Source organism: Xenopus tropicalis, chromosome 1 (genome assembly GCF_000004195.4).
Source record: "Xenopus tropicalis strain Nigerian chromosome 1, UCB_Xtro_10.0, whole genome shotgun sequence".
In the NCBI taxonomy this organism is placed as follows: domain Eukaryota; kingdom Metazoa; phylum Chordata; class Amphibia; order Anura; family Pipidae; genus Xenopus; species Xenopus tropicalis.
In genome coordinates this window covers 173,777,489-173,921,667 of record NC_030677.2, presented here as the reverse complement: position 1 = coordinate 173,921,667, position 144,179 = coordinate 173,777,489, and the positions used below count along the sequence as shown (strand labels likewise).

The window sequence follows — 144,179 nt, the reverse complement described above, 5'->3', positions numbered from 1 at the left end:
TAATATATTGCGCTCTGCATAAAATATCGCGCGCTGCGTAATATCTTGTGTGCTGCGTAATATATTGCTTGAAAATGTCATCGTAAGATAAATAACGCCAAGAACATCGCTTCTTAATTATGACAAGTGTCCTTTTAGTGAATCGAGTGAAAAATAAGAAGTGATAAGATTTTTAACGCATGCTATAAATAGCACTCCTTATTTCGGACTTTAGTGAATCGGGCCCATAATTGTTTTTTCATTATATTTGTAGATCACATTTTTAAAAGCAATTTTACTAAAGGATTCTAAATTCCCTCTAACCAAGTAACTAGCATTGCATGCTGTGATACAGTTATTCAGTGGATATGAATACCTGCTGGCACTTTCTCTATTAAATACCAAGTCATATAAATATATGCTCTGAAATGCACTAAGACCTCTTCAGAGAGACAGATATAGAACAGCCCTTTGGTTCTGCCCCATTGATAATAAAAAGCCCAGAATACTGTGGATTTTATGAGTTGTATAGCAAGGGTTATTTCTGCACTTGCAGTACTATAATTCACTCTTAAAATACCTAGTACAATGTTAATGGCTTAAAAATGCTGTTTTTGGAAACGTGTCACAGTTAGTCATCAGCAAGAAGAGAAATGAGGGTTTAGCAGTGCTGGGCGAGTTTTGCCGATGGGGGAGAGGCTTTGTAGCCAGTGGGGGGATAAGGGCCCGGACTAGGGGTAGGTGACAGAAGAGGTACGTGCCTACCAACCCTGTACCATTGTGCCCTAGGCATGTGCCTCTTGTGGCTACCCCTAGTTCCGGCCCTTAGGTTTACACTTGGGTAATATATTTGATAAAGCACTTCGCTAGTCTTCCTCTGCAGCAACATACCCTTGACCTATGCTTTTATACCTCCCCCCTTTTTGTTTCTGTTTGTTTTCTTTTTCCTAATAGGTCATCAGTTTTTTGGTGCAGGGACCTCATCCCAACTGTGTATTGAAACACCTAAGCACTTAAGAATATATTTATATTTTTATTGCATAACTGTAACACCTTTTTGACCAGTAAAGGGTCAATCCAGACTAGTATTAGGTAGAGCATGTGTTACATGCGATCCCCCTTTCCCAGGATGGGCCTCCGCTAAGTGGGAGATGACCTTTAGGAGCGTTCTTGGAGATGAGGATGGTGTTGAACTACACCTCCCTGATGCTGTATGGTGTAGTGCTAGTAATTAGGACGCCAGAAGGTTCTTTGCTGATCAACTATTAACATTTATTGTTACACACAAAATGATGCAGGGTGATACTCACAGATACTGAGGTAGATGGTGAAGCAGGTAATACAGTTGTAGTTATGCAATACAGAGTAACACCACGTTGGAGGGAGATAAGATACCTGATACCTGTGTCTGACTGCGGTCCCTTCAGTAAGGCAAACAGAGCCTGGGTATTGCTAAACCCTTTTTAGATCTCCTATGGTGGAGCGATTGCTGCTCATGCTAGATAGCCCTGACTGTCTCACACTATATAGAGTGTGCTATTACAGGATCTATCCCTCTGCTAACTTCACCTCATTCACGGGGCCCTGTCCCCGACTTTCACTAGAGCACCAAGGGGCTACTCTAGGGCAAGTCTGGGGCCAAGTCTGATCCCAGGCTCGATGGAGATGTCACCTGAGAGTCAGAAGGCAGCCAAAGAGGAAGCCCTCCTCCTTGCAAGACACTTTATCAGTCTGCAAGGGGAGTGGTCATCCCTAGTAAACCAATAAGGCACAATATAGTATAAACTAGATACATGGTGCTTTGCCCAGCAACAGCACTAGGAACTAGGAAGTAGGGATTTAAAGCCATAGGGACTCTAATACCTATGGGTCCCTACATAACTTATAACTATACTTCTGTACTGTATATGTTTACACCTTGTAAAGCGCTCTATATAATTGTGGGGGCTATATAAATAAATACATACATACATATTGGAATGTTATATGTTCATCATAATGTAAAGGATAAAGCTTTTGACTGTTTTGTTTCATTGTAATTATAGACTTTTGTACAATCATGGTGATTATAATATTTAAGTGTAAAATGTTGGCATTTTTATTACTTATAATACAAACAGAGATATCAGGTGAATGAAGAAAACAGCTGAAAACGTTGCTATAGTAGTGTACATATTGCATGGAATAACAGAGAGTAATAAAGAAATTCATTTACATGATTACCAACGTAACATATATCTGTATCCTAACGCAAGCACATGCTGCTCACTGTTCTGAGATTCATTATTGCTGCAGAGTTAGCAGCACAGCATGGGAGAACAGGTTGCAATGAAAACCACAGTAACACAGCTGAAATAAGAGATAATACAAGTGATAGCAGATGCCTATGATGATAGCCATATCACTCTTTCAGAACATTTCAGTTCCCATGTCATTTTCATAGCATTACAAATGCTTCAGAAATTCAAGCAAACACTGGACTCACAGATACCAGGCTGCCATATTGAAAACAACGTAAAGTTTTACATTAACATTACTATTCCCTAGGCTCTGGAATATAGATTTAAAATGATCCTCCACCCAAAAACAATTAGGAGTAATTTATTTCTGATCCCCCTTTTTTAAAGTGAAATTTCATAAGTAATGGCCATGTTTTTTCCCTATAATTCAAGTTTCATTGCATCTGTAGGGGGATATTTATCTTATGCAATTGCGGCCAAAGCAGCAAAATTTACACACTTCTGTGTAAATGCAGTTGCGCTGAATATTTTCCAGGCAAAGTCATTTCCAGCCTATGATTAAGTGCTCATAGGGCACCTATTTTTAGTGACCTTTGTTGTTCTTTTAGTGCCAAATTTTTCTCTAGTTTTTTGTGGTTGTATACTTTTTTTCACACCTTTTGCTGAGGGTTTGGGATAAGTGCACCTGAACCACGTTTTGTGAGTTATTGTTTTGAAGATTTATTCTTACTGTGGTACTGTGTGTGGTACTGTGTGTGGTACTACAATTAATTCATTCTTCTTTGGCACCATTTCCAGCCCTCATCATAAAAAAAGAGTGTGTGCGTGATTAGTATTTATGCACAAGTTCACTGCAGCGATTGATGCAGGCCACTGTGGCTACCTTGGAGCTACTGCCACCCCTGCATCAATAGGCACATGATTTTCAGAACAAACCAATAGACATTCAGCACAACTATGCAGTAGTGCAAGGAGCGTTAGGCCTTTAAACCTTTAGTAAATGGCATTTTTACTTGCAATGACTGTGGCAATTTCACATAACTACAATTGCACATCTTAAATGACCCCTCTTATATAGTAAAAAAAAAATCACAAAAATGGATTCCAATAAGACGCAAGGCCCCAAAATTTCATAAAATTGACTCAAAGTTCAATACTTTATAATTAAAAGATACCTTGCATATAGATAATATAACACAGAAAAAAATGTTTTTGTGCTAGTTACTCTTTAAAGGAGAATGAAACCCATCCCAACCCAAGGCCTCCAGAATTGGCCCCTTTCTCTGCTTCCTCCTAATACAACCTGTTACTATGTACCATGTATAAAAATGCAGAGTTGCAAAGTGGGGTTGACAGCATCATCTTATACCACCTTGGAACTTCTTCTGTTGGATCTTCTAGCAGCACTATGAGCAGTTGAATCTGAGTTCAGATTGGCTTTAACTGCTCATGCTCCTTCAGGCATTGTGTTGACAGAAGAGGATTTAAAACTGTGCAAGATGGTGCCTATCAACCCCACAGGGCAACTCTACACTTTTATTCCAGGCACAGAGATAGGGACACTTCTCTCAGTAACAGGTGGTACAGGGTGGGGGCTGATAAATAGGTCCTGGGTTTGGGGGGTAGCTTTTGTTCTCATTCAGATACATACAATACATACATTTTATGTGTGCCACCGAAGGGAATAACAGGGAAAAAAACACTTTGCTGGCGCTTGAAACATTTCTACAAATGTTTTTTGTAGATAAGTTGCAGATGAAAGCACCTTTTAAATAGTTTCTTGCATTGCAGAATTTTTCATGAAAGTAGACAAAGATAGAATGCAGGCTTGTATCTTGCGTGTGAAAGGCTGCTGCAAAGTTCTTTGTATGATTTCTTATTTACATTCCAACTTGACCTATAAAGAAACTGCTTTGCAAACTTGGAATATTCAGATATTTCCTATCTATAACCATCACTTGCTTTTTGTGTCTGAAAACTGAGAATGAAACGGCAGTTACTTCAATCTCATGTCATTTATATTTCTAGTATCTAATTTAGCTATGTCAACATTGCATTTCAGAGTTTCTCCTGTTGTTGGAGTGAAGGATGGTATAAATCACCAGGTAGACTCCTTATTTGCTGTCATTCATTTGTCCGACAAAGAGGATTTAAACAAAATGTGAGAACATCTTGCACTTCAGTGATTTTAATATTCACCAGATGTCACTAAATCCTCCTGTGAGCACATGTCAGTGTGGTGTAAACTGACAAAATATAAAAATAGATTACTGAAATGCTTCGAAATCCTTATACAGCATAGAAAGAGCAATGTGGGATAACACTAAATAAACAGTAATTATTATATTATTAATGTTTATTATAATAGACGTTAAACATAACACAGTGCTAGCCATAATATCTGTAATTAGGATATGTAAATATAACATGTGTATGTGTTTTACATGTGACAAAAGTAGCTTTTCTAGTTCACCCCAAGTATGGGAAAGTGCTGGGTCTCGCTGCTTCCTGTAGCACCAGTTCCCCCCCCCCCCCAAGGGAAATTTCACCTTAGCTTTTAAAAAAAATGTGTAATAGAAGACCCTTTTCATTTTTATTTTACATTAAAATATTAGTTTTCCTGTCCTGTCTCTTTCCAGTCAAATGAAAATGTGCAAATGAAAAGGCTGTCAGACAGAATTTTATTTTGTTGTTATTTTCTTTTGTTACTGCTTCTTATTCATCTTTCATTCTGAATTTCATGCTGCTGCCTGGTTGCTAAGGTCATTAAGCCCTGGGAACTAGATTAAAGTTCCAAAATGTAAAACTAAAGCTACTTGCAAAATGTCTTAAGACAATGGCATACAGGATTGGCAATAGCCAACAAATCTTGGCTTTTGCAAGTGACAAAACATCCCTTGTTTCCTTCCCTCTAGCTAAAATACAAATAGCCAATGGGAAAACATACGCGGCACGGCTACTTTCCAAAGATGCAACTTCGGACTACTTTTCAAAGTAATCACACTGGATTTGTTTTCCCACCGGCAATTTGCATTTAAGCTGGTGGGAAAGCATGTAAGTGTTGCACCCAATAGAGGCAATTTTTCACAGATGTGTGTGGCAGTGCCCTTCATACTGTTCAGGACTGGATTTTTCTCTTTTATGTGCTTCTAGGCCCAGCCACACACCTAGCCCCATCAGGATCATTGACGGTTGTATCACTATTATTGAAAACAATACTAATGATAAGAGCAAAGGTGTTTCAATTAGAGTGTAGGGGTGGCCAACTTTTTGCTTTAGGCTGAGGTCTTGTCCTACTCATAAATCTAGGCCTGCTTTTATCTCTAGACCATATAAAAGTTAATATAAAAGGACACTGCCCCTCTAAAATGGGATTTCTGCACGCAAGCTGGCATCTCTTTCAGTAGAAGTCCTTCTAAAGTCTTTCGTCGGTATCTCGTTCTTTGACCCTTTGCCTCTTTCTTGCCCCTTGGCATGAACACTGCAGCATTGGGCTGTCTTGACCTTTGGATGGACCTTGGACTGTGTTGAATGCACAACTGCGTTGCTAAGCCAAGCTTTTTCTTTAATATAATACTGCTTCTTCTATTCTATGTGTATAAATGTAGACTGTATGCACGCTAACACTCAATGTAAAGCAAGCTCTCTATTCTTCTAATAGAATAAAGCATCCATTAGGGATGTGCAGCTGTGCATTCATGTACTGGATCAGTGGATGGTGTGTATTTAGCATTACATTTACAAGCATGAATTGAATGTCTTCATATTTATGAAATTCTACGACAGCGACCAGAGCTGGGTGTATAAATTCTATCAATGGAATGCTAAAATCATTATTTAGTGTGACCCACTGACTGCTACATGCAAAAGAGCACTATTTTGCTACCTCACAATGCAGTTGTTTTCCGCTTCCATGCACAGTAAGGAACATGATGTGCTATTCCCTATTTTCCACTCAGCAGTGGAAAGAGATTTGATACGAGTTGTCTGCTCAAAGAAAACACACGTTCTGCCGAACTGACACTTTACCGAAAGCAATAAATGTTTTCATAAATGCTTTTATTCCTTAAACACTGTCCTGGTGGTCAGGAAAATTTTTAGGAAAATTGAAATAACTGACCAAGAATATGCTTTCACCTTTGGGTTTTCTCAGTTTGATATCTAATAAATCTACAAAATAATATCTACATGAAGCATGTTTTATTATAAGTCATGTCCAAGTGGTGAGGTGTCAATCATACCCCCTACATTATGGTCAGGGACAGAGTATTGAGGACATAGGAGATTGATGACAACAGCGTCCAGATCGTCTGAGACGCTCCTTTCTTCTTTGGTGCCACATCCAAGATGATGGTGCCCATTGTTGCCAAGTGGGACACGGGGCTGGCACTGTGAAGTCATGGCATTGACACGTAAGGTCATGGTGCAGTGGTTTGGTGCCAAATTCAAACTAAAAGGACACCAAGGACGTGAGTTCAATGCCAGATTATAGGACTTTTCTTAAATTGATTATGTTGGTGGATCTACTGGTTCCTGACCCCCTTGCCTGCTTCTGGCTACTCTGATTGCTGCCTGCCCTGACCTGGGTCTGACTTTTAACCCTTTGGATTCTAGTCTGAACTCTGCTCCCTCCTTGGTCCTGACTTCCACCCCAGTAAGGGCCACATAAGCCCAAGCAAGCAGTTTTAGGAGGCTTGGCCTTCAGTATAATCCCCCAATAGATTTAGCCCATGACATTTACCAAATCACTAACACAGTACTGAATTATGTGATGGATTCTTTGCTTATTTGCATTTTTTTTTGTTGATTCAAAAATTCTTGTGCATTTGGTTGGTTTAAAAATTGCTTTAAAATAGATTGCAGGCACAGCAGGTCTTCTTTTCTTTAATTTTGTATTTGAAAGGGGAAAAAAAGAAGCACGAGGAAACTTACAATTATGCAGCATACATTTGAATTATTGTACGTATAATTTTAGAAAACTGGAAAAAGCCAGGCAATAAAAGATATGACAAGTGGATTAAGCATTCTATATGCTCATTTTGTATTCAGGATTATTAGGAATTATTCATAGATCCACTGCTGTATTTCAGGCAGATAATAAATTTAGGTTCCAGTGAGTAGTAAAATTGCGACCATAATTTCCATATATAATTTGCTATTGTTCCTGCGAATTGCATTTGCTCAAAAGGAAAAAAAAAAAGTTTCTTTAGAACTGCAAGAAATGGATCAAGTTAGAATTCTGGGCTAAAGATAGGAAGGTGAAGAACACTAAGTGGCGGCTATGCTCTGTTTTACTTTGCTGGGATTTTAACAAGCTATATTTTATCTTTTTGAAGCCGAAGTCCCCCTCAGCTAGCAATCATCTTAAGCATTCTTCTGACAGTTTCACTGTGACTTTTATGTGAATCAGGGAAATCAGCTTTATCCGTGACAGATGAAAGACCACAAGAGGTTTTCTAAATATCATAATCATGAATGTAAATGACTGCTTTTTGTGAGCTAATCTTTAGCAGTGAACTTTACACTGCGGATGTCACTTGAGATACACTTTCTATAAGCTGCTGAAGATAAGCTTGTTTTTGAATTATTCTTTAAAAAGGCCTCTTAGTATATTTATTGAAAAAGGAACATTTGCTTTTGTACTTATACCGTTATAGCTAGGGTAATCCTTAATTTTAGGTGTGTACATTTACATTTGCTCAGTTTAAATACCCAGATAGATAAGTATAAAACTTTTGCCTGACTTGTGTCAGAGTTACGGTGGTCATACACTATATCTGTCGATTGGGCAGGGTTAAAAATCCCATTGGAATGAAGGGCACATTGGTGCATTGATGCACTCCTCATCTTGAAAGCCTCTATCCTGGCAATGTGAATCTTATCATTGGGGCCAAGGGTCGACCAATTGGATCAGTCCGATCAGGGAAAGATCCACACATTTGGCACATTTGCAGATCTTTCCAAGTTTGGCCAGGATACAGGATCTTTCAACCACTGATCCACAGTTATAGGATTTACAAACAAAAGTGGAAGTGCAAAGTGCCAGAATTGATGCAAATTTTAGTGCACACACACAAACGAGGTACTTGTGCTCTTGTGGTGAGTGTGCCAATGTGCGTCTGCTCTAATGTATTGCATGCAGTTGCCTTGATGCAACCTTGTCAGTAGTCACATAGTTCTGCTGACATCCATAGGTGCAACTGACTTGCCCCAGGCAAATCAGACAATTGTGCCTTTATTGAAGGCACTTGCATTGGCATGTTGGAAGTGACACCATCCATACTCTGACTTTGGGCTGTAACTTGAATCTGAATTATTTACTGTGGCCTTGTACATAAGCCCTTATTTGTCAAAAAAAGCCAGCAGTATATTGTTCTATAGTACAAAAAGCATTGCAGTTCTGCATAATAAATACAGGTAGTCTTATAGTGTAAATAGCACAGTAAATGGACCTTCTGTCACTTATACAGCACATACAGTACATTTGTGTGCTAAACAGCATGGCCCTTGTGGAAATTGTGAATATTTATGCGCACACAGGTATTTCTCTGTGTTCGAGTTACGCCACAACTTGGCTAAACAGTTTCCACAAACTGCAAATTTATGTTTGCAAAACTACTGTTAATGTTATTTTCGTGCATGCAGGGCTACGCACTGTTGCCACGCTCACACCAATCTCACTTGTGAGTCATTTGCAAATATTTGTACATAATGTGCAGCTCATTGCGATATGTAAAAAAAGGAAAGAAGGGCACAACACAATATTTTAAGACATTTGCTAAACAACACATGAAACTAAATATGCCATTATTGTAAATTGGCCATTTTTGCCTTTTATGACTCCCCTTAGCTTGAATGGGAAAGCATGGATGTGCAAAAGTGCTTTTTGCCTGAAAACACTTACCACGGTCGATGTTACCTCTAAGCATTTTGCTTGTGCAGCCCACATAATAGATTGTGGTGTGCACAAAGAATTTTGTGTAAAACCAAAAACTGTATTTATTCTGACCTGAGAACAGTTTTTTAAAAATGCACACATAGCCAAAAAGGAATTAGAGAGAAGACTGACACTCTCTGTGAATAAAGTAGGCTGAGAATCAGCTCCTACACTGGCATCAGCCTTTTCCAGCCCAGGTGCAGGCACATGTAGCGGATTTTGGCACCAAAATGTATACTTTTGTTTCAGTGCTGAAATCTGCTGTGTGTGCCTGCACCCTGCTCACGCAGTGGCTCCAGATGTAGGCACAGGGAAAGGCTGATGCCAGCCGAGGGGCTGATTATAAGCCTTCATTTATCAAAGGCCAAGAATCAGCCCCATGTGGCATTAGCCTTACGGGTCAAGAAAATCCCACACCCCATAGAAGTAGCTGGAGGCAATAACAGGCACTTTTCAGCCAGCTGGAATTCACTGAGCTAAAAAGCGCCCTGTATGATTTTAGCCTAAGGCTTTTCCTGGATTAGCTCTTACTAAATAATGTGAGACTGAGCAATATTAGATAAGGCACAGAACAGAAACCACATAATATGGAAGTCATTTATAGATTTCCCATGTACAGAACGCTACAAAATTACAGGTGCCATACCATTCTAACGTCACACCTTTTCTCCACAAAAATGTCAACAGGATAATTGCAGGAATTGCCATAGACTGCCTCACACTGTAGTAAAAAGGAATCTATGTGAGTATGCACATCTTTCCACCCCAAAAATGCCATACTCTGCAGTAATAGGAAAACAAAAGTTGAATTGCATGCTGTCAGAAAATAATCTATATAGATTTTTTTCCCCCTAAGCCAGAAAGCTGTTTGTAATATAAACGAGACAATCAGCTCTCCCTTTCACTCAGAAAATCTTTAAATGATTTCTAAGGCTACAGAAAACACATTCATTTTTCAGCAGCAGACCTTATAGTTTGGATTTTTTTTGGGGGTGGTGTTTAAGACACTTCCAATTAAAATGTGCAGCGCTGTGTAGCCAAATGATCCATCCAGACAAGGAAACGCTAGAAACCTGTAAAACAAGTAGGCAGGGGGAAAGCGAAATGTCAGCTTAAACTGATCAAACAAGTGAACCAAGCCCTGAGCATATTAGCTCCTGGCATTTGCTAGCACTGTGTGACATTTCTAAAAACATGAGCTAGCAATTATTAGGCTTTAAACTTAAATAACTGCAGATGATTATTCATTAAAAGAGAACTTTCTAAGCCTTTAGTGTTTAAAGTTTTTGCTTAGTGGAAGGTAAAAATCATTATATGGCCAAAATCATTATATGACCATGGTTAGTGGGGCATTTATTTATGAAGGTCTCCCTGTACAAAAATTCTCAATATAATAAGTCTGCAGCTAAAATGTATACATTAAGGGACATGCCACTATCACTCCAATCTGTTGCCTCTTCCTACCCCCTGTGACTGTAAAATGTATTCTAGGAAAGTGTCAGTGCAACCAAAGAACAATTTCATTTTTCACTTAATTTTGTCAATTTAGTGCTTGCAAACAGCTGTGGAAAAGTAAAAGCTAAATGAAACCTTATTTTAAACCCCCTGTGTAATTAATGCCTTTCTATTTGTTGAAAAATAGTAACCAAGATGGAAAGGAAGCGGCATAAAATATTTAACATTAATATATGAAAATAATTGCTAGGATACAAGCTCTTCTTATTTAATTTCCTGCTTAATACAAGTCTATATTGCTTCATGACAGAGAGAGGGCATTTTAGGCATACCCAGTCTCACAGAATTGGAATTGAATGGCAGGGATGGATGTGGCATCTCTCAGGCTACTAACACACACACTGAAGAAATAAAAAATGAGAATAACTTGAAATGTAAACTGCTGCAGCTGTCTTGGGCGTCTAGAGAAATTGTGTCACCTTTGAGTTATAAAGGAATAAGGGGTCCACTTAGTGACATTGTAGGGTTTTAAAATGGTCAGGCCCCTGATATACTCTTGGGCAATTTAATAACCAACTGATTTTTTATTTATTTTTTAAACAGCTAAAAATCTGAATCTGATAATTCGCCAGCTAAAACTTGCTGAGATAATGTAGAAGTCAATGGCAGATGTCCCTTCCCTGGAGGAACCTTCTTTAGCTTCGAAACTTCTTTTCATAATGCTTCTTCATTTCTTCATTTCAGAATCTTTAGTAAACGCAATATGTACATTTCCAATTTACAAGTCTATAGGAGGGAGTATAGGAGAAAAGAGAAAAAAATAGTGGAGTAATTTCAAATTCCCAGTATAAAATCTTGTGAACTGAGATCTGGGAATAGTTATTGGAAACAGTAGATCACTCCACACAAAATCATCTGGGTTCCAACCTCCTTACTTGAGGGTTTCCAACCTCCTTGGTTGGCAGGTATTACACCACATAAGTGTAGATGGGTACTTACAGATCCTCACTGCTATATTAGCATATTAAATAAATCACCGCAGCTTGTAAAAAGGCTACTTTTCTTTTATCCCTGGCTACTTCACCTAAATGGTAAACAGGGACGACCTCCAACAATATTGTGCAAACTATTTAAATAAATATGCACTTACATGAATAGGCACATGTCTATAAAGAAGTATGGCCCACACTGGCATAGGTAAAAGTTGATGTTCCTCGCTTCAAGGAGAAGGAAAGGCTAATAAAGAGTTAATCTCAAGCTGCAGACATACCTTCAGTTGTCTCAATAGTGCCCTTAAGTCTCCCCATATTTCACCTGTTCAGATGATCAGAAGCCAAACAGGAAGAAAAAAAGCTGAGCTGTGTAAAGAAAGTTCCCATAATGCCACACTCCTGCACAGACACCCAGACCAAGTGAACATGCTCAGTTAGTTAGACTATGGGGGAGATTTACTAATCCAAGAATCCAAATCCCGAAAGGGAAAAAATTGTATTGGAAACAAAAATTTTGTGACTTTTTCGTCGCTGCCGCCGTGACTTTATCGTATTTTGCACAACTAAATCGTTGCCGTCACAATTTTTTCGTATTGAGTGATTGTAAACGGCGGAAAAACCAATCCGATTTTTTTGCGGCGGCGGCGACTAAAAAGTCACGGAAAATATATGAAAAAGTTGCGACGGCGACGGAAAAGTCGCAAAAATACCGATCATTACGAAATAAGCGCATTCGGACGCCTTCGGACCATTCGTGGATTAGTAAATCTCCCCCTATGAGTCAGCTTCCTGCTGATTGGCTCAGATCCACATTCCTAAGGGGGGGGGGTGAGTTCTTAGCATTCTTGAGGGAGGGGGGAGCAGGAAAGGGGAGAGAGCAGAGATCTGCGTGTCCCTGGCACATGAATTACAGACACAACAAATCTTTTTACAGAGAACTCAGTGCAGTGTTTCAGTGAGTGCTTATGGCTGTATTTACATAGACCTTTCTGATTACTTAGTTTTTACCTTTCCTTCTCTTTTAGCTTGTCTGATGTGTTTCACTGATAGGCTTCATTGGAGATATACCCATTTACACTTAATTGCTTTTTGCATAATATACAACTATACTTGTGTTATACCTGGCACAATAGGGAAGACGGAAACTGGAAGATATTGTCTGAAATGATTTACTTTTTCAACGGGACCAGCACTCTCAGATCTCAGTTTACAAAGGTGTTATCCTAGGAATTGATTCATTCAAAAATTATATTAACTTTTTCTGTTTCATTATATCCTTGTGTGCTGAAAATTTTGCAGTGACTAAAGATCCTGTGGGAGATGTTATACCTGCCCCACAGACAGATGGTGGGTATCCCTTTGTTATACCTGTTTTCAGTTTATACCATTGTGTATAGGGAAGAACCGGTACTTTGCTTTGAATCACACTAAGAAATATTTATCTGTGTGGGTTTTGTAGGAGCCAAACCTCTTTACAGTAATTTACAACAATTGATTATGCGCTTTATCTAAAAGTACAGCAGGCTCCCAGTAGAATGCAAACCAGAGGTCCTTTGTTTAAGCAAATAACTTAAGATATAGATCTTTTGTGAGAAAGTTAATGGTTAAACCAAAACGTGTTATTTGCATATTCTTTTCATGAGAACAAATAACATGTAGACGGTCTTGAGTAAAAAATCTAGGTCTCAGCCTTTACCTGGACTGCTGTGGGGGCCTCAGCATTTGTCTAGAGTCAGTTAGAATCATTTCTGTCAGAATGTGTCTGCAGTAGGCAGGTTACGTACAGCATATGCCTTAGCAATAGGTACCTAAAGGGTCATTTATGTAGACCCTGGGCACTTCTGCCCATGGTCTATGTGGACTCTGCACTTCATGCCAGATGGTGCAAAGCACTGCGGTAAGTACAGGCCTATAGCAGTCTGCGTCTGCTGTCTAGGGTCCGTCACTCATGAATACACTGCTGACGTAATTCAAGTAGAAAAAAAGGCACTGTGTTGTTGTCTAGTGGTTTTTGCACTATGCACACTGCCTTCCTAGTTGTAAATTACCCCTTTGGGCTCACAAACTGAGATGTTAGGTGACCCAAAATGTCAAAGTGTTTCTGTAACATTAAAAATGAAATGACAGAAATAATGCCAACTGGGCTTAGAAAATTTAGAGCAAAGTTCTCGCCCTGGTCACCCAACAACATTGGAATTCTGGTGATTATGTTCAAATTGCACTTTGCATACTTACCTTTCATTAATAAATCACCCCTTAGAATGTTTATCTATTAAAGTGTATCAGTCTTCCCAGGCATAAACAGTTGTATAATAAAAGTCCTTTTCAAATTAAACATGAAACCCAAACTTATGTTTTTATTAAAACATCCAAACCCATTAAAAAACAATTTAAAAATCCCAGCTGTCAATCATATATTCAAAGAGAAAGAAAGTTTGCCAGCGCTTAGTTTGCCTTTAAAAATAATTTTTACAAAAAATGAGGTGTTAGTACCACACTTTGGCCAAAATATGTAAGCTCACGTGCCACGTCAAGGCCCCTCATTGTACGTGAGTCCTACACTGTCTAATGACTTTGAGTCTGTGATGCAATTAAAATAAAGTCCCCCAGAAAACAATGTGACTGAGTAGTAAGACCTATTGCACCTACCTTTAGCTCAAAAAGGCTCTAGTGGGAAAGGCAGGGAGCTTTTAAGCCCCAGCTCATTAGCACACACATGAAAGTGATTCATTGGTTTAAAGGCTACATAGCAACTAGAAGCAAAATTTGGCTACAATTTGTACACAAAACACAGAAAGAAGTCGCCAGCGCTCGGTCTAACCCACGCTGTAGTGTTGACCAGCTGCTAGAAACACACTATTGTGCCAGCGCTCGGTCTAACCCACAATCTGGAGTTGACCAGCTGCTATAAACGGCCAAAAGCCATTAATTATACACAAAGAGAAAGAAAGTTTGCCAGCGCTTAGTTTGCCTTTAAAAATAATTTTTTAAACCACACTTTGGCCAAAATCAATCAATCATATATTGCCTGCCCCGGCCCTATGCCTTAGGCATAGAGGTGGGGCAGACAGTTACTTTCACTTCTTAGATGTCACTGCCCTTCTCATATTCCCCCTCCCTCCTCACCATCTCATTTTGTAACCAGTGCATGGGCATGGGCATCAGGTCCCCCCATTTGGCACAGAAACAAGATTTTGGCACAACATAAAGCTTGCCTTAATAACAGCGTCCACAAAATGCCACCTGTCTGCTTTCTGCAAATAAAGGCTGAAGGAAATAAGAGTTAAATAATTTATATACTTTAAGTGAATTTTATTTTGCTTGACAAACACAATAGAAAACAATTTGGAATGATTTCTTAGGGTAAGTCCCCTTTAATATAATTTACTTTAAACTAAAGGGATGTACAGGTGGGCGTTTTTGACCCATCTATGCTCTGATCAGTTCATCCAGCCCCATATTGAATTTAAGTACAGATCTTGGGGATATCGGGTATATGCATGTCGGATTTACACAAAACTAAATAATGCTGCATTATTACTGAGCAGCTGCAGGTGTAATACTGTGATGCACAAGGCTGTACACTGCTGGAACAAAGAGTGCGGAAAGGACAGTTGGGCTGTTCCCATAGCTGCATACTTGACCTTAGGAGCCACTCAAACCAAATCAATTTTAATATACAGAATTCAAAATTTGCATTTAAGCTCACTGATAAGTATGCTTCAGTAATCCTTCAGTGCTGATTGAATTACTCCTCAAGGCTTTAATAAAATTACTGATTTTATAGCTGTTTAATTTCTCTCTATTTATTGCATTCTCCATTCTTATTTTTGCTTGCAGTATGGTTTTTTGTTGTTTATTAAGTTTATTAAATATATCTTAATGGTATATATGTTCATATGGAGCAGACATACGTGGGTTACACAGTATAAAAAAGTTGAAAACCACAATGATTTTTCCTAGAGGCAAGGTGTTTTGCATTCTTAGACTGCAGTGCAAAGAGTTATGTCTATCTTTGTATGGAATTGTGCAAGCAGGAGGAGTGGGACATGGTTGGTATATGAGCAGCCTCTGCTATGCCCCTAGCTCACGTGTTATTGTAAACCAGCAATCCGGGTTTCTTGGGGGAGCCCTGTACTTATCGCCGGGTAAAATAAGCGGAGTGCCTCCTTTTCTAGTCTTTTTTTGTAAAAGATAGTCTGGAAATGACCCCTTTGTCAAGGTTACCAGATTACATGGAAAATGTAAAACATTTATAGAAACATCCAACAAGGAGGGCTGTGCCAATTGCATGTAATTCAAATGTAACCTCTGCAAGCCAGCAACTTGAATTTTTTAGAAGTGCCCCTAATTTTTTAGATATTATAACCTTATCCTGTTTGGTTTCTACATAAACTGCTTTATGGAAATCAAAGTACCAAGCTAGTGCTAGGCCAATTTTTTTTTTCTATGTATCTCCTACTATGCGAATATGAGTAACAAGATGGTGCTTTAAGTCCACTCTGTGGAAAGGGATGGCCCAGGCACCTACCTTTATTTTCTAAATTCTCCTGAAGATGTGTTACCCCCAGTACTATGGAAATTGTGAAGTTTTTGGATGTGTAGATTAGGGACCCCCCCCACACACAAACTATTGTGCCTTAGACACTTGCCTCTTCTGCCTACCCCTAGGTTTGGCCTTGATCTGGCAGTACTGGGTTGAGCTAAATAAATTCCAGTTTAGAAGTCCCCCAACAAAAATCCATTACATTACATTATTTACAATATGCAGCATTATTCAGTAGCATCAGAAAACGCTGAGACAGTACTTACAGTGATGACCTTTTAGTTCATTTAGGTAAAAAGCAATAGACCTGATATATTCAGCAGCAACATTGGTCCAACAAAAAAAAGTTCCACTATTTACCACTATTTGTAATACATCAGCCGGATCTCTGTACAAATAATATATCTGAGGTCAATATTCCTGCTGTGTGGTATTGTATCAGATTCTTTATCAAAATGTTAATCACATCCACTACGACCCCCAAGCTCTGTGGTTCTGCAAAGCTTCTGGTAGGAGGCAATTAAGTATGTCTGGCAGGATATTTTGAGTTTAAAAACATGCTGGCACACATTTATGATGCTGTGACTTGAACTGTATTTCAATATCTTATACCATAAAAAAAACTTTGCTACTGAAGTAGATGTGTCTGGGAACTTAAACAAGGAATTAAATATGAGAATGCACCCTCTGCCTTTTTTTGATATACAAAATGGGATCCCTTATCTGGAAAGTTCCAAATTACGGAAAGGCCATCTCTCATAGACTCCATTATAAGCAAATAATTCCGTTTTTTAAAAATGATTCCCTTTTTCTCTGTAATAATAGAACAGTACCTTGCACTCGATCCCAACTAAGATATAATTAATCCTTATTGAAGGCAAAACAATCCTGTTGGGTTTATTTAATACTTAAATGATTTTTAGCAGACTTAAGTTATGAAGATCCAAATTACGGAAAGATCCCTTATTCGGAAAACCCCAGATCCTGAGCATTCTGGATAACAGGTCCCATACCTGTATATAAATATGGTGTAATTGCGTATTCCTGTCATGGGAAAACATGTTTTTTACAAATCATTAATTGCACTCCTCCAGCAGAATCTTGCATTGAAATCTATTTATAAGAGCAAACAGGTTTTTTTATATTTAATTTGGAAATTTGACATGAGGTGAGACATTTTTATTTTCCAGGAGCCTTCAACAATGTGACTTGTGCTCTAATAAACACCAGTCACTCTTGCTGATCTGCAAGTTGGAGTGATATCTCCCCCCTCACTTTCTCCCCCAACAGCCGATCAGCAGAACAATGGGCAGGTAACAAGATAACAGCTCCCTGACACCTGCTTTGTTAAAAACGCTCCCACCACCTCCTACCTAGTGATACATATAAGAATAGCAGTCAGTAGTAAAACACCCAAGTCCAGCCATGACTTCTCCAGTTACACTCAGTAGGAAAAACAATCTCTTATCTAAAAGATGTTCCATTGTAAAGCACTGGATGGCTGCCTATACACCAATTTTAACTACAAAAAAAAAATTATTTGTTCAAGAATAACATTTTAAATTGAATGGTAATTTACAATGTACACAGTGTAATTTAGTAATACCAACTACACCATAAAGATCATGACAGAATCCCTTAAAGGTTCATCACTATTGCATCTTGCATCTTATACCCCCTTCATGTTTCTAGGCGGTGACCAATTGGGACTGTAATTGTTCATTTAGTATCCTACTAAGGACTGGCAGACTACAGGGGGTTTTGTTTGACAGTACACATGGTCTTGTGCCTTTAAAACTTACCTCAAAGCCAGAAATTCAAAAATAAGCACCTGCTTTGAAGCCACTGGGAGCAACATTAAAGGGGTTGGTGAGCAACATTTTGCCCACAAACCACTGGTTGGGGATCACTGCAAGTCTAATATGACACTTGCATCATGATGGACACAACTTGCATCAAGTTTGTCTCAAATTGTCCCAAGTATGAATGTGCAATGCTCGCTGAGGCCTCATTTCCTTGCAAAGTAATTGTTGCCTTCTAGCATACTATTGACCCCTTTCCCTGCAAATGAACTTGCTGAACTCTGCCTATTTCCCAGATTTGCTATTTGCGTATTGACCTCCTGCTGACTCCATTGGTGATCCTTGCTGCCTGCCTCTGACCTTCAGCCTGCCCCTAACTCTGAATTCGTCTCACATTTTCGGTACCTTGTTGGTGTTGTCTGCCATATTGTCCCAGCGCGTCTGCTGCTCCTCCTCCATTGTGGGAGGTGCTGGAGAGGATTTTCCTCACCTCATCGCACTTAGATTGTAAGCTCTACGGGGCAGGGACCTCCTTCTCTTAGGAAGCCTGGCGGGGCTGGCGGGAATGTTAATCACGATCGCTGGCAGGGGCTTTTACAAGTGAGATCTCTCTGAAAACCTGCTTGTATTTAATCCGACTCGAGTATAAGCCGAGGGTGAATTTTTCAGCACATTTTTGGTGCTGAAACACTCAGCTTACACTTGAGTATGTACGGTATATTTATTGTATTTATTTATTATACCATTTGTCCTCCCTGTGTGTAATTTTGTATTCTGTAAGACTGTACAGCGATGCGTACCCTTGTGGCGCTTTATAAATAAAGTTATACATACATACATACATCTCAGATCCAAAAACTGTGATTAACCTGACATACGATGCAATTAATTGTCTTTTTGCCAGGTCTTAAAACCTTTCTAGCGTCTAAAGATTAAATTACAATGCTTTTGGGATTTGCTAGACACTGGCCTGCCAATGCCTACTTTATTTTGAGAAAAGATATGCAGAGATATCTACTTTATATCTGGAGTTTGATAAATCACCATGGCAAATCAAGTTTGGTAAAGATGACTACTTACATAAAAATGAAAGGAATTACCATGTATTCATTAAGCCTCCCAATACATAGTTCTTGAAAACTGTGCTATTTTTTAAAATGCAGAAGGCACACATTTCCAACAAATGCATCCTGATTTCAGATGTTCCAGATCCAATAGAGCTTTCTGCAACTGCTTTTTTTAGATGATACTTTTCCTTTCATTTAAATACAAGATGATGAAACCTCGTGTTTTTTTTTTTTTACAAAAATATAATGATTTTTTTATGTAATAATCCTACATCTCTCTGAAGCACATGCCGTGCATCATTCTGAGATTCTGTTTCAAAAGCAGCCTCATTACCATAGTCATTAATGTGAATTACAGAAGTTTTCTTGCTGGTTTTCGTTAACCATCTGCTAGTCAGACGCTGATTTGTGTTTATGTATGGAGATATTTTTAGAAATGCACCTGAACCTTCAATGCATAAAAATTATTTCATCTGTTTCTACTTCATGTTATCAAAGCAGCTGTTCCACAATTGAGTTGTTTCAAAATATGCAATTTTTCTAATTCTTTAATATAGACACTGAAATGACAATTCAAGGTAGTCTTTTTTTTTTTTTTTATAAAACATTAAAGAACCTTTTCATCAGTAATCACTTGTTTAATAAAATGTTTCACTGTTGCTGCAATACAGCAAAGGAAACTTGTGTAAATCAAGCTGTTTTGCCAAATCATCTTAGGATGGTGAGTTGGTGGCGATTAGTGAAAATGCGATAGCAAAAAGACACTTGATAGTTCATTTTATTATAGAGTTTTGGATAAAAAGTAAATAGTATATTCAGATCTACCTGTCATTATAGAAAATATATATGGTTTATCTGTTTAAAAGAACCACTCCATCATTGACACCAATTAAAGGAGAAGGAAAGGCTAAGTCACTTGGGGGTGCCAAAATGTTAGGCACCCCCAAGTGACTTAGATCGCTTACCTTTTACCCCGGGCTGGTGCCCCTGTACGGAGAGAACAGCACCAGCCCGGGGTAGCAGCGAGTGCTTCCTCCTTCCTTTTCGCTTGCGCGCACATGCGCAGTAGAGTGAAAAGCCAAACTTAAACATGAAAGTCGGCTTTTCACTCTACTGCGCATGCGCTGGCCGACGGATTTCGCCGGCAGAAGAGAAAGGAAGGAGGAATCGCTTCCTACAGGTGCCCTGGGCTGGTGCTTTTTTTCTCCTAACAGGGGCACCAGCCCAGGGTAAAAGGTAAGCGATCTAAATCACTTGGGGGTGCCTAACATTTTGGCACCCCCAAGTGACTTAGCCTTTCCTTCCCCTTTAAGCTAGCCATAAATATACAAATAATATAACATCAAACAAAATTCTGTACAATTATTGTTATGTATATGGCAGGGATGTCCTTCAGGGAGCCACATTCAAATGGAAAAAGTGTTGGAGAGCAACACAATCATGAAAAAACTTCCTGGGGGTGCCAATAAAAGCTGTACTTGCCTATTTAATAGTCCTTATGACATCCTACAGAAGGCTCTGTCTGGCATTACACTGGGTTTTTATGCAACCAAAACTTGCCTCCTAACTAGAACTTCAAAAATAAGCTCGTGCTTTGAGGTCACTGGGAGCAACATCCATGGGGTTGGAGAGCAACATGTTGGGGATCACTGGTATATGGGGTTCTGTCACTCCTGAACAATATCCATGTACTATAGTTATAGGGGCTCCTCTTCTATTCCTGCTGTCCTGATCATTGCTTTGCTTAAACATATGGAATAGGAAGGTGCTCTCTGTTCTTGTGAGCCAAGCAGGGGTACCTGGCCAGCCTGTGTATGGCTGCCTTTAGAAGAATTCTACATTCCACCAGGTAATGAGACCTGAAGGACTGTCAGTAGGGACTCAGTCAGGCTTCTGAAAGGTAGGATCAGAATAACAGTACCTTAAAGAGAGACTAACAGTAAAATATCAAGGAGAACTAAACCCTAAAAATAAATATGGCTAGGAACACCATATTTTATATACTGAACTTATCGTGCGAGCCTAAAGGTTCAGCATCTATATATTAGTAATGATCCAGGCCTTTAAAGTAATCACATGGTCTCCCCATATTGGATTTTGTTAAAAGTGTCAGTGACACTCACAGGTTTAGTGTGCTTTGAGCAGCTGTTGAGAAGTTAGGTTTAGGGGGTCATTGCTAATTATCAAGCAGAATATCAAGTTTGTCTGTCATATCAGCTGATAATACAGGGACGCAATTCTGATACTAATTGCACTGATTTCAGTGCAATTTCAAAACACTCAAAACAAATTCCCAAGGGGACGCAGCAGTGTTACTATTAACCTTTGAACAACAGGAGTGGCAGGTATTTACAAATTTCAAAAAGGCTGTTCACTGATTACATTTTTTAGGGGGGATTTACATGTCCTGTAAATTATAGTTGAAGGTGGACTCATTGATTGTATGATATTCAGGTCCTGTTCTTTGTTCCATTGGTGATGGATTCTGGGAGACCCCTACTTTGCTAAGTGGCTATTGCATAGATTCTCTGAAAAGCAGAGGGACAAGGTATGGAGGGTTTGCATTACCTACTCTTCCATCCTAAATGGGGTTGGGAAATGGTTCTTACCAGCCAATATCATGGCTTCCTTTCTGTGTAATCTATGAAATCAGGTACATATTTCTAAATCAATTTGTCTGCTTTGTTAACATTGGCATTTTAGTGGCATATTTATATGTATTTAACATCTATATTATGCTATTTTTGTCTAATTACTCAATCAATTTCTTCATTACAAAATGGGTGTACATTGGCTTTTGGATTTTTGAATGTTTCATAACTTTAGGCTTCAGTAACTAAATGTATTCTATTAATATTGTATTGTAATCATCTGATCTGAGAACATATGCAAATGTGTTGTATTCAGTCATATTATCCCAAATCTCTTTCAGTATTCTTTAGCAGTGCCATGAGGTCTATAATATATGATAATTATGTCAAAATAATCATATACTTGTTTTTCTTGGAAAGTTGCACAATGAACAGAATCTTGATCTGAATTCAGAGACACCTGGGCATCCACTGAGAGCACTAGGGGCTACAAGGTGCAGGAGAGCCCTGTACTTAAAGGGAAACTATAACTGCAACTAAAATATTATAAAAAGATACCATTTATCCTGATACATAAGACCCAGGCTAGAGGCTTGCTCTCCTGTGGGCTGCAGGTGCAATAGTGTAGGAGCTGACAAGCACAAAAGCTGCAGAACTGTAACAGGTAGCCATGTTGTGCCCATCATGAGGGGAGTATTGTTCTATTCCTACTAAACATTCTCAATAGAGAAATATAAATGACTACAAAAACACCCTATAAAAGAGAAACCATCTCCAGATGCCTATATCAAGGAACTTAAGGATAAAGCATGCAAGCAAAACATTATTTTTTATTATTTGTTGCTGCAGTTAACAAAAATTGCAAGTGAAAGCAAATTAAAATGTGCCGGTCTGCAAAAATATCTATATCTAAAATTGTTTATAATTAGATTATAATAAGCTTTCTGCTACAAGGGCTTTAAGCATGCAGTTGCATCTTGTTTGTGTTGACAGACGTATCATTGTATTAAGAAAAGCAATTTTTTAACCCAATCAGTGAATTGCATGCAAAGTGGAACCAAAACAAATGATTATGATTGCACTCTAGCATAAAGCAATCAAATCAAAGCTTAAGCTCACCCAGCCGTATTTCATAACAAAATTGCCTACCAGGATGGCATATCCATTTCTTTCATCTCTAACGCTCGGTTGGAATTAGTGTCTGCAAATATAAATGCCTTCCGTTTCTACCTGTGGCAGAGCTGGCAGAGAGCAGCTGCAGAATTATCCTGAGAGATGTAGTCCTGATTATACAATATGTTTGTGTATTTGTGATAAGCAAGCTGTCTCCTGCCACCATCTACATCAGTGACATATGCCAAGATAAGTATGCATTCCATAGGGCAATAGAACATCATATCACTTCCAAACATAGACTATATCTTTAAAGTCTTTGGTCTACATGCTGCCTGCCTTCTCCTGGTATCTGCTAATTTGTTTGCTTTCTTACCTTCCAGGATATAGTCAAAAGCATTATGGAGACCTAAATATGTTTCTTCGAGTAAAATAGTGATTTAGCATTCAGCGATATTTTTGTATTATATTAGAAATAATAGAGCCCCATGATACTTAGTTAGCAGGACCCCACCTGGGGGGACCACAGTTATTAGTCCACAGCTGTCTGGGCACCCTGAGTGGAGGGCCCTGCCAACTAAGTAAGAGCCGCTAACTGGACCCCCCCAAGAAATTCCCCCCCCAGGCCTGGACCGGGAGTCAAAATAGGCCCGGCATTTCAAGTAGACAGAGACCCAAACAGCCCCACCACCAGCCCACTAAACAGTGACTATGGTATCATAAAGCAGTCACTTTGGCGTTTCACAGAATCCACAGATTGCCAGTTCGCCCTCCCCCCCAATGGCAGTCCTCAGACACATTTATACCACACAAAATATTTTAGAAAAACAGTTAAGTACAGATTAAGCAGAGTTGGGAAAGCAATATTAAACCACAATCCTTCCCAGTAAGTTTTATATGCTACATACCTTTCCTTGTCCTTTAAAGTTAGACCCCAGAGCATTGGTCTCCTCATTTTTTAGTGGGCAAGTTTATCATGGTTGAATCCTTTATCAAGTGTAGAATTTTTACAAGCAATAATATTAAAAACTTACAAACATGGGTTACGTTGTCTTATGTTATGTAGTTCATAACCTTGGGGACACTCAGGCTTATTTACAAAACCTGGGGCAGAAGTGCTCTATGCACTAAGGGGCATGATCTTAATACCTTAATGCTCTTGCACTTCTGTCCTGGGTTTTGTAAACTAAGTACAGAAGTACTGTATTTATGGGGCAGCTACAAGTCTCTGTGGGCCAATAAAAAAAATTCTCAAGTTAAAGACAAAGATCAGATCAATCTGAAAGATAGCCAAAGAAAGTGGGTGTTTATAGGAAAGGAAGGTATTGTGGGTGAAATAAGTGGGTGGAGAAAGAAGTTGTGCTGAGGGCTACAGTCAGGAATTATTAGGAAGGAAGTAAATGGTTTTCAGAGGGTGTAGCACTATAGGAGCCATCTTGATGGTAGGTTATCAATAGTTTCTAGCTTTTAAAAGACAGAAAGACAAAACCTGCTTATGCCTGACTGAGTCCAATTAGTTTTTATAGACCTTTGGTCTTGCCCATTAGGCTTTAACAACAGTTTGCCTTATGTATAGTGAGATAAGGGTTAGACATGTTAAGATGCAAAACATATTTAACATTTGTAAAAAAAAAGCTTGTACTTTACCAACCCTTCCTAGAAAATTGATTTAATTTTAGGACTTTCATTGTAAACAAATTGCTCTGACATTTGCTAATATTTTATAAATTAACTCATCACAACTGACTGCAATTTCCATTTGTAATCCAAGCTGTGTTTCTTTTTTATGTAATTATTCTGCCATTAGCACCAAACAAACATAATTGCCTTATGTAACTGAAAACAGACTTCTTAATTCATACTTTCACTCCACTTTAAATGTATTAAGTATGATTATTATTATTATAAAATGCTAATGCTTATATAAAAAGGCAATAAATATTATTTTATTATTTTTTATGTACACAAACTTGGGTTTGGGTTACTTTAGCAACCATTTTCTCTTATTATTTGGAGCTGTAAAAATGTTTGCTGTAGTACACTTTTTAAGAAGTCCATTTTATTCTGGAGTAAATTGAGATCACTTGACCATGGGACAGACTTTCTGCTGAATTGTCCATTTTTGAGTCGGTTTTGCATTATGTTTGCAGCTAATAGAACATAAGGCCATGTATGTTATTCTCTCTTGATGGGTGCGCACAGGCTAATATTATTTAATCATTTATTCAGGAGCCAAACAACAGAATTATCCTGATTTGGCCCACTATGTAAAATATGGTTTTTTTACAAAACACGTCAGTTATAGTATTGCTCCAGCAGAATTCTACACCAAAACAGATGTTTTTTTTATTTAGTTTGAAATTTGATGTGGGGCCAGACATATTCTTAGTTTCCAAGATGCCCTTAGTCATGCAAATTGTACTCAGTTCCCTGACACCTCAGCTCGAGTATTCAGTTGCTTGAATTGCTAGGAGCTGTATGGGCTAATAGCACTGCTTGTACTGTCCTGAATTTAATCAAGTGGATAAACAGGAAAAACTGAATACACTATATAATATAGTTTAGGGTGGCTTCTGGAACTTCTCTGCCAGCTAAAATTCTCTGTGGAAAAGCTGACCCATGTGCCATCTGCCTATATTAGATTGTACAGTAAAGGATATATAGATATACACATAGTATGCACTTGTAAATAATGGTACATTGATTTCTATGAACAATAACTCCTAATAGATACATATCCTAAATACATTATACAGTAAGGGGGCAAAATTAGTTGCACCCAAAATACATTAAATACAGTGAGAGACAGAAGGTAGTGGCACCCCAAATACATTAAATACAGTGAGAAGCAGTGTGAACTTTAGACCCAAAAACATTAAATATAATTAGAGGCAATGATTTCAGACATCCTAGACCACCCTATCCTTCCAAAAAGCAGGTTTCCTGAAGGCCTTGGAAGATGTCAGCACTAGATATCAAAACAAATTCAGAAATTGTTTGCATTGCTAAACATGCTCTCATGTATTACATGAGAAGAAGAACCCTGTTTTGCTGTTATGTGGGTCTTACTGACAGCACATCAAGTAAGAGAAACAGTAGCTTGTCTGAAAGTAGTTCTATTGTGTAGTGCTGGCTCCTTCTAAATCAGAATCAGGCACAATGCCTACACACCAATATTACAGCTCATAAAATACATTTGTTTGTTAAAGTATTACATTTTAAATTGTAGAGTGAATTATTTGGAAAAGTGTAATTAAGAAATAAAAAGTACACCAATAAAATCATGACAGAATCCCTTTAACCAAAGGTTCTCATATATAGCTTCCCCCCCTTTATGCCCCCCCAGTCCAATGCCCTAATTAAGCCACTTCCTTAATAAGAAATTATATATATATTATCACTCGTGTTCATACAGGTCTTTACCCTGGCCTTCACTTTAAGTTTAATTTACCTTGTCCTTGTGCATGTTTGTTTATGCTCCTTAAACAAATATTATGCCACTAGCGTTACTGAATTCTGTTCAGTTTCTATGAAGCTGTCTTTGCTATGTAATCAAGAAAGCCTTGGCGTATCTGTAGCTGTAATCTGGATATCTGCAGCTCAATCAAGGTGTAAGGGAATCTGCCTTACCAGCGCGGCGGGGACGCCCGCCGCGCCACCATCGGCGGGGACGCCCGCCGCGCCGTCTTTCCTCTGCGCCGGTTCCTTCCTAGTGTGCGCGCGCGCGCACGTCCGCGTTGTTAAGCGCATGCGCGCTGGCGTGATGACGTCAGCGCGCAATGGCGCGAAATTCAAAAGTATTTAAAGGGATTTTTGCCTTTTGTCAGTGCCCGTGATAGGATTTGATCCTGGTGCTTTTCTGAGCCTTGTACACTTCGTTTCTGTATCCTGCCTTGTTGCCTTCCTGTGTTTTGACCCGGCTTGCTCCTGACTATTCTGATTATCCATATCTGACCCCGGCTTGTACTTTGACTACGATTTCGTCTCATCCTGCTGTATTGATTACCCGGTTTGACCCTTGCCTGTCTGACTATCCTTGATTGCTGCCCGCCCCGACCTAGCCTGCCTGACGACGACCTTGTTTAACCCTATTTGTACCGTGATCTTTGACCTAACTGACTTTCTACAGTCGTGCCCCATTGCTAGCCAGAACTCCTGCTTTGCACCTCTCGTATAAGTCCAGGTGGCATCCGAGTAGCTGAGGGCTCCTCCCGAAGCCAAAGGCGGTCACGCTACTGGTGAAGCATGAGCTGAGACCAGGGTGCTTGGCACTAGCTCTGGTATTGGGTGCCGACCGTGACACAAGGTAAGAATTCTATGAAATTATCTTTTATGATTTAAACTATAAAGTAATGGTAGCAAGGGACTAAGGAGAAACCTGATTTTAAAACAAATACACTAAGCAACAGTATTTAAAAAAAATGATATGAATACAATAGCCTGCTGGCTCTTATTTCCATTGTCAAGTGTATAGTAAAAACAAATGAGATTTTGTTAATTAGTCCTTATCACTAGATTATAATAAGACACACATTGAGAGAAAATGTATTAACATTCAAGATATTTACTGTAATTAAATAAATTGTGACAAAAACCCAGGCAATCTTGATATTTTGTTTTTCAAACTAAAATTTAAAGATTTTACCACTGAGAACCTGTTGAGAACTTTTCTAAAAAGCCAGTCTTTAAAAACATGTAGAGGTTTTATAGCCTCATTGAAAATCAATGCAACAATATGATTTTATTGGTTATTGTTTTTTTCGCGATTAAATTTAATTGCAATTAGTCTATTTGAATTTTTGTAAAATGTACCTGCACTTGTGGAATTTAGTTGTGATATTTTTTTTTTTTTGCATCAATCTCAAATATTTGATAAACAGGCTTCCCTGTGTAAATGCATACACTATAGAAAGAGAAGCTCAGTATTTAAATTGCTGAACCCAAGATAATTTGGGTTTAGTTGTCTCCAACCTAAACCGTATGCTATATTTATTAGAAATTAACCTTATATTTTCTAAATAAACCAATATTAAAAGTTGTGCTCACTTAAGGGTGGACTGGGCCAGCAGGGCACCGGCAAAAAACCGCCACAGAACGATTCCCAGTTGGAGCTTCTCTGCTGATCTCCCTCCCCCCAGTTTTGCTGAAGATAAGTATATTGTACATGCGCTCAGGGGTGAGGAGGTTGGGCGGTTGGTGGGGGCCCCTGAGGGGTGCGGGGGTCACTTAAGTGGCAGCCCGGTGTACCCTGAATGCCCCAGTTCGTTCCTGTGCTCACTACTAAACATTCCTAATGTCACGGTCGGCACCCTAAACCAGAACAGATGCCAAGTTCCCTTGTCTCGGCTCGGCTTCACCAGTGTTGTGACCGCCTTTGGCTTCGGGAGGAGCCCTCAGCTACTCAGATGCCACCTGGACTTAACGAGGGGAACGAGGCAGGAGTTCTGGCAAGCAAAGGGGCACGACTGTAGATAAAGTCAGTTAGGCCGAAGATCACGGTACAAATAGGGTTAAACAAGGTCGTCGTCAGGCAGGCTAGGTCGGGGCGGGCAGCAATCAAGGATAATCAGACAGGCAAGGGTCAACCGGAATAATCGTTACAGCAGGATGAGACGAAAACGTAGTCGAAGTACAAGCCGAGGTCAGATATGGAAAATCAGGATAGTCAGGAGCAAGCCGGGTCAAAACACAGGAAGGCAACAAGCAGGATACAGGAACAAAATACACAAGGCTCAAAAAGGCACCAGGAATCAAATCCTATCACGGGCAATCAGTAACCAAAGAAAGGCCCTTTAAATATTTCAAATTTGGCGCCATTGCGCGCTGACGTCATGCGCCGTGCGTCATGACGTCATTCGTCAGCGCGCCTGCGCCTTTAAACATGCGGAAGTGCGCGCGCGCGCACACTATGGAGGAGCAGGCACAGAGGCAGAACGGCGCGGCGGGCGTCCCCGCCGATGGCAGCGCGGCGGGCGTCCCCGCCGCGCTGGTAAGTGCCTCTTCATTACATTACCCCCCTCTCTAGGGGGGGCCACTGGACCCCCAGGCTTCCCAGGAAACCTTGAATGGAACTGCTTCCTGAGGCGATCAGCCTTGATGTCATCAACTGAGACCCAAGAGTTCTCCTCAGGACCGAAGCCTCTCCACCTAGTAAGATATTGAAGTTTACCTCTCACACGGCGGGAGTCGAGGAACTCTTGGATCTCATACTCAGGCTGACCTTCAATCAACACTGGGGGAGGAACAGACTGATGGCGAGTGTTAGCAGCAGGTTTAAGGAGGGAAACATGAAAAGTATTAGAAATTCTGAAATTAGGAGGTAACTGAAGACGGACAGAAGATGGGTTAATTATTGCAATGATGGGATATGGACCAATAAACCTGGGACCCAGTTTGGGAGAGGGAATCTTTAACTTAATATTCCTGGTTGATAACCACACTAAATCCCCCACCTTGTACTGGGGAGCCTCCCTACGGGATTTGTCAGCAGCTTTTTTCTGGGCTAGGGAAGCTGCCGATAGTGAATCATGAACTAGCGACCAAACTTCAGAAAATCTTAAGACAGAGGAATTGGCAGAGGGTACAGGGGAATTAGAGCCAGAAAAAGAAAATGCTTTGGGGTGTAACCCATAAACGATAAAGAAAGGATGCCGTCCCGCTGCTGCCGCCCTGCAGGTTCACTGGCAGCGAGATTCGTGCTAGAAACGACGACCTCCCATTGGCTCATTTAGCTATTGCTGTGGAAGGGCCCGTGATAATGTCACGGTCGGCACCCTAAACCAGAACAGATGCCAAGTTCCCTTGTCTCGGCTCGGCTTCACCAGTGTTGTGACCGCCTTTGGCTTCGGGAGGAGCCCTCAGCTACTCAGATGCCACCTGGACTTAACGAGGGGAACGAGGCAGGAGTTCTGGCAAGCAAAGGGGCACGACTGTAGATAAAGTCAGTTAGGCCGAAGATCACGGTACAAATAGGGTTAAACAAGGTCGTCGTCAGGCAGGCTAGGTCGGGGCGGGCAGCAATCAAGGATAATCAGACAGGCAAGGGTCAACCGGAATAATCGTTACAGCAGGATGAGACGAAAACGTAGTCGAAGTACAAGCCGAGGTCAGATATGGAAAATCAGGATAGTCAGGAGCAAGCCGGGTCAAAACACAGGAAGGCAACAAGCAGGATACAGGAACAAAATACACAAGGCTCAAAAAGGCACCAGGAATCAAATCCTATCACGGGCAATCAGTAACCAAAGAAAGGCCCTTTAAATATTTCAAATTTGGCGCCATTGCGCGCTGACGTCATGCGCCGTGCGTCATGACGTCATTCGTCAGCGCGCCTGCGCCTTTAAACATGCGGAAGTGCGCGCGCGCGCACACTATGGAGGAGCAGGCACAGAGGCAGAACGGCGCGGCGGGCGTCCCCGCCGATGGCAGCGCGGCGGGCGTCCCCGCCGCGCTGGTAAGTGCCTCTTCATTACACCTAAATGATATAGTGGCGGTGCAGCGAGATTGCAACCTTTTAATTCAGGTAGACAAAGAATTAAAAAACATTAGCAATCATTGGTGTCTTTATAATATTTTATAGAATATTCTACACAACACTCCTTAAAAATACAAGGAATGATTTATGAAATATCGAACATGGAAATCCTTCAATATTTTCCCCATTTATCAAATCTTTCTTGACTGTCAGTAACATTTTCCTGGACATTTACCAATCAAGCCAGTTTGCCAGAATGTGCTCATCTGCATTTAGCAGGTAAACGCCATTTTGCTCTATGGGGTACAGCATTGTTCATTCATCTAGACTCTGATTCTGCTTTGTGTATTGCATGTGGGGAAAATGAATTAGAAACCTGTATAAACTAATAGCAAACATTTTTAAATGACAAAGTGAGGTGCAAGTCTTGTGTCAGCAGCTTTTGCCCTTCTGCAATATGTTTAATCCCCCTGTGTGTTGGGTACAAGCTTACACTGTAATGTCTACAGGAAAATCATTTGCTTTGCATTTACATTTTTCCCAGCAAAACTGTTCTCAATCAGAACAGCTTTAAATGGAAAGAATATTAATACTGCAGGATTGCTAAAGGTTTTATTTAGACAGTTATTAGTCCCATTGTTGTTAAAAGGAACAATGGCCACAGCGCACAAAAAAATGATGCTCAGCAGAAAAAAAATAACATAGAAAGAAAGCCTAATGGTGTTTACATTAGTGATTAACCTGATTTAGGCTATTTTTAAACAAAATAGCCACTTATTTCTAGCTGCATTAGCGAATAAAATCCATTCTGCCTTCTTCTGGTTACAGTATTCTAGTGCCTGTATGAAAAATAAGACTTATCTTATCCAAAGTAATTATTGTTTTATTGCCTGTGGTGATTACAAAAACCCAAAATATTACAGGTATGGGACCTGTTATCCAGAATGCTTGGGAACTGGGGTTTTCTGATAAGAGATCTTTTCATAATTTGGATCTCTATACTTTGTCTACTTAAAATTGTTTAAACATTAAATAAACTCAATAACTTTTAATAAGGATTAATCATATCTTAATTGAGATCAAATAAAAGGTTCTGTTTTTTTATTACAGAGAAAAAGGGAATAAGTTTTAGAACTTTTAGTTGATTAAAATGGAGTCTATGGGAGATGGCCTTTCCTTAATTTTGAACTTTCTGGATAACAGATCCTATACCTGTATCTCTATAATTATTATTTTTGTGTATTATTATTTCCTCCATGTTTTGTGCAAATAACCCAAAGGCTTCAAAGGTATACCAGAAAATATGCAAGAAGGTAAGTGGCAATATGTACACTAATATATGTACACTCATTATTTCCCTTTTCTGTCCCTTCAAAACTGCTTAATAAACTAATCACGGAATGTATTCATATAGACTGTAGCTATGTCAAAGCGCTCAGCAGGAACCAAACCCTGTGCACTGACATTCCATATACATCCCCCACTGTGTACAGATTTGGAAGATCTCTTTAATAACCATAAGCCATATCCATAACTGCTACTGTCGGAATTTCAGAAGCTGCCACAGCAGCATAATATGATTTTACTCCTAGAATAAAAAGGCCTACACTAGTCTAAATCTCTAAAGTCTGGAAAGTCTTTAATCTTATATTAGATATGGAAAAGGGGTTTCTGAGTCAACTGAAACAGTTTTACAGAAAAAATGGAAGCTTTCACATTATTATTTACATCACTTCATGAGGCATATTATATTTAGGATGTTACATTTTGTGAAGCTTAAATGGAGAATAGTTATACTTAAAGAAACATAGCCCAGTGCATTTTACATCAAAGGAGTGTTCTGGTAGTACTGTAATCAGATAAAAACCAACTGGTTGTCTAGATCCAGAGATATGGGCAATAAATGTTAAGTATGAATGTGTTAAACAGCCTTTTGAAGCAGGCAGTCCGTTTGAAGTGCCAGTAGCCTTTAATATGAGTTTCTTAGAGAAATGCAGATCCTTAAAAATCTAGGATAATTGCTTATTTTGCACATATTCTTGCTGAGCAGAGCATAACAAACCTTCAGTGAGGTCCAGATGTGCTGCCCTGGTCCAGCAGCCATGGAAGTGGATTAACCAAAGCATAATCAAAAATGGGGACAACACAAAATAAAAAATCTCTACTGAAAATACTCTGAAATGGGTGAAAATGCCATTTCATCAATTCAGAGGACACGTTTCCACTTCTGCAGGGTCCAGTGGTGGTGAACTTTACATCACCTTAGCCAACACTTGGCATTGTACATGGTGATTTTAGGTTTGTTTGCCTCTGGAAATCCATAAAAATGCTGTCTTAGTCTGTATGATTAGTTCTAATGATGAGGCTGACATTGCATTTTCAGGAGAACTCAGCAGTGAATGCACCAGCATAGGACATGCTATTTTACATGAAGTTTCTAGATATGTTTGGCTAAAAATGTAAGCTCCCCATTGGTAGTCACCAGTGTTCATGATGATCACTCTTTTCCTTTTGACCCTGTTGTAATGCCCCTGTTATGTCTGAGGTATTTGATGGTTTGTTTCATAATGACTCCATTGTTTTTTTTATTGCTATATTCCTTGACCAATATAAGATCTGTGCCCTAGAGTTCCAGGTTGTCCTCTTAGTAGGTATGTAAATGTTTAACCTGGTTTCATATATGGTATCCTAAAAGGTGAAGGAAAGGCATTTTGGTATTTTACTGCCAATAGATTTGCCCCATTAGTGCCACCTAGAACACTATATTTATTCTGCAGAAAGCCTTACCATAACATTAAGATAGCAGCTGCCATTTTAGCTTGGTCTCAGTAGCTTCTGTGCTGCTTCTCTAGCTGCTGGTAGCTAAGATTACACAGAGGTTGGGGGGAGTAAATTCTGATGAGAGGAGGAGAGAGGAGCAAACTGAGCAGACTTGTGCCCCTGCCTTGAAGAGTGGAAAGTTCTAGACTCCCCAGTATATTCTCTAGGTCGGCTTAGTTGCATTGAGGTACCAATTAATTAATAAAGCCACAACCCTGCAGCAGCAGTGCATCTTGCAATCCAGTAATAAAGTACTCAAGTACGCAATTTAATTTAATCCAATAGCCATTATTTTTTTTGTGATAGATGTTCTCATCTTCTTGTCACAGTCCAAACATTCAACTGTAAGTAAACCTTCAAACCTGTCTTTTTAATAATCTCATTATTTTTCACATTACACCTTTGTGTGCAGAACCAATGTGCAGCAAACCATTAATGAGTCTATTTATAAAGAGGCAAAGATGCTTGCTGGATATTGGCTTATATTTCTTCTTAGACATTCAATTTTACACATTAGACTTTATGCTATTTGTCACATCTGTTGTATTACATTTTATTTTGACATGGCTAAATGAAGATGGTAGAAAATGTTTAAATAAGAACTGTGGATTTATGGCATAGCGTATTTACTTCCTACAACCATATTAATGTTTTGTAATAATGCGGGTGTAAAGCACTGTAGCACCAGCATTCTGTTACTTATAACACCACACAAATAAAATGGATCATTATATCATGTTGATGGGAAATCCACATAAACAGCACTGTAAATGACTCCTATGTTAAAAACATTGTATTTATTAAAGAAGTCAAATTCCAGTGAATATATTAAGTTTGTATGTCATATTTTACTTGGCAGTTTTGTTATTATAGAATACCCAATAAACTGATACGCACTGGGAAATAAGTATTGGTCTGATACCAGCTATGGCCCAGTTTTCTCTCTTGCTGGAGCTCATCATTATAGTGCAAACATCCTGCTCAGTGTATGTAAAGCCTGGGGAGTGGCTTAACACTACAGCACATTTCTGGTATGAAAATCATAAACAATAATCAAAACTTTTTTTTCTATAGAAAACAAAGAGGTCAAATTTGGCTATAAAGCTGGTGGAACTTTGGTCACTGTTTCTACCCTGCTACCCTAGACGTTTGTTGTATGTTAATACCACTCTATTGGCTTCACAATATCCCTGCACTACTCACAGATCCTACACTACACCAGTGGGTCCTAACAAGGGTGGTTCCATCCCTCTGTCCTTCCGTCCATAAATCCGTGACCTATCTATGTACACAGACTCCTTTGCTGAAGTTTATGACCGTTGACCAGATGCATCCATAGTGGAAGCCGGAACAAGGCTGGCAATCACTGTGCAACCCCATTATGCAGCTCTGCTTTGATAAGGTACAGGGAGCAGGGTAGTCTTGGCAGTGATTTGGGAGAGCACAGGGGGACTGTAGAGGTGCATGAATAATTACAATGTTATGGGGGGTTTAGTTCTCCTTTTACGATGAAAACAAAAGTGCCATTTTAAGACTTTCAGACATACCTTGTTTGGCTTCTAGAAGTCTCCTTCTTTGGCATGTTTAAATTGATGTGCTAAGGGGATTGTACCCGGCTTCCCAGTAAGACAATTGCTAAATGCTAAAACTACATGCTAAGGGGCAGATTTAGCATATTCTAATTTTGACTGCGCTAAAAACTTAAATGATAACTTCAATTCATGTATTTATTAAGTTTAAAAAACTCAAATGTAAAACTTCAGCATACAAAGGAGAAGGAAAGGCATTTTGGCATTTTACTGCCAATAGATTTGCCACATTAGTGCCACCTAGAACACTTTATTTATTCTGCAGTAAACTTTATCATACCTGAGTAAAGAACTCTGTTTGTTTAAGATTGCAGCTGCCATTTTAGCTTGGTCTTCATAGCTTCCTGCTTGCAGCTCTAGAGGCTGGTAGCTCAGATTACACATTCCTAAGGGAGGGGGGAGTGAGTTTTATGAATTCTTATGGGAGGGGGAGCAGGAGAGAGCTGTGCAGACTCTGGCCCCGGGAATGAAGGATTTTTCTGAGAGAGGAAGTCTGATACCGAAGAACATGTTTACAAAAAAGGAGACAAGAAATCCTTACTTTGTTTTTACCTTTCCTTCTCCATTAAAAGCTTGTGAGGTCATTTCCAGGCAAAATTAAAACTATTTAATTAACTTGAATGACAAATTTGAATTTTGATACATATGCCTCCATGTCAGTATTTCTTTCACAAATGCTTATGGAAACACAACGTAAAGCAAATGAAAATATTTTCAGATCTTAAAATTTGTATTAGGTGGTGTCCCTTTATATGCTAAGTAGATTGGGCCTAAAGGGAAATTAAACTGCAGGAAAAAAAAGAAGCAGTGAAAAGAAAAAAGTACAAAATAGTATATAAAGGGGTATCTCAACTTCAAATTGACTTGTAGTATGAATTAGAAACTTATACTCTGAGACAGTTTGCAATTTGTTTTTATTTATTATAAGTATTTTTGTGGTGTTTTAATTATATATTTTCTTTCACGAAAAAAACGTGATTTTCTGGGGTCATATTCCTCCTGGACTTAATGCATTTGCAACTGCTAATTTTAGTACAGCCTTTCCTTTTATTTCTCTGCCCCATCTCTGCTGTTATCTTCCGTTCTTAGTCCCCTAACATGACTCTGTTGAACTGCATCATAGCACCCTGCTGCAGAGCCCCAATTGTCTTATTACTGTGGGTCCCTCTGTATTCTGTAAAGCTCTTCTGTTGACCAGTATGTGCCTTCCCTGTTCTGGACTAGGGAAACTAGGCAGAAATTTGAATAATAATTTAAATCTATTGTTTGTGTTCACTGATCAACATCTCATAGAAATTACTGTTGGAGGGATGCCAGGCCTAACCAGTAATCTCACACACCCTTTTTGCGCTTGGCTAGGATTGTTGGACAAAAACATAAGGCTCTAGACACTAGTTCTGTAGCACAAGATATTCCAGGTTGCAGAACTGCTTCAGCTGCACCGAGGAGAGATATAGCCCAATGATATTTACCAGTCTAGCAGCCCAGACCCAGGCACTGTAGGCTTAGGGCAAAGTGTGTGTATTTATATAATTATATATAGATAGTAATAATTTTGGAGTATTATAGATGAATACAAAATTGTAGAGGGCTGCCAGTGTTTTTGTAAAAGCAGCTGCTTAAGATAGTCAGTGTAAAACATACCAAGCATTTTAGTGTGCTGAAAGGAGCTTGAAAAGGAAGCCAAGTGTCTTGCAATAAAAAGCTTTTACTGATTTGATGAAAAGAGCAATTATGTTCTATAACCAAGGAAGCAAGATGTGAAGGGCCATTGCAAATGTATTGAACTGTGTTTTTTATGTTACAAAAGTATAATAAAATGTTATTCATCTGAATGGGGTTCAATATCTACCTGGTAAGGGAAATATAATTTCCTTGCTCATTAAATATGGTACTGTAGGGCTCATTTACCAACGTAGCAAAATTCAGATTCAAATCACCACGTTTTTTGGTCTTAAATGCAGCATTATTCCTCAGAATTTCAGCGGTCCCTAATAATTAAGGTGCTATCAGTCACTACATGCCGGGCTTGTGGAATGCTGAGTGCATGGGCATCAGTTCTCCAGCATTGTTGTGTATGGGTGCGAACATTTAGATGCAGCAACGTTTACATGCGTGAACTTTGATGCATTCCTGCACGCAACTTGATGCATGCGCACAGCACCTAAATAGGGTCTCTGTACAGTGTGTGGTCATTGTTCTTCCTGGCTGACACTGAGCATTCCTGTCCTTGTGTTCCTCTAGTTTGACCCTTTTCCTTATTAACTGTCTGGTTTCACTTCGAATTGTTCCTGACTCTTTTCCTAATTGATCCCCTGGTTGCCCTCAGCTTTACCTCCTGCCTGCCCCTACCTCTGCCTATTCTATGACTCTTTGGCTTCCTGATACCACAGACTCTTCAAACTTCTTGTTTACCAATGAGGTAAGCGTGGCAGGTGAAATATCCATGGTTTATCACAAGTGTCACCTTTGTTACTGGCCCCTTTAGTGAGCATAGCTATATTTAAAGATGTGGTAAAGAACTTATGCAGTAGGAGTAGAAATTCTCCTACTCAATAAGACCCAATAAAATTATACATTTGGTACTGTCGCCCTGAAGACATTGGCTTTTCAATTCAGTGGCAGCACTACACACATTACAAGATTATTATATCTATGATATTATTAAAAACAGGTCATCTTTGAAATTGTAGGTATTTTGAGTATTATCTTGTTACAGGAGTGCAAGTACACAACAGGCAGATACATGGTCATGGTACATGTCATGGAACTCTGAGGCGACTTGTAATATCCTCATACTGTACAACAGGGAGTACCAATTATAACTGATAACATTACTAAGCACCAATTCTAAAGATCTACTTTAATATAATTGATATTCATGTGTATTATACAGGTATGGGACCTTACGTTTTCCAGATAAGGAATCTACTTATAATTTAGATCACCATACTAAAAATCTACTAAAAAATAATTCAAATATTAAATAAACCCAATAGCATTGCTTGGCTCAAATAAGGATTAATTACATCTTAGTTTGGATCAAGTACAAAATACTGTTTTATTATTACAGAGGAAAAGGAAATAATTTTTAAAAATTAAAATTATTTAGTTAAAATAGACTCTATGGGAGGTCTTCCCACTGGTTTCCGGAAAATGGATCCCATACCTATATTACTATTAGGGATGCACCGAACCCAGTTTTTCGGGTTCGGCCGAACCCCCGAATCGATCATAAGGGATTTGGCTGAATACTGTATATATTATGAATTTGCACCACCATTGTGTTCTGGTGGGCTGGCCAGCAGGAGAGAGGATAAGATGTCATAGACCTACCAAACATTTAAACTGCGCTTAGTGCCAGATATGGGTTTGCGGTGCCCAGAGGCTGCCCCAAGCGCATATTGGCTTGAACGGTTCAGCATTATATGGGCCAGCACAAGGTAGTGTCCAAAAGAGTTGCTCTTACATTGGTGGTTCACCCTCAGGTTAACTTTTAGTATGTTATTGAATGGCCTATTCGTAGCAACTTTTCAATTGGTCCTAATTTTTATAGTTTTTGAATTATTTGCCTTCCATTTCTGACTCCTTCCAGCTCTCAAATGGGGGTCACTGCAGCTAAAACATTATTGCTCTACAACTGAGGCAATTTTATTGTTACTTGTATTACTTACAGTATGTTTCTATTTAGGCTCTTGTCTATTCATATTCCGGTCTCTCTTTCAAACTGCTGCCTGGTTGCAAGGTTACATTTGGCCATAGCAACCAGATAGCAGCTGAAATTCCAACCTGGAGAGCTGTTGACCAAAAAGCTAAATAATTAAAAAAACGCAAATAATAAAAAATGAAGACCAATTGCAAATTGGCGATTAATACTCTCTACATCATTCTAAAAGTGAATTTATAAGGTGAACAACCCTTTAAGTATGGCTACCTTTACATGTGTAACTACGTTTGTGCCACATACTTTAGAGAGCTCTAAAGTGCAATGGGAGAGGCACAAATATAGAATATAGACGTTGTCAATACACATTTATGCTTAAAAAACGTAAAAATTTAATAATTTATCATTCCTTAAAAACCCACACCTGACCCTAACCACCTGTTATTAACCAACCTGACATGGCTTTCCACTTCTTCCGCCCCACCCCACCACTGAGGTCACAAAGGGGGTGGGGCACGGCAGGTGTGCTCCTATAAATAGAGGCTGCTGGAGGTGAAAGCCGGGCATAGTAAGGACATATGTGGGATGGGGGGGGGGGGCTGGTTTAGGGTGGAAGGAAGAGCTCAATCCATACACACCCGCACATCACTAGTGCATTGAAAGACACATTAATTATTCTGACCATGATATCCATTGCCTGACATGGACACTAGATTTCTTCAACAATAAGATGTTTCTGATACCCTACATCAAGAAACATCCAGTAGCAGCATGAGGGGGTGTCTCTATGTTACCTTTCATGGCAGGAAAAAATGTATAACAACTTACAAATAATTTACAAATATTTAAAAAGATTCTGCACTTCCAGCTTTCATTCAATACAACTGTATGTCATGGGGAAGAGAGATGTTAATAAGTAGCAGATTGAGGTGATGCCGGCTGTAAGTGCATTTCAGACTTGTCACTGGAATGGTTCGCTCGTACGGAGGATGAAAGCAGATAGAACTCTGAGCGCATATGTTGCAGTGTCAAGGGATCACCAGGGCTCTAGATCATTTTCCATCTTTTCCATTTTCTAAGCAGGATCAAATTCAAACTTTTCAAATAATACTTCAGGTTAACTTCCAGCAGTAAAATGTCATTTATTTTGGTATGTGATGTGTGGAAAACAAAAAGGTCACTTCTTTCCTCTTCTATTTTCTTTCCTTTAATCTTGTATAAGCCTGTCATTTTAGTCTCTTAAATGCATTTCATGTTGCCCATACAATTGAACCAGGGAATAGTTTCTGCCTCTAAGAGCCATTTTTACTTTCCTGTAATATTTCTCCACTTTTCAATTTTTTTTAGGGATGGGATGACTAAGAAGCATATACTTACGATATATATACAGTCTATCCCTAGTTGTTAGACCTCTCCCTGTAAGGATTTGTAAGATTCTAAAATCCATCCAGACCTTCATGTGGTGCAAAAGGTATCAGGGTCTTAAAGAGAAGGATATGATACCCCCAAAATACCACAGCAGTATATATATGTATAAAATTAATAAATAATAGTTGTTTAGTCTATTGAATGAATACAGAGATCCTTTACTTTAAGTACTTAGAGCGCACTTGGTCTTGAAACAAAAACATGCTTCCTTTCTCACTATCACTACCCCCTGGGTTATTGCCTAGCACTGTTATAATAAGAGTTATAATATTGGTTTATTTCTCAGAAAAAAAACTTTTACCTTTATCAGTTTTAAAGGAAAACTATACCCCTGAACAATGTAGGTCTCTATAAAAATATATTGCATTAACCAGGTCATGTGTAAAACCCTGCTTCATCTAAATAAACCATTTTCATAAAAATATACTTTTTTAGTAGTATGTGCTACTGGGTAATGCTCAATAGAAAATTGCCATTTTAAGAATTAAGGGCCGCCTCCTGGGATCATAGGAGTCACAGTGCACACAAACAAGCCAAGGCACACATACATGCTAGGCCCCATCAGCCTTTTGCTTCCACACTACTTCCTGTTACAGTTTTATTATTCAATAAAAGATGTAAAAGGGCAATATTTACTGATCTATATATTGCAGTTTGGTAAGATTCTTTAATAGGTCACTTAACAAGATATAAACTGTCTGTTGGTTAAGTATTCAATCTGTGGTTATAGTTTTCCCCCAATGCCTTCTAGTAAGACCGTTAACTTTCATATTGTCACAAATAATTCTATAACAATGGGGACCATCTAATCCTCATCTTTCTCTCCTTTCCATTAACTTTGTAAATTAATTTTCCTTAATCTCCTAATTTTGTGTAATAGCAAAAAATTAGCAACCCAAAATAAAATATTGCCTAATGAGAGAAATAGTAATTTGAACCAACTTTTCAAAAATCACTCATGGCAGCTATATTTCTTCATTACAGACCCCCTCTTATAAAATAAACATCAACACTACTTTTTCCAGTCCCCCTGCACTTATTGACTCTCAATGTGATATACACAATATGGTATCTATTGCATGGCATTGTGTATGCATATTTTACAAATAGTCTTCCCCTTAAAAATGAAAAAGAAAAATGGACTGGCTTGTGGTTTTATTGCTCAGTACAGTGGAACTGTTTGTAACTGATGTATGCCATAAATAAAAAAAGATTATAAATGACTTTCAAATCACTAAAAATATATAGTGTATATTGTTACTTTCATTGTCTCCACTAGCAACATAAATGTACAGTGTATATCTAGCTATCTAGAAGATAGGAAGAGATTAGTATGGCCACATACACTCGACTATATTGGAAATATAGGTATTGAGAAGAGAATTGTCCTGTTCTTAGAGGCTATTTGTACATTTTACTATTACAATTGAAATAAATCATCAATTCTACTTATTATGAAGGCTACGCAGGCTACAAGAGGACACTCTCTACATCTGATCACACAAGGTGCAGTGCTAGGCAAAAATGGGTGCAGAATTTTGCGGTAAAGTGATTGCAGCTGCTTGCACTCATCTATGCTTGCATAAGTCTATGGGGGAGATTTATCAATCCACAAATCGCCCGATCGTTGGTTCGATCGGACCATTCGTGTTTTCTGTGACTTTTTCGTACCTTGCATATTTTCACAGATTTTTTCGTTATTTAACGCAACTTTTCGCACTGTGCGTAAAAAAAAGCGACAAAATCGTATTGTCGCAATGAGTACAAAAGTTTCGGATTCATTCAAGCTTCGGTATTGTGACTTTCCTTGGGCCAGGTTGGAGCTGCAGAGTGCCATTGAGTCCTATGGGAGACTTTCCTTGGGCTAGGTTGGAGCTGCAGAGTGCCATTGAGCCCTATGGGAGACTTTCCTTGGGCCAGGTTGGAGCTGCAGAGTGCCATTGAGCCCTATGGGAGACTTTCCTTGGGCCAGGTTGGAGCTGCAGAGTGCCATTGAGCCCTATGGGAGACTTTCCTTGGGCCAGGTTGGAGCTGCAGAGTGCCATTGAGCCCTATGGGAGACTTTCCTTGGGCCAGGTTGGAGCTGCAGAGTGCCATTGAGCCCTATGGGAGACTTTCCTTGGGCCAGGTTGGAGCTGCAGAGTGCCATTGAGCCCTATGGGAGACTTTCCTTGGGCCAGGTTGGAGCTGCAGAGTGCCATTGAGCCTTATGGGAGACTTTCCTTGGGCCAGGTTGGAGCTGCAGAGTGCCATTGAGCCCTATGGGAGACTTTCCTTGGGCCAGGTTGGAGCTGCAGAGTGCCATTGAGCCCTATGGGAGACTTTCCTTGGGCCAGGTTGGAGCTGCAGAGTGCCATTGAGCCCTATGGGAGACTTTCCTTGGGCCAGGTTGGAGCTGCAGAGTGCCATTGAGCCCTATGGGAGACTTTCCTTGGGCCAGGTTGGAGCTGCAGAGTGCCATTGAGCCCTATGGGAGACTTTCCTTGGGCCAGGTTGGAGCTGCAGAGTGCCATTGAGCCCTATGGGAGACTTTCCTTGGGCCAGGTTGGAGCTGCAGAGTGCCATTGAGCCCTATGGGAGACTTTCCTTGGGCCAGGTTGGAGCTGCAGAGTGCCATTGAGCCCTATGGGAGACTTTCCTTGGGCCAGGTTGGAGCTGCAGAGTGCCATTGAGCCCTATGGGAGACTTTCCTTGGGCCAGGTTGGAGCTGCAGAGTGCCATTGAGCCCTATGGGAGACTTTCCTTGGGCCAGGTTGGAGCTGCAGAGTGCCATTGATTCCTATGGGAGGCTTCCAAAATCGTGCACAGAAGGATCAAAGTCGGAATGGTTTTCTTGCATTTTACGACACAAATTTTGTGACTTTCGGATCGCCAATACGATATTATCGTGACTAATACGATTTTTTTGTAAGCATATTCGTGATATTTGCGATCATCAGAAATTATTGTATCCAATCCGAATTTTTCCCATTCGGGATTCGAACTAGCGTTTTGATAAATCTGCCCCTATTCATCAACACTTGCAATTTTTGCTTTTGTGTTAAAAAGAATACATTTGGGTAATGGTTGATATTTATTTTATAACAGGGGGGCTGTAATGAAGTCATATAGCTGCCATGAGTGATTGTTGGAAAGTTGGTTACAATTACGTGTTCTCTCATTAGGCAAAATTTTATATTTACAGTTTTATTCTATTGCATTTTTTTTATTTGGATATTTTAATAAATAAGGTGACGTGGTTTTTTTTTAGATTTGAGGTTAATCAAAGTAGGAAAAAATACAAAGTATACTCAAAAAAGAATTTTAATAAGTTAGCCTCACGTCAGTTGTGCCTGCCTTGGAAAACAGGAAGCAAGGTGCCGGCCGAATCAAACACAATGCTGCATGATCTGGCACACTCACCTCAATGTCATTGCAACTGGAGAAAAAAATTAAAATGCAGAATAAAAACTAAAAAAAACTCTCAAATTTGTTTAGTGGTTTTTACATTTTCCTACAAATCTTGGTGTACTTACCAACTTTGGGAGATGGTCCTCCCATTATTCGGAGCTTTCTGGATAATAGGCTTCCAGATAATGGATATATTATATGTTTTTTCTGCTATGACTAAACCCATTGTTAAAAAAAGCACCAGTGCCTACTTGTTTATTTAAAAAAATGCGTATGTGGAAATGCATAATAATAATGTAAAAACCTTGATTTGTAAAGTTTATATCACTTAAATAGCCTGAATAGCTTCCCCCAAAAATACAAATAACTCAAATACCTCAAAATAAAAGGACCACAAAAATAGTGCATTGGACAACTCCCATTGACTTCTACATGGCCCTGACAGCTTTTACATGGCGTATTTTTCTTGGTTTTGATGCATAATAAATGGCAAAAGAAGTACACAAAATTTTAGCGCAAAAAAAAAAAATCACAGAAAAAACAGTGAATGTTGGTAAATGGGCCCCATATTGTAAGTTACTATTTAGGATACTACTAATACTACAAATCATTACTTATCATGGGTATATTCTTTATATAAGGAAATGTAATTCATGTGTGCTTTTCTTCAGGGGAGGAAATGTGCATATAAATGTTATGTTAACAGGATAATTCACCACAAATCCATGCCTGGTGAAAAATGTTGTGCCCTCACTAGTTCTATTTTAATTCACATGTTGCATCCAGACCCTGCTTGTTAAATGACTGTATTGCCTTAGATTTACCTTCAAACATTAATAATGTTACACTAAAACTAAAAGAGTTTTTCCCTTTTTTATCTTACATAAACTAACCTAATTAAGGTCCAATAAACAAATGGCAATTAGATACTTGTTAAACTGAAGCCATAGCTATAAGAGACTATAATTAAGATCAACATAAAACACTCATGAATAGTGGCAACAAAAGCTCTTTTACTGGTGCTATGGTCCCAACCTGATCCTAAGGTTTCATCTGCAGCTTAATTTGCCCCGATGTAAGAAAACCCTTGTTTAGCATGAGTGCAATGAATAGCCAACTATGGGTAATGTAATAAAAGTTTGCTAAGGGTCTAATAATCTATAGCAGGGATCCCAAACCTTTTTTTACCCATAAGCCACATTCAAATGTAAAAAGAGTTGGGGAGTAACACACAGGCCAGGATTTGTGGCGAGGCATGCCGCCCAAGACGCACAGCAATTTTGCTCACATACGGAGCAATGGGGACCTCTCCCCACTGCTCCGTATGTGAGTAAAAATGGGAGCACTAATGCGCATGCGTGGAGGGGGTGGTCCCGAATGCGCGTGGGGGGGGGGGTGAATGGAGGCGGCCTCGGGGCGACCCAACAACAAATCCGGCGCTGGCAACACAAGCATAAAAAAAGTTTTTATCGTGCAAAACTAGGCCTGTTATTGGCTATTTGGTAGCTCTATGTGGACTGGCAGCTTACAGAGGGCTCTGTTTGTCATTATTCCTGGTTATTATGCAACCAAATCTTGCCTCTAAGCCAGAAATTCAAAAATAAGCAGCTGCTTTGAGGCCACTGGGAGCACCATCCAAGGGGTTGGTCAGCAACATGTTGTCCCCAAGCCACTGGTTGGGGATCAATGACCTATAGTAACCAATCACCAATTGGCAAGTAGCATTAAAGCAAACATCCGATTTCTATGGGTTACTGAACCTGGGCAAACTTTGTGCCTTTCATTACAAATGGAGGTTAATCTATCACATACATATTAAGATCCACTCTTATTGTAAGCATCTTAAATGAGCAAACATGTACCCAATTTGGCCACAAAAACAGTGTGCCAAACTGGAATGAAACCATAGTTTGGCCTTCGGGCCAACTATCTGCCTGTCCATGGCCAGCTTAAGTCTTTCAATTACCCAGCTCTCTGAACAAGATATTCCAATCAAGGCTACTGAATTTATTGATAGAGAGAACAACAAACAACAAAGTTAATATACATCATGCTGGCTTGGCAGATAAAACTGATGCTTCTGTCTCCAAATCCTTGAAAGCATACCCATTAATATACCACCACCCTAACTTTATATGTATGCTGAATAACAGAAAAGTTGGTGGTGGACTAATAATGAGCTAGCCCAGGTAAATAAGTTTCTCAAATGTTCCTAACTTTATGTGGCTGAAAAGAGCAAAAATGTAACAAATGAAGAGGGGGGCACAATGCATTGTCAAAAGTAGTTGTATCCTTGCAAATCAATGTGGAAGTGTAATCAGTATTCAAATTGGCCATTGCAGGGCTAGGGGTAGGCAGTAGATACATCTGTCTAGAGCACAATGGTGGGGGGCTGCTAGGCACGGACCTCTTTTGCCTGTGCCCAGTCCGGGCTCTTTTGGCCCCACTGCTGCTTATCACCTCAAGCTGCCCCCCCCCCCCACCCCGTGTGCTTGAAGTCACCAAGCATGGGTGTGTGAGCAGAGAGGCAAGGCTATTGGCTCATGTGGTCTACCAGCCTGCTATTTGCTGTACATTTCTGGATGGAAGGGAATAACTTGGCTAATACCTGAATATGTCATTAACATCATAAAAAATTATCCAACTGTTTGAAGTACTTGGGTACAAATCTATATTTTAAGCACAATGCCTATTTTTTTTTAAAAAAAAGTTAGAAGCATGACTTTTCACTGGGGTCTTAAAGGAACAGTAACACCAAAAAATGAAAGAGCTTTAAAGTAATACAAATATAATGCACTGTTGCCCTGCACTGGTAAAACTGGTGTATTTGCTACAGGAACACTACTATAATTTATATAATAAGCTGCTGTGTAGCCATGGGGGCAGCCATTCAAGCTGGAAAAAAGGAGAAAAGGCACAGGTTACATAGCAGATTACAGATAAAACACTATTGTATTCTACAGAACTTATCTGTTATCTGCTATGTGCCTGTGCCTTTTCTCCTTTGAATGGCTGCCCCCATGGCTACATAGCAGCTTATTTATATAAATTATAGTAGACTTTCTGAAGTAAACACACAACTTTTACCAGTGCAGGGCAGCAGCACATTATATTTTAGTTACTTTTATGCACTTTCATTTTTTGGTGTTACTGTTCCTTTAAACAGAACAGAATATTTATTTTATAAATAGAAAAATCTATGCAAATGTTTGATTCCTTCAAAATGTTCTTTAACAACAACAACTCATTTGAAATATTATTGATTTGTTAAAAGAAAATATTCTTTATTTACACCATTCTATGTATAAATATGTATGCATAGCAGTCAAAAACCCTAACATTTTATGATTCATAGAGTCTCTAAACCCTGCAATTTAAAATACCGTCATCTTTTATTACAATAAATCATAAAATCAGTATTTATATTTCGTCTAACTCTTAAGATGAATCGATTACCACGGACAGTTGTCAGGAAAAAGAAATCACTGAGACATGAGAGCAGTGCATGCAGCAATTAACTGAAAGCACTTCTATTAACATTGTGGCCCTGATTAATAATGCACAGAATTCTTACACGAATATTTTTATTAACAGAAAAAACAGACAAGACTTCCTAGGCAATTAAGCTGATGTAAGGTAACCTGCCGCCACCCATTTAGATGTGGCTTTCATACCTATTAATGAATGGAGAGAAAAATAAGGCTGTATGGCTCAATTGTTGGAAGAGCATAATTAAGGCAGAACTAAACTGTATAGATTAATATAGCTAGAAATGCCATATTTTATATACTAAACTGACTGCACTAGCTTAAAGTTTCACCATCTTTATAGTAGTAATGATATAGGTCTTTACAGTTGTTACAGCTAAGCTTAGGGGTCATTGCAAATTATCAAGCAGAAAATGAGGTTTGTCTGTCATATAAGCTAATCCTAATGGGCTGATGATTAAATTCTGATGCTAATTGAACTGGTTTCAGAGCTGCCATATAATGTAAATCTGAATGAATTACTAATCAGCATTAAATTGTTACATTTATATTCTATGTATGCATTATATTGTGCATCGGCCCCTAAGCTCAGTTAAGTGACAGCAGCACAGAGCATGTGCAGAGAGTGAGCAGAAAAGGAGATGGCAAGGTACTGGGGCATCTTTGGAGGCACAGATCTTCCCTGCTAAAGGGCTGTGGTTGCTTTGGGCTGGTATAGGAGCACAAAACATAATGTATAACATTTCTAGGCTATTTTTTTTAGTTAGCTTTAGTTCTGCTTTAAGCAGAACCAAATTTACCTTACATAATAAGATAATGCATGTATGTTGAAATGAAAATGCAGTTACTAAGGGGGGAAAAGGGGGAAACAGCAATGGCATAATATTCAAGTTTTGCACAAAGGGCTCCCTACTTGACCAGTGTGTTTGGCCCTACTCTTGGGTTATCCAGAAGGAAAGCAAATGCCCAGAGAATACATCTGTCAGTTAGTAGCCCCTTATTGTATAGCTGCTTGTATCTGGGCAGAATAAAATTAGCATTCTCCTGGTTGGGACATACACAAAACCATCATAATGTCTCATCTCAGGCTCAGCTATTGATTTTCTCCCACAGCAGCTCAGAACGGCATTACAATGTTGTTTTTCTACTTTATGTTACATTCATATTCTGGACAGCTGTGAAGAGTGCCAAAGTATTCAGACTGTTTTATTTATGAAAATGCTGGCTGGTTCTTTGTATATTGCTCTTAGGTTCCTTGCCACAAGGTGGCAGAGGTATGTTTGCTTCACAATTTCCTAATGAACTACTCTAGAACCTCTTCTCTCTTTTGAGAAGAATGACGGGTCTTCTCAGAAGATTTCGATTTTACTGTGGAGAATCTAGCAACACACCCACCTGTAATTAAACACTTTCTCTGTGTCATATTTTTAGTTAATGCACACAACTATTTTTGGCAGCTATGCATTTGATGTAAAGTATTGGTTTCAGCACAAAGTGCTTTGCTGTAAATCTGCAGAAAAATCACCCTCCACATTTGAGGGATTATAGGTTTCTGTGCATAGGGGGATTTTACAGTGGAGCTGCTAAGATTGCCACCCAGCCTGGATTTTATCATAATACCTCCATGTTCTGCCTCTGATCCAACTCAGGTGAATCCATAGTTAAAATTGCATGAGTACATAATTCTGAGGATAGCATATAGTTTAGAAAACTGATTATAAGAGTATGGAGTGCAGTTTAGAATTAGAAGGCAGTACACTGATTATAATCCACTTCAGAAATGTTAAAGGAATACTGTCATGGGTAAACATGTTTTTTTCAAAATATATCAGTTAATGGAGCTTCTCCAGCAGAATAATCCTGCATTGAAATCTGTTTTTCAAAAACATAAACAGATTTTTTTAAATATTCTATTTTGAAATTTCACATGGTGCTAGCCATATTGTCAGACTCACCGAATCAGATTAATTGATAGAAGAAATAGCTTCTCCTACACCTCTCACTGGAACTCAAACCTGGTAATGTGAACAGCAAATTGTGAGGCAGAAATCAGAACCGAGGAACAGGCTGAGGTCACAACAGGAATCAGAACAGGAACAATGCGCAGTGTCTAACCAGACGATCACTTCGCAGTGAGCTGCAGGCCTCAGCATCTAGTTACGCTCTGTTTGAATGCAGCAGAATGTGAGCACGACTGTGCTGAAGTGTGTGCGTCAAAGTACGCACACCCGTACGCAAATTCGCTTGTGAACCGCCGCACATGCGCTGAGACTGACGCAAACACCAGGGACAGCTAATTCTGGCGTTCCTGACACATATTCTTCATTTCCCAGGGTGCCACAGCCATGTAACCTGTACTCTGATAAACTTCAGTCACACTTTACTGCTTAGTAGCACATATGAAAATAGCCCTCAATAGTAATAAATCCAAGTCTGGCTTGGGATTCCTTCAGTTACATGAGAGTGGAAGAAACAATAGGTTACCTCAAAGCAGATGTAATGTGTAGTGCTGGCTCTTTCATGTGTAGTGAAAGCTCAGACTCAGGCATAATGCACTGAGATGGCTGCCTACACACCAATATTACAGCTAAAAAAATACATTTGTTGGTTCAAGAAAAAGTTTTAAATGGCAGAGTGAATTATTTGCTATGTAAACAGTGTAATTTAGAAATAAAATCATGACCATATCTCCTTAAAAGGTATTATGCTTCTCGCAGTTTGCTTTCCGATGTTAGCAAAAAATGTAATGGAATTTGGAATAAACAATTGAAAAATATGTGCAACATGTACTGCAAATATCCCAGTATACAACATATATCCAACGCCCCGATACACATGTCAGACAGACGGAAATAAGCAAGACACCTTCTATGGAATGGTCTAACATCCCCCAAGGAACTGCTGAAAACCTGCAAATGTTTAATAAAAAAAATTAGAATAGAAATAAAGCTTTCAACATTTATACATATACATAAATTAATATACATATTCATATAATTTTTAACTTCTTGCATTTTTTTTAACCCGAGTGTTTATAGGTCAGGTCTATTATAACAAGTATGATAAAACTGTATAGCAATTGTATTAAAATATTTGCTGAAGAGACCAAATTAGTTTAATTAAAACACCAGCTACACTGAAATGAATTATTTGAATGTATTTTCTGAAATAAAAGGAACTATGCTTTTTGTGGAGCTCAACTCAGATATAAATAAATTGTATGTGCAGCTCTATCAGCACACACTGCCCTGAGGTGATAGGAAGCAATAAACATTACATAGTTGATGTATTATTTCTAAAGCTTTTGAATGCATAATTTCATTCCTTAGCTAATTTCAGGTGTGGCAGCATTCAATCTTCTGGCTTTATGTGATTTAGATTGGAATTCATTTTCCTTGTAAATGAGGTATGTGTCTAATAAAATCTGAACACGTGTAACCCTAGAAAAAGTTAGTGAATAAATGTATGTATATACACATAGTAATATATATATATATATATATATATATATATATATATATATATATATATATATATATATATAAATATATAATACTATGTCTTGGCTGATTTGGAATCCTTTCTCTATCAGACTGATTTTAGCCATCTGTCCATCCATCCATCATAGAGCAGAATGGGATAACCCAGGTCCTCAATACCAAAGTATGGTATGTTGGAAATGGAGAATGGGTGTTGCAAGGTAAAATCTCTACACTCAGTCCAACGTTTTGCATGTACAATTTTGCCCATAATATAACTGTGGTTTGTCCCTGAGGAAGAGTACAGTTGGTACTCGAAACGTTGGATCTTTTTTGAATAAACTTTTTCACTTTTTTTGCTAAGTCCTTGTTTGTGCGGCTCTCTGTCCATATATATATATATATATATATTGTGACAAAAAGGCTTGTCTCAGTGAGACTTGTCTGTTGGATGGCAGGTATATAACACCCAGGCTGAGGTACTGGCTCCTTTAAATCTCCAGGGCAGGAGAGGCTAGGACCCTGAAGTATGGCTAGGGAATGCTGGAGCCAATTAGGGAATGCTGGAGCCAATTAGGCAACACCTGAATCATTTAAAGTGAGCCTGGGTGTGCAGCAGGAGGTCAGTTTTCTGAGAGACTGGGAGGTTGAGCCTGGTCTAATTGAAGGTCACTCTCAGAGCAGGGCACAGTGCAGGAGCGCTGCCTGTGTTGGGAACCCCCAGAGGAGCTGGGGGTGCCACCTGCCACTGCGAGGGAGCAGTGGGAGTCGCGACCAGATAGTTCAGTTTCTGAGAGGGGCAGGCTGGACTGACGACAAGCTCCCCTGATTCTGGGACTCCAGAAAAGGACTGCTGGGCACTGGCAGTGAGGATTTGGGTTTCCCGTTTGTTGAAACTACAGTCTGGTGAGACTTATGTTTTCTTGAACTGTTTACTTGCAAAATACCAAGTTGTGATATATGCTGCTTTACTGTGGAAAATAAAGCACAGGCAGGAGCCTGATCGTTTTGGTTGCAAACCAGAGATGTCTGTCTCGTTTGTGAAGCCCAGATTACCATCCGCTACCGGCTGCTACCAGCTAAATCCCCACAATATATATATATATATATATATATAATACTATGTCTTGGCTGATTTGGAATCCTTTCTCTATCAGACTGATTTTAGCCATCTGTCCATCCATCCATCATAGAGCAGAATGGGATAACCCAGGTCCTCAATACCAGAGTATGGTATGTTGGAAATGGAGAATGGGTGTTGCAAGGTAAAATCTCTACACTCAGTCCAACGTTTTGCATGTACAATTTTCCCCATAATATTACTGTTATATTAAGCAGTTGGGCTTGATTTATTTACTGATATTACTGAAATAACCAAAAACCTCAAGGTTTGGTCTGTAGCTATCATCAATTGAATTACTTAATAAGTATCATCAAAGACAACGTAAACATGCTGCAAACATTCTTGTATATAGAAATTTACATGTATAGGATCATTCTAAAAATGTTTGCAGTAATAAAGAGACACAACGTACAGGTATGAGATCTGTTATGCAGAATACTTGGAATATGAGGTTTATGGGATATGGGTGTGGGAGCATGATCATTTAATCCTACAAAAGATCCCTTAAAGGGGAAACTATCGCAAAAATGAAAATGTAAATGAACCTTCATCATACTAAATTAGGAAACTTAATATAATAAATTAAAGATTCTGCACCACTTCTGAAATAATCAAGTGTATATTCACTATCCCTCTCCCGTCTTCCTCATTCTCTCTTCATGTAGGAGTTGGATGTCAGATTTTCTTTCTAATATATCTTTTAAGGGAGCTCCTTTTCCTTGCAGATGTATTAGAGCTAACTCAAATAAATGATTCCAGCACAAGCAAAATCTAACAAAATAATTGACTTTTCATAAATCTTGCATGTAGAAAGACACAGGATTTCTGGTGATTTTAGAAGAGTGAGCTCTAAATCATTTTCTTGACAAAAGGAGCCCCCTAAAAGATAAACTGGATCTAATTGTCATTTAAAATTGGATTCCCAACTCCTGTATGAAAAGAGAATAAAGAGAGTCAGATGCTGAGAGGGAGACAGTAAAAGAGTAACTTGATTAATACAGAAAATTGTCAGAATTTTTAATTGATTTATATTAAATTTCCATTTTCATGATAGTTCCCCTTTAAACATTTAACCTTTCATAGAGTGAAAAAATCTATAGCACAGGCTGTCATTGGTCTGACTGTCACACCCTATAGATTCTATATTATGTCATATTTTGGAGCTTTCTGTATTACTGGTTTTTGGATATTTTTTTAATTTGACTTATTTCCTGGTCTTTTTATAGTGCCAACGCACATTAGAGATAGAATATACCCTTCTTGTATAATGTGAAAGATGTATAACTAAACATTTCTTGTAAATTATATGTTTTATACTTTAAGAATAGTTTGCCTTATATATCTCATTAATTCAGAGAAAGTCCTCAGATACAGGTAATTTATGCTTCTGCAGGTCTATGGATTCCTTTATTAATTACTCCCATCAAGCTGTATCTGTTCTAATATAGCCACGGCACTGGAAAGCTCCCAAAGTGCGTTCATTTCACACAAGGCAAACTGACATCACCCAAGGAATGCTACCCGTTCTTTAGAGGCTTTGACAAAAGTGAAAATAGAATTGGGGAGATGACTTTGTATCAGGCTGTAGTGTTTACACAGGCAAAAATAACATTCTTCTCATTCTACTGGGTAAAGAAATAAATAGTTAGTTGAGTGTTTTGCTACAGAAATGTATGTTTGCAACCTATACCTTTTATTCTTTACAACCATACATTTTTAAATGTTTAACTGTTAAGGACACCATTAAAGAGATGGTTTTTAATCTCTGTTATGCAGATATTTGTATAATACATGTGTTAGTGCTATAAAATACTAGGTAATAAAAAAAACATGATATATACTGTACATCAAAAGTAAAAGAAAAGAAAGGGCTTACACATTAAAAAAAAATGTTCCAAAATTGATTTGTGGCACTATGTTGATTGATTTTAATTGACAAACTCGGTGCCTCATTAACCCTGTGTTTTTGTTCTGCTTGTCACTTCAGTGGAAATAGTAACCCATGTGGACTGTGTTATGATACTGCATAGATTTTTGATACATTTATGGACTTTTATTTGTAAGTGCCAACATTATATGCCCCTTGAACAAACTATCTGTGGATTCGGGCAAATGCCAGAGGGGTTGCTGTAACATGCCACTGACTGACACTGTCACTATTTATTGGGCTGGCGGGGGGATGTTTGGACCTAACGTGTACTTTAAAGGAACAGTAACACCAAAAAATGAAAGAGCTTTAAAGTAATAAAAATATAACGCACTGTTGCCCTGCACTGGTAAAACTGGTGTGTTTGCTACAGTAACACTACTATAGTTTATATAATAAGCTGCTGTGTAGCACCGGGGGCAGCCATTCAAGCTGGAAAAAAGGAGAAAAGGCACAGGTTACATAGCAGATAAGTTCTGTAGAATACAATAGTGTTTTATCTGTTATCTGCTATGTGCCTATGCCTTTTCTCCTTTGAATGGCTGCCCCGATGGCTACATAGCAGCTTATTTATATAAGTTATAGTAGACTTTCTGAAGTAAACACACAACTTTTACCAGTGCAGGGCAGCAGCACATTATATTTTAGTTACTTTTATACACTTTCATTTTTTGGTGTTACTGTTCCTTTAAATACCAGGGCCTATTTTGAATCCCAGTCTGGGCCTACAGCCCCTTCTTTTTCAACCCCTATTCTCAATAACCTTCTTGTGGTTTGCTTGTGTGTGTATGTATAGTGTGTATGTATATGCACACCCACCAGTACCTTACTGTAAATCTCACATTTCTAGACAGGTTGTCCTATTTATTGTAACATACATAATATAAATGCATGCTATGCTAATAGCCCAGTGTGCGTGGCCAGAAAGCATTTGTAAGAGGCAAGCTCTGCATTTGCATGCTGATTTGCATGCTAAAATCACACACTGGCTGTTTAAAAAGTCACTCAGTGGATTACAACATTAGAAGGCTTAGAGCCAATATACCAACAAACGTGCCTTTTGCAAGGGTAGCAGAGCAAGAGTGAATCATTCACTACTGATCTAAAAGGAGTTTAACAAGGAATTAGGAATTGCCACATTATCTCTTCTGTTTATTCCACAGGTAATTGCTGCACTAATTATTCCAATTCTATTTTACTGTGGCCCTGAATACTGCATTTTTTTCTTTTTTATTGTTAACTGCAGCACTATTTATTCCAATTCCATTTGTTCTCTGAACTGGAATACTGTATTTTTTGCCTTTTTATTGGTAAGTGCTGCACTATTCCACTATTTCCATTTCCAATATCTCTTGTATGTCTTCCCTGTGTTCCACCACCCTGTGATTTAATGACTCCCGTAGTAAACGCCTCTAAAACACTGTCATGCACTTAAGGGCCAATGCCCAAACCTTGTGCACTTTTAGCCTCCAATTTATGCCTGTATGTTATCCACCCACTTATGGGGCAGGGAGCTTCATTCTACATTGTCTCTTACCACATGGCACTTAATCTCTGTGTAATTATACTTACTGTATTTATTATAATACATGTCCTCCGGTCACCAGTGGAAAGGCTTATGAATTTCATTCGCTCTCCGAAGTCGCGCAAGGTGCCTGAAGGAGAAAACTTTGTGTGACTTTGGAAAGCTAAAGCAATGTCGAGGCCTTTTCACAGGTGATTTCCTTTGTTGTCGGTTGAAAGGCATTTCAGAGAGATTAGTCGCATGTGGTAGCAGAGATTTATCGCTGGCAACTGATCATTCTGTGGGATATTAGCCTTAATATGCGGAAACACATATGAAAACATTTTGCTGCCTCTGACATCTGTTGTTCCTACAATACACTGTATGGAGATGCTATTCTATGGCTCACACCCACTGGTGCCTGGTGGACTTCAATATGCAACAGCTGCATATCTAGAATGCAAAGAACTTATTTGCAAAATGGGAATGCCCTTTGCCTGGTTTGTAGCTACAACACAACTGCAAATATTTGTTTCTGGTCTCTTGTCTGTTACAAACAAGCAGTTGGCGTGTTCTATGTGAATGAAACAAAGCCTGCCAGAGAGTTTTAATCCAGAAAATGTGCTGCACTCTGTTTAACATCAAAATAGGCAAAAAATCTGTTTAAAAGCAGTCTCTTGTGTGCCCATCCACGCTGGACCCAATACAGCCCTCTGTGGGTTATATGACAGACTATCCATAGGCCACTATTGTATCACGTGGGTTTTCTGGTTTATAAATGTATATATTTACAGACATATTGGTAAGATGGTTTAGACGCAGGATGGGCAAACAGGAAAAGAGCTGCCAATCAGTGGAAAGTGCCAGAACATAAGAGACTTTATGGGAAGTGAAATACAAACAGAATAAAGACAGAGGGGCAGACTAGGATTTGAGGAGTTCCCTTAGTTTTTCAGTTTTTGGAACCTTTTAATGAAATGCTTATTATAGATTAACACGAGCTGTTTATAGTGCACACAAAAGGGGGCATGGCCAAAAATTGTTGTACTGTGCATTTGTGTTCATGGGGGCCGTATGTAAATAACTTGTATTGAGCCTTAAACTTCCTGGTGGCGGCCCTGGTTGTAGTTGAAGATTACTAGTCAGGTGGTAATGTAAGAAAATGGACTATTGATAAAGACTCGATTAAAGAATTCGATTAAAGCAACCAGATATTTTCTTTACTTCTAATTGCTGACTGGTTGCTATGGACAACATCACCAGTGATAAATATGCCCCTCAGTGTCTCCCCTACCCTCCAGTGTGCCCACCACTCTGTGTGCATGATGGCTTCCAAGCACATCTCCCCCATCAAAGGGGCTACCAAATAGCCAATAACAGTTATTATTGGTACCCCCAGGAACATGTTTTATGGTTGTGTTGCTCCCCAAGTCTTTTTACATAAGAATGTTGCTCACGGGTAAAAAAGGTTGGGGATCCCTGCATTATCTGCTTGTAACTTGTGCCTTTTCTCCTTTTTTCCAGCTTGAATGGCTGCCCCCGGGGCTACACCAGCTTATTATATATAAACTATAATAGTGTTACTGTAGCAAACACACAACTTTTACCAGTGCAGGGCAACAGTACATTATATTTCATTTACTTTAAAACTCTTTAATTTTTTGGTGTTACTGTTCTTTTAACACAGCTGCACAGCTGGAGCAGAGTTTCTATGGAAACCAGCATGGCCACCACTTCATTGGCTAAGTTAAGAAGACCTGAGCATGCTCAGTAAGGCAAGGACCCACGGAGCGAGTTAATCCCCGAGATAGATCTCTGCTATCGCAGGCAACTAACCGCTCCGAAAAGGCTCTCCACTGGCAGAAGTCAGTGGTGGAAAGTCCTTTGTTGTGTACAAGGTTGCCCGCAGGAGGAAAGTTCTCACGACTTCTGATTACCAAAGCGATGCAAAGGGCTTTCCATCGGTGACTTCTATTGTTGCTGGTGGAAAGCCTTTTTTCAGAGCGGTTAGTTGCCCGCGATAGCAGAGATCTATCATGGGCAACTAACTCGCTCCGTGGGTTACTACCCTTAGCCAAGAGCCAAAGCAGATTTCTAAGGGAGGGGGGCAAGTGGGTTAGAGTAGGAGAAGGAATTCCAAGTGGTTAAGGGGATGCTGATGCCTAACTATTACTCTTTTAACAACCAGAAGGACAGGTATTTATAGATTACAAAGAGACTGTTCAATTATAACATTTTTTGTGGGGGATTTACATGTCCTCAGGAATGTGCTATTTGTCAAACAAATGGCTGTATTGCTGCAGAAAGGCCCTGGTAAATTCCTTTTGCCCCTGCCATGATTTTCCTCTTTACCCAGTTTTTTAACCTAGTCTATACATGGATATAGGCTTTTGTCCCTGTGCTGACCCATGGACCACTTCCATCAGTATTCCATTACTTGTACATTTGTAAAGTGTTATATTTTGTGTGAGGAATCATGACATCTGAAATATATGGGTAATTATAAATCCCCAACTGATCCAGCCTTGTGGCCTTTTTGTTGGCAATAGGAGTTAGCCTTCTCCCTCTTCATTTATATGAGGCAGTCTGTATGGGTGTCTGTAAGGCTAATGTCACATGGGGTGTTTTGAACTCTGCAATCACACAGAAAACAACAGTTGTTAAACACCAGTCACCACTTCCCGCAGTTATCACTATAGGAAGTGTGGTGCCGGAAGCAGGCGTAATAGTAATAGATGGGCCACTATGTGTGCAACTCATTTCCCATAATTTACTACAGAAAACAAGAGGGGGCCTTTATAAACCGCCAGTGTTTTCCCACCTGATGGCAATTTGAGACATTAATTAGTCTTTCCTCAGGTGGCAAAACCCGCCCCTAGTAACCTTGAGACAGATTTTCTTGTTTTCTCATCGAAAACATGACTTTTCCAGCGCCCATACTGCACACTGTAGGTGAAGCCTCAAGCAGCTTTATTCCCGATATAACCCTATATATTATACAACTGAACATTTGCCAGCAGCAAAGAAAAAACATTAATAAAATGTGAGTTTTAGTGACACAAAGCCCCTTTATCGCCAGACACAGGTACTGGGTAAGAAGCTGAAACTGTTAGGGAAGATATGCAACAAACATGTGACCGCACACGGAGTGCAGCCTATAGCCCTGAGAGAAATCCTGCACCCCGCTAGCTCACAGTCACACTGCTGCTAACATCTGGGAATGATAGAGACACACCACCCCACGCTGCCAGCTCCTCACTCCCACCATACGCAGTGCCGGGGCGGTTCGGGGGCGGGGCTAGCAGTGAGGTTTATAGGAAGGGCCATTCCATCCGCATCTGGGGGAAAGGGCGGGGACTTTATTTTCTGGCTGAAGGAAGCGTGACGTAATCAGCCTACTTATCTCCATTGACAGTGATGTGGGATATGGTTATTTCCAGCTGTTGTTCAACTACAGCCCCAGCACATACTTGGAAATTTAGGGTATTCGCAGATGAAAAATACCCATTTTAAAAGCTCGCCTAAGTCTTAAGAGAGCTCCAAGGCCTTCAATTTTAATAGGCCACGCCTATCCGTCTCGGTAAGCACGCCCCTAGTCAGCCTTCGGGGCCCGCCTCCTCGCCAGCAGAAGAACTGTTCTGTAGCTGCTAGGAGTTGCGGAGTGGCTGCTGTGGCTTTGGCAAGGCTGCTTGTAGCCGCTGAATGAGCCTAAGGAGTCGGACTGCGGAGCAATCGCCTTTCCTACCGGACGGAGCCTGTTGCTCAGTGAGGGGATCCTGTGCAGCAGGCTTTTCCTGTGTGAAGTCCAAGGCGGGCTGAGCTGCGTGCAAAGTGCGCTCCGTGCCCTGGGTTGGTTTGTGCCACTGTGTGTCGGAGCCGGACTCTGCCTTGCAAGTGTGCGCACTGTCCGCTGGAAGTTGTTGGGCCGGTGTGTATGTGCCGGGGCAGCCCTCCCTCACTGTGAGTGCCGGCGGCTATAGCAGGGACGTGGCTTTATCGCGGCTGGGCTGGCGCTGACACTCGCCGGGTGTGGGCTTGTAACAGGACGTACCTATGCCCCCAAGGACTGCCCCACCTGTAACCCTCTGATACTGGCGTGCGACTGCCTGCCCCCTGCCTGGGAACATGAAGCTGAGCCGGCAGATCACGGTTCTCGGCAGTGCTATATTCTGTGTGGTTATCTTCTCCCTTTACCTGATGTTGGACAGGGGGCAGTTTGACCAGCCCAAGAGCCCCCGCCGGGAAGGGGCTCTACCCAAGGTGAGAAACATCCCCCCCCCATGTTATAGGGCTCCCCCCGCGCCTCTCTCTTCCCAGAACACTGTGTCTCACCCCTTCCAGAAACTTTGATGGTTGTGGCAGAGCCCCCGGCCCCTCTCCCTCTATTTGGGATGCACCTGTCCCACGTCACCTTTGTCCCACTCCTCACTTTCCTGCTCCCTTTAACTTCATATTCGGATCTTTATTGTCCCTTCTCTCCCTGTCCCTTCTCTCCCTGTCCCTTCTCTCCCTGTTACTTCCTCTATAGAAGCTGCACGTTTCCTATTCACAGCTTGTGTTTGCTGCTGTAGCGCCATAGTGCCCGTTTGGCTAGCCTTCTCACTACCTTATAGGCTGCACTGGCAGAGACTCCTTCTCTTCAGGAGCCCCCGGGCACTGAGCTGTTGGTGTGCCCACCTGTACAGCGGCCCCCGGGCACCGAGCTGGTGGTGTGCCCTCCTGTACAGCGGGCACCGAGCTGTTGGTGTGCCCTCCTGTACAGCAGCCCCAAGGCACCGAGCTGGTGGTGTGCCCTCCTGTAGAGCGGCCCCCAGGCCACTTACAGCAGCACACATGACACTGCCTGCTAAAGGCAAATTCTGCTGACTGGTTATTGCCCAGTCAAAGACAAAAACAAGGCTTCTACCATATTTGCATGTTGTGAAAGTGCTAAGTTGTAATTGGCAGTTAGTTTTTGTATGCTGGCATTTGGGAGCAGTGTTTGTGGTACATTTTTGGCCCTTTATATATTTTGCTTTTGGGTCACAAAATATTTCAGCCATCATCCTTGATGTTGAGTAATTTGGTGTATCATCTAGTTACCCCCGTTAAGTTGTATTGTGTTATTTTCTATTACAAGAGGTCCATATTTCATATATCTCATTGCATCTGTATACTTTGCCTTAGCTAAGCCTGCTTATGTCTTGTGCTGAGCGTAGCCACAGGCACCCCAAGCAGCAGTACAGCAAATGGTAAGGAGCTGCTGAGGTGAAGAGGAATGGATCCAGCTTTGTTCTTTGGGACGGTGACTGATACTGAGTGTATATTTAGAATTCATGCCATGAACATAAAGAATATTCTTCTGCTGTTTGTTAGAAAGGAAAAAGGAAGCACAGAAATAAGAGAGAGCTCATTTTCCAATACAAGCATAACAAGTTCCAGCAGTGGAGTAAAACATTTTTTTTCTCCCAAAACAACATTTCCTTACCCAATATCACAGTATATTCAGGTGAAATTGAACATCTTGTATTCTGACGGCAGCATGCCTTTTACTAGAAGTTCATTTTGACCAGTTTGAGGTCATGCAGTGGATTTTTGTTCCTTTTGTTATGACAGTTTTCTGTCTTTATTGTTGATTTTAAATACATCTCATAGATCCTAAACAATATGCAGTGTAATATATATTAATCAATGACCCTATATACATATTTAAATGACAAAGGTTAAGGAAAGCACCAACTTGAAGAACATAAAAACATCTCTTTCAGATTCTAAACCCCAAAATTAAGTATTTCTGACACAAGCACTTTCATTTCAGTGATATTGAAGCTGGATTGGCCAGGGCAGTGGAGAGGATATCTCTTAATAGAATCACTCAAAATATTTATTTTTTTACCAAACAATTCATATACTTACTATGGTGACTGTCTACTTTAAGCTATTTATACACACAGATCTTGGCTCAGTATGGCTGAAGTAGTTGACCTGATCCAGTTTTTTGTCCCTTAGGCCAATGATCAGATGCTTTATGGCAGCTGTAATCAGTTACCAACTCTTATGGCCTTCTGTAACTTTATTAGGTCATTTCAAAATAATACACTCTAATGTTTAAGGATGAAAGATAGGAAGTATACTTTTACATCTATTGTATTTATATTTAAAAGGATAGTGAGACGTTTCCACTTTTATCAGAAACAGGACATTATCTCTTTAAAAAGCTACTGTCACAGGAAACATGTTGGTTTTTGTTTTTTTTAATAGTGCTGCGCCAGCAGCATCCTGCACTGAAATTCATTTTTTATATATATTTTTATTTTGAAATTTGACATGGGGCTAGATGTTTGCTTACTTTCCCAGGTGCCCTTACACAAGTGACGTGCTCTGATATACTTTAGTCACTCTTTACGGCTGTGTTGCAAGTGTGATATCACTCCCCCCAGCAGTCTATCAGCAGAGCAATAGGCAGGTAACAAGATAGCAGCTCCCTGAAACCTCTGCTAAAGGATTCTACTGTATGAACTGATAGTGCCTCCATTGGCTAATAGCACACTGGTGGTACTGTCCTGCTTGTAAGTAAACTGGCAAAACTGCCTATACAGCCTCCAAGTTATTTTGGGTGGCTTTAGGCATTTCACTAAAGGTCCCCATCGGCTCGTTGGTGTGGTCCCTGAACCGACTGCCCCATTGCCGCCATTATAATTCCATCGTTTCGCCCCAGGGCTAAACGATCGATTTAGCCTACATGTTCCCCGATATCGCCCACCAGGAAGTGGGGATATCAGGTGAAGATCTGCTCACTTGGCGACCTCGCCAAGCGAGTGAATCTTCACGTGTATGGGGACCTTAACAGCTAAAATACACATCACCATAACTCCCCATCTGCCATTAGCCTTAATTAGCTTTTACAGTAAAGGGGATATAGATACATGCACACAGTATACACTAGTAAATAATGGTACTTTAACATCTGTGAACAATAACTCCAGATTCTAAATACATTTATATAGTGAGGGGAAGAAGTAGTGGCGCCCAAAATACATTAAATGCACTGAGCAACAGAGAGTTGAGGCACCACAAATACATTAAAAACAGTGAGAAGCAGTGGGAACCTTAAAGGAGACGGAAAGGCAAAGTCACTTGGGGGTGCCAAAATGTTAGGCACCCCCAAGTGACTTTAATCGCTTACCTCGTACCCTGGGCTGGTGCCCCTGTACGGAGAGAACAGCACCAGCCGGGGTAGCTGCAGCGCTTCCTTCTTCCTGGTTCCGTGCGCGCACATGCGCAGTAGAGTGAAAAAGCCGAACTTCAACAGAGAAGTCGGCTTTTCACTCTACTGCGCATGCGCCTGTCTTTAGTTGTTCCAAAACACAGACAGAAGGAGGAAGCGCTGCACTCCAGGTACCCCGGGCTGGTGCTGTTTTCTCCCTAACAGGGGCACCAGCCCGGGGTACGAGGTAAGCGATTAAAGTCACTTTGCCTTTCCTTGTCCTTTAACGACAAATACATTAAATACTATAAGAGGCTAAGCTTTCTAACACCCCAGACCCCCGTATCCTTCCAGAAAGCAGGTTTCCTGAAGGCTGGAGAAGATTTCAGCGCTGTAGAGATCAAAATGACTTCAGAAGTAATTGGCTTTGCTAAATTTGCTCACCTAGTGGTAGACATGAGATTAGCACCCAAGCAGAAGAAACCCTGTTTATCAATTATGCAACTTGGGTCATATTAACAGTACATTGAGTAGAATAAACAAAAGCCTAAAAGCTGTTGGCTCCTTCTGAAATCTCAGGATCAGGCACAACGCACTGAGATGGCTGCCTACACACCAATATTGCAACTAAAACAAATACATCAAGAATAACATTTTAGGGCTCTGGCACATGAGGAGATTTGTCGCCTGCGTTTTTTTCCCCCTGGCGCTTTGGCGACAAGTCGCCACGACAATACCCACGAAGAGATTTCATGCGAGTTGAGCTCCAGGCGATCTGCTACCCATGGTACACTCAACAGTTAAGCCCCCCTCATGTTTACTCAAGTTGCTCAGAAAAGGGTCTGTGTGCGATTTGAAACAGCAGGCGATTTGAAGTAGCCTCGTATGTTTTGACGCTGGCGATTTCCATTGATTTCGAATTGGCGTCTTGTCGCTCGTCTTGTCGCCAAATCGCTCTTTTAAAAATCGCCGGCGACAAATCTCCTCGTGTGCCAGAGCCCTTAAATGGTTAGAGTGAATTGTTTGCTATGTAAACAGTGCAATTTAGAAATAAAAAGTTCACTTTAAAAATCATATGTTCCTTTAAACATGCCTCCCCGCTGACGTGCCTTTCTTCCTCCTTGTGGACCCCCTTTTGGACTTGTGTTGGTCCAGCTCCATTCTCCGATGCCCCAGAAGTCGATTCTTCAATTTCAAGGCTGGCTAAAACATTGATAGGCTGGGATGTTGTCTATATTTGTCTTTAGCCTATCTGAACTTTGGCCCACCTCTATAAGCCTGCATCAACTTCTGGGGCATCGGAGCTGCAGAAAGATCCGTATCCGGGCTTTGCAGGGAAGCAGTGGAGCAACAAGCAACAGCAAGTTTCTCATGGAAGAACTTATTAAAGTGATAGTGACATGTTTCTGATAAATGTGTAACTGGTCACTATTACAGGTATTGTTTCCTGTTAAAATTATTTTTTAATATTTTGTATGTATTGGCACAAAGCAAGAGGAAGAGACACTAATAAGGTTAGGCTTACGCAAGCTGAGTTTTAATACACCATTTGGTGGTGTATTTTGTAAATTGTAAGGAAAGGCACAGATCACTGGTTGATTGTAGTATGGGTATCCAAAAGGTATTTTATTTGTTAACCGGTGACTTGTCAAATATGCATAACATTTTTACTTACTGCTATACACTATCCATAAAGATAGTTAGTTGGTTGGTTAAGCTCTGATCAGTCGTTGCACAGTGAAGTTTTTAATTTTTTTTTGTCTCAATGTTAATAGATGTGGAATTCCTTCTGTGCATATAATTTAAATAATATATATCTATTTGCATTGAAGGGGTTGTAAATTAAAAAAATAAATAAATAAAATAAAGTGCTCTTAGCAGCAATTACTTTTTACAAATACTAGAAATTTGCTTAGTAATGCATTTTCTTGAATTTTACAATCCCAAAACGGCAATATATATTTTCTAACTTTGTTTTGTATACCTCTTGATATGATTTAATAATTAAAGGGATTATGTCACGTGTGTTTTACATGTGTTTTATTTTGAATAACATTGAAATACATTTTTCAAAAGAGTGAAAAGTTTTTTTTTTGTTTTTTCTTAATATTTCATTTTGAAATCTAACGTGGAGCTAGACATATTCTTAGTTTTGCAGGTGCCCTCAGCCATGTGATTTCATAAACTTCAGGCACTATTGTGGTGAAAGTTGGAGTGATTCACTTCCTCCCTTTATCCCCCCAGCAGCCAATTAGCAGAACAATGGACAGGTAACAAGATCTCTTACACCTGCATTGTTGTATATACTCCCTTGCTCCACCTAGATATGAGAGATAGGTAGATATGAGAATAGCACTCAATAGTAAAACACCCAAGCCTGCCATGACCCCTTCCATTTGTGTTGAGTAAAAGAGAGAAGATCTTATCCGAAAGCAGATAGTGCCTACACACCAATATTACAATAAAAAAAAAATACATTATTACTTATTGGTTCAAGAATAAAATTGAAAATGGTATAATAAATTATCTGTAATGTGCACAGTGTAATATAGTAATAAAAACGATGCCATAAACATCATATCAGAATCCCTATAAGAAATAAAGACTTTCAATAAAATTCATAAATCTTCATAAAAATGTGAAAGTTATACAACAAAGCATGTGTCACACAATTCCATATTCTAATATAATTGATTTTAGAATATGGAGAACTTAGGGCATTTTCATTTTTTTTTACCAAACCAAACAAATGGCAGGAGAATGGCCGAAAGCACCCGCTGTTGGCTGACAGTGTGTGCAGTGTTGTGGGGCAAGTAAAAAATGCATTGGGAAAAAATATGAGCTCTGTCCTCTAAAGGAAATGTATTGTGTTGATCGCTGGTAATATTTTTTTTTCATATCACAAGATATCTCATCTTTTAAACAGATATTAGCTTTAATCACCCACTAGTTATTATAATCTTTAACTTTGCTATATTGAAAAACACTGCAACATTGTCTTTTAAAGGAGAAGGAAAGGCTAAGTCACTTGGGGGTGCCAAAATGTTAGGCACCCCCAAGTGACTTAGATCGCTTACCTTGTACCCTGGGCTGGTGCCCCTGTTAGGAGAAAAAAGCACCAGCCCAGGGTACCTGTAGGAAGCGCTTCCTCCTTCCTTTTTCTTCTGCCGGCGAAATCCGTCAGCCGGCGCATGCGCAGTAGAGTAAAAAGCCGACTTTCTTGTTTAAGTTCGGCTTTTCACTCTACTGCGCATGCGCACGCAAGCAAATAGGAAGTAGGAAGCGCTCGCTGCTACCCCGGGCTGGTGCTGTTCTCTCCGTACAGGGGCACCAGCCCGGGGTAAAAGGTAAGGGATCTAAGTCACTTGGGGGTGCCTAACATTTTAACACCCCCAAGTGACTTAGCCTTTCCTTCTCCTTTAAGTCACAAGTTGTGGACACAGTTGAACTTAGCTGTCAGTGACCCCTGGTGCCAAAGAAATTGCTACCCCATTTCCTTCTTTTTTAATTGCATTTTAATAACATCTCAATTTAGTTAGATGTTTATTTTATTTACATTTCGTACATAAGTAAGGGCAGTGACACACGGGGAGATTAGTCGCCGCACAACAAATCTTGGTTGCCGCGGGTGACTAATCTCCCCACAATGCCATCCCACCAGCTAGAATGTAAATCACTGGTGGGGTGGCGTGCGCGGCGCCGTGATTTGCTGAAGTTGTCCGAAGTTTCCTCTCAAGGCGACTTCGGCAAATCGCGGCGCCGTGCATGCCATCCCACCACCGATTTACATTCTAGCCAGTGGCATGGCATTGCGGGGAGATTTGTCGCGGTGCGACTAATCTCCCCGTGTAACAGCTCTAAGTTTGCCTCCATGTCACCTACCAAGTACTAATTTGCATTTTCGTATCCGGATCTCAGTGAGTCCCTACAAATAAAAGTAAAGTACTGATCTAACTACAGTTCAGGGTTAAATATACTGCCTAGCAAGCAGATTAATTGTGAGAACAGACTTCATTTACTACCCTCCAGCTTGAAATGTGTAATGCTGTCTGGTTGCTAGACCAGTTATAGGCAAAGCTGCTGTAGTTGTGCCATGGTACTGGGAAACAGTTGCCTCCATTGCAACTTCCTGGTAGGTGCTCACACTATATCTGGCCTGGATAGTTTGCAAATCAGTTTAAAGTGAACTCACATATATAGTTTATAGTATGTAGCTAACTCCTGGAGCATGTCTTATATAAAACTTAAACCAGTATTCCATTGTTTTACATGGAACATACGCACTCCCAACTGTTAACATTGCAGTGCCAGAAGTGCCATTGCTTGTTTTGGACTATTCTGAATCATAGTTTTTCAGATAATAGGTCCCATACCTGTACTAAAATTGTTTTTCTCAGGTAGTGCCTAGTTGCTTTCTGTGTTTGTTGATACAAAGGGCGTCCTTTTGTGCGTGTAAATGTATACTGCTTAAAATGTTTTGTATTATAAAAAGGAGAAAAATGCACTGGCCAGAGAAACCACTAAAGGCCATACATGGCAGATTTAGTCCTTTAGACTGATTTGGCAGCTTATCTGCCCATGTATAGGGACCACTGACAGACCCCTGACTAATATCTGTTTTTATTTGATAATTTGCCCTTAGGTGAGCATATCAAGAGAAAGATACGCTCATTTGGTGACGTCGCCAAACAAGCAGATCTTAACATGTATGGCCACCTTAACAGAGCCCTGTGCCACAATTTTATTTACCTTTCCCTGTCGTCACTAAAGTAGCTATTTTAGGTCCTTGCAAGGACCATTATTATTAAGACGTATAAATATTTGTTATATTTAAAATCTGTGTTTGTTGATCGAGAAACTAAAATAAGCTATTTCTTGGCAACAATTATCCTGTTTTATATAACTAATTTTCTGTAGTCACAAATAGTATTTGATCCCTGTTTATCCTGTAAGGGCAGGGGGACTCACGGCAGATTGTCAGCCTGTGGATAAGCAGGCACACGGAGCCAATATCTGCTGCTTGCGCCTGTACCCAGGGGAATTCAGTGCTTCCGGTTGTGGGCACAACTAGAGGATTTTAAGTGTAGGGACAGATTGTCAGCCTGCGCTGGCTGACAGTCCGCCTCGTGTGTCCTTGCCCTGGGAATATAATTCATTATAATATAATCCAATATAATCCGTTTTTTTTGTACTCATTGATGCTATGAAAGCATGCTTTGAATTTGTTTCTCCCATCAATTAAAGAGGACATAATTAAATAATTACAATAATACAATAATTACAGGTATAATGAAAGAGATCTATTATGTGGAAAGCCATTATTCAGGGTTAACAGCCAGCATAAGTTTATGTTGATGGCAAAATAAACTTATTTTATTTATTTTTGGTGCCTCTTAAAGGAAAAGTAACACTAACATTTTTTAAGTAAAAAAGCTATTCTACCCTGCACCAATAACTGCCCTATCCTGCAAACCACTTTTGTACTTAAAAAATGTTAGTGTTACTTTTCGTTTATGTTTTGACCGCATTATGGAAAGGCCATTTTTTGAAAAGCCCCTGCTCTCTAGAACCTGTAAGGGCTAAGGAACACACAGCTACTTGTAAGGGCTACAAAAATGCCGATAATTTAATTTACCGATAAATGTCTCTATGTGTGTTTTACTAGAGGCAATTCTAAGCATTGTGTATGGCAGTGTTTTTTCTGGTGTTTTGTAGCTGCTACTAAGTAACGCTTTGGTGAGGAAACTTTATGACCAGTGGTTCACATTATTGCCGGTGGGAAGGCATTTCAGGGAGGTTAGTTGCCCCCGGTAGCAGAGATTTATCTCTGGTGACGAATCTCCCTGTGGGGCATTAGCCTAAATATGTTTTTATTGACTTATTCTTCTATGATGAGTTGTGGTTGTATCTGCCATTGAATTGCTGCTCTTTTATCTGACGCATAGGATTGTGGAATTGGTTTACAAATGTTAGCTCGGACAATAAATTCTTAATGCTTTTAACTTTGAATTTAAACTGAGCAATAAATGATTTTTGCATATTATTTTCACTGAAAGGCCGCAATTCTAGTTATGCAGTTCTCATGAATTTCAGGCAGAAAATATAGTTGTTGTAGAGCTGGAAATAATTTACACAAAAATTTCTGGTGTCCTGATTATGATCCATATCTTGTTTTCTAAAATGAACAGATATTACATTTACTTTTGTTTTTGTCTGTATGCTTCTGTCAGGTCATATGCCTTTTTTGTTAAATCTTTCTAATCTGCTTTTCTAGTCAATGGTTAAGGTCATCCACAAGCTTCTTAACCTGCATGGTATGTACTCACATTGAGGAGCATTGCTCTGCCTTCACTGGAATGTGAGCAAAGCATAAAAGGAGCTGAAAGTACTAATTCTATATCCTTGTTAGAGGTAGACTGACTGGGTACAGTTCTTTTAGCAACTGCTGACTGAACAAATTTAGAGCAGTCTATGTTCAAGGTCTGCCATCCATTTGATAAAAGAACATTTATAAACATTCAGTGCAGTTGATTTAATACAAAGCAAAACACTGGGCCCATTCTGCAACACTGGTGTGTGCATGCTTTTACAGGCAGTTGCTGCTTAGTCTGACAATAAGCGTCTACATGGGGCCTTGAAAGTAGCAATTTAGTTAACTGCTTATAAAGACCAGTATATTACTGTAACCTTATTTTGGCTAGTATTTGCCAATGTCCAGCTAGTGGGTATATGAGCACAGGCACATGTAACTCATACCCACGCAGGAGGTCTCTGTCCCCGACTAAGAATCTCTAGATGGATGACTTCATCTATAGGGCACAGGCTTAGGGCCTAGTTAGATCCCAGGTTCAATGTGCACCACCTTCTGCTGGTGAGAGGAAGTGCCCACACCCTTCATAACACTATATTACAGTGTGCAGGAAGTGGTCATCCTATCTAAGGGCCAATAATTGTACAGATGCAAATAGCTAAAGTTGAAACAAAAGATTCTGCTCAGTAACTGCAGACTAGGAAGTGTAGGGCTAAGACCATAGGGAGTGTTAACTCTATGGGGCACATTTACTAATCCACGAACGTCTGAAAAGCGTCCGAATGGGTTTTTTTCGTAATGATCGGTACTTTGCGACTTTTTTTTGTATTTTACTGATAAAACAATGGTAACAATAGTTACAAAGTAGTAAAAAGTAGTACAAAGTTACAGTAATGTTTGTAGACCATGTGACCCCAAATGAAGCTGCAGTGGTAGATCAGGACCAGATGGTGATTATGTTAAACATGTGAGACTGCATCACAATTTAAAGGAAAGATTCTACTTTAAATTTAGTATGTTTAGTATGTTAGAATGTCTTATTCTTAGCAACTTTGCAACTGGTCTTCATGATTTATTTTGTATAGTTTTTTAATTGTTTGCCTTTTTCTTCTGCATCTTTCTATCTTACAGATGGGGTTCACTGACTCCAACAGCCAAACAACTATTGCTCTGTGAGGCTACAATTTTATTATTATTATTATTGTTGCTTTTTATTCCTTATCTTTCTGTTCAGTCCTCTCTATTCATATTCCAGTCTCTCATTCAAACCACTGCCTGGTTGCTAAGGTAAAGAAGGCCCTGGCAAACAAATAGCTGCTTAAATTCCAAACTGGAGAGCTAAACTAAAAGCTAAATAACTGAAAAACCACACAAAACAAATTAAAACAAAATGCAAATTGTCTCTGAATATCAATGACTATGTCATACTAAAAGTTGATTTAAAGGTGAACAACCCCTTTAAGATAGATAATATAAATGATTTTGTTGTACTTACTTCTATACTTTCATCATATCTGATAGTTGCAGTTGTGGTATATTTCATCTTAGCTATTTTTAGTCCTGTACACCACTTTATAGGGAAAATACCTTGTTTTTACATTTTTGTTGTTCTGCTCTGCTAGCCTTGTATGTCTGCTGATTTGCATATGTGTGGGAAGTACATTACTTCTTTCTCTGCTAAGGTAAAATTGATTTATTTTTCACGGTTTACAAAATATGCAAAACATTTGTTTTCATAAAGCATTAATGATTTTATCCTTGGTAGCACCTTTAAAAGGTACAGCAGGCTTTTTGCCGGTTTTTCTCACAGTGTTGGAATTCAAACGTGGAAAATTATTGTATGTCACTTTACATAATAATCAGTTGGTACAGGTATGGGAACCATTATCCAGAATGCTCGGGACCTGGGGTTTTCTGGATAAGGGATCCTTCCGTAATTTGGATCTCCATAACTTAAGTCTGCTAAAAATCAGTAAAATATTGAATAACCCCAATAGGCTTGTTTTGCCTCCAATAAGGATTAACTATATCTTAGTTGGAATCAAGTACAGGTACTGTTTTATTATTACAGAGAAAAAGGAAATCATTTTATAAAATTAGATTTATTCACTTATAATGGAGTCTATGGGAGATGGCCTTAACCACTCTTGAATGTGATGGGAATAGACCATTGAGGTTTCTTGCCCTATGTCTACAGTAACCCATGTCAAGTAATAAGATGTTTACTTCTGGACAGGTGCCAGTAAATGTTACCTGCTTATTGGTTACTGTTGTTAATTAGACCTGTTTAAAACTCTGCAGCTTTTATTTGCATAACTGTGTTGGTGCTTGCAATTTTTTTTTTTTGGGGACAAAAAAAGCCTTTTGGAAGAGAGATGCACAAAATGACATTCATTTAACACTGTGCATCTAGGATGTGTTTGTGTTTTCAGGAACTGATGAAAACCAAATAATGGCAGTATTTCCTATACCGTTTTTTCTACTCTTCTGTTCTATAGTGGAGGAAAATACTGCCTTCAAAACTGCTCCAACTTGTTAAACTTGTTTATTGTTCTTCAAACAGGAAACCTAATATTGATATGATATCACACTGTAGTGCAATGGATACCATTCTTCTGCTCTTCATACAGACACACAATATATCCACCCTAAACTCCATGCCCACAAATAGTTTATAAAAGCTATTGTGCCCAAGTAATTGCTTGGCTTGGCATGCTGCAATCTGAGAACAGTCTTGAATGAGGTAATGGAAGTTAAAAGATAAAGAAAAGAAGTACCCATAGTTGACCATCAAAAACAGAACACTCACGCCAGGCAGGAGAAGTGCAGGCTTGTTGGTTATCCTTTTCTTGTTGTGCTGATACTAAGTGGCCTTTGTGTTCACTTGACATCCACTCCATTTGGCAGCACTGCAGTAAAGTGCTATCCATTTAGTGCTTAGTGATGTAATTCCTGTGACATGAAACTTGTGTATTATGCTAATAATAATAAATAATGTAACCCCATGACCATATAATAAGTCACCTTGGAGTTCTATGACCTGTAAAAAAAAAAAAAAGCACTCTGCTTTCAGCCTCCTGCTGGGGTAACATTATTCATTATATATATATATATATATAATATATATATATATATATATATAATATATGCCTGTGGTTTGACATGACATTGTAAAGATGGTCAGTGGAATGAAAAGGGAGACCTTAAAGTGCTTTAACTGTTTTTATTAGATGTTAGCCTAAACACGGTTTATTTTGGGGTAACCTTTAATATGACTTATAACGCTATTTGCGGTGTCACAAAGGGAGTATTGCAAGGGTTTCATTTTCCATCTGTCATCCTTTTATAGAAATCAGGTGAAGATTGTTGCCTTGGATGCAAGTACAGACAAATATGCAGCATTAAATCTCTTAATGCCCTGTTTTGGTATGTTGGTGAGTAGTGACAAGGCTAGGTCTTGTTTACATAGAAAGAGGGAAACTGCTGGTGACTGAAACACAGCTATTTTTTAGTTTAAAACTTGCTAGTAGAGAACAAAGTTTTATACTAGTTGCTGTGAATTTATTCACAGCGTTGGTCTGTGTGCAGACATATGAAGCGGATAAAGGCGAGAAAGCTATGTATTTCCTCACTGATGCCTGCTTTGTGACTTTGCACACAGGCCAATGCCATGCCTATCCGTGCAGGGAGACGCACGGTAGAGGTGAGAGCAGGGGAAAATATATAACCAACTGCTTCTCCACTGAATAACACTGGAGGAGATTACGTTTTGTGTGCTGTGGGCCTTATTTAAATAGAAAAGAATTAGGGCTCATGTATGTCTGCGAGTGCAGTTATGGACCCTGCAGTTACTAATGCCTATCACCACTTTAATAGTACTTGCATCAAAATACGCTCCTTGTACTTCTGTATAATTGTGCTTGACACTGCTCAGCCTGTCCTGACTTCAGTACCGAATTGAGCACAGCTGCACCTATTGATGCAGGGGAACCCTGGCTCTACCACCATCTCTAGACCTGGCGATAGCTTCAGGGTTCATGCAGTGCCATATCTCAGTTGCTGCACACCAGTTGCTCAGCAAACACCAGAAATGATGCTAGGAAGATTTAAAGTCGCAAAAAAAAAAAAAAAGTTTTTAAGTCGCAAAAACCTTTCTGGCTTTGAAACAAAATGTATGATGTTGGAAGCCTTCCATAGGACTCAATGGCACTCTACAGACCAAACCTGGCGAAAACATAGTCACGATACCAAAGCTTGAATGAATAACAAAATTTTTGTAGTCGTTGCTAAAAGTACGACTTTTTCGTGGAATAATGAACGTACCACGAAAAAGTCGTGACATTTTAATAAATATCGTGGATATTACGAAATGTTCTGAAAGTTAGAAAAAAATACAAATTTTTCTCAATCGTAGTCAATCGTGCTTTAATGAATGGACCCCTAAAAGAAAAAAAGTAAAAAAAAGAACAAAACCCTGATAAAAAAAAATGCTTTGCTGAGAACATAGTTTGATCTTCTATGGCATCAAGTTGAAGATACTTTGTTTATATAGCAAAGGTCGATCAGTCAAAAATAAAGAATTGTTTGTTTAAACAATTATACACGTAAATACCACAAAGCAATTTCCCACAGTATAAAATAAATTTAAAAGTGTTTGCACTTACTCCAAAGTTCGTCTATTATTTAATTCATGTAAAGCCTGCACTATTTATTTCTACTGCATTGTACTTATTTTTTCGTTGAGTTGTCCAAACACCATTCTTATTTTTAAGCTTCTTTCTGGTCCTCTGATGTCTTAAGCTGGCCATACACGTGGCGATCTAACGATGTTTCGTGCGACCATCGGTCGCACGAAACATCGTCAGATCCGCCACACACAGTCAGGGCTGAAACAGCAGATAAGGAGGTAGAAACAATAGGATTTCTACCTCCTTCTGCCGATTCAGCCCTGACGGCAGATTTTGGTCAGGCGCCTTCTATGGCGCCCGATCAAAATTTTCTAACCTGGCCGATCGGCGAGTCGTCCGATATCAGCAGCTTCCTGCGATATCGGTCGACTCGCCGACATGCCATACACGCACCGAATATCGTACGAAACGAGGTTTCGTACGATAGTATCGGTGCGTGTATGGCCAGCTTTAGGCTAATGTGTTTATCCACAGACGAGAATCAGCTCCATGTGGCATTAGCCTTAGATCACCACTGTCAAGCAGAAGGACCATAGTCTGTGTGTAACCCTCCAAGTGATATTTATTTTTCTGCTGAGGTTTTTATCTGCATGTACTGTTTTTCTTTTTTTTTTTTTTACTGCTTTTTTTTCCCCTCCAAAATTCCCATCATGCTGTAAAGGGTTGGTGCTATCCACCAATGGCCTTGGTTGTTGGACTTTTTGCATTCCACCCTTTGGAGGTCTGACCTTTTGATCAGGGCTCCCTAGCCATAATAATGTTAAGGATATAGGAAAACATTGATGTGTTAAGGTGGCCATACACGTTGAGATCCACTCGCTTGTCGAGGTCGCCAAGTGAGCGAATCTTCTGCCAGTATCCCCACCTACGGGTGGGCGATATCGGGCAAATGTAGGCTAATTTTATCGTTTGGCCTTGGGGCCAAAAGATCGAATTATAACGGTGTCAATGGGCGCAGTCGGTTCTGGGACCGCATGAACGAGCCGATGCGGTTCCCCAAGCCGACTAAATCTTTTAACCTGCCCATCGTTCCTGCCCCTACACAGGCCGATAAGCTGCCGAATCGGTCTAAGGGACCGATATCGGCAGCTACAATCGGCCCGTGTATGGCCACCTTTAGTCATTCAGACATTGTACCACTATAGCAAAATATTTTCATCCCAAATCTTACCCGAACTAATCTCCAAAAAAAAGTCCCCCACACTTTAGGGACCGCCATTCTATAGGATGAAGAGTATAGTTACAGCCATCATGCTGCTCAGGATAAAAATGTATTTTCCATGTGCTGCTTAATCAAATCATGCTGGAATGTTAGAGCCCTCTCTAATAATTAACTATCATCACTTTAATTCAAAATTCTTACTTTTTGTTCATTTTAGGGTCAGCTGTCAATATTACAAGACAAAATAGATCACCTAGAGCGCCTTTTAGCAGAAAATAATGAGATCATTTCAAATATAAGAGACTCTGTAATCAACCTAAGTGAGTCTGTGAAAGATGGCCAAAAGAACTCAGACTCTCAAAATTTTAGCCGAGGTTCATCCTCTCAGCTTGAGCCATCAGCCCCTGCTTTCCTTCCAATAAATAATGAGGACTGTCAGTTTGCATCTGTAACTGGAGGCCACAAATCCAATGTTCAGGTAAGTGCTAAGCACTTTTTAACTTTTAATTTCAGTGACATTTTGTTTATGCAGTATCCAGGAAAAGACAACCCTGCCATCATTTTTTCTTTTAAAGTAAAATTAATAGAGACATCGTTTTAGACCATTCACTGCCTAAATCAAAGTGTGAAAGATCATTAGTGATAAAAACTGTGCCCCACTGACATTGTTCAGTGCCCTGTTGGATCCTTGGATCCTTTTGTCACACTGTTGCATAAGGGCTGCTGTGTTTTTGAATTATGCAAAACTTTTGTGACTCAAGACATGAAAATACAAAAGCTACATCAAGTGATTCATTGTTGATGCTATAACACTTAATAATTGTGTTAATTCCCTTTTTTTTTTTTTTAACAAAGCTAGCATACAGCAAGTTCCCCTGTTGACTCAAAAATCACTGTTTATGTTGTAAGCTAGGTAACAGCAATACTTTGCTAACATCTTTTTTACGTGCTGCCTATTTAGGTATGCAGGGTCACACCTGCAATGAGGCAAGGTGGCGACAGTGTGTGTCAGATTAATATAGACAGCAAAAAGTTGCCCCTGTTAATTTTAAAAGACAACATTTTTTACATTTTTTACAATGGAAATTTGTGTCTTCTAGTGGAATAAGTGCATTTTCAATCATTAAAAAAAATTACAAATTACTTTCTTAAAAGACTTTCTGATATTTCAGAGCTTTCTGGGTAACTGGTTTCCTGGTAATATATCCCATACCTGTATCAGCATCTAATAATAAAGGCTCATGTGATACACACTTTTTGTATGGAGAACCACACACTTGGCACAGTGGTACAGGTACTATATGTGTACCCAAAAGCAGTAAAAAACAAAACCATCTTTTCTTATTGTTACTTATGGGGGGAATGCAATAATAAGTGCTAAGGTTGCCCATATGCAATGACCCATAACAACCAAGATAGATCTGTTACATTTTCTCTTATTATTTATTCCTTATCATTCATTCCTATGCCATATGTAGATGTTGGATGTATACGATATTCTGCCATTCGATAATCCAGATGGTGGCGTTTGGAAGCAAGGATTTGATATATCGTATGATGAACATGAATGGGATAATGAACCACTTCAGGTTTTTCTTGTGCCTCACTCCCACAATGACCCAGGTAAAATGTGTGTAACAGCAGGGGCATTCTGTTAAGTATTTTTATTTCCTTGTTTCTCCCCGTTGAATGATTAGGTGTGTATGTATATTAAGGGACAGATTCACCACAATAAAACATACCAAATTTCTTATCATTTCTATGGGATTTTTAAAAGTGTATTTGTCAATGGGTGAAAGTTAGAGATTACCATTTGATAAACACACTTCTAAAAATCGTATAGATATGAACAGAAAGTGGGTGAGTTTTTTTTATGGGAAACTCTAATCTTGCATTTTGATAAATCAGCCCCTTAATGTGTGCAAACACTAGTGTATATGCATTATTTATATACATGAAAAAATTATAAATGCGGGCACACACAAAATGCAACATTTACCTAAGCTCTTGTTGCAAAGAGTATGGCTGCCATGTGCTTGCAGTGTCAGTATCAGTTGGTGAGTGCCAAGGGACTTTTATTAAAACCCAGGCTGTCATATATTTCTGATTACTGATCCTATACCTGTACTTCAACACCAACAAGTTCTTGCTTACTATGTTTATTATATTACAGAGTACAGTGGGGGGGACCAGATTATTTATTGCTTGAAGGGTATGGTATCTATGGCTTTTTTTTTATTTACTCTGTATAGCAGGAATGAGCGCCTCTGTTCAGGAGCAAGTATGAAATATAATAAACTTACTTCAGGAAGTATAAAGCTATCTTGGCCAAATAACATTTTTTCTTAATTTTTGCCCAAGTATTTACTCATAAACTTCCTCATAAACTTCAAGATATATTGCAAACATTGCTTCCCATAAACTAAAGCAGGTATTTGACAACAAAAAAAATGAACTATACAACTGTTAAGTGCAACAAGCCCATGTTGTGCAGAATAATAACCACATAGAACTGTAAATCTGAAAACAAAGCATCCCACCTTGTGAAAAATATGTCATGGTAGACAATTAAATGGTCCAAAAATCTAGTTTCGAAGGGAACATGACCATCATTTTTGTTCAGATCAAGAAACATGCATTTTATGTAAAAATGCAAGAACACATTGCTATGAACAATATAAAAATGTAGCTGAGGTTAAAGCACAAAGTGGGCTTTTAGTTTTTTAGGACATCTTAAGCATAGTAAATCAGGCTGATTTTTGTTTAATTTTACTTCAAGATATACTGTTAATAAAACATCATAGATATGAATGTCAGGGGGCCTCTGAGCAGTTTGATGCATAGAATTTCAGCTTGTCTTTTCTATTGTTCTGGGCCCCTGTGTTAGAAGGAAGGAATTTTCAGGTATTTTGTTGCCATGACAAAATGTGGGCAACAAAACACCTGCCATTGTCTGTCATTTCCTTTGAATTCAAGGTTATTAGTGCTGTGATCTGTGGCAGTTAAGTGCTTTAAGGGTAAATAAGTAAAGTATTTTGATCTGGTTTTACTGGTACTTTAAAATGTTTTAAAGGGAGTGGTTAAGAATATAAAGCCTTCTGTTATGGAAGCTTCAACCTTTTTCTCTTTAAAATGTGTACTTGCCAATTGCTTCCTCCAGTTAGCCTTTTGTGTTTTTAAAGAGGGCATCTAATATCAAGTTGCCATTGCCATTATACAAATAAAGGCACTATGCTTTTTAAATAATAAATATTTTGCCTGCTGTAATGAAAATTTTATCAAAAACCTTACTGGCACTTCTCAGCCATATTTCTCATGGCCTGTTAAAGTCGGTTCAAAAGAGCCGGCGACCTCCATCACACGCACTGTAGACAACCAATCCCCGTCTTGTAGGATGGGATCTGGTAACTCGGGGACCTGGCAGGGAATTGCAGTGCCTGTATATCTTTCCGTGTGAGAGGGCAGAGCTGTAATTGGCTACCCACATGCTGCTGAGAAAAGGACACGAACTGGAGAGGAACTATTATTATTATTATTATTATTATTATTAACATTTATTTATAAAGCGCCAACATATTCCGCAGCGCTGTACAATAAGTGGGTTTCATACATTGGACATACAGAGTAACATATAAAGCAATCAATAACCGATACAAGAGATGAAAAGAGCCCTGCCCAAAAGAGCTACAAACTATGGGATGCTTTTAATGTTTTAAAGGTTGCAATACATTTTTAGCCCAATTAGTTAAGACATGCATTTCAGTAACTATTTTGAGTTTGATGCCTAATCTTTGTAAGTTCTAATTTACCTTTCCCCTTCTTTCTAGCAGTTATAGTGTGTATATTTAGAATATCTGTAGTACCTAAAACACCTTATTTTAAGAAGGTGGTTGATAAAACTCAGTTGTTTTTAAGAGTGAGAAACATACATCAGTGCCTTTCTATTGCCAGACTTATTTCTGCAGAGATCCAAAACCTGTTAGAAATAGCGTGCCTCTGTACTGTAGTCATGTCCTGCACAGTTAGTAACGAAAGTATCTGGCTCAGAACAATTTAAACTGGACACTTTAAACTACTTTGTGCATCACTCTCCTCAAGTTCCTCTTACTGAGTGTTAAATGCCAGTTGCAGTAGATGTCCTTGCAAGTTGTCTTTCTTTTGTTGCAATCAATCTCCTAAACCTTTCTGTTTAATGCAAGTAAGGTCATAGTGATCAAATATTCCATCAAACTCAAAACAGAATTTTATACAGTGAAATGATGTCCCACCTGTCACCTAAATATATAATTTATTTCCTGGTGATAAACAAGGTTGAGACTATGATAAGCATTGTAAACCATTATATTATGTCTTGCATTGGAATGAATACTGGTGAGTGTTTTGGTTTTTACTTACTTCAGCCACTTTTTGTTTCAAAACACGTAAAATGACATGGAATGTGCTAGACTTCTAGTAAGTTTTTTTTCCAGGCGTAGTTTTTTCCCAGTTTTAGTTTTTCTTTAGAGGTTATAGCACGAAAAGGATCACACCTGGCATGATAAAGATTCTGTTGTTCCCCTTAGGTGTATACATATAAGCCACACTGAACGATTACTAAGAACAGTTACAATACTGATGGTTTAGTGATCCACAGATACTTTAATTTAAGCCTTGAATTTTCATCTGTGATATTATTAATTAAAATGCTTTGTATTTTTTTTTTTCAAAACACTTCACACTTTGTTTTTTAGGGTGGCTGAAAACTTTTGATGACTATTTCAGAGATCAGACACAGCACATACTAAATAATATGGTTATTAAGCTGCAAGAAGATAAAAACAGAAAGTTTATGTGGTCTGAGATCTCCTACTTTTCCAAGTGGTGGGATGGTATTGATAACCAAAAAAAGGAAGCAGTTAAAAGGTAAATGTACTTTCACATTATATGTCAAATAAAAAGTATTATTAGAGGGAAAGTTAAGCCCACAATTATGTTTTATTATGGTTGAAAAAACCCAACATACTGTTCTACGCCCCCCCATCTTCTAAACGCTACTTTTCCTACAGTTTTAGGGATACAACATCCAGACTCTCCACACTTCTTCGCCCTATAGCGGAGCAGGTTATTTGTGCTTTTCTAAGCGATCCCGCCCCCTGTCTTTTTGTGGCGCCGCTCCTAACACCCAAATTTTCCCATTGACTTTGACAGGGAAGATTTTCAAACTGCTGCCACTCTTAAAGCTTTGAAGCTACACCCCCCAAACTTAAATAACATAATAATGGGGCCACCCCAAATGAAACGGCAACATTTGTTGGATGACCCCCCCAAAGTGGGAGGGGCCAACAATAGCCAATCAAATTTCACCCATTGACTTTAATGGGGAAATTGAAACTGCTGCCAATCTTACAGCTTTGAGGCTACACTCCCCAAACTTGAATCACATAGTCATGAGATCAGCCTGAATGAAAATATGATGATTGTTGGTTGCCCAAAAGTGGGTGGAGCTTAGAACAGCCATTCAGATTTTACCTATTGACTTGGCAGAAATCCAACCTGCTGCCATTCTCACAGTAATAACACCAGGGTCCCCAAACTTTGCAGCGTTAGGCACCAGCTAACTGCGATTCAAGGTTAGGAAAAGTGGGCGGAGCCACAAACAGCCAATCAGATTTTACCTATTGACTTTCAATGGGGAAACTCAACCTGCTGCCATTCTCACAGTATTAACCCCAAGGTCCCCAAATTTTTCACATTTGGTCAATAGGGGACTGCAGTTTTAGTTTTGAAAACTGGGCAGAGCCACCAACAGCCAATCAGATTTCACCTATTGAATTTTATTGGTTTGATGCCAGGGTTCCCAAACTTTGCACAGTCAGTCACTGGGTGACTTCGTACTCAAGGTTAGAAAAAGTGGGCGGGGCCACCAAAAGCCAATCACATTTCTTTCATTGTTTTCAGTGGGGAAATTTTAACTGCTGCCATTCTCACATGTTTAATGTCAGGGTCCCTAAACTTTGCACAGTTGGTTACTGGGTGACAATGTTTCAAGTTTAGAAAAGTGGGTGGGGCCAACAACAGCCAATCAGATTTCACCTATAGACATCATATGTTTAAATTTAAACTGCTGCCATTCTTTAAATATTAATACTAAGGTCCTAAAACTTTGCAGAGCTAGTCACCAGGTAACTGCGGTTCAGAGTTAGAAAAAGTGGGTGGAGCCACCAACCGCCAATCAGATTTTAAATATTGACTTTCAATGTGCAAATTTAACCTGCTGCCATTCTCAAAGTATTAACACCAGGGTCACTAGGGGACTGCATTTTTAGGTTTTAAAAGGTGGGTGGAGCCACCAACAGCCAATCAGACTTCACCTACTGATTTTTTTAAATTTAAAATGCTGCACACTTATGTCAGGGTTCCCAAAACTTTGCACTGTCAGTCACTGGCTGACTACATATTCAGGGTTAGAACAAGTGGGCAGAGCCACCAAAGCCAATCCATTTCTACCCATTAAATTTCATTGGTTTATATTTAAACTGATGCCATTTTTTAAGTATTAATTCCAGGGGTGTTAAACTTTCCAGAGTTAGTCACTGGGTATTTGCCGATAAAAGTTAGAAAAAGTGGGTGGGGCCACCAACAGTCAACCCCATTACACACCAATTTACTTTCAAAGGTGAAGTGTAAAATGCTGTCAGTCTCACAATTTTTATGCCTGAGTCCCCCAAACTTTGCAAAGTTGGTCACTGGGGGACTGCAGTTCAAAAATAGGAAAAGTGGCTGTTAGTGGCCCAACCCAATCAGATTTCATCCATTGATTTTTACTGGTTTAAATTAAAAATGCTGTCATTCTCACACTATTTATGCCAGGGTGCCCACTGTTTGTCACTGGGTAACTTCGACTTTTGACTTTTATTGGTTTAAATTTAAACTGCTGCCATTCTTTAACTATTAATCCTAGGGTCCCTAAACTTTGCAGAGTTAGTCACTGGGTAACTGCAGTTCCAGGTTAGAAAAAGTGGGTGGAGCCACCAACCGCCAATCAGATGTCACTCATTGACTTTCATTGGGGAAATTGCTGCCATTCAGACACTATTAAATCAGTGTCCCCAAACTTTGCACAGTGATTTTTACTGTATAACTGTGATCCAAGGTTAGAAAAAGTGGGCAAAGCCAACAACAGATCAGATTTCATTCAGTGACTTCACATTTTTTTAACCCAATATGAAGTTTGTTCTCAAACTTCCTTATGTAGTTATTTTTAGAATTCTTAATTGAGCATAGGATTAAATTGAAAGTAACACTAAAATTTTTTCAGTGAAAAATCTATTCTACCCTGCCCCAATAATTGCCCTATCCTGCACACCAGAAAATACCTGCTAAAATGATTGATTGAATCTAGCCCCAATCCTTCCTATACAGAAGGAAGGCTAGGATCGATCAGTCGATCATCGCATTGTGGATTCTGCCCTGCATCGCCGTATCGCCCTATTTCAAATGACCGGGAGCCAAGTTTTAGCAGTTATTTTCTAATAAAGCATTCAAAATAATAAATGGTGTGCAGGAAAGGGCAATTATTGGGGCAGGGTAGAATAAATTTTTTACTTAAAAAATGTTAGTGTTACTTTTCCTTTAATGGATCTTCCAAAGGCTTATGCCCTATTTTACTGCCCCCTGTTAAAGCCAAACTAACTTTTTATAATATCTTTTCTAATATCTCTGTAATAGTTCATTGCCTTTGCATACAAGTTAATTATTAACTGTGTAAATAAATATGACTGTGTAAAAAAAAAAATACATGTTTATTTAGAGTTAATTATTTGCAAATGCAAATATCCATGTTTATTTCTGAAGGATACTGTTTAATTTAAGACCCTGATGCTTAGGGGCTGATTTACTAACCCACGAATCCGACCCGAATTGGAAAAGTTCCGACTTGAAAACGAACATTTTGCGATTACTTTGCGATTTTTTCGTATGTTTTGCGATTTTTTCGGATTCTGTACGAATTTTTCGTTACCAATACGATTTTTGCGTAAAAACGCGAGTTTTTCGTATCCATTACGAAAGTTGCGTAAAAAGTTGCGCATTTTTCGTAGCGTTAAAACTTACGCGAAAAGTTGCGCATTTTTCGTAGCGTTAAAACTTAACGCTACGAAAAATGCGCAACTTTTCGCGTAAGTTTTAACGCTACGCAAAATGCGCAACTTTTTACGCAACTTTCGTAATGGATAGGAAAACTCGCGTTTTTACGCAAAAATCGTATTGGATCCGAAAAATTCGTAAAGAATCCGAAAAAATCGCAAAACATACGAAAAAATCGCAAAGTACCGATCATTACGAAAAAAACGCAATCGGACTCCATTCGACCCGTTCGTGGGTAAGTAAATCAGCCCCTTGGTGTGGTCTTTTTGTTCAGTTCTTTACCTTTATTCTCTATGCTTATAAAATGGAATATTCTGAATACTGGTGCAAAATTCTGCTACAATTTGTTTAGTAAACGGACTTGTGAGTAAAGCTGCCCATACCCTGCAACATTTGCTTGTTTGGCAAGGTCACCAAACAAGCAGATCTGGACCTTATTTGGCCACCAACACCCAAGTCCAAATCAACTGATCAATATATATATATATTCTGAACTTTTTTGAGGCTTCTCAAATTGGAGAGTTGAACTGTAAAGTCCATGTAGTTGAAATTCTAAACTGCAACTGGCGGAGCCTGGTTCTTATATGCTAATTGGTAAAAATATGTACCAGTTCAGTAACACATTTATTTTTGTAGGTTGTGTCACTTGCTTAAAGGAACAGTAACACCAAAAAATGAAAGTGTATAAAAGTAACTAAAATATAATGTGCTGCTGCCCTGCACTGGTAAAAGTTGTGTGTTTACTTCAGAAAGTCTACTATAATTTATTTAAATAAGCTGCTATGTAGCCATGGAGGCAGCCATTCAAAGGAGAAAAGGTACAGGCACATAGCAGATAACAGATAAAACACTATTGTATTCTACAGAACTTATATGTTATCTGCTATGTAACCTGTGCCTTTTCTCCTTTTTTCCAGCTTGAATGGCTGCCCCCATGGCTACACAGCAACTTATTATATAAATTATAGTAGTGTTATTGTAGCAAACACACCAGTTTTACCAGTGCAGGGCAACAGTGCATTATATTTTTATTACTTTAAAGCTCTTTCATTTTTTGGTGTTACTGTTCCTTTAATATATAATATACAATCAGTGGATGGATTCCATACTCCTCAGGACTTGTTCGCATCAAAAATAGATTTTATTAGGGGGAGTGACATTTCGGCCCACAGTAGAGTTTTTTTTTTTAAAGTGCACAAACAACACAAGCCTAATAAACCCCCCCATGGCAGGAAAGGTGTACTGAGGTCCATGACAGGAAGTCATAATTGACAATCAAGATGATGCCCCCCCCCAATAAAATCTATTTTTGATTTGAATAAGTCCCGAGGAGTGTGGATTCTTTCCATTGATTTCCGTTGATGCCACTTAAGTGTTGTTCCTTACTTTGATTTCATCACTGTGGTGCAATCTAACATAACTAGCTTTGGCAAAGATCTGTCTACAGATTTAGGGCTAGTGCAGCTCTAATGGTCCTGGATAGCATGCTCAGACTTCTTTGGTCACGTTCCTCAAGACCTGTCAGTTTCTAATGTGACATGGGAATTTGCAGCTAGGGATGTGCTCCTTCTGGCGCAGAGAAAGTTTTTAAAGCACTTCACTGCTTTTCATGCTAAGACTTACACCTTGAAAAGCCAAAAAAATGTAACCAGTGAACGCAGTCTTGAAACATGATAATTGGATTTGTTATGCTGGCCACACTGGAATATAATGGGCAGTTTTGACCAAACTCATCTGACATCTGCCTGTGTGTAGGCCCAACACTTTCCAATGTGTCTGCTGCAGTTAAAACATTGATGCCTAAATGAAAAAGCTACCTCACACCCCTCCCTGAATTAAGAATGAAAGCAAAAATCTGTGCATTTTGCTATAGAACCCCAGTTGCAAGTTGTGTTTTAACCAGTGTTTATTAGGTGGTAGGATCTTTCTTCACCCTCCGCAAGCCACAGTTAGAAGGGCTCTAACATTCTGTGCATTTTGCTATAGAACCCCAGTTGCAAGTTGTATTTCAGCCAGTGTTTATTAGGTGGTAGGGTCCCTGCTTCAACCTCCCCAACCCACAGTGAGAATGGCTGTAGCAGTATACCCAGACTTGTTTGTACTTCTTCTGTCCCATGGGTTTGTAAATGTTGTTTTAGATTTAGCCTTTCAAGAATATTTAAAATATGACGTTGTGGATAAAACATCAGTTGTGAGGGAAAAACCTTGATCACATTTAGTCATGATGTTTCTTCAGCAATCGCACAAAGATTTCTAAATGTACCATTTAGTGTTAATGACTATTAATACAGCAGCTTGCTCAACCTGTCTTGTACAAATGTGCGGTTTATGTGTTATAAAAAAGCGTATCTAGTTTGCCAGCAAACTGTGTTACTTACTGTATTTTTTAGGTTGATTGAACTTGAACAGTTTGAAATAGTAACAGGTGGATGGGTAATGCCTGATGAAGCTACTCCTCACTATTTTTCCTTGGTTGACCAACTTATAGAAGGACATCAATGGTTGGAGAAAAATTTGGGTAATATACTTTTAATATTCTACTTTTTTTGTTTATTATTCACTTAAAACAAATGTGCAGCATTCCACCAGTTCTGTTGGGTTGCACACTGAATATATACATGATTACGTTATAAAAAATTATAAGCAGCACTGGGAATATTATCCCTTTTTGTGGCACTAGCTATAAAAGAACATATTAATAGCTTAGATTCTACGTTTCCAGTCTGCTTTCTGATCTATGCCACACAAAGGTTTACAAAACAATTTGCAGTTGTTAAAAGGGCAACCAGCACCAAAAAGTTTACAAAAATAAACCCTTGCCCCCCTTAACCCAGCTAGGTGTCAGTGTGTGACATCTACTGTTATGTTAGACTTTGTAGCAGGACAAAGACCAGACTTTGGCACCTATATGAACAGTGCCTCCAGCCTATCAAATCTTATTTTTTTATGCAATTATTTTTAATTTATTTTTATTTTTCTACATGAAATTGCATATCCCCTGTATTAATTTGCTAAAGGAACACTTTTTCCCACAAGACTTTATTTAGCCCTTTAAAATTGTATTCTTCTTATTCTATAGCATATTTGTAATTTACAACTACCTGAATCAAATAGAATTGGTTTGTGTAATTTATAAGACATGGTTGTGTGGTTTTAAGCATGCTGATTTACAAAGTTTTTGCCTGTGGAGTCAATAAATTAATGAAATAAAAAAATCTGTATTTGTGTAAACAACTGTTAAAGAATGCCCTTAGGAGGATAAAGGAATACTTTCATGGAAAAACATGTTTTTCAAAATGCATCAGTTAATAGAGCTTCTCCAGCACAATCCTGCATTGAAAGCCATTTTTTTAAAGCACAAACAGGGTTTTTGTTTTGTTTTTTTTTTTTTATATTTAATTTTTAAATCTTACAGAGGGCTAGCCATATTCTTCATTTCCCAGAGTGCCACAGCCATGTGACTTGTGCTCTGATAAACTTCAGTCACTCTTTCTTGCTGCACTGCAATTTGGAGTGATATCACCCCCGTCATTTTCCCTTCCCAGCAGCCAATCAGCAGAAAAATAAGAAGGTAGCATGATAGCGGCTACCTAACACCTGTGGTAGATATTAGAATAACACTGAATAGTAGAAAATCCAAGTCCAACCTGCGACGACTCCAGTTACATGAGAGTAGGAGAAACAATAGGTTATCTGAAAGCAGCTCTAAAGGTGGCCACACACGTGGCGATTTGCGAACTTTCGTGCGACCATCGGTGGCACGAAAGATCGTACAATCAGCCACAAACCGTTCAGGGCTGAAACACCAGATAAGGAGGTAGAAACAATAGGATTTCTACCTCCTTCTGCCGATTCAGCGCTGAAGGCAGATTTTGGTCAGGCGCCCGATCAAAATCTTTTAACTAGCAGCTTCCTGCGATATCGGTCGACTCGCCGACTTGCCATACACGCACCGAATATCGTACGAAACGAGGTTTCTTGCGGTATTATCGGTGCGTGTATGGCCAGCTTAACGTAGTGCTGGCTCCTTCTGACAGCTCAGACACAGTGCACTGAGATGGAGCCTACACACCAATATTACAGCTAAAAAAAATGCATTTGTCGGTTCCAGAATAAAATTGTAAATGGTAGAGTGAATTATTTGCTATGTAAACAGTGTAATTTAGAAATAAAAAGTAAACCATAAATATCATGACAGAATCCAATATGCCACACATCTATGCAATAGTACTTTTTTTTGGAATTTTGTTCTAAGTATTTCATTTCATTTGAAACAGGTGTAAAACCAAAGTCTGGTTGGGCCATCGATCCATTTGGACACTCACCTACTATGGCCTACATTCTGAAAAGCTCAGGCTTGTCAAACATGCTTATCCAGAGAGTTCATTATTCCATTAAGAAATATTTTGCTTCAAAACAAACGTTGGAATTTTTTTGGAGACAAAATTGGGGTAAGCTTCTATTTTGGTTGATACACTTTCTCTATTATTTTATTTATTTTTATGACTGTTTGTGTTCCTATATATATAAATGACAAAGTATAGAGATCCATATTACAGAAAGACCCCCTTATCCAGAAGACCCAAGGTTGTGATCATTCTGGATGACAGATGTCATACCTGTATATAAAAATGTTTATAATGTGTATATAAAAAGTAAATGACCATGTGTGGCGCAAACATTACATTATATATTTTTGCCTTTTGAGGTTCTGTATTTTAATCAATCATAGCGTTATTGCTGTGGTTTATAATAATTGAAAGCATTAAAATATTTTCTGTTTATTTCTTTTAGATCTGGGTCATAGCACGGATATTCTGTGCCATATGATGCCATTCTACAGCTATGATGTCCCTCATACATGTGGACCTGATCCAAAAATATGCTGTCAGTTTGATTTCAAGCGTCTTCCTGGTAGCCGAGTTAGTTGTCCTTGGCGAGTTCCCCCAGAAGTTATAAATGAGGGAAATGTACAACACAGGTATTCAATCAAACGCTTTCAATTTAGTGATTTCAGAAATCCGATAAAGGCTATTCACAATGCCAGTTTCACATGTGACACAAATCGAGATTGTTTTCCACTATATAGTAGCATACAGTGCAGTATAGACTCTACTATGAGTGTACTGTGAAAATATATATTATAATATAATGGTCCATGCTGCATTCTCAACTGATGGTCTTTCCTGAGGAACAGTCTAGTAGGGACGGCGATTTAGAGCCTCAAGGGGCAATAACATGACTTCTGATCTGAGGGGGTCATAGTCGACTCCCTCCTACATTTTCTCCTAGAATGTCAATAAATTGTATATAAGTCGAGACGCTATAACACTGTGTCAGCTTAATCATTACTTTGTACCAAATACATATCACCCAAGAAAATGTAAATGCTCATTAACTCTCTGCTACTAATCCCTCCTTAAACAGGACTTAGATCTGATGCATTTGGCAATTAAATGGGTTGCATTTGATCAGTAGAGATTGGAAACAGATAGGGTGGGAAGGGTAGATGCAGATCTCTTAATACCTGTTCCAGAGCTAACCTATTAACCAAGTTTTGAATTCTGTTTTATAGAGCTTGGATGATTCTGGATCAGTACAGGAAAAAATCGAAGCTCTATCGTACAAAGGTGCTTTTGGTCCCTTTGGGTGATGATTTTCGGTATACTGACAGCCTAGAATGGGATCAGCAATATGAGAATTATCAAAAGCTGTTCAGTTACATGAACTCTCATCCTGAGCTGCATGTTAAGGTATGATTAAATTTTCTGTGTGTGCAGAAAGGTCTATAAAGCCAATAGAGGAAGTACATGAGTATCTGTCTGTTGCTTAAAAATAAAACATGAATTAGTGTACATTTAAAATAAATTCGACATTTTCAGATTTTTCTAAATTATAACTTAGTAAAAAGAGGAAAAAGTAAAAAAAAAAAAATGGGTTTTCACCAGTACTTTTTCCAATATTGTTTCTCAAAAAGTTTCCCCCCCAAAATTTGAGTTTTACGAAAATAACTCCAATAATTAGTTATTTATTAACGTTTAGTTAACCCCTTTTTTAGGAAAAAAAATTTAGCAGGTTTGGTATGTCGCATTCCATTGTGTCCTTGACACATTTTCAAGGGGACGTTAATTGCTTAATTGTTTTCTATTTCTCCTGGTTTCAAGGGGAAGCTAATCCCAACATTGTTTCATGGGGGAATTAATCCCATCATTGTTTTCTATTTCACCCAGTTTCACAAACACACGATTGTTTTCCAAGAATGAACGCAAATGCTCCTAAAAATGGCTGCTGGAGCAGTTCCTATTTGGGGAAAAATAAAGAGGATTCATGGAAACGAAAGTCCATTTAAACTCAAATTTTCGAACATGAAACTCTAAATTTTTGTACGACCAATAACAGCATTATCGTGACATTTTATAAATACAACAGTGATCTAGTTTCATTTTAATTTATACCATATAGAGTTTATATGACTTTGAAGGCCAGAAATTTTTTTTTTTTAGTAAATCAGCCTCTTATTTTTATGTGAACACTTTCAGGCTAATCTTTGTTTTCTGCTTGCATTAAAGTTATATCCTGGGGTTCTTAACCTACTTTTTAGGGCCCAAAAATGGATCGCCATGATCCCCTGAGTACACTAAACTTTTCTACTACAATACACAGTAATATTTAGTTGCATAACAGCTTTAAACCAGTTTCTTGCAAAGTATATTCTTTGTCTTACTTTGGGAACCTCAGTTTAAAAGACACTGCTTTAAAGGTTTCATCTAATTGGTTTTTTTTTTACGCAACATTATGGATTTTTTACTACTGATGCATTCCATACAGCCGACTCATTCTGGGGTTGGAAATCATCATTTTTCCTCACCTAACAGTTTTTATTTGGTACAACCAGTACCTATTCTACTTGTCACCAAGCTGTTTGCAGCTGGAAAAGGGTTACGTTTGGGGAACTGCACTTTAAAAAAAACTTAAAAATCCTTTGAAAAGTCATAAATGCTTTCCCCTTATACTTAAAGATATTTAATTGCAATGTTGACCACTACTCTTGCTTAGTATGTAGTTGCTATTTAGCTATATTATTTGCACATAATACTGTATAATTAAGTATCCTTGGAAAATGACTTTGCTGCAGATGTTAATGATACCAGCACTCCAGTCTAGATGAACAATAATACCTTGGAGCAGTTTGCTTATAATAAACATTTTAAGGTCAGAAAGAGACCTGAAGGAATCTTTGGCAGAGTACTGCAAATAAGAGAGTCCCAGCAGCAGTGTTTACAGACATCCAGACTTGCTAAACCCATCATCCCTAAAGCAAAAGAAACAGGGCTTCTTATACTCACTTTCAGTATTTAAGTGATTACTATTTTTTATTCCTAGGCACAATTTGGGACGATCTCAGATTATTTCAAAGCTCTACGGAAAGCTGGCAATGTTGATGATCCAAATAGTCAATCATTCCCAGTTTTAAGTGGGGATTTCTTTACTTATGCGGACAGAGATGATCATTACTGGAGTGGTTATTTTACTTCTCGTCCTTTCTATAAACGGCTTGAAAGAGTCATGGAATCTCATCTCAGGTAAGTTTATTCATTCTTTATGTCTGAAGAATGACAGTCTCTTGAAATAGATAACTCAAAGAAGAAATGAAGAAGTAGCATAGAATTATTGCACTTGAAGCAGACATCATTTACAGACCTTTCTGAATTTGGATTAGTACATGTGAAGAAAAGGGCTTGAAAAATATTTAAAGTGAAGTAATATATTTTTTTAGCTTTTGATAGTCTGTTCTAGAGGAATAACTTGTAAGGTTCACAGTCTTAGGGGCACATTTACTAACCCACGAACGGGTCGAAATGAGTCCGATTGCGTTTTTTTCGTATTGATCAGTATTTTGCGATTTTTTCGTATTTTTTGCGATTTTTTTCGGCTTCTTTACGAATTTTTCGTTACCAATATGATTTTTGCGTAAAAACGCGAGTTTTTCGTAGCCATTACGAAAGTTGCGTAAAATCTGGCGATTTTTCGTAGCGTTAAAACTTGCGCAAAAAGTTGCGCTTTTTTCGTAGCGTTAAAACTTACGCGAAACTTTGCACCATTTAAGTTTTAACGCTACGAAAAAGGCGCAACTTTTCACGTAAGTTTTAACGCTACGCAAAAAGCGCAACTTTTTACGCAACTTTCGTAATGGCTACGAAAAACTCACGTTTTTACGCAAAAATCGTATTGGTAACGAAAAATTCGTAAAGAAGCCGAAAAAATCGCAACAAATACGAAAAAGTCGCAAAATGTTCGTTTTCAAGTCGGAACTTTTCCAATTCGGGTCGGATTCGTGGGTTAGTAAATCAGCCCCTAAATATTTGTTATTTTTCTAGCCTGCTTAAAGGAGTGGTTTTTCAATTATTTAGCTTTTTGTTTAGCAGCTCCGCAGTTTGGAATATCAGCAGTGATCTGGTTGCTGAGAGACTGACATATGTATAGGAAAGGGTCTGAATAAACAGTAATAATTAAAATAAAATTGTAAGGTTACAAAACAATACTTTTTTCTTTTTGCTGCAAGGGTCACTGACCCCCATTTCAAAGCTGAAAAGATGTAGAAGAGGCAGGAAAATTATTTAAAAACTATAAATAATGAAGACCAACTGCAAAGTTGCTAGGAATTATGACATTTGTATACATTTTTATACTAAAAGTTAACTTAAAGGTAAATCGCCCCCCCTTTTTTTTTAACATAACATTATGCTATGTATGATTGATACATTATATCAAAAACAGTCCCAAAGGCAGGCCAGGGCCAGGTTTCTGTAAGCACAAGGTTTTACCAGGTTTCTCACAATTGCCGCTTCTCAGTGATTGTTCGCTCATGAGCTAATTCTACTAAGGCAAGTTCCTTCCAGTCAGTGGAATATCTGAAAGTACTTCTATATACTGCTACTGCTTAAGTGTAAGAATAGTAGGGTTTTTGTTTGTTTGTTTTTTAAACAGTAGGCTGAATGCATGTCTATCACAAACCGCATTCTTTGAAAATGCTATTCAGTGCACATTTGTGTTCAACATGAATTTAAGGTATTAGAAATCCATCAGTGTTATTTAAGAAAGCTTTGTTTTGTGGCAATTTTGTTTGAAATAATTTTCAAAGTTTTTTTTTTTCATAATCTGTTATCCCCTTTTGCATGAATGAATAATTTACTATAAGAAAAAATGCTGTTTTAATATGTCTTGTCACAAGCATTGTAGCCTTGAAGTTTCCCTTAAGGGCATAACATTTATATTCAAACAGTGATGGTTATGAAGGTTAATTTAAAAAAAAAAAAAAAAAAAAAAGTTTATAACCTTCAAGTGATCTTCATTTTTTTGTAAACTATGATTTAAATGCATTAATGGGAGCCTACAGCCTACATTGTCAGTGCTGAATTATACTTGAGAAACAAGAATATATAGATTTATCTCAGTTTGGTACATGAGGCAGTAAAGCCTATCTGCGTTGTTACCATAAGTGCTATGTATCTTTATATTTGTCACTTGTTTCACACCAGAGGGTAAGAATCATATTTTACTACATACTTGAAATAATATTAAATCACATTCATTTTCATTTAAAGTAAATGTATGTCTGTAAATAGCTTTGTGTTCAGTAGTCACAAGAGTATTGCTTGAGGTGAGATGATAGGATGTTTCATCTTAGGCCAGCAATACACAGGTCAATTTTGTGCCTTTGGCTGTTCGAGACTAAGATAAAATTTGCATAAATTCCAATAAGGGTAAAATAGTTGATTACAGAATTGTTTCTGAGAAAATCCTGGTGCTTTAAAATGATACTTCCAAGGCAAGTGAAATTTTTGACAGGAGTATGAAATTCACCCTGGCCTCTGCAAAAATGTATTGTAAAAGGTAAAAAAGGATAGCGCTGTTCTTCCTCCAAAGATACTCATAATGCAGAACAGAGTTCACAACTGCTATATGTATACAGTGGAGGAAATAATTATTTGACCCCTCACTGATTTTGTAAGTTTGTCCAATGACAAAGAAATGAAAAGTCTCAGAACAGTATCATTTCAATGGTAGGTTTATTTTAACAGTGGCAGATAGCACATCAAAAGGAAAATCGAAAAAATAACTTTAAATAAAAGATAGCAACTGATTTGCATTTCATTGAGTGAAATAAGTTTTTGAACCCCTACCAACCATTAAGAGTTCTGGCTCCCACAGAGTGGTTAGACACTTCTACTCAATTAGTCATAGTAACATAGTAACATAGTAAGTTGGGTTGAAAAAAGACATACGTCCATCAAGTTCAACCATAATGCCTATATATAACCTGCCTAACTACTAGTTGATCCAGAGGAAGGCAAAAAAACCCCATCTGAAGCCTCTCTAATTTGCCACAGAGGGGAAAAAATTCCTTCCTGACTCCAAGATGGCAATCGGACCAGTCCCTGGATCAACTAGTAACCTCATTAACTAGTCAACCTCATTAAGGACACCTGTCTTAACTAGTCACCTGTATAAAAGACACCTGTCCACAGAATCAATCAATCAAGCAGACTCCAAACTCTCCAACATGGGAAAGACCAAAGAGCTGTCCAAGGATGTCAGAGACAAAATTGTAGACCTGCACAAGGCTGGAATGGGCTACAAAACCATTAGCAAGAAGCTGGGAGAGAAGGTGACAACTGTTGGTGCGATTGTTCGAAAATGGAAGGAGCACAAAATGACCATCAATCGACCTCGCTCTGGGGCTCCACGCAAGATCTCACCTCGTGGGGTGTCAATGATTCTGAGAAAGGTGAAAAAGCATCCTAGAACTACACGGGAGGAGTTAGTTAATGACCTCAAATTAGCAGGGACCACAGTCACCAAGAAAACCATTGGAAACACATTACACCGCAATGGATTAAAATCCTGCAGGGCTCGCAAGGTCCCCCTGCTCAAGAAGGCACATGTGCAGGCCCATCTGAAGTTTGCCAATGAACACCTGAATGATTCTGTGAGTGACTGGGAGAAGGTGCTGTGGTCTGATGAGACCAAAATAGAGCTCTTTGGCATTAACTCAACTCGCTGTGTTTGGAGGAAGAAAAATGCTGCATATGACCCCCAAAACACCGTCCCCACCGTCAAGCATGGGGGTGGAAACATTTTGCTTTGGGGGTGTTTTTCTGCTAAGGGCACAGGACAACTTATTCGCATTAACGGGAAAATGGACGGAGCCATGTATCGTGAAATCCTGAACGACAACCTCCTTCCCTCTGCCAGGAAACTGAAAATGGGTCGTGGATGGGTGTTCCAGCACGACAATGACCCAAAACATACAGCAAAGGCAACCAAGGAGTGGCTCAAGAAGAAGCACATTAAGGTCATGGAGTGGCCTAGTCAGTCTCCGGACCATAATCCAATAGAAAACCTATGGAGGGAGCTCAAGCTCAGAGTTGCACAGAGACAGCCTCGAAACCTTAGGGATTTAGAGATGATCTGCAAAGAGGAGTGGACCAACATTCCTCCTAAAATGTGCGCAAACTTGGTCATCAATTACAAGAAACGTTTGACCTCTGTGCTTGCAAACAAGGGTTTTTCCACTAAGTATTAAGTCTTTTTTTGTTAGAGGGTTCAAAAACTTATTTCACTCAATGAAATGCAAATCAGTTGCTATCTTTTATTTAAAGTTATTTTTTCGATTTTCCTTTTGATGTGCTATCTGCCACTGTTAAAATAAACCTACCATTGAAATGATACTGTTCTGAGACTTTTCATTTCTTTGTCATTGGACAAACTTACAAAATCAGTGAGGGGTCAAATAATTATTTCCTCCACTGTATATGTTTATATATTTTATTTATATATTTTATATATATATATGTGTGTGTGTGTTAGAAATGTGCATTTTCTTATATATGGGGCCCCATAACATACCATAACAGTAATAAACCTTTAGCAGTTGTCCCTGTTATTGCTGCCCCTATATTTTGTAGATTAAGCCTAAGTGCACTTAAGCATTAATATAGATGAGTAAAGTAAGATACACCTTACTGAATTAGGTTTGGAAAAAAGCATAATTTATCTTCCTGAAAACAGTATTGCAAATGCCATATGTTCTTGAGCATAACTGTTTAGCTATATGTATAGTAAGTGGTTTGAAATCACGTTAGATTTAGGTTTTTCCTTTTTTAATTACAGAGCTGCAGAAATCCTTTACTCTTTTGCGCTTGTGCAAATGAACAAATTTGACAAACTTCAAAGTTTTCCATCAGTTGAGCACTACAAACTGCTCACTGAGGCAAGGCGGAATTTGGGACTTTTCCAGCATCATGATGCTATCACGGGAACCGCTAAGGACTGGGTGGTTGTTGATTATGGAACAAGGTAATTTATTTGTTAACTGTATTTTTAAATATTGCAAATATATTGTTATTTTGTATTTTATATGGATATAATTCAAGTAAAAATATCATACGATAAAGATATTTTCAATATATATATTTAATGAATACCTGAATATGAATGGTTATTATATGAAAATGCTTTTGGGGCATTTGTTGGTGTTACTGATCTTTATGTAACTAAATGTTTAGTGAGGTGCAGTTCTAAGAATCTGACCAGCGCCATTTTGTAGACATTCTAATAAACAGTTGTCCTAGAGCTTTTGCTGTTCTTTAAAATACCCAGAGTATTTTTTAAAGTTAGAAAAATTGCATTTTGGGGAACATTTCCTTCATTTAGTTAAAGGACACACATAATCTAGTAGGCAATACTTAATAATATATGGTGCCAGTTTCACTCTGGGCTAAAAATGATCATAATCTTTTAAAATTACCCCTAGATATGCTATGTTTCATGTTAGTGTTTCAAATGAGGGGTGGGTGTGTCCTTACCAGAAGCACAGTAGGAGAGAGGCAACCAATTGCAACTTGACATGCACTCGGGCAAAGATATGCTGAAGTTCCCTGTCAGGTCCTTCTAGTTGCTGATTGGTTCCTATAATACAATGCTATGTACTCCCCTTCACAGCTTGGGCCAGCAGCCAGCAGAAAGGGCATAGATGGGTGGGATTAGTTGGGTTTTGGGGAAAATTTTCGAAAAAGCAGCCCCAAACACAGCTTTTCTTAGCACATACTGTATTTACAGTATAATGCACTGGCACATTCTTCTTTTAAAAGCCAGTATGCAATTAGAAGTGGTGATGAAATACTTTTTTTCCATATCTTGTACACATGAGCATTTATGGGGAAGGCCCATTTATGAATATTAGTATTTGTGTAATTTTTGTATTTTTATTCTACTTTGAATAACTTTGTGAATGTTACCTTATGTATTTAAAAATTCAGAATAAAAAAACTGAATAAAAAACCACGGAAAAAAAAAATAAAATACTTCACATTCCTATTTTTCTCATCAATTTTAATGGGTCAACAAGTTAAAAAAAAATTCAAAAAACTCGAATTGTGCATTTATTGGGCAACCGTAAGAGTTGGAGGTTTTAGAAATCATCAAGACTAAAGGCTGTTTTCTGCTAAGCCCCACACCACTGAAGTGCATGAGAAAATGCATAATTTTTCATTCTTTGATTGCTATTTACCTTGCTTGCACAGGGCCAGACAAAGCTAGAACAGCCATATGCATTTAAGTTTTAACCTTAAGTTACTCATATAAAACTGCAAACGTACATCCACCACACAAAACAAAGATGCATTTTAATTAACTGGGTTGTAGGAAGTAAAACCTAATGTTACCTTTGAAGTAAAATCCACTCTTGCACTTTATTCAATTAAAAAAATAACACAGGTAAAATATTATAGACTCTATATTGACCAAGCAGAGGAAACAAAGCTTTTTACTTATTGCTTTTCAGCTCTTCAGTGTTGGTGATATTTTGGCACCAAAATATGCTCTGTGTGCCTGCACCAGGGCCAACGCAGAGTCTCTGGGGGCAGACATTTCAGAAGGATGATTTTACTGTAGGGGTTGATTCTCGACCTGTGTAGATCTGCTGGCCGAGAATGAGCCCTATGTAGCGGTAGCCTTATGAATCAAAGCAGACAAAACTAAAAAAAACAATGCAAGTATAGAAGCACTTATATAGGGGCAAGTGTTTTAGTAGGTGGCACTTTGATAAGGGCATCTATGTCTGAGCCCTAGTAAAATAAATGGCTACTGAAAATGTTTTTGCTAAAATTTACACTTTTACAGTTTGGCAGTGTTGGTGTTATTGAACGCATTCCAGTCAGATGTAAATTCATTCTGACTTGGCTCAAGGTCACATTATGAACTAATTCTATTCTAATAGTAACATCATTCTGAGATTGGTTAAGTTAGAATGCTGCCAGAGTTGATGCTTAGATGCCAGCAACGAGCAAGGTTTTAAATGCAAACCACAAATTATTATTTTACTAAGCATACTGGATATAAAAATTAATAGATACTTTTTGTATTGTAAAGCCACATACCTGATATAAATTAGGCAGGTCTTTGTAGCCATTGAGTATGTCAGTATTAAAAGGCTAGTATTACTTAGCTTAAAGAGGTCAGGGCTTGGATTCCTAGACACTCGCTGATAAACTAATTGTGCATCCAGCAGTGGTGTGTTTTATGTCTTTATTATCCAGAAAGTTCAATTTTGGGCTGCCCCCTCCTTTGAAGTCTCAAGAGCATGCAGACGTTTACTGGATATATTATGAACATCAATCAATTTACACATTTTTGCCTAATTTGTTATGTTTAATAGGAAGGCATAGTAGAGGCTTACATCTTACTAATGTTTTTGACTGGAGTAAAACACCAGGTGTATGTGACCTGAATACTGTAGTTGATTTGTGATCATTTGATCTTTTGGTTTGAGTAAAATGAAGTCAGAAAACCAGAGTGAGTTTTTTTTTTTTTTTTTTAAACTTGCTTAAGTCTTCTGTCATCGTTGTTTTTTTTGTTTGTTTGTTTTTGCACTTTTCGAATAAAAAGCTCTCTAGGTGTTGGGTGGCTGATTTTGGAAAAATATTCACACATGCAAGAAAACCTGAGAATGAAATTGTCATAAATCAATTATCGTAATTTACAGGGTGTTCATATGTTCAGGTTTTTTAAAAATCCGACGTTTTGGTCCTCACAAGGATCATCTTTGAGAAAGGTCCTAATGCGGACCAAAACATCAGATTTTTGTGCTCACAATAAAGATATGTGTGTGTGTATATGTATGTATGTATGTATATATATATATATATATATATATATGTATGTATATGTATGTGTGTGTGTGTGTGTGTGTATATATATAACACAACAAGAGATCCTCTGCACTCACCCATTATCAATATATAGAACATTAAGACATTCGGTGCATTTAAGCTACTAAGAAATGCCCTTCCCTTTAAGCAAAACAGGGATTGTTTGTCCATATATTGCAATATACTTCAAGCTGGCCAACTGCGTCAAAGTCATCCCTTTTGACCAGTTCCTACACTGACTTATGCGATTCATTAAGAATTCTACCGCTTCAATATACATTTAGCCAAGGGACTAAGTTTTACCTGCAACTTACTTGCTTTCAAGGTTAAAACCCCCATATGGTTGCCCTTTTATTGGCTCCACTGGGATCACCTGACTGCAGCTGGGAGGGGTGGGAGCTACAACAAGGAGCTGGCCACTGCTCCTGTATAAGCTATAGCAAAAAAAGGGAAAGTTGTGCTCAACCACTAAATTTTAAACCATTAGGCGGGGGTGCAATGAGGTTGTGACCACGAAATACATAGAAACAACAACAAGAGATCCTCTGCACGCACTTAAATGCACCGAATGTCTTAATGTTCTATATATTGATAATGGGTGAGTGCAGAGGATCTCTTGTTGTTGTTTCTATGTATTTCGTGGTCACAACCTCATTGCACCCCCGCCTAATGGTTTAAAATTTAGTGGTTGAGCACAACTTTCCCTTTTTTTGCTATATATATATATATATGTGTGTGTGTGTGTGTGTGTGTGTGTGTGTGTGTGTGTGTATATATATATATATATATATATATATATATATATATAATACGCAAAGATCTTTAGAGAAGAATTTACCATCTATTGTAAGATAAAAGTATATTATAAGTCACTAAGGCATTCTAAATAGGTCATGAAACTCCAAGGTGACTTCTAATAACTGGGTAAATTATTGTTTATAATACACATGTTTTTTATAAGTTATGTGACATTATTATATCACTCAGTACTGACTATAACATGACATCACTAAGCACTGTTTAAGGATATATTTTGCAGCATTTTTGTGGCTCTTGTGTATTGTATCAATTCTTTGGAATGGTTATTTGTTTTTAGGCACAAGTAAACTCTAAGGGGGTAGATTTTTAATAAATCAAAGAACCATCTCAGTTTGTCTAAGCGGAATCCCTTATTCTATTGTCCGTGTTTTTCCCAGCGTTATCACATTTTATCATTTCTCTCATCAACTTCTTCAATCCTGAACACTTACATAAATATTTTCCTTTTGAGTAAATGGAGGGATAGAACCATTTTAGTTCAAACCTGTGCTGATGTTCTCATCGGTTTTAATTAAATCAGACATTTCTAAGCTTCTGAAATGTTCTGGTGAGAAGATGCAAGAAATTTTGAGAAACAATAAATATACCCATAGAAACTTTTTTGGGGGGATCAATTTAAGGAAACATCTCTGCGGTTGTTACATCAGCCCTATGTATTTTGATATTTTTGTAACCCTGTAAAGTGACACTAATCTTGAATAACCATAACTCTGAGGAAGTCAGAGAACAGGATTTATGCAAGCAGAAATTTGCTAGAACATAAGGTAAATCAGTGTTCTTAACCACATCCCTTTTTTATTAAACCTGTTATATCAAATACATTGTTGTCTTGCAAAAACAAACACTTTTTTATGACAAGCCCAACTGTTGTAAAGCCCTACTGGAGAGTGTAACTATTAATCATTTTTATTCATCTGTGCAGCTCTGACTGTTTTTCTTGTGCTTTTTTTTTTTACCTGTTTGGATAGAAATATCAGAAAATGATGGCTTTTAAATAGAACACATTTTGTGTTTTTCAGGCTTTTTCACTCGCTTATGAATTTAAAGAGGGTGATAATAGATGCTGCGCATGTTCTTGTTCTGAAAGATAAAGATACATATGCCTACAATCCATCATCTCCTTTCTTCAGCATGGTAAGCTATATGGTATTTTCTTAAATATCCAGTGGTGGGGATCTCAACTGAAATTTTAGAGATTGACGCATACCCATATACATAGTGATCACAGGTCACAGTTATACCGGGAATTTAGAGTCCTGCTTGGTCTGGTTGGGCAGACCCATGCACAACACTGACCTCCTGACCCTGGACCAGCTGTATGCCCACCCAGTCCCCCCTACCCACCTTGCCTCCCCTTTTAAAGCGCAGTGGAAATACATGAAACTGGAAGGGACGTCACCATTGACTGGAAGTGATCTCACTCCAGAGGCAGATTAACCAGGTCAGGGGAAAAAATACTTTTTACTCAGGGAGGTGGGGGGATCATGAGCCTGCAATTGACCCAGGTACCCAGGCAGGATAACTGCAGATTGCCCGCATGGTCAGGGACTTACCACCCATAACCTGACCACACTGTGAGTATTCCGCGGGTAACCAATCCAATGCAGGACTCTACTAGGTATAATGTACCCACACCATTGTAAAAGATATCAATAATAAAAGTCAAGCCTACAGGCTGAGTGCATTTTAAACATGCTGGAACTACAAGGTAACTTGTATCTGCATATTTTAAATTAGGGTATACATTATTACTAATGGAAAAAGGTAAAAGCTTTTACCTCATTTTCTCTTTAAAGTATAAGTAAGCCTTTGTTTTACTCTAAGCAGCCCCCACAACAATATACCTTTCTGCATGCAGTTTTAGTTTGTTTCTCTATTAGGAGCAGCTGAGCAACAGTTCTTCTAGCTACTTCATGAAATATCAAAACAGGGCAGCACTCGCCCACAGCTTTACACGTTTCATGGCTTCTCGCCACTTGAAGTTTAATTTATCTATATTGCTTCTAGCTACTTCCTTGTCTAGTGTGAAGCTCAGCCCCCTTTTGCTTTCTGAGTACTCCTCTTCCAACTATAAAGACCTTAAAGAGGCATCTACTGGGTATGCTCACTGCCTATGCTCATCAAAGTTGGATAGAGGAGTGTTCAGAAAGCAAAAGGGGGGGAGCTACACACTAGACAAGGAAGTTTCTAAAAACTGTTCAGCTGCTTGTGATAGAGAAACAAAATAACTCTGAATGCAGGGAGAAAGGTCATGGTTATTCTGGGTGCTGTACAGAGTCATTTTAGAAATGAAAGGAAAACAATTCTTTAAATTGTGAGAACCAAGATGCCTCATGAGCAGGGCCGCTTTAAGGTACCAATGGGCCCTGGGCAAAATTTCATTGGTGGGCCTCCACTGCCCAAGAAATTTGTGACTGAATAACCCTCAAACACATAAAGTTCAATATAGTAAGGCAGGCAGTGAAGAAATGGTCTGTGCTTGCTGAATTAGACATGATTCCCAGGTGTGCTGCCCTGGACCAACAACCCTGGGAGCAGAATAATGACAAAATGGTGATGCCACAAGATAAAAAGGCAAAAAAACTAAAATAACGACACTGTAGTCTGTTGAACTCTTCCTGTTGATTAAAATGAGGTGTTTGCCATCTCTGCAGGATGTTTCTGCCAAAATTGACACGTGTACTAATGGCCCCTATCCTGGTCGTCCTTGGGCAAATGCCCCCTTTGCTTATTTGTTAAAATGCCCCCGCTCATGAAGGTGTAGTTAAATTATAACAAAATTAGGAGGACAGAAAAGGCAACCCATATACTTTTTTTCACCTATAAAGGAAATTGATGTTAGTAGTGCACATAACTATTTGGTCTGTGATCAACTTAAGCACAAGTCAATTTGTTTAGTGAATTAGTTTCAACCTATTCAGTAGCCTTATTGCTACTTCTATAACAACATCGTGCACAGCACAGCACCTTAGTTTCCTCCTAGTTTTGTTACATTATTACTAATACAAGGTTTTAATTAGTCATGTGATTGATGAAGGGCCTTTCTGTAGTTCTGAGATTGTACCTTGCTTATTTAAACAAAAGCTTTCAATATATAAGATATATATTATAGAATAAAAGTAATGTACATATTGTATGTTTTTTTTTGTTTTGTTTTTTTCAAGAGCTCACATAGTCCAGCAAATCTTTAACCTTTTGATCCCAGTTCAGTCTACATAAAAATACTGACATTTTGTCATATTTTACTCCACAACCTCATCTTAGCCTTACCAGTATTCCCTCCTCGAAAAAACTGAGCCTGGCCTGCACCAAAATAAAAAGGATTACAACAGAATTAAATGTGTGCTATGACCCTGCTCATGGAAAAACTGCTTGCTTCAGCAGCTTTAGTTTTATAATTTAAAGTATAAAAGCTCCTTCCATCAGTACGGACAGAACCGAGTCAGTCTAGTTAAAGGGGCAGTATTCACCTGTGTTCAACATGATCTCAATAAGATGGCCTGTCTTGTATTTTGCCTTTAGGTTTTTTCTGGTTTTTTTTTGTTTTTTTTACTTGTTGCACTGACCAAAGATATACATTGAAAATAGGTTATTTGCTTACACCTACTTCTTCAGAGTTATTGGGGATGCAGGAGAAAATAGTTAAATAGAAAATATGCCTGCTCCTTTTTAATATAAACTCATTCATTTGGGCTTGCCAGAGGTAGATGTATATTTATTTCAAACTATGAAAGGAGTCTAAAATAAATTTAAAGTTTCTAATCTGTATTTTTTTTCCTGTAATCTGGAAAATGTATATGTTAAACTGTTAGCGGCTCTGCTTATCTATTCTAATCTAATAATCTTGTGCTAAAGGATGATGTGCAACCATCACAGGACTCATTACCTCAGAAAACTGTTATAAAGATCACGGAGATTCCCAGGTGAGTGGATAGCAGTTTTTTCACCAGCTATTGCGCATATTGTGTCGGTAAGAGAGGTAATTAGAACATTGTACATAGGGTTTCATTAGAGTTTGCTTAAATGCTCTCCACACCAGTGTTACAGGTAATGAGGCGTGAGAAACAGATTTCACAAATATAAAATGCTTGCCACAGCACAGCAGAACATGTCTACCTAATTTGTTTGTGTATATTAATTTTTAGTTGTTATGGGTTGCAGCTTTGTTAATTCCCCACTGACCAATGCTTACCATTGTTCAATACATATGTAGAGCAGTGTGGCACATTTTATTGTGTTTTAAGGAATTTTAAATCCACAATGGGATTCAAAGATAGATAAGGATTCCCCCCCACCCCCCAAGATATCATCTTTGTTGCAGATTCAAACACCCACTCTGGGTTGCTTTCAGATAGCTACTGATTCATGCAGCTTAGTTTCCATTGGGTAATGGGTACTGTTTTATTATTACAGATGAAAAGGAATTAATTAAAAATTGATTATTACATTAAATAGCTAATTACTACTATAGGGTTGCTTAAACCCTATAGAACAATAGATGTTTGTTATATAAAATTCAGTGTTTATAGACATACTTTTTTTTCAGGGTCTTCATTTCTGATTTGTTTTCAGTTTCTCTGCCTTAATTGCAAGCCCTACTACAATCTGCTATGGCACACCTGGTACTTTTTAGCCAGTAAATGTAAAAGCCAGTATTCACTTTGATGTGCCCTGTTGAAGTCTGTAAGAGCCACAGAAGAGAATTTTTAGCTGTCATTGCCCTAAATAATAAGAAACATTAATTCTTTATAAGCACAACAACACAAATATGTTGAAACAACATAAATATGTAGCTACGCCACTACCTGCATCTGTTTTCCTCACAAAGAGAAAACATTCAGACCTAAATGTTGAAAAGCATCGTCAGCTTCTGACTTTCTTATCTGCTATTGCACCATCCACCCTCTTAAAAAGATGCATCAGCAAATAAAATTAATTCAGTTAAATCAAATCAATAAAAAATGGACAGACCAACTGAGATCTGTAAAGCGTTCAGAGTGATCTGTTGAAATTTCCCAATTAGGTGGCACACATGCTGCAGTGATCAGTAAGCATTGTCAAATTCTGTCAAATTGCCGACAGCTAAGCCTGCTTTAGTATGGACATGGAGAAAATATTTTACCTTCTGTTTATTACAGGTACTTAACCGTTTATAACCCTACAGAGCAGGAACGATATTCAGTGGTTTCAGTGTATGTAAGTTCATCTAAAGTCAAAGTTATCAGTGCATCCGGAAAGGCTTTAAAAGCTCAGATTAGTGCAGTCTGGAATGGGGATTCGGCTCCATTACAGGACATGTACCAGGTAAAGTACTTAAACATGAATTTAAGGCTTCTCTTTGTACTAAATTAGCAATCTTTTCGCAACTGTTGTTGCAAAATTTTATTGCTTAGCCATATTTGCAATTTAAGACATCTAGTATGAGATCCACTGGCCATTACACCCTGTTTACGTGGTATTCCATTTCTGGGTTAGAAGAACGTTAACCAGACGTTTACTGAATTTTGCATTTAGAATCCATTTGTGCCTATAATCTGATATCTGCTATCTGGATCGCCTTCTACTTATATCACAACAAATTATTTTTGTATTTTTCTGAAATATATTGTCAAATGTATTGGTCATGTTTGACCAAGGCAAGATGGAAAAACTCATGGTGTAAAAGTTCAATTTATTTGGTTTCGTGGGACATTAGCCTAAGGGGAAATGTGTTAATTATGTATAAATATACAAGGGGATTATACAATAAATTCAGTGGCGCTCTATTTACTGGTAGAGTCTTCCAGCAGATTTAAGGGCATCCATTCAGGTTAGCAGAAATCAGCCTAACATTTAAAAAGTGTTTTTTACAACTAGAGCTGTGACTCCCGACTGAGGCTGTTGTACTGGCAGATACATTAAATAGCTTTAAGAAGTATGCCTTTTATGAAAGAAAATTCCAAGTCACTGAAATTAGCTTTTAGTATAGAGTTGATTCCAGGCACTTGTCTAATTGCAATTTTGGAGTAAGAAAGGACTTTTATGGGGAGTCGTACCTTCTTTAATATAAACTAGCAGTTAGGCAGCTTTTAATAGTGGTACAATTAATGGATACACCTGTTTTTTTCAAACTCTTTAAAATGCATGGGGAAATATCGTATTGTAAGTAGAAACGGTTACATAACATTTAGTTACAATACTCATTACACAGATTTTGTGCTGACTTATTTTTTCATCTTTATTGTCTTAGGTGTCATTCCTGGCATATTTACCTGCTCTTGGCCTTGCAGTCTACAAGTTGGTGGAAGCAGAGAATTCTGAATCAATCAAGGCAGATTATACAATCTTTGTACAAGGAAAGCACAAAAATATTAATTCAGATGGAAATTTTAGGATAAAGGAAGTTAACATTGTTGTGGGTGATGTAACCATTGAAAACACCTACTTAAAACTTTGGTTTTCATCATCTGGACTTCTAGAGGTAAGGCTCTGGTCTTCAGTGGATATTTTTTTTTAAACATTGATAATATGGTAGATTACAAAAGATATAACTGACCATGGATATAACTGATACATGGAACCATATAAAAGTGCCAACTGTCTATAAGTCATATAGACCATGGAGCCACTTCCTTTGGTAACTGTTTCATTGCAACAGAGAATACATAAGTTTAGCAAATTGCTTCCATGAAGTGCAACTGAAGCATTTGCTAAGCCTAAGCTGCTCTTGTGACCAGCAACCAACAACATTATTTTTCCACTCTTTTGGCTTTTAAATGGTACATACTTATGCAGGTGCAGGTGACTGGATCATTTTAAGTTATTTAAAGGTTGGATTTGTCATTCAGGCTTCCAAATGCTCATAAACAGATTGCATCATTGTTGATAATCTGTCATTACTGCTATGGGAATTTTTCCAGGTGTTGGAGTATGTGAGAACACTTGTGTACTTAGGAGATGAGCCTGATATTAAAATATTCATTTAAAAATGGTACAGTGCCAGCATATTTATGCTGAAAGTGCATTGTTTGCAGAGTTGAGTGATAAACAAGGCCTCAGTGACTGAACATTAGGGAACTTGTTTATGGGAAGTATTCTTGTATTCTGTCCTATGTATCTTTTAAAACATACTCGTGCCCAGTATGATATATGTCTTTTAAAAATGTTTTAGAAAATACAGAGTAAAGAAGATGGAAAAACTCATGGTGTGAAAGTTGATTTTATTTGGTACGGTACAACAAATAACAGAGATAAAAGCGGAGCTTATCTATTTCTGCCTGATGGCGAAGCGAAGGTATGATAATTCACTTTAAATGTTGCATGTTTTGGGTTCGAGTAATTTCCACTTGCAAATAATAGCTTAACATTATGTAGATTAATAATAGGGGTGCTTTTTTTTTAAGCAAATGTATCAAAAATGTACTTCCTTTTCCCTTACTTAAAGGACAACTATACATCCAGAATGAATACCCAACAGTTTAAATCATATTAATTGGCCAATAAAAAAAATCTTACCAAACTGAAATACGTATCGGTAAATATTGCCCTTTTTCATCTCTTCCCTGGTTTATTAAATGGTTTATTTAGATGAAACAGGGTTTTTATATGAGCTTGTTTATGCAATATATTTTTATAGAGATCTACATTGTGTAGGGGTTTAGTTTTCCTTTAAGGCCTTATTTATGCTGTAGTCTAAATTGGCCAAATTGTGACAGCTAGAAAAATGTTTATATTGGCATGACTCAGAGGATAAATGGAATGCACTACTAGTACACAATAAAGCAGATAAAGCCGGAAACATCTGTTCTCTATGCCTTAAATCAGTGAAGTAGTACACCAGGTTCTTCTACTTGGCTTGAGTCCCATTTTGCTGCAGGCTTTTTGTTTATTTGGAATTAGGACACCCTTGCAACGGAGTGGTTATTGCTCAGTAGTTCTAGAGTCGTCCTCCCTTTAAAAAAATATTGCAGTCCAATTTAGTTAATTTAAATAGGCAATGCATATAGAAATTAAAAAAAAACATACAGGTTTGGGTCCTGACTGTACAAGGTTTGTAATATTTGTAATGCCTTGTTTACGTGACATTTGCTTTGGAAAAAATCAAGTAGAGGTCAGCTGAACCCTTTTTTTTATGGGATATAACCTGTGAAAAACTTTGGGGACTCACTTTGCTGGGAAGGGGAGAGGGACTGCATTGACTTAGGCGATACTGGTCAACAGAGGCCTTTGTGATTTTACCATAGCATGGATTGACATTTTCCTATTTTGTCTGTATTCATTTATGCGCAACTGTTTTCTATATATATTCAAGAGACGTTACCGCACTCCTATAGCATATATTCCGGTGCTCAGCCACCTCAGGACACCGTATCATCCCATTGTCATAGATATAGTAGAAAAAGTAGTGGCACTCGGATAATTGCAAAAAAGTGTATTACAAAAGAATCACATCACATATTCGACGTTTCGGGCAAAGCACATGCCCTTTATCAAGTCAAATGTATAAAAAATATTACAAGACTGGCACACCCTTATTAAAACTTTATGCCTTTATAAAGCACATTGGAGAAAGGATGGAAATGTCAGATTTTTTGTGCAATGTGCTCATAATAAAGGCATAAAGATTTAATAAGGGTGTGCTGGTCTCGATATATATAATTATTTTTATTTATTTATTTTTTTTGGCTGCACTCATGCTGTGAGTCTCTGAACGATTTCACCTACTCTGATTGTGTAAAAGAACAATCAAGCATCTACCATTTTTTGGGGAGCATGTTTCCTTCTGTATCTTTATATGTCAGCCTGGGATTTTTCTTTTCCAGCTCCTATTTTTGCTTTTCTTTTTTAGCCCTATATAAATGCTGATCCACCAGTTGTGAGAGTGACGCATGGAAGCATTTTCAGTGAGGTTGTGGTCTTCTTCAAGCACTTGACACACACCGTACGCCTTTACAATGTACATGGTAAGATTATTGAAAATTATTTTATTTTTTCTAGTGGGAGGATAACCTCCTGACAACCAGTTACAGTGCAAAAGCATACAATCAAGCCTAGACTGTCCGTGATTTCAAAACCAATCAAAAGGTGCATTTTATCTCATACATGCAGTGCACCCATTCCACCCTTTGGCTTATGATATTAGACAAAGGGGTTTCACAGCAAAGGGGAAGTATTTATATGCTATTCAATGTTTTTATTGTTTTATTTGTATTTAATTTATGTTGATTAATAATTCAATTTTATGTTGACTTTTTTCATTTTAATAATAAGGGATATTGTGCGTACATCAGTTATATAATATCAGTTAAATCCATTTTATATGCAGCTATTGATGTGCAGTGGGCATGCCCTCACAGTGCTAGAACTAATCACTTCCAGTACTTACCTGGAGCACCGTGAGACTTACTTATAGAAAACTTACACAATTTTGGGGCATTTACAGAAACCGTAGTCAGCAGGGCTGAATCATTTTATGATTGGTGGTTGGTCTGCATTGAGTATTTTTACAGTTATAGGAATCACCAAAATGATTGTGTTGCTTGAATCTGTTTCCCTCATAGGTGCGAAGGTTAAATGATTGTCATTGGTTCAGTTAATTAGTAACTCAATAATTTCTATTTTTGGCTTTTAGATGCATTAATAGCACAATGGCAGACAGAATTTTAAAAAGACTTTGCTAAGTTTGTTACCATTTGTTATGAGGGAATATTGTATATTTTTTCACTTAAATTAAACTGTTTCTGTCACAAGGAACACATGCTTCTTTTAATAAATGCATCACTTAATCGCTCTTCTCCAGCAGAATTCTGCATTGAAGTTATCTTTGTATCTTTTTTTAGATTTAATTTTGAAAATTTGAGGTGAGGTTTGAGATGTTCTTAGTTTCCCAGGTGCCCTTCAGTCTCTCTCTTTACTACTGCGCTGCAAGTTGGAGTTATATTACCTCAGGACAATGGGAAAGTAGCAAGATGACAGCTTCCAGACACTTGCATTGCTTAAAATACACCTATTCTTCTCTTAGGACCAGATTCATTAAAATACGAATCCGAATCACGAAATCCAATAGTTTCTCATGTTTGCAAAAGTCACGAAAATTCTGTTAGTTTGAATACGGAGATTTTGTACTTATAATCTGAAATTTTCATATTGAAACGATCATTTGCGAATGGCGATCCGATATTCACAAAATTTTTGTATCCGATCGTAAACAGCGGGAAAATCTTTCTGACTTTGATCCTTCTGTGCATGATTTTGGAAGCCTCCCATAGGACTCAATGGCACTCTGCAGCTCCAACCTGGCCCAAGGAAAGCCTCCCATAGGACTCAATGGCACTCTGCAGCTCCAACCTGGCCCAAGGAAAGTCACAATACCAAAGCTTGAATGAATTCGAAATTTTCGTACTCGTTGCGACAAATCCGATTGTCGCACAAATTGTTGCAAAGTACGAAAAACTCACGCAAATTAACGAAAATATGCGAAAGTTGTAAACTTTAGAAAAAAATAAGAATTTTTTTTAATTCGGACCTGTCGTACTTTAATGAATGTGCCCCCTAGTGGTAGATTTAAGAATAGCACTGAGTATTAAAACACCCAAGTCTGGCCATGATTCCTCCAGTTACATGGGAGTAGGAGAAACAGTAGATTACCGGAAAGCAGTTCTTATCTGGCTCCTTCTAAAAGCTCAGACTGAGGCACAATGCACTGAGATGGCACCTACACATCAGTATTACAGCTAAAAAAAATACATTTATTGGTTCAAGAATAAAATGTAAAAATGGTAAAATGAATTATTTTCAATATACACAAAAACTATACCATAAAATCATGACAGAATCCCTTTAAGTAGGCTCCAGCCCTAGGACTACATGGTTTTCAGGGAGGCATGCCACCCAGCTGCATCTGTAATTTTTATTCTTACATACACCCAGAGCACTGGGGTCTGGACACACACCTGAGATTTTAACAACTGAGGTGCGAGCTTGAGGGATGCACAAGGTGGCTGCATAGGGGCGCAAGATTTTGAAATTCGGCACTGCGTTTAAGTGCATGGTCTGCCCTTGTGGCAGATGTGTTTTTGGAAAAATGGGATAAAGGAACAGTTCACCTGTACGTTAATTCAATATATTGTGGAATGGCCAAGTTTCAAATTATTTGCTTTGCTTGCCTTTTCTGCCTTTTTTCCAGCTTGAAATTTACAATCTGATGGGGGTCACTGACCAGTGATCAAAACAAATTGCAGATTCTCTTCGAATATCTTAATTGACCACATCAAATTTTTATTTATCAGTTATAGGATGTTTTATCTGGAATGCTTGGGACCTGTTTTTTGTTTGTGGTTTATTTTACATAATTTGGATCACGTACTACCATAAAACATTTAGATAGTTAATAAAACCAATAGGGTTGTTTTGCCACCAATATGAGCACAAGCAGCTTAGTTACCATCAAGTACAAGCTACTGTATTTATTTTTACAGAGAAAAGGGAAATTAGAATGTTTAAAACTGTTTCTAGGGGAGGTGGTATTCCTATATTTTTGAGCTTTTTTGATATTGGCTTTCCAAATAAGAGATCCCATACCTTTTCTATTATAGTTATTATAGGAAGTAGTATTGTTATGGGGGGAAATTGTAACTTCTGAAAAATTACTGGCACTTTCTATGCTTGCATGAGTAGAACCATTACATGCTACTAAAATAACTACTAGCAAAATGCCATTGTCCTTGTTTTATTGCAGGGATTCAACTCCTGTTTAACCTAAAACTATAATGCCCCTTTTATATTTTATATTGTTTTGTATCTCTTTAAGTCTTGAGCTCTCAGTGTAATACTCTCCAGTACCTTATAGCTACATCTCAGGAGCAGAGTTCTGTAGAGAAAGTGCATGCCTAAGAGCATTATTTATGCAGTACAGGTATAGGACCCATTATCCAGAATGCTCGGGACCAAGGGCATTCCGAATAAGGGATCTTTCCGTAATTTGGATCTCCACACCTTAAGTCTACTAAAAAATCAATTAAACATTAATTAAACCCAATAGGAATGTTTTGCATCCAATAAGGATTATTTCTATCTTACTTTGGATCAATTACAAGGCACTGTTTTATTACTACATAGAAAAAGGAAATCAGTTTCAAAATTCTGAATTATTTGATTAAAATGGAGTCTATGGGAGACTGGCTTTCCGTAATTCGGAGCTTTCTGGATAACGGGTTTCCGGATAAGGGGTCCGATACCTGTATAAAATAACCAGGATTATTATTTGATAGTTGCAAAATCGTGCTGATTTTCCCTCCATAGGGTAATGCATAAACCGCTGCGACTAATCATGCGTGGGTTTTCCCTGCACGGATTGTTTGCTGCAGCTTTTTTAAAAGTCTGTGTGTCTTCGCCCTTAGATGGAGAGAAAACCAGCATTATGTTGGTTGGTATTATATGAAAATAAACTGTATTAATTTAGTTAATAGGTTTATTGGAATAAAAGGTTTCAGACTAATATAAAATTAGGAATACTTAGGAATGATTTGGTATATTAACATAAAGGCTGGAACACTCTGCCAGCTTTACCATTTAATAGAGTAATAGAAGGTGATATTTTTTCATAGCTTTCAATTTTCACTTGATACTTCTGATGAGTATTTATATTTGAGAGGGGCACAGTGCTTCTAATAATACATTGATTTGTTTTTGTGTGTGCATTGGCATCACTGCACATAGTTTCTGAGGGAATGACCAGAGAGGTCCCTTTTATATAACCGAAATCACTGTCCTTCTTACAGTGTGAGCATATATTTTACTCCCACAGGCCTTGAAGGACAGTCTCCTGAAATAACAAATGTTGTAGACATCCGAGGAGAATTCAACCGGGAGATTGTGATGAGGATAACCTCAGACATAAACAGCAAACATAGGTTTTATACTGATCTGAATGGATACCAGGTAAGAACATTGTGTTTGCAGCATACACTTTTTTCTTTCCATATGTATATATCTGCCTAATACAGCACTGGTAATAAAATAGTTTTACCTAGCTATTCTGTTACTGCAGGTATTGGACCCGTTATCCAGAATTTGGATCTTCATACCTTAAGTCAGGGATCCCCAACCTTTTATACCCGTGAGCCACATTCAAATTGAAAAAGTGTTGGGGAGCAACACAAGCATGAAAAAGGTTCCTGGGGGTGCCAATAAGAGCTATAATTGGCTACTTAATAGCCCCTATGTTGACTGGCATCCTACAGAAGGCTCTGTTTGGCATTACACTTGGCTTTTATGCAACCATAACTTGCCTCCTTACCAGAAATTCAAGAATGAGCATCTGCTTTGAGGTCACTGGGAGCAACATCCAAGGGGTTGGGGAGCAACATGTTGCTCACGAGCCACTAGTTGGGGATCACTGCCTTAAGTCAAATAAAAAAAAAAAACATGAAATTATTAAATAAACCCAATAGGATTTAATTGCCTACAATAAGAATTAAATCTATGTTAGCTGGGATTAATTGCAAGGTACTGTTTTATTACAGAAAAAAAAGAAAATCTATTTTAAAAATTTTAATTATATGATTAAAATAGAATCTATTTGAGATGAATTGAACATTCTGCTGGAACTGTTGCTGTATTAATAAAAGCAACTACTTGCTAATAACCGCAATGATCTTGCTTCCATTTTTGCCATACTGGATGCCATATAACCTAATATTATGAAGGGCTTGTAAAAATATAATGAATCTGTGTATAAGTAGTGATGGACACTTTGCTATTACAAGTGGCAGAAATTATAGTCCTATACAAGTCAATGCAATAACGTACATGTACAGTACAGAGATTGTTCATCAGAAATACATTTATTTTTAACTTCTTTGTATTCTTTAAGTGTTTGGCCATTTTACTATAAATAATAAAATTCTGCTAAAAATTTACACGTGTGTTGTTATTAAAATGTAGTCGTAGAGTTCAAGTTTTAATTCATCGTTTTTATAGATTCAGCCCCGGCGCACGTTAAGTAAATTGCCTATTCAAGCTAATGTTTACCCCATGACATCAATGGCATATATTCAGGACGATGCTAGCCGATTAACACTTCATTCTGCACAGTCTCTCGGAGTTGCCAGTTCAAAAAGTGGTAAGTATTTATTTTATGAATGCTTACTCAATTTTCATTTTGTTACATTTCTTTCCCAAGTCACACACATCTATCCAGTGTATGAAATGTTTACAACTGTTGAAGTCTTCCTTATCTCTTTAATATGAAGAAATACTGTATTGTTAATAGATAGGAGTTAGGGCTCTGGCACACGGGGGAGATTAGTCGCCCGCGATTAACTCCCTGTTCGCGGGCGACTAATCTCCCCGAGTTGCCTACCCCTGCCATCCCACCGGCGAACATGTAAGTCGCCGGCGGGATGGCAGACGCGGCGGGGCAATTTCGCGCAAATCGCCGAAAAAGACTCGCAAGTCTTTTTCGGCGATTCCCTGAAATCGCGCCGCCGCGTCTGCCATCCCGCCGGCGACTTACATGTTCGCCGGTGGGATGGCAGGGGTAGGCAACTCGGGGAGATTAGTCGCCCGCGAACAGGGAGTTAATCGCGGGCGACTAATCTCCCCCGTGTGCCAGAGCCCTTACTGCTCGCTTTGATTTTAAGAGCTGCGAGATTTGTTTAGGATTTGATAAATATTGGGCTGGTATCTAGATTGTACAATAGTCCAGCTCTATGAACCTCTAGGTGTACAGAGATCAGAGTGCTTCATGGGACACTGTCTCTAGTACTGTTAATTTATGGGAGTAAAAAAAATAAATGTACAAGGGTGTTTATGAACAAAATGTATCTTAGGGGGCAAGTACTTGATGTAAAAATGCAAAAGTAGAAATCATTAGTTGATTCTAAAAGTGAAAAAACAGATACAGGGAGATGTTGACAGAGGTTTTTTAATTGCTTAAATTCAGGTAAAATTGAGTGGTAACAGTTTTGGTATCTGGAAGATCATTAGTAAGATGTTAAGAAACCCAAGACAGGAGGTAATGGGCACTGAATGAGTGCTGAGATGCACAGGTTTGAAAACTTTCCAGCATGCACCCACTCTAACCTGACCATTTTTAACCTGGCTTGTGGTTGACAAGGTTCACCCTGCCCCTATAACTGACATCAGAGTGGATAAACAAGCTCATATAAATTCTGACCCACAAAATCTCATCACAACCCCCGTCATTTCTAACACTCTTTAACATTTCTCATTTTTTTACATTTTTAAAAAAATCCAGTTAGTAAAAGGCTCCCTAAGTTTTGTATCATTAACTTATTAAATCTTTTTTTTTTTTTTTTTTATTGATCAATCTTCCCATTCAGTTCTATAGTATAGCAAAATGAATCCATTTCTCCAGTCAGTTGAAACATAGCCTAATGTTGTATGCTTCTTGGAAACCTATAGATGTTTATGATTTGTGCATATAGTACTTTGGGGCCGTGACTCCTCTGTCAATAAAGCGCATGTTAAAATCTTAAGAATATTCCTTAAAGACCATGTATTACACTGTACACATTGGCTCTTTTCCACAAAGGTCAGCTAGAGGTTTTCCTGGACCGAAGACTGATGCAGGATGATAACCGTGGTCTTGGCCAAGGAGTTCAAGATAACAAAATCACATCAAATTTGTTCAGATTACTTTTGGAGAAAAGATTTGGAAAAGATGAGGTACAGTTATTTGCTTTCACACATGCTTATAACTAGAACCCTATATTTAATTGCAAATAGTACAAAGACAATATATCTATCACATGTTAAAAGGTTTATTTTAAAATGATTCCAACATGTTTAAAAAAAGCTGTGGCAACAGTGGCAACAAAAGTCTGGAAAAGTTGTGTAATGCTGGCATTAGGTCAGTAACATAATGCCAATAACATAACAATAACATAATTAAACTGTTTCTTAAATATTTCATAACATTGTCTTTGTATGAGCTTTATCATTTTGCCTTAAACTTATTTGCCCAATGCTTTTACATCACCTATCTGATCCCCAAAGTTACTATGAGGGGGCTGCCATATTTGAGCATCAGGAGTCCGTTAGCATTAGAAGCTTAAGTAGGGACAGTCAGGTTAAGGAAGTTTATGTAACAATTACTTACAAAAGCACACCTGTCGGTGAAAAATGATCAACACAACCTATAGGTAACTTTTATGTACATCAATATTTTGAAAAGTAGTTTTTTCATGTCTGTATCACTTTGTACAAACTTCAGCAAGGACTGCTGTGGCTTTAATCAGTACTCCTCATTTGCATTAATCCTATTGGCAGCCAGTAGTCCTACCAACCAAATGTCCTACCACTTTCTTAGCACTTTGCAAAAGGGGAACATCCGCTCTAATGGGTTATAGATGCTCCTGTCCAAATTCAGCCAAATATAATGCATTCTGCTTCCTTTTTTCACAAAGAAAAAGTGTAGTTCATTTGTAGCAACAAATAATGTATAATTTCTATATTAAAATCATGTTAATAGTTAGTTATCTCTTTATAATCCGCTTGGTCATATGCTACTTTTGTCTCTTCAGCCCACTTGCTTTTATGTATTTTTTATGGGACTGTGGTACAAAACATTTTTCAGTACGGTTATGAAAGTATCTTTTAAAATTGCGTTTACCAGCACAATACTGTAAATGTTAAAGGTTAGAGAATGATTGAGATATAGTTAAATCTGATTTAGTTGAGGCCAGATTGACTATTCCTACAAACCTTCAGTTGTGCCCAAGATAAGAAAAGTGAGGCTTATAGCTAACCACAGTGTTGGACAGACAGAAACTCATTTGTGAGAGACCTGGGGGTCATGGCAACCAATCAGATTGTTGCAGCTGGCTAAAATAAGACACTGATTGGTTGCTATGGGTTACTGTTTGTCCCAGTGATGTCTATATGCCTGTCCAGCCAACGCTGTGGTAAGATGTAAGCATCACTTCCCTTGTCTCAGGCACTACTAGAAGCTTGTGGGACCAGTCAGTCTGACCTCCGCTATAGTGTAGTTAGTCCATTACACAATTATAACTGGTGTGTATTTCAGATTAATCAAAACACCTATAAAGTGTATTAAAGGGGACCTGTCACCTACTCATAAAAAGCTGTATAATAAAAGTCCTTTAACAATTAAACATGAAATTCTTTTTTTAATAAAATCATCCATACCTGTTATAAATGTATTTGAAAATCTGAGCTGTCAATGATATATTGCCTACCCCGCCTCTATGCCGCAGGTATAGAGGCAGGGCAGGTAATATATGATTGTCAGCTCAGATTTTTAATTACAGTTACTTTAACTTTCCATTCAACTTTTTCAAGATATCACCTAGGGGAAAAGAAAATTAAATAGTTTATATAGTGTAAGTGAAGTTTTTTTTGCTCAACAAACATGATAGAAAAGGATTTGGAATTATTTTCTAGGGTGACAGGTCCCCATTAAGTTACTTTGCTTTTCTGTCAGCATACAATAAACTGTTCCTGGTCATTTTAGCACATTTTATAATGATGTATAATACAAGTACATACAATGGTACTTTTTATTCTTGGAAAAATTTTTTACACCAGCACACCCTTACCTCCTCCAGAGAATTACTACTTGGTGCACAGCCTAGAGAGTCGGCACTCTCCACACAGTCCGATCAAAATATTTCAGCCGGCACAGCAAGTAAAGTGGCAAGCAGGGCTTATTCAAAAAGCAATGTTTCGGGGGCGTACCCCTCCGCCAGTCTTGACACATAGACTACAGGTTACTAATAACGTAATCCAAAAGCCACTGTTACAGAAGCAGAAAATTATAAAATCAGTTACACTTTTTAATAAAAAACATAACTTTTTTTTGTTTGTCTTTTTGCAATTACATTATTACCTTAAAACAGAAAGAAGATGAAAAACCGGTTAGCTACCCATCTATTTTGAGTCATATTACTTCAATGTTTTTAAATCATCCTGTAATACCGATGGCTGCAACTTCAGATTCAGGATCGTCAGTGCTGCTTAATGCCTTTTTGCCTCTGACATCATCAATGCCTTGTGATGTTCACTTGCTTAATTTGCGTACGATACAAGCAAAGGTACGTTTTTACACTCTACCATGCCTATAATTTACCATGCCATAACCTAAATGTTAGACTGTGAGCAGTCATTAACACTTTCACTGCCAATGATGTATCATTATGTCACTGACACTAAAGTCAGAGTTCCACGTATGTCATAAAATTATGTAATAAAAGTTTGCCCAAGTGCAGTAACCCATAGCAACCTATAAGATGTTTGCTTTTAAAGAGGTGACCGTTAATTGATTTATAAAGGTGATTAGCAAACTTGTCCCCTTTTGATACATTACCTATATGCCTAGAAATGATGTTCTAGACAACATGCTTTTACATAGCAACTTGGCTGTAGGGTAGAAGGTTTAAACAGCCCTGCTTAGTAGTTATGGAAAGGCTGATAAGAATTGTGGCAAAGACTGTTTGCCTGCTGTATGGCATGGATGGGCTGCTGACATTTTTGTCCTTGGTAAGGTTTTGTAATTAATTGTATCTTAAACCTGAATCTGATTTTAAATAACTACCAAAAATATATTAAAGTGAAAAATAGACGCATGTGTGAATTGAAGTTAAGACTTGATGTCACTGTCTTCTCTTTTGTACATCAGAAGCACAGGAATTCTGCTGCATTGCCAGTCTTTTGTGGCCGTGCACAAATGCCACCCAGTATCTCTTGTAGCTGTGATCAAATCTGCTTCATCGAATAAAGGAAGTCTTGGTCTCATTTAACCATTCAAAAACAAAAGATTGGTTTTGGATTCCTTTACAGAAATGTTTTTTTTGTATTTTATATGTCTTTTAAGCTTAGTTAAATTATAAAAGAACAGCCCAGACATGGGAAATGGGAAAACAGTTACTTGGATAAGCTTTAATATTCAAACTGCACATTTTTTTCCTACACTATCATTTTCATGCATATGCATGTAATCAGATAAATCCCAGGTGCAAGAGCTATAGTTATGAAGATTTCACCTCTGGCTCCTAAACATTTGATAGTATAAAAATCCATATAAATGAACCTCCTCTCCGACACTAATCATCCTTAGACCAGCTTTATGCAATCTGCAGCCTGGTTACACTATCAGCTATTATCTACTACATGTTATAGGTACAGTCTCTAGGGAGCAGAGCTAGATGGTAGTGGTGCTGGATAAGTTCTCTATTTAGTAAAGAATGCTTTTTTTGCAATTTTTGCTAGGTAAAATGGCTGTTATGTTTATGTTTACAGCATATTAACTAAATTGTTTTAAATAAGAATGGAAATTTTGACACTGGTATTGTGTGTGTGTGTGTGTGTCTGTATGTATATATAATATTTATATATTAGAGAAGATAACTGAAGAACACTTCCCATTAAGAAACATATCAGGTAGCATGGAACAAACAACAGAGCAACCAAATGAATAGAGAAAAATACTTTTTAAAATAGCTTCTAAAGAGAAGAAAATACCATGGGTCCCCTTTACTGGCACCTCACCCCAACTACAGTTAGGAAACCCAGCAGGGCTGTCCTGCTTCCACATACTATTCCTTAAAATGCCACTGCGCAGCAGGGTTGCTGGCCATTCATGTTCCGGTCCTCTTTGATAAATAACAAGACAGAATGCGCAATTTAAGCAAGCTCTTCAGTGAGAGCAACGGAAGTAGTGGCCAGTCATAGCAGCCACCAACTCTCCTGCATAACAACAGTATAGCTGTTATAACATATATAATAGTATATAACGATAACTAATTACTTCAGCTACTATAGCAGTTACTAATCGCCATGTGTAACGAAACTATACTGATGCAGACCGGCGTATATTGTTTCCACCTGCCTGCTTTTGACCCAGACAGCCCTGTTTTCGGTGGGGCTGTCCAGGTCAAAACTCCATGTTAGGGAAACTGGCCAGGACTCTGTAAGATTGTCATATCACCACCATTGACGTCATCAACCACACCCGCGAAGTGACCTGTCTAGCCCCAAAGACGTCAGTGCCCTGGCTTTCTACACTCCAAAGGTGGCAACCCTGCCACCATATGTGGGTGAGCAGGGAACACTGAGAAACACATGAAATAATATTGATGGTATGGGTTGCACATAGCAGGGATTCTACTAGATAATGAATATTTCTTGGTGGTGCATCTAAAATGGTAAGTTCCTTTTAAGGATGAAAGGAATTGAAAGAAGTTACTCAGGAAGACTTAAAAAGAAGAAATCAGAATTAGTAGATCAGTGGTATATTGTCTACCTTGTCGTTACAGGTGCACTCCTAATTTTGTATATATGTATTAACTAAATTATACCTAACTTTTTTCTCTAAGGTGGGGCCTATTCCATCAGATGAGGCAGCACTTATACTTCACAGAAAAGGATTTGACTGTAAATTCTCAAATAAAGACCTTGGACTGCTATGTTCAACAACTCAGGGAAAGGTATTTCTTATTTTTATATATTTATATTCTTTATTTTTCATTTTCTTGCAAAAAGGAGGGGGGTCCAAAAGGCAATAAAGGAGTAGGGGTAGGTGAAGTAATCATATTCAAAATAAAAGAATTATACTAGACATAACAACCTTTGTTATCTGTACTTGATGACAGTTAAGCTATTACAGTATTGAAGTAACCAAATTTGGTTTACTTTTTTTTTTTTTTTTTTTGTTGGAAAGGGTAGATATCATTCCAAAATAGCTTTAAGGACTGTGACACACGGGAAGATTAGTCGCCGCACGACAAATCTCCCTTGTGGCGGGTGACTAATTTCCCCAAAATGCCATCCCACCGGCTAGAATGTAAATCGCTGGTGGGATGAGATACGCGGCGGCGTGATTTGCCGAAGTCGCCAAAGTTTCCTCTCAAGGCAACTTCCGCAAATTGTGGCGCCGCGTATGCCATCCCACCGGCAATTGACATTCTTGCCAGTGGGATGGCATTTCGGTGAGATTAGAAGCATGCGACAAGGAAAATGTGTTGCGCGGCGACTAATCTCCCCGTGTGTCACAGCCCTAAACATTGCTTGGTGGTCTGCAGATTTAAATGACTCACTTTGGAACAAGTTCCACCTCCCAGTGAGAATTCTTTTGCTTTCCACTTTCTAAATGGGAACATTGAATGAAAAGGAACTACATCTAAAGTGTCACTTCACAGCCCTGACTTATTTATCATCCTGTTGCATTTATATGCCAACATCTTGCTAGTATCAAGTACTACCATTCCTAGAATTGAGGATGAGATGTGGAAGGAAGCGCTAGTGTTAATAGCACAACTGAGCATGTCAGCTAGGGATATACAGGTCAGATTCATAAACGGTATTTCCCAACTTGCATAGACTGTCCAGAATATGAAGGTGACTGATCTTTGCCCTAAATCTGGTTGGTGCCTTTTTCCACATATTCTGGTAATGCCAACAGATCTAAAAGTTTTGGAGAGCACTCTTGTAATATGCTAAAGAGGTTCTTGCCCAACCCTGTTTCCCCCCCCCCTTTTGAGTTTCCTTGCAGGCATTGTTACTTATTCTGCTATAAAACAACCCATACTATTGCACTGGAAATGTACAGTATATCTCCTTTCCTTTTTAAATTTCTGGAATAAGTAACTGTGTGCAATGTTAAAGAAACTTCTGTTCTGGCTTATATATGACAAGGAAAGTTAACTTGATTGGGGGTTGCTAATGTGTTATGCACCCCTCAGGCTATATAATTACTTGCTTTTTACACAGGCTGTTGCTTCTCTTCTGTATAAAGAATTCACTACCCTGGGTACTTTATCTCTGAGTGCTGCATTGCCATCATCTTTCCCAGGTATCCATTGCAGCTGTCCAGGACTGGGGCATGGGCACTATAGTAAATTTCCTAGCTGTACTATGCTGCATATGTGCTAAGTACCAGTTTTACTATACCGTGCTTGTGCTTTTTCTGAGAAGCTACAAGGGATCCCTAGGAAAGCAATCAAGATGGTAGAGTAGTGCTCAGTGGGAGAGTAAACTAGCATTTTTAATAGAACAGGCATGCCATCCCAGTCTAAAAAGTAAGCAGTTATATCCTCTGGAGGGAGCCTAACATATAAACACCCCAGAAATTATAACATTTCTTGTTCTTACTTTATCTTTCTGTCTTTTCTATCTTATTTTTGATCCCTTGCAATTCCCAAGCATAGATCATATAACCTGTAGAAAGATAATGCAATTAATAACAGTAAAAATCTTCTATATTTTCAGGTTTCAGTCCATCGACTTTTTAATGGATTTAACATTGAGAGTTTAATTCCATCCTCTTTAACCTTGATGCATTCATCTTCTAATTCCAAAAACACAACTGAAATCAGAATCAGCACCATGGACATAAAAACATTCAGAATTAAACTGAGGTGAACTCTGCTCTTGGCAACAGCGGCATCTCTTTTGTTTAACATGCAATAAGGAAGCACGTTCCTAGGCCAGCTTCTGGACACTGTGAGAGTTTGCATTTTGTGCACTGATGGCCAACACCTCCAAAAAGCCATCTTATAGGCTTATTTCATATGTTCTATATAGAACCATTTCTAAATCTCAGGTTTAATCCATTCATGATTTCCTTTCCTATGTGCTTTGGCTCTTTTTTCATTTGAGACAGAAAAAAAAATATATACTCACGTACATGTGCCCACATACTCACATCAATACATGTATATGGAGAATAATGTACCTCCTACTATAAAATACAAGATATTATAAGTCACCAAGGAGATACATGACCATATAAAGGCCACATGCTTTTATACAAAGATCATGATACTCAGGAGTGAGTTTAATGTCCCTCACATTTTACAACTCAGATACATTATTTATTATAATACGCAAGTACTGATTATTACTGATGATATCACTAAGCATCATTTATAAGGATAAACCTTACAGGATATTCTTGGCTCTTGTGTATTAAATATATATATATATATATATATATATATATATATATATAAATATAATATAAATATATAATATAAAAATATATATTTCACAGCAGGAAACCTTCACATGAAAAAGAAGCCAAAGAATTCTGATTTAGTTCAAATGTTTGCTTTTACCCCTCTGATAATTTAAGTACGTTATACCTGCAAACGTATTAACTAGCTCAGCACTGATCAAGTAAAATACTTGACTGTTGAGCAATATAGTGTTTAGTTGACCATTTGGGATATGTGCAATTACTGTATTCCATTAACTTTCAAAGGTAGGTGAAATTATAATCAAAAAAGGTGTTTGTATTTTTTTAATTCCGAAATTACCGCCTAAATGACAATGTGCCTTAATTTTTACATTTCTTACTATTTTTTTAATTGAATATTAAACATTTTTTCGGAAGGGTTTGTTTCTATCAGACGTTTTGTAATTATTTTTTGTTATATTGCTAAATGCAACATGGTTGATCTATGGTAAATCTTCCTACATGAAATTTGTAAATATTGCACTGTACCCTTGTGACTTGTTGAATGTGCAAATCATATGTGCTGGTTTATCCATATCAAGAATAAAAATTGGACTTTCGTCTTAGAAAATGCCAAGGAGGCTGCAGAAACAGTATCTCCAGAAGTACTGCGTAATATGCATCACAAACACGTTTATGATATGCCTACATTTTAAGCAAATATTTAAACTTCAAATCCCTTTTTTAGGTAAAGTAATGCAGATGTACTCCCGTCTTGAGCATAGTGCACTAAAACACAGCTTAGCGTTGTTTAATGATGACTCCCAATTCTCTGAAATGACTGGGTAGCAGCAGCTGATGGAAGGCATGGCCTGGGAGGAGGTCTAACGTGCATACACAGCATACACATAATTGGGGCCATGAATTATGTAAATACAATAATGTTCTTTTTTTTTTTTTTTTTCCTACACTTTCTGTAGAAATTTGGCAATGTAATCAAATTGATTATTAAGCTGTGTTTTGCTGCAACTACTATATTAGCTTGAGCTGTACACTTTCACCAAGCTAGCAGTTAGATCATTCCTCTATCTACACACACACACAAACCTGTGAAAAATACTGCTTGGAAATTGAAAGAGAGATTTCTACTACTCTGTGAAAGGACTATGAAACAATTCAACTTTATTTTCTGACGCAGAGAAATACAAGAAAACGATTCTTTCACACCAGCTGTAATTTACATGGTTTTTTTTAAGTTCAGATATATTAAACCTCTGTGGGACTCCATAGAATTCAGTATAAGGAACAGGTTGAACATAAGGATTTTAGGTGCCAAGCTTTTTATTTTTTTGCAAAATTCCAATGGTAGAAAAAAAATCTGTACAGATTTTTCAAATGGGATTGGTGGGGGGAGCCAATTATTTCAGAAAATGGGAGTTCAGTAACTCACACCTTGGTTGCCCACGATCTTCGATGGATCATAAAATAAATATGCCCCTAATAGTATGTCTTAGTATTAAGTGACATATGGTACCTGTTGGTAGTGGGCTTTCTCACTCCATCATAGCAGAAATAGCTTAATTACAAAAATCACTTTCCATTTGTCCCAAACTTTAGTTTTAGTTAATTACCTTCTTTACCCCCAGGCAGAGTGTTGGAGATGCAGTTACCTGCTTGCTTCATTTCTCTGCAGTGCGTATTATTCATTCTCTGGCTAGCGGAGGAAGATTCTTATAAAGAAGAACAATGTAGACTGCATTGTAAATGACCTACCGTCCAGCTTTTTCCATCCACATAAGTATTATAAGAAATTCTTTCTATATCTGTATAATGGGAAAAAAGGAAAAAACTGTCCCAGTGAAGGAATTCATTTTTTTTTTTAAACCATTACAAGTGTAAAGCTCATTCTTTGGTAAAGAACATTCCTCTTGTGCATTTTACATGTATATAGATTAAAGGCAACTGCAATATTGGGGGGGGGGGGTTATTATCCATCTTCAAATATGGAAGCCATCAAGGTGCTAGCACTGTTGTTGTCTTTTCTGACAAATCTCAGTCCTGTGTTGTTTCTGTAGCAACTGAACTATCTCACAGTACATACAGTTAGTAGGCCCACTCCAAAGCATATCTAATTAGAAATAGGGTATGTTTCCCCCATTATCTACTTTTATTGCAACAGCGTTGTAAATGTAGCCATGACATTGCTGCTATAGATAATAAATTCTACTTGCATAACCATCAGCCTCTCATTCCTGAACCTTTTTGTTGCTTAGCGAAACATTCCCTGAATGACCCACTATACATTGCTAGTAGCTGAGAGAACTAGGGTTTTGTTGCAGCACCCAAAGTGTTAAAGAGAAAGTTCTTTTCTTGTCCTTATGAAACTGTATTGTCTGATTGTACTTTATCATTTGTCTCAGCATTTCTTAAAAAAACTGATTATGTGTTGATATTTTCTCTGAGGGTTTTTCTATATTTTGGGAACCATGTAAAATTTAAAAATGATCTTGAATAAAATATGCAAATTGTGTCAAATCTTTTGAGATTTTGCCGTTTCCATGACAATTTTTTCACTTTCACCAAAGACATCATTGCTGATATTTTACTTACATCGTTTTAATGCACACTTCAGAGATTTTCTTTTTTTCGTCACTAAAGGGGTGATTTATCCATATTCAAATGTTCAATATTTATTAAGCACAAAAAATTTTGAAAAACTGTATCTACAAGCTTGCAAGTTTATGTAGAAGTCAATGGCAGGTTTCCTAAGAAACATGTACACAGTTTTCAATTGGAGTTTTTTTTTTAAGAGTTTGTAGGCTCATTGAAAATGATGTGTACAATACAGATTGCAGATGGCACCAGTCGTGAAATGTGCAAATTTAGAATTTACACTTCATGGCACTTATTCCTGTCAAGGAGTGTAAGGTGTTTATTTTTGCCCAAATACAATGTGCAATGTTGTGAATTTATTGTAATTTTAATAGAAAAAAGGCTTTTTCCAAGGTAGTGTAAAGTTTTTTTGCTGACATAGATAAATGCATTTCCTGGTACTCGTGTAACTGTTTCCCATCTGGAAAACTGCAGCCCTTTCCTGTGTTATGGCAGGAAGGCATTCAGGAACTGACAAATATATGTATATATGTTTATATATACATACAGTATATTTGTCAGTTCCTGTGTGATAAGACCTGCTCTTTATTTCTTATTTCATAAGACTGGCACACCCTGTAATAGGAATCACAACTTTATTGTGAACACAATGTACAAAACCTGTCCAGGGCAAGTTTTGTGCAATGTGTCCAGGGCAAGTTTTGTGCAATGTGTTCACAATAAATTTGTGATTCGTTTTACAGGATGTGCCAGTCTTATGAAATTTTATACACACACATATTTATGCCAACAGTACATTGAATTTGAATTTACAACAGTGAGTGTCCTAATATTTTAGATCAATGTAAGAAGCAATTAATCATTTTCTATAGAAAAAACATTGTAGATATTTTTCCTCTTTTTTGACTTTCTACTAAAGAACATTATGTATAGTTCCACCCTTAGCTTTCATTTTTCAGCAACATATTAAAACCAGTTTCTGATCTTCTGCAGTTTGTGACCAATACTGGCAGTGCCCGCACTTTTGTGTCCCCTTATCTTTATGTTTCGCATTTCTTACTATGATGGAGGTTTCACTAGAGAATATGTGCATTTACTCAGTTGAGTCAAATAATTCCATGCACTTTTTCTTTTCTTGAATGCACAAGTCAATTAAAACCTTTTGCTTTTGTGTTTTGTATATGTGCTAGTCTTGATTTATTCATACAGCTTAGCACGTACAGAATAATATATCCCCTTAAGACTAAACTTACTTCCAAATTTGCAGGGGAAATGCACATTTTTTTTGCAGCCTAACATCACTGTAAGGAATACAGGGGTAGCTCTCAACTGTCTTAACAGATTTGTGCTGTAATCCCTACAGAATAATGTAACATTAAAAGCTCATCATATCCCCTGACTCCACACTAAGCTGGCATGTATTAAGTGAATTGGGTTTTAATATCCATGTACAAATGGTAAGGACATGTATCTCTGTACAAACCCTATTCTATTTACTTCACTCCACAAATACATGCTATAGGGCAATTGTGAAATTAGAGCTCACTATATTATAATATATACATAATATTGTGACAGTGTGGCTAGGAAAGACAGCATTCTTTTCTAAAAATGTGACAAAGTATACATTTGAGGTGTGTGATGTGGACTGCAGGGGGAATCCTTGAGTAGACAGGGTTTATAATCCCTTTCAGTTGGCTAATTAAGAGGCAGCTGACAGAGGAGCTTCCTGGAGAGGTAAAAAGGGGTGTGCTCCCACACTTTGGGGCCGCTCAGTGTGAAGGTGTCACTCAGAAAAGTGTCCACTCTCAGAGCAGGAAGGCTGCCTGTCTGTGTGAGGAACTCCCAGAGGGGCTGGGGGTGCTGCCTGCCACTGCAAGGAGCAGAGGGAGCCATGACCTTGTGTTTGAGGGCTGGAATGTTGAGACCCTGCATTTTTCAACAAGATAATGCCAGACCACATTCTGCATCAATCACAACATCATGGCTGCGTAGGAGAAGGATCCGGGTACTGAAATGGCCAGTCTGCAGTCCAGATCTTTCACCTATAGAGAACATTTGGCGCATCATAAAGAGGAAGGTGCGACAAAGAAGGCCCAAGATGATTGAACAGTTAGAGGCCTGTATTAGACAAGAATGGGAGAGCATTCCTATTCCTAAACTTGAGAAACTGGTCTCCTCGGTCCCCAGACGTCTGTTGAGTGTTGTAAGAAGAAGGGGAGATGCCACACAGTGGGGAAAATGGCCTTGTCCCAACTTTTTTGGGATTTGTTGACACCATGAAATTCTGAATCAACATATTTTTCCCTTAAAATGGTACATTTTCTCGGTTTAAACTATTGTTCCATGATTTATGTTCTATTCTGAATAAAATATTAGAAGTTGGCACCTCCACATTATTGCGTTCAGTTTTTATTCACAATTTGTTTTGTGTCCCAACTTTTTTGGAATCCGGTTTGTATATGGTGCTTGAGAGAGGGTCAGCACTCACAGGACTTATACAAAAATATTTTATTAAAGAGGAGACTAACATTTTGGCTAGCACTCTAGCCTTTTTCAATGAATGGAATTATTCAATTTCCATACACAATTGTGAACATTGTGTATTTCCTCATATATGTGTGTGTGAGAATATTTACCCTAGCAACCAGGCAGTGGTTTGAAGGAGAGAATATGGAGGGAATATGAATAGTAGAGGGGCTGCGTAGAAAGATAAGAATAAAACTGTAGCTACACAGGGCAATGGTTTTGGGCTGCCGGGGTCAGTGACCCCTATCTGAACAATGGAAAAAGGCAGCAGAATGCAAATAATTCAACTATAAAAAACGAAATAAGGAAAACCAGTTGTTAGGTTCAGTTACAAGGAGAGGGATGCAAAGGTTCATTGTAAGGAATATAAACTGTTATATTACAGCAGTTGAGAATAAAGTGGGAGTTATAGATTTTGACAAACTATTTGAAGCAAACGTTATTCCAAGAGTTCAAAATGCATCCCAGCTGACATGTTATTCAGAGTCCCGTGTAATGATTTTAATCGGAAATAGGAATCTGTATTATTAGAGCGCTCACTGAATAAAAGGAGATTGATGTTGACAGAGAAAAAAGCCAAATTAAAGGCTGTGGAAGAGAAGTTTCAGAATTATGGGGAAGGTTTATTGAGATTTACACAAGATCGTTATCTTAAGGAGCCCAATGTGGAGCTGAAAAGGAAAACTGACAGGTTAAAACAAGAATTTAAAGAGGATATAAAGCTGTATAATAAAAGTCCTTTACAAATTAAACATGAAACCACATTTAATTGAAACCAAAATAAAACATCTGTACCTTCTACAATTGTATATAAAATTCTGAGCTGTCAGTCATATTACCTGCCCCGCCTTTACTCCTCAGGCATAGAGGTGGGGCAGGCAATTACTTTCACTTGCTAGATATCACTGTACGCCTTCCATTCCTTCTCCCTCTTCATTGTCTATAATTGTGTATCCTGTGCATGAGCATCAGTTACCCCATCCTGCCACATACACAAGATTTGGGGGGTAAAACAAAGCTTGCCTTAGTAACAGTACCCACAAAATGGCACCTACCTGCTTGCTGTGATTATGAATTCCAAGACTGAAGCAATCAAGATTGAAATAACTGACAGTGTAATTAACATTTAGTAAGCTAAACTAGTGTGATTTGAAATTATTTCTTAGGGTGATAGGTCTCCTTTAAATAAGAAAAAAAAATGTGAGAATAATCGAAACAAGAATTTGTGGTAAGGGGCAGGCAAGATGATATATTGGATACAAAGATAAAGGTGGGCAGTGCCAATGGGTGGGCCCCTTAGGCTGCAGTGTGCCGACCATTGTTCCCCACCTGCATTTTTTTCTAGTCGATATCCACTCTGTGTAACTACGCTCAGGCCGGCGCTGTGCCTGTCAGTTCAGCTACACAGAGCTGTGCATGAGAATGGATCTGCTTACTTCCACCTGCCTTCAAAATGCAGGCCGAGAGAAGCAGATGGGACACCACACGTGACTGGCCTTTGGATGAAAAGAAATTGGGGTTGTTCACCTTAAAATTAACATTAAGGGGTAGATTTATTAATCCACGAACGCTCCGAGCATACGTTCTAACACCCATGCGTATTCTCGCCATTTTTTTCGTTATTTTGCGCAACTTTTTCATACTGTGCGGCAAAAATTGTGCGACAAAATCGTACAAAAGTTTCGGATTCATTCAAGCTTTGGTATTGTGACTTTCCTTGGGCCAGGTTGGAGCTGCAGAGTGCCATTGAGCCCTATGGGAGACTTTCCTTGGGCCGGGTTGGAGCTGCAGAGTGCCATTGAGCCCTATGGGAGACTTTCCTTGGGCCGGGTTGGAGCTGCAGAGTGCCATTGAGCCCTATGGGAGACTTTCCTTGGGCCGGGTTGGAGCTGCAGAGTGCCATTGAGCCCTATGGGAGACTTTCCTTGGGCCAGGTTGGAGCTGCAGAGTGCCATTGAGCCCTATGGGAGACTTTCCTTGGGCCAGGTTGGAGCTGCAGAGTGCCATTGAGCCCTATGGGAGACTTTCCTTGGGCCGGGTTGGAGCTGCAGAGTGCCATTGAGCCCTATGGGAGACTTTCCTTGGGCCGGGTTGGAGCTGCAGAGTGCCATTGAGCCCTATGGGAGACTTTCCTTGGGCCAGGTTGGAGCTGCAGAGTGCCATTGAGCCCTATGGGAGACTTTCCTTGGGCCAGGTTGGAGCTGCAGAGTGCCATTGAGCCCTATGGGAGACTTTCCTTGGGCCAGGTTGGAGCTGCAGAGTGCCATTGAGCCCTATGGGAGACTTTCCTTGGGCCGGGTTGGAGCTGCAGAGTGCCATTGAGCCCTATGGGAGACTTTCCTTGGGCCGGGTTGGAGCTGCAGAGTGCCATTGAGCCCTATGGGAGACTTTCCTTGGGCCAGGTTGGAGCTGCAGAGTGCCATTGAGCCCTATGGGAGACTTTCCTTGGGCCGGGTTGGAGCTGCAGAGTGCCATTGAGCCCTATGGGAGACTTTCCTTGGGCCAGGTTGGAGCTGCAGAGTGCCATTGAGCCTATGGGAGACTTTCCTTGGGCCAGGTTGGAGCTGCAGAGTGCCATTGAGCCCTATGGGAGACTTTCCTTGGGCCAGGTTGGAGCTGCAGGGTGCCATTGAGTCCTATGGGAGACTTTCCTTGGGCCAGGTTGGAGCTGCAGAGTGCCATTGAGCCCTATGGGAGACTTTCCTTGGGCCAGGTTGGAGCTGCAGAGTGCCATTGAGCCCTATGGGAGACTTTTCTTGGGCCAGGTTGGAGCTGCAGAGTGCCATTGAGCCCTATGGGAGACTTTCCTTGGGCCAGGTTGGAGCTGCAGAGTGCCATTGAGCCCTATGGGAGACTTTCCTTGGGCCAGGTTGGAGCTGCAGAGTGCCATTGAGTCCTATGGGAGGCTTCCAAAATCATGCACAGAAGGATCAAAGTCAGAAAGGTTTTCCTGCATTTTACAATCATTCGGATACAAAACTTTCGTGACATTCGGATCACCAATACGATATTATCGTGACTAATACGATTTTTTCATAAGCATATTCGTGATATTTGCAATCTTAAGAAATTATCATATCCAATCCGAATTTATCCCATTTAGGATTCAAACTCGTGTTTTCATGAATGTGCCCCTTAGTATAACATACACATTCATATTCTGAGGCAATTGGTTTCCATTTTTAATTTTTTGTGGTTTTTCAGTTATTTAGCTTTTTGCTCCACAGCTTTTAAGACTAATGTCCCACTGAGAGATTCAGTAGATCTCTGCTACCACAAGCGACTAATCTCTCTGAAATTCCTTTCAGTGCAAAGGCTTACTCATTGCTTCAATTTTCCGAAGTCGCAAAAAAGTTTCCCCCTGTGGCCAAGTAAATCTCTCTGTGGGGCATCAGTGTTAGTTTGGAATGTCAACAGCTATATGGTTGCTAGGGCTTTGTTTAATTCAAACTACTGTCTGGTTGCTAAGGTAGAGACTGGAATATGGATAGGGAAGGGACTGAACAGAAAGATAAGGAAAAAGAAGTAACAATAATAATAATAAAATGGCAACCTTTACAGAGCTGCTGGGGTCAGTGACCACTACTTTAAAGCTGGACAGACGGACAGATGAAGAAGAGATAGGCAAATGATTAAAAACTATAAAAAATAAAGATCGATTGAAAAGTTGTTTGGAATAGGACGTTTTAATATACTAAAAATTACATTAAAGGTGATCCACCCCTTTGGTTCAGCTTAAAGGAAAACTATACCCCCAAACAATGTAGGTCTCTATAAAAATATATTATTATTATTATTACCATTTATTTATAAAGCGCCAACATATTCCGCAGCGCTGTACAATAAGTGGGTTTCTTACATTGGACATACAGAGTAACATATAAAGCAATCAATAACCGATACAAGAGGTGAAGAGAGCCCTGCCCAAAAGAGCTTACAATCTACAGGGAGAAAGGGTTGAGACACAAGGTGTGGGAATGGGCATGAGTTGTGAGAGGTGGGGCACAGGGTATTGCTAAACTAGATTAGGGTAAGCTTCTCTGAATAAATGCATTTTTAGAGATCTCTTGAAGGCAGAGAGATTGGGAGAAAGTCTGACAGAGACGGGGGGCTGCCCTTGCAAAGTCTTGAATGCGAGCCTGTGAGGAGGGAATGAGAGAGGAGTTGAGGAGCAGGTCAGTAGAAGAGCGTAACAAGCGGGTTGGATGGTACCTAGAGATAAGTTCAGAGATGTAGGGTGGGGCAGAGTTATGAACTGCTTTGAATGTGAGAGTCATATTGCTTAAACAAGCTCATATGTAAAACCCTGCTTCATATAAATAAACAATTTTCATACAAATATACTTTTTTTAGTATTTACTGATCTACATACAGTATATTCCAGTTTGGGGAGATAACATAAGATCAACTATCTGTTGGTTAAGTATTCATTCCGGGGGAAAAGTTTTCCTTTAAGTTTTATACAGAGGTGTCTGCCATTTACTCCAGAAATTAGACCTAGTTTTTTGGGTTTTTTTCAAAATATTTTTTCAGATATTTACATGTGATTCAAGTAGGTACACTTTGACACCTTAGAAGTTCTGGAGGAGAATAAGTGGGAGAACATAAATAACAGACTAGGCCAGTAAGCTCTTGTCCAAGGTTCTCTTTTTTCCTCTTGTATAGGTTGGGGTTTTTATTGTATGTAGTCTGTACTTGTACGTTGATTGTGCTGCCCCGTATTTTTTAAACAGCACAGCTAAATATTTTGCCCCTTTATAAATATGTGTTAATAATCGTTATACAGTTTTTAGACGTCTGGGAGCAGGTCTGAATAACTGTCATTCATGCCTGCAGTTTGCAATATAGACCGGCAAGGGTTTTTCAGACGACAGATACGAGACAGCTGAACGCACAAGCTGAGAGCAAACAACATTACCGCCAGGCATTCTGACAAATGGGACACACACAGCTGGAATGCCAGTTCTGATTAGTCCTTTTTTATTTGTGTTACTGGCCCTTTAATTGTTCTGGTACTTGATGTTTGGATTTAATTGCCCCTTGTTAAGAGGGGTTAAAACAACTACCAAAGATAGATGCAAGTTTTGAGATCTGTGCTTTCTGTGCTTGCCTAGCTCCTTTGCCGTAATAGTGGAATTGCTTTACCAAGTATTAGCTCTCAAACCGCTGACATTCTAATGGTTTCCATATGTCACTTGTAAAGAGATGGATAGTAACATTCTCACGCTGGTTTCCATAGGCATTTTCTGCTCATTCTAGATTCATTTCTATGCTTAGCGCAAATGCTTCAAAAACAGGAACAGCACAAACCACTTCTAAAAAAAAAAAATAGGTTCCTTCCAGACGAAATACATTTACCGCCGAAGAGCGATGTCTATCTAGTGTTTATTGCAAGAACATTACTGCGGTATATGTATCTGTAACTTTTATTAGGCACATATATTTCCTGCATTTATATTACACCAAACACACAAAATGTTAGAAATAAAGCGGTTCCATGCTGTAATGTGCAATCATGCAGTCAGTTTTATGGATGTTAATTGACTTTAAGCTGCTGAAATAAAATTAAACGTTCATTTATTGGTTTGCACTTAAAGTTACAACCATTGGCTGTTAGAAAATAATAAGCATGAAGGAAAACTACGCTCTCTACAGAAAACATATTCTACTTGCACAGACCTTCTGCTGCTTTCCTCATAAGTAAATATCCAGGGTAATCAATATGCCTTTGCCATTAATATGTGCATGTTGTACATATACATAACAGGTCCTGCATGATAGATTATGTTACATGGAATGTCATTACCAGTCCATGTTAGTACAGAGTGGGCAAAGGCTGCCTATAATGGCAATATGCACCTTGTTGGACAAGAAACACATGTATTGGGTTTGGTTTGACAACATGCTCCTTATGCCTTTATTTTAGAATAATCCATAGTTTGAATGAAATAAACCCAATAGGATTGTTTTGCCACCAATATGGATTCATGCAGCTTAGTAACATCAAGTACAAGCTACTGTTCATTATAGAGAAAATGCAAGCAATGTTTCTGGATAATGGGTTTCCAGATAACAGATCCTATGCCTGTATTCTAAATAAATAAATAATTCTAAATGATTCTTTCAAAACCAAGTCTTCCAGCTTAGCATATATATCTCTACTGCTGCCAGAAACTTACTGTATATATAAATGCTATTCAAGCATCAGAAGCAAACACAACACAAGCGTTATTATACAGACATGTTAAAGCTTATGGTACATATCACTACAGGCCTTCCTAGAGAAAAGTACCGATTGCACCCATTCCTGCTGACAGCCATGACTCTTACTTGGGTGGTACATGTACCCATTGATGTTTTTGCTGATTTATGGATTCTCACCCAGAAACACATTCCCAAGTAATATTTCCATTCATTTCTTGCAGGCTGTGTGTGCGCCATTACCATTTGGGCACACTTTTTAATAACTGGGGAGGGGCGTTATTACTGCCTTCTCTTATCTCTTCTTTAGTCTATTACTTTTCTACAGGGTATTAGTTACTTTTATGTCTTTTTGTATATTTTACCCATCACATAATTTATACATAACAGGTTTTCCAGCTCTGCTATTACCCTTGGCAAATTGCAGTGGTTCAAAGGCTCCAGGCATAAATGAACCCAGCCCTCTCTAGGGGCAGTTTGCCTTCAGAGAATCAGCCAATAAAACACAAAAAAAATGATAGTGTAACGTATGCCGCCAGTCCAGCGTGTCTTCTTTTATTCAGTCACATCATTATGGCATGCCATGTGCAATGATTCCAAAGGTGTGTGTAGTGAGGCTGCAGTGAGTTTAAAGGACAAGTAAAGTTATATTCACTGGAGGGTGCCAATGTTTAGGGCATAATCTCTACTTGTAAGTAAAGTCACATTCTATTCCAGTTCTTCTGAGCACAATGAAAACAAATCAGCAGTCTACTGAGAAGCCCTCTGTTTAATGAGCTGCTACTTATCTTACAGTCCAACAGGTTGCATCTGGGGAAAAGAATGACCTGCCCCTTTAAGTCTTGCCAGTGTTTTTCCTGTTTTTGTTGATGTCACTGTAATTTTTGGGTGGTGAGAATGTTGAACGCATTTCCCCTTGGTTTCAGGCAATTTGTGCCATAGAGCAGAGGGCTTAAGGAAAAGGAATTCTGGGTATTGTACTTTGCCAATATAGTTAATAATGGTTGCAGTTTTTCATATAATGGTTCATATTTTTTTCTAAAAAGTGTTTTAGAACTTTTGCCTTTTGCCCTCAAGCACTCCTACCTGTTGGCAAGTCCAAAAGAAAACATTCTACATAAATCAGCCCTGTTAATGAAAAAGGGGGATTTATAACACTTCACCTAATATGGGATTTAATATATACCCTGTATGTAGAAATGAAGGTTGCCAGAAACTCACCCATTTCCTAGCGAGTCATTTAATTCAAATAGAAGCAAAACATTCCATTTGGATAACTTAGACTTATTACTGCTATTTTAGCAAATGGAAATAATTCACTCAAAGACCACTCCAGCATCATAAAATTTACATTTAGAGGACATTTCTGCCTTTCATTATTCCACTTAGAGTTTCCCTATAATTTAATCCAACTTTATATGCAAGTATATACATATATTTTTTCTGTGACAGGGTTGGAAAGTAAGTTACATTTACTTCTAAAATGAAATTACTTTATTTCCCGCTGCAACTGTAATCCAGATACTGACAACCTGATGATGGTCCCATACAGAGAGACTTGTTGGAAACAGCAGGGAACCGAGAACATGGGATTTCTATGGCCTGACTTCAGTGTTTGGAAGTGCAATATATACAGTATATATATATAACATGTATGTATAATAATATTGTTGTTCTTTATAATATTTATATTATTATTATAAAAGTGATACAGTCACACTGGAGTACTCCCTTTAGCTCTAGAAAATAAATACCTGAATTTTTGGCCACCAATCACATCATGCTTGATTTTGCCCCTGGTTTAAGCAGCAGTATAGAACAGTGTGATTTAGCAAAATAACCATTGTTTATCTTTTAAAGTTTTTTTTTTTAATTATTTGCAGCTTTCATATGGGGGTCACTTACCCCACAGCCAAAAAACTATTGCTCTGTGAATCTACAGTTTTATTTTTATTGTTACTTTTTTGTTTTTATAACTTATTTTTCTATTCAGGTCCTCTCCTATTCATATTCCTATACCAGTCTCTCATTCTAACTACTCCCTGGTTGCTAAGGTAACTTGGACCCTAGCAATCAGATAGCTGCTAAAACACCAAACTGCATTTTGCTTTAAATAAGATAACCTTTGGATCAAAAAGCAACCCCCACCCATTATTATTAAAGGGGACATATTGTGTTACAAACAATATTGTGCCCATGTATTGTATGGCTATGCAAAAGTCGCTACAATTCGCGCAAGTCGTAACGGCTATGAAAAAGTCGCGGCAGTGACGAAAAAATCGCAAAAAATACGAAAAAGTCGCAAAATTTTTGTTTCCAATCCGATTTTTTCCCATTCGGGATTCGGATTTGTGGATTAGTAAATCAGCCCCTTAGTGTTACCTTTTAGCACAAAGTGAAGCCAGCACCATATATTATTTACAATTGCCTATAAAAGACTTTATTGTTTATCCTGTACAGTTCCCATTTGCTAGTTGGCTGTTAACAACAATAACTGCTTTATAGAATCAGTGACATAATACAGTTCAATAAAAGCAGTGCAGTCAGGGAATGTTCCACACATGGGCACCAAAAATCCATTTGGGAGGTGTGATTGGAACAGAGTAGGACCTTTCATATGAATCCAAACAAAAAGAAATCTAATTATCCTTTGTTATATTTTTTCCACTTTTCCACAATTGCCCATTCTGTGTTTAACATCTTAGCTGAAATGACAAAATCCATTTAGCAGACAATACAGCTGAAAATGAAGAAAAATACTACAAGCAATTTTGATCTGGCAGCCCTGCAGTCAGAATATCTTATTACCGCACTACCCAGAGCTATTCAGCCAAGCATAAAGGCATGGAAGGCTAATACAAATAATATGCTTTATAATAATATCATGTAATCCTGTTTTAAAAATGCACTGAATGAGTAATTCTAGATGGAATATCACTTATTTAAGTGCCACATGGAGGATCACCCAAAAATGGTTGGGAGATGACTGAGTGATGTTACTTCTTTTCACTTAATGAAACCTTTTAGCGCTGTCCTGCACAAAGAGCTCAATCTTAAATTACATGGGCCGATAGAAGCTGCCGATATTGGTCCATTGGACCGACTCGGCAACTTATCGGCCCGTGTAGGGGCAGAAACGAGCGGGCTGGCCGACCGATATCTGGCCTGAAATTGGCCAGATATCGATCGGCCAGGTTAAAAGATTCAGTTGGATCGGGGGCCGCATCGGCTGGTTAATGTGGCCCCCGAACCGACTGCCCCATTGCCGCCTACATAATCCGGTCGTTTGGCCCCAGGGCCAAACGGTTGGATTATTTATTTTTTAACTTCAAGCTCCCCGATATCGCCCACCCGTAGGTGGGGATATTGGGGGAAGATCCGCTCGCTTGGCGATCTCACCAAGCGAGCGGATCTTACCGTGTATGGGGACCTTTTGGACAGTGTGACTAATAAAGTGATATGTAATTGGCAGGACAGTTTAGCAATGGAACCAGTAATGTGGTTTTGCCATTGGACTGAGGACACTACCCAGTCCTTGTCCCCACAGCCTCCAAGTTAGAACTGATCATTTGCCTATGTATGTAAATATTTATTTACTTATACTGTATCCTTAAATATATGTAAGAGTGTAAGTTAAGGGAGTGGGTGCAAAGTTATAGTAATGTGTGTCTGCTTCCAGCATGGGCTTTTAGCGAAACGTGTTTCACAGGCATCCTTACTTTTGTAGTTTACATACCCAGCCATACAAATGCCAAAACAGTTAGCAGGTTGATTTAACAATTTATTGATTTTGGTTTAGAGCCTTGATTATTAATCCAGTTTTAATATTTGGTATCTTTAAATGAGTAAATGAGAATTGTGGATTGATTTAGCCTTGGCATTAAATAAATTCATTGTAATGTGACTGCACGAAGAACAGTTAGAACAATTTATTTACAATAAAATACATAATGAATCACATAGGGCACACAGGACTTACCTATTATATTTATTTGCCATATTAAAAAAAATATTGTAGCACGACTAAAGAGAAACACAACCATATGGACTGATATTTTGGAGCTTGTTGTCTAAATCTTTATACAGGTATGGGACCCGTTAGCCGGAATGCTTGGGACCTGAGGTTTTCCAGAAAAGGGGTCTTTCTATAATTTGCATTGTGTTGGTAATACTAATATTTGAACAAAGCATCTTGAAAATATAACAGACCCATCTTTTCAAACAGCTTGAAGGTTTTGCAACATATAATTTTTCATAAAGAAAAGATACAAAACCCCTTACAAAAGAATAATTTAAAGTTCAAGCCAAGCAAGTTCTGCCAGGTACCTATATATAAAAAAAAACTGCTTGCTCTGTGCAAAAAATGTTAAACACCAAGTGAAATCTATAAAATAGAAAGCAAAGGCAATACAAATATTTATATTTTAGTTCATTATAGTATAGCTCTCCCTATCTTTCAAAAGATCCGTGAAATAGCGAAAAATTCACAAAACGGTGAAAATGTCGTGCGGCAAAAAAAATGTCGCCCGCGACTATTCTTTTGTTGCCCGCGGCTATTCTTTTGTCACCCGCAGCTATTATTTTGTTGCGCAGCTATTATTTTGTCGGCTTTTTCTGCTGCAAATTTTTTCATCCGTTTCGCGAAACAATCCGCCGATGGCGAAACGTGGAAATTTGCCACAAATCCATGCCTGGCGAAACATTTCGCCCATCACTAGTGATGTGCAAAGAAGAGTGGGCAAACATCCCCACAAGACTCTTCCCTGGATACAAAAATGTTTACAAGTTGTAGTCTTTTTATTTTTCTTTAAACAGTCGTACATGAGGGAACCATGATAGTCTGCTTCTGACTCACATGGACACGCCTATTGCATGGGTTAGTCCTGACTGGGTGACAATGCCCTAGTGCCACTATAGGGCTCACTTACCAACATGGCACAGCAAGATCATGTTAATATTACACATGCATCTATAGTAAACACCAAGCAATAAAAGGCAAGTAAAAGCAAATAGCTTGCAAAATATTCTCAAAGGACTCTTGCGGGACAATGAAATTACCCATAAGCGTCGCCTGCTGGAGGTATGTGCTAAAAAGCTGAATGCTAAAATATGCTAATCTTGTTTTCCTACAAACTGGGAGAAACATATATAAACACATTAGGCAGCTACTATAAAAGGGAAATGCTCACCAGTGGCCAATTACAATCCTACCTTATCCCCAACATCTCTTGCTGCATTTTCATGCAGTTAATTAAAGGGTAATCATACTGTGTTATGCTCATTAGCCGCATACAAATGCTTCAATTTTAGATGAATCTTTAAATTATACATTTCAACAATGCAAAGGTTTTTTGTTTTTACACTAAGTTATTACTGGGAGAAGGGGTTTTGTTCAGGGAAATCCATATTGCCAGTGGCTGGCTCATGGTAGATGCTCGCTATTTCATACAACATTTTTACATTTATCTTTTAAAGGCAAAGTATTTTGTTGGACCTAAAGCTGCATTGCTATATTTAAAGAATAGTAGCATGATGAACTACTAGCTATAATTGTGCAATGTGCAAAGTACAATTTCAGATATAATTTGTCAGGTGTTTTTCCCACAATTCCAAGTTAATTGCACAAGGAGGAGTTGCATCTAATGCAGTTGTGGCCAGGGCCAGAACTAGTGCCTAGTGCTCAGCAGTGGGGGGGCGTTAGGTACCTACCTCTTCTGTTGCCTACTCCTGCTCCAAGTACTTGTACCTCTACCCCCTCATCTTCTTATGGTTTGTAAAGTTAATTGTCCTTGGTTTTCACAGTGAGGGCAGCGAGGTTGGGGAATGCTCTTCCTAGTGATGTTATTGTAATGGCAGATTCTGTTAATGCCTTTAGGAGGGGGCCTGGATGAGTTCTTGAACAAGCGTAGTATCCAAGCCTATTGTGATACTAAAATCTACAGTTAGTATTGTTGTTGGTATATATAGTTTATGTATGTGAGTGTATAGATAGGTCAGTATGGGTCTGTATGTGAGTGTATAGATAGGTCAGTATGGGTCTGTATGTGAGTGTATAGATATGTCAGTATGGGTCTGTATGTGAGTGTATAGATAGGTCAGTATGGGTCTGTATGTGAGTGTATAGATAGGTCAGTATGGGTCTGTATGTGAGTGGATAGATAGGTCAGTATGGGTCTGTATGTGAGTGGATAGATAGGTCAGTATGGGTCTGTATGTGAGTGGATAGATAGGTCAGTGTGGGTCTGTATGTGAGTGTATAGATAGGTCAGTATGGGTCTGTATGTGAGTGTATAGATAGGTCAGTGTGGGTCTGTATGTGAGTATATAGATAGGTCAGTAGGGGTCTGTATGTGAGTATATAGATAGGTCAGTATGGGTCTGTATGTGAGTGGATAGGTCAGTATGGGTCTGTATGTGAGTGGATAGATAGGTCAGTATGGGTCTGTATGTGAGTGGATAGATAGGTCAGTGTGGGTCTGTATGTGAGTATATAGATAGGTCAGTAGGGGTCTGTATGTGAGTATATAGATAGGTCAGTGTGGGTCTGTATGTGAGTGTATAGATAGGTCAGTGTGGGTCTGTATGTGAGTATATAGATAGGTCAGTAGGGGTCTGTATGTGAGTATATAGATAGGTCAGTGTGGGTCTGTATGTGAGTGGATAGATAGGTCAGTATGGGTCTGTATGTGAGTGGATAGATAGGTCAGTATGGGTTTGTATGTGAGTGGATAGATAGGTCAGTATGGATCTGTATGTGAGTGGATAGATAGGTCAGTATGGGTCTGTATGTGAGTGTATAGATAGGTCAGTATGGGTCTGTATGTGAGTATATAGATAGGTCAGTGTGGGTCTGTATGTGAGTGTATAGATAGGTCAGTATGGGTCTGTATGTGAGTGTATAGATAGGTCAGTATGGGTCTGTATGTGAGTGTATAGATAGGTCAGTATAGGTTTGTGTGTGCTAGGTTTACTTGGATGGGTTGGACTTGATGGACTCTGGTCTTTTATCAACTCACCTTAACTATGTAACTATGTAAATTAAAAGTAACAATAACTAGACCATGGTAGCCTCACAGAGAAATAGTTTTTGGCTGCCAGGGTCAGTGACCCCTTCTTCAAAGCTAGAAAGAGGCAGAAGTATAAAGCGACTAACTCAAAAACTTTTAAAAAATGAAAACCAATTGAGAATTTTCCAAGAATAGGACAGGAAGATTAAAGATATCCATATTGCTTACCCTCTCCCTTCCCTGTTTTGTTAGCAGGAGTCCATTACGCATGTAGTGATTGGTAATCTAATTATCTACAAGAACCTGATATGGCGAAGTTTCAATTTTCCTTTTTAGTTAAAGAAATTATGAAAACCATGCTTTTTTTTTATTAAAGCAACCGGGAAAAAGTATGTTCAGCACAAGCCCTATTCATGACTCTCGGGTTAAACAAGGGGTATTGTGTCTCTTTAAAGGTAATGGCAGAATGTTACTGCCTTTAAAGAGTGGGTGGAAAGTGGGAAGCCAACCTGTGTGTGTTTGTGTGTGTGTTTTTGTGTGTGTGTTTGTGTGTGTGTGTGTTTTTGTGTGTGTGTGTGTGTGTGTTTGTGTGTGTGTGTGTGTTTGTGTGTGTGTGTTTGTGTGTGTGTTTGTGTTTGTGTGTGTGTGTGTTTGTGTGTTTGTGTGTGTGTGTTTGTGTGTGTGTGTGTGTGTGTGTTTGTGTGTGTGTGTTTGTGTGTGTGTGTGTTTGTGTGTGTGTTTGTGTGTGTGTTTGTGTGTGTGTGTGTGTGTGTGTTTGTGTGTGTGTTTATGTGTGTGTGTTTATGTGTGTGTGTTTGTGTGTGTTTGTGTGTGAGGAATAAAGCTGAATTGTCTTTCTACACCTCTGACATATAATATAACACTGACAGTTAACACTAAAAGTTTGGAAATAGTTACCTCTGTGCTCTGTACAACACAAAGCTGGCTTTTTGTTTCTCTGGAAGAACTATGTTATTTTCTTTCATTTAATTATTTACAATCTAAGATAATTAATTGCATTTCAACACAAACAGGAAATTCTTTATTCCAGCAGATAAACTGTTAAGTCTGAATACCCAATTTGTAGGAATTGGGGCAGGGTTGGACTGAAAAGGGGGCTCTCTATTATTGGAGATTCAATTATTTGCTATGTATAATTTAGAAATAAAAAGTATACCAAAAATACCAGAATCCCTTTAAGATTTACAATAAACTAATCTTCAAGTTTCATGTTCTGCTGGGATGCACTCTCCTCCCCCTCCCCCTGTACCAACTCTACTGTGTTTGCTCCAAAGTTTAATTGCCAACAACATGCTAAGGAGAACAGGATCTCATTATTATATATGAACTGTTTGCCCTCAAGTTAATTGTTACTTTAAACTCTTGTTGTTAGAACCTGATTGTTCACTCTGAAGTTAATTACTAGGCAAAAGCTCGGGAGGCTTGTCTCTCATATCTATAGCTCACTCCAGCAATTGTGTCTTTTCCAGAGAAAGAAGGAGAAAATCAAATTTCTGTATCTAGCCTCTAAAGCAACATTTTCCAAAGTGACATACCACTGTAAACAATATAATCGAATGCTTGGCAGTCCCTATTATATGCTTCTTTTAATTTGTAGTTTTCCTATAGAGAGAGAACTTTAATGTAACTTTTCTTGTTCCAATTAGCTTTCTGCTTCTACCCTTCTCTTACCAAGTCTCCTGGTAATTACCAATAGGAGGTCATGGGGCAAAAGATTAAAGTGACACTGTCCTCAAAAATAATGGGTTTTTTTCAGATTAGGTAAAAACACAAACAAAAGTATATGATTATAGCATTTCTTTATGATTTACTTAATTTCTCAATATACAAGAAACTGTTGGCTCTTTAGATAAGATACAATACATATCTTTAGATAAGATACAATACATACAATGCTCATAGCTATACAGCCAGCTATAATCTTGTGTTTCTGGTCACTGATCTCATTCCTTTCACTCAAAAACCATGAGTTCTGGTATGCTATAAGGCTAATATTACATCTTCATAAGAGACCATTGTGCTATTCATTATGGGCCCTATCTGAAGCCCATTCTTTGCTGTAACACTATAACCCTGTACATCATGCTTTTTGATCATGCCACAGTATAGGCATCAAACTGACAGAAGGATATTTCCCATAGAGGCACAATGGGAAATCCTTGCACCTGAGATTATCATTTTCTCTTGAGGAAAGGCTCTGATTTTGAAGATATTGCTCTTTTCTAACAGTTCCACTTTACCGACTCCAGTTTTTAATCTGCAGGATTAAATACACACCAGGAAAAAGCCACTTCCATCTCAAACAATTTTCGAATTAATCATTCCCAGAACACAATGTAACTTTGTTTTTCTTCTGTAAAAATATAAAATTCTGTGATTAATGTGATAAATATATCAACATGATGTTCCTCTCCTCTAGTTAAAATTCTGTACATGCTCTTTGCAACAGGTTCAGTTTTTATATAGCTTAAATCCCAATGTTCAGGCATTAGTGACCACCACTATCAATATACATACATATAAAGATATAAAGATACATTAAAAGATATTAAAAGTCACAGAGGAGTTCCATAACCATATACACATATACAGATACTTTGTTTATAATACACTAGTTTGAATCATGTGACTAATGACATCACCAAGCACTGTTTCCAAGGATATAATTTACAGAATATAAATGACTCTTTTGTCATTACATTATATAGTTAATAATGCAACCCCTATTGTAAAATATTAGGCTTTTTTAAGTCACCAAGAAGTTCCATGAACATATAAAAACGCAAGGTGAACGTGCCGGTGCGCTTAACCGGATCATGGATCTCCAAGGTGACTTCTAAAATCCTCATATTTTACAACAGGGGCACATTATTATAATACACAAGTTTTAGTGAGTCATGTGACAAAGTACATAACTATGCACCAAATTTTGTTATGTATCACCAAGCACCATTTATATGGATATAATTTACAGGATATTCATGGTTCTTGTGTATTATATATTGATAATGGGCAAATGCTTCTTGTATTTTTATGAATTTTATAGTCATGCCCTCATTGGATGACCATACAAAAGTATTTTGGTGTAAAATGTAGTGGTGAGCACAACTTTTCAAATGGCAGGATAAGTAGACGCGTAGGGCTCCGTATTACTAGCAATGCTCTAGTGGTCCAGAGTTGTAAAATAAATAGTCATCACGTTTCTGATTCTGTGGGGATGCAGAATGCTGAGTTTTCAGTCATATATGGCCTATTTTGGTCTGGCATTATACACAATTGATTTTGACATATTAAAGTTTTAGGGACTGCTTGGACATTTACTATTTTAACATTTGCTTTTCTACACCTGAATGATTTCTTCCGAGCAGAACAAAATCAAAGCAGGTATCTACTCAGATAAATGTGCCATTTTGTTAAAAACCTTCCTAACTTTGAGGATTGGTTTTAACAAATTTAGCAACCAAGGGAAGCCTTCAGGGTTCCCCAGTTCAATATTTGATCAATCTGCCCCTTAATGTTTTCAATTGCTGATGCCATTGGCTACCACAATTTTGGGAAGATATTGTGAATGATCTATGACATCTAATGCCTTTTGCTCACATATAACCTTCCCAATGTATTTCTGCAGGCAACAATAAGAAAGAAATTGCCTGTCACGCACAAAGTGAATTAAATATGCATCGCTAAGGTCATCCATTGTTAAAAAGAACAGGGAGAGCAGGCAATTGTCCTGCGCCTCTAAGGTTTCAGTAAAGGCATTCATGCAGGACAGGCTTTTTTATGCTTCTTTTTTATGCCCTGGTGTTTCCAGATGCCTATATACTTTATATAGTTATATAGTTCCCAAGCTAAGGCCATCAGCAGAAGTGTTCTGTCAGCACAAGAGACTAATTACACAATTTGTTTGGGGTATTTAATATGTTTTAAACATTTCAACAGTAGAAAAGAGGAAAATGCTTAACCTTTTGCTGCCAGAGGGCATTGCAAAATCATTTGAGCAGAATCTTAAGCACCGAGAATGAATAGCAAAGGCTTGTTTGGCAGTCAGACTTTAATAAGCTTCATTTGTTTCTTATTCTAGGAGAAGGGTTGATCTTGTACATTTCCCATGCTGTCTCTAACTTCCGTCTTTAATATTACATTTGTATTTAGTATGCATCTAATTACCTCAATTTGTGTCAGTTTTGTTTTCCACCCGGAATACTGCATTGGACTAATGAGATATTCGGATACACATATCTCATTAACATCTGCTCAGTAATTTGCTTCAGATTTGGTATGGCCCTTAAATCTTTCAATAATATTCCTCAAAGGAACCGGCATCTAAAAAGGCAAAAAGATTTTTTCCTCATCATTTGTGCGGCAGCGGCGGCGAGAAAGCCGTCTCTATTCATATTTGCATTTCCACACAGCAAAACTGTTATGATTAATGTTCTTTGTGTCTCACCTGCACCTCTTCAAAGTAAATGCAGAAGGATTTCATCAGCCGTTTAATGTGCGCAATATTTTATTAGAAGGACTAAAGGAGATGGAACAAACAAATCATTATGGGGTGCAAACACTGAGTGTGTAGCACATGGGGGTTCTACAATGAATTTTAGAACAATTTATTTTTTTTTTGAAACTCCTAGCCACAAACTTGCGGCTGGATATTGAGGTGGCCAGGTATTTTTGTGTAAGGTACACAAAGATAGTCCTCCACGTGAATGTCAGATTGATTTGTTAAAATTCTACCTGCAAGTCGGTGGAACCTCAATGGGGAGCCCTGTCACACCATCATATGC

At 38.5% G+C, this 144,179-nt stretch overlaps 1 protein-coding gene across 1 annotated transcript; it reads left to right on the top strand.

The window, feature by feature from the left end:
* Nucleotides 1-58,271: 58,271 nt before the first annotated feature.
* Nucleotides 58,272-120,739, top strand: man2a1 (mannosidase, alpha, class 2A, member 1). The gene is given in 22 exon segments (NM_001170492.1): nucleotides 58,272-58,868; nucleotides 74,172-74,432; nucleotides 75,433-75,577; nucleotides 78,685-78,856; nucleotides 84,469-84,596; nucleotides 86,356-86,529; nucleotides 86,873-87,059; nucleotides 87,654-87,831; nucleotides 89,462-89,661; nucleotides 94,253-94,438; nucleotides 99,129-99,243; nucleotides 101,965-102,032; nucleotides 103,248-103,413; nucleotides 104,339-104,569; nucleotides 105,260-105,382; nucleotides 106,937-107,051; nucleotides 110,894-111,027; nucleotides 112,069-112,210; nucleotides 113,645-113,778; nucleotides 115,971-116,165; nucleotides 118,446-118,556; nucleotides 120,337-120,739. Coding segments are annotated over 22 exon segments (3,453 nt in total). The 5' UTR covers nucleotides 58,272-58,733; the 3' UTR covers nucleotides 120,490-120,739.
* Nucleotides 120,740-144,179: the final 23,440 nt, after the last annotated feature.